General features: G+C 47.8%; 2 protein-coding genes across 3 annotated transcripts; both read right to left on the reverse strand.

The window, feature by feature from the left end:
• Positions 1-5,433: 5,433 nt before the first annotated feature.
• On the reverse strand, positions 5,434-97,131 carry EDAR (ectodysplasin A receptor). 2 transcript variants are annotated; one of them, XM_047746530.1, is made up of 13 exons: positions 96,892-97,131; positions 37,484-37,631; positions 36,721-36,789; positions 35,878-36,000; positions 34,943-35,124; positions 27,234-27,319; positions 19,907-19,993; positions 18,268-18,393; positions 18,078-18,152; positions 17,705-17,777; positions 15,046-15,202; positions 13,685-13,745; positions 5,434-8,084 (listed from the first exon to the last, which is right to left on the reverse strand). In XM_047746530.1, the coding sequence occupies exons 3-13, from the start codon at positions 36,769-36,771 to the stop codon at positions 7,762-7,764; spliced, it is 1,344 nt and encodes a 447-aa protein (XP_047602486.1). In that variant the 5' UTR covers positions 36,772-36,789; positions 37,484-37,631; positions 96,892-97,131; the 3' UTR covers positions 5,434-7,761. The 2 variants fall into 2 exon arrangements, with proteins under 2 accessions (XP_047602486.1, XP_047602485.1); XM_047746529.1 differs by lacking the exon at positions 37,484-37,631.
• LOC125109528 (transcription factor BTF3-like) lies at positions 88,872-89,478 on the reverse strand. The gene has a single exon (XM_047746531.1). The coding sequence runs from the start codon at positions 89,373-89,375 to the stop codon at positions 88,887-88,889; it is 489 nt and encodes a 162-aa protein (XP_047602487.1). The 5' UTR covers positions 89,376-89,478; the 3' UTR covers positions 88,872-88,886.
• Positions 97,132-142,342: the final 45,211 nt, after the last annotated feature.

The raw sequence follows: 142,342 nt of genomic DNA on the forward strand, positions 1-142,342 counted from the left end.
AGGTCATGATCCCAGTGTCCTGGGATCGAGTCCCACATCGGGCTCCTTGCTTGGCGGGGAGCCTGCTTCTCCCTCTGCCTCTGCCTGCCATTCTGTCTGCCTGTGCTCGCTCGCTCTCCTCTCTCTCTGACAAATAAATAAAATCTTAAAAAAAAAAAATTATTTCCTGCATTGTTTTTTTTTTAAGATTTTATTTATTTATTTGACAGAGAGAGAGAGATCACAAGTAGGCAGAGAGGCAGGCAGAGAGAGAGGAAACAGGCTCCCTGCTGAGCAGAGAGCCTGATGCGGGACTCGATCCCAGGACCCTGAGATCATGACCTGAACCAAAGGCAGAGGCTCAACCCACTGAGCCACCCAGGTGTCCCGTATTTCCTGCATTGTTGAAGATCAATTGGCCATACAGTTGTGGGTTCATTTCTGGTTTTTCTGTTGTGTTCTATTCATATGTGTTTATTTTTGTGCTAATGCCATACTGTTTTGGTTACTATAGCTTTGCAATATAACTAGAAGTCCAGAATTGTGATGCCTCAGCTTTCCTTTTCTTCTTTCCTCCATTCGTCCCTCCCTCCCTCCCTCCATCCTTCCTTCCCTCCCTTTCCCCCTCCTTCCCTTCCTTCCTTCCTTTCTCTCTCTCTCTTTTTTCTTTCTTTCTTTCTTTCCTTCTTCTTTCTTTCTTTCTTTCTTTCTTTCTTTCTTTCTTTCTTTCTTTCTTTCTTTCTTTCTTTCCTAAGATTTATTTACTCATTTTAGGGAGAGTGAGAGAGTGTGGTGGGGGGAGGGGAAGAGAGAGATGGAGAGAGAATCCCAAGCAGACTCCATGCTGAGCAAGGAGCCCAATATGGGGCTTGATTCAATGACCCCAAGATCATGACCTAAGCTGAAGCTGAGAGTCAGACACCCAAATGACTATGCTACTCAGGGACCGTCCAGCTTTGCTTTTCTTTTTGAAGATTGCTTTGGCTGTTTGGGGTGTTTTGTGGTTCCACACAAATTTTAGGATTGTTTGTTCTAGCTCTGTGCTGGTGCTATTTTGATAGAGATTGCATTAAATGTGTAGATTGTTTTGGGTAGTATAGATATTTTAAAAATATTTTTTTCTTCCAATGCATGAGCATGGAATGTTTTTCCATTTCTTTTTGTCATCTTTAACATCTTTCATAAGCATTCTATAGTTTTCAGAGTACAGATCTTTTACTTCTTTTGTTATTCCTTGGTATCTTACGGTTTTTGGTGCAGTTGTAAATGGCATTGATTCCTGGATTTCCCTTTCTGTTGCCTTGTTATTGGCATATAGAAATAGAACAGATTTCTGTATATTGATCTTGTATCTTGCCACCTTTTAAAAAATTGTTATTTACTTAAGTAATCTCTACACCCAGTGTAGGGCTCAAACTCTTGACCCTGCGGTCGAGTCCCATGCTCTTCCAACTGAGCCAGCCATGTGCCCCTGTATCATGGGACTTTACTGATTTTGAGTATTAGTTCTAGCAGCTTTTTGGTGGAGTCTTTCACGTTTTCTATATGGAGTATCATGTCATCTGCAAATAGTGAAAGTTTGACTTCTTCCTTGCTGATTTGAATGCCTTTTATTCCTTTTTGTAGTCTGATTGCTGAGGCTAGGACTTCCAATACTATGTAAAATAAAATTGGTGAGAGTAGACATCCCTGTCTTGTTCCTGACCGTAGTGGAAAAACTCTCAGTCTTCCCCATTAGGATGATATTAGCTGTTGGTTTTTCATATATTTACTATAGGTTGAATACCTAGGAATAAATTTAACAAAAGAAGTGAAAGACTTGTATATTGAAAAATATAAGATATTAGTGAAAGAAATTGAAGGAAGACTCAAATAAGTATAAAGATATTCTTTATTCAGAGATTAGAAGAATTAATATTATTAAAATATTTATACTACCTAAAGCAATCTACAGATTCAATGCAATCCCTATCAGTGTTACAATGATATTTTTCAGAGAAATAGAACAAAAAGTCTAAACTTTGTATGGAACCACAAAAGACCTTGAATACCCAAAGAACTGTACAAGTGTACTGTATGATCTCACTTTATGTGGAATCCAAAGAAGAACCCAACCCAGCAAGCTCATAAACACAGAGAACAGATTGGTGGTTCCAAGAATTGAGGGTGGGAGTGGGAAGAATGGATGAGTTAACTGTGTTTTGTCTCTTTGTTTTTTTAATCTAAATAAACTGAAGGGAAATTTAAAAAAAAAAATCCAACCTCTGAATTAGAAGAGGCCCCTGCCATGCTTTTTCCTGTCATGTGCTATTAGTCCAGGCAGAGCGGCTGCAGGGCCTGGAAGCATAGACCTCCTCTGGGTGTAGGGTTACTGGTGTTTGCTCTTGCGGGGGTGGGGGTCCCTTCAGGTCCCCACAGCAGACAGAAATCTGTGTGCCAGTATTTTCTCTGGTCACAATGACTGCCTCTTCTCTCCTGCACTGGTATTTTCCCTTGTACTAATCATTTTGTAATCATCATCATCTTTCCTATCTGAATTCCATTTGGAAAGTTCTTTGCAATGAGTTTACTAGTTTCTATGCCCTTCAAGATTAAATAACGTAATGATACGTGCCAGATGGGGTACTTTATTATGTGATTCTCACAATTCTAAAAAAAAAAAACCATAATACTGTTTTAATACTGTATTTAGGGGCGCCTGGGTGGCTCAGTGGGTTAAAGCCTCTGCCTTCAGCTCAGGTCATGATCCCAGGGTCTTGGTATCGAGCCCTGCATCGGACTCTCTGCTTAGCAGGGAGCCTTCTTCCTCCTCTCTCTCTCTCTGCCTGCCTCTCTGCCTACTTATGATCTCTGTCTGCCAAATAAATAAAAAATAAATAAAATCTTTAAAAAAATACTGTATTTAGTGCTGTAATTTAATACTGTAAATCCCTATTTACAGATGAGAAAACTGAAGCATAGAAAAAGGACTCAAAACTGTTGGGTCGGAGGGCTCCGGGAGTGCAGTAGGAAGAATAGAAATGACCCCTGGGGCCGCCATCTTCCAGCCTCCTCCCCACCTTTCCTTAACCCTTGACTCTCCCGCCAAAAGGATGTATGCCCAGGTCACATCTCCCTAGGTAACCCGACACCTATGCAGGAAACAGATAAAAGACCCCCACCAACTCACTCTCAGTGCGACTTCCCCCATTCCTCTTTCTGGAGTCGAGGAACCTAGCCCGAGGGTGCCCACCTCCTCGCCCAAGGGTGCCCACCTCCTCCCGGTGAGACTTTCTTGGTTCCCCTTCTCCTGAGCCCCGAAACTTCGCTGGAAAGTGCCTTTAATAAATCTTGCCTTGCTCCCACTTCACCTGGTGTTGTGTTTATCTCGCTTATAAAACCTTACAAAAACTGCCTTTAAAAGAGTCCCACATGGGTGATTATGAAAGAACAGGAACATTTTCCCTCAGTGAAGTCGTTACCCTGTATGTGTGACACTGATCAGGATTAAGAAAACAAGGAAGAACAGAATATGAATAATCTGTTTCATTGGAATCACTATGTAACTTTGAGTAACAAGCTAGGCTCAGGGTTACTCTTAGAAAAATGGTTTTAAGCCTTCTCTCCATTTTCACCCTCTGGTTATCTCTCTATGAGTTTTTAAAAAGTGAAATACATAGAAAACTTGAACTTCTCATGAGGTCTTTTGGCACCAGAACGAGTAGCTGAGCAGGACCCCTCTGATCCTCCAAAATATCTTTTTAAAGCAACAATGTTTGTGCTGTCTCCAGGTTTACCTGGTCCATAAAGCATTCCAACACGTTGGAAGTAGTACCAGAATTTTAGCTTTTTACTACAAAATGCAAGATGTCTTTGAAGGGCTGCAAATGCATTGAGGGAGCAGCAAAATTTCTACCCAAAGCCAACAACTCTTTCAAGCTTCTAAAAGCCATCATTGTTGCCAAAGTGAATGATTCACTAGAATTGTTTGGGGAAGAAAAGTATAAGCAAAGCCCTGAATAAAGAGATATCCTCTAATCCAAACTGGGTTCTCATGAGACTCTGCCATGTCGCCCTGGCCCACTGAGGCTGGAGGTGGAGGAGAGCAGAGCTCGTGCGCCCCAGTCAGGGTTGCAGGGCAGGTGGCCCACTGAAGTCCTTGCTGCTGAGCACCTGCAGCCCAGCTGTCCGTCCTTTCTTCACAGTTCCCCGCAGGAAGGCAGTCACTGCTTAGTATTCACACAGCAAAAGAGCCCCCCTGGAAAGTATGCTTTGACAGAACACTTCCTCTGAGGATGTTACATTGTCATAGTCCAGTCATCATGTACTTATTGTGGTTGGCAGACCAATGGTTCTTCAAAAACATTTACCCTCTAACCCCTATGTCTTAGGACCATGTGACCTCACACGGACTTCGTAGAAGTGATTAAGCTTGAGATGGAGAAATGATTCCAGATTACCTGGGTGGCCCCATGTGATCACAAGGGAAAAGAGAGGGAAGCAGGAGGGTGTCAGGGAAGGATATGTGACAAAGGAAGCAGAGGTTGGAGAGACAGGTTTGTTGGCCTGGAAGATGGAAAGGAACCATGAGCCAACAAATATGGACAGAGGCTGGAAGTTAGAACAGGCAACATTTTCTTCTGTAGCCTCCACAAGGAACGCAATTCCATTCAAACTTTGACTTGAGGACTTCTGACCTCCAGAACTGTAAGACCATAAATTCTGTTGCTTTAAACCACTAATTTTGTGGTAACATGTTACTGCAGTCGTAGGAAACAAACATACCTGTGGATATTTGCATTGTCTGGCCTAATATTTTACCTTTTGTGATTTGACTTTGTTCTTCACAGAATTAGGGTTATGACTTGCTTTGGCCAAAAGAATGAGCTAGAAGGGATGATGTGCCAGTTCTGGGTGTAAGCCTGATGAAACTTTGTATGTCCGCTCACTATTGCTCTTCTTTCATTGTCATTATTGAGGCAGGCCTAACCTAAATGATGGTCTAGGATGGGGGACTACAGAACAGAGCAACCGCGGTGAGAGTATCCCAACAGACAGCGGCCCCCGCTGAGCCATATCCAACTGAGGCCACCTTATGTCAGCTGAGATCCTTATCGACCTCTGAACTGTAGTAATAAATTGTCACTTTAAGCCACTGAATTTTGGGCATTTTAGCATTACACAGCAGGAGCTAAGTGATACATTGATGGCAACTTGGAAAACAATGCTCCAGGTGTTTATTTACACAATCTCGTTGTAATGTTTGCTTCTGTCAAACACATGACCTAGGCCATAAAAATGTAGGCAATTCATTTAGGCTGGTCACAATCCTGCAGTCTCATCATACACAGGCAATAACCAGGACCAGAGTAATCAAAGGCTTCTCCACTCACCCACCTCCTCCCTCAATCCACCCCCAGAAAGAACTCACATTGTAGCAATCTGTCGAACTCCTTTTTATTAGTTTATTGAAATTGTAAAATATAATAAGTTATATATACAAAATTAGACAAAATTATTGAAAATTAAGACTTCACTGGCTAGGACCCATAGCTCTTAGCCTCGGGTGTTCCCTAAATGTTTTTAAGGATAGCAAAACAATGCCTCTCTCCATACAGAATGGCAAGGTGGAATTCCCGGCTCTGGTCAGTGATAATCATTGTGGTCTCATTGATTTGAATTCCATAACGTAGGCTAATGTCCATCAAAATAGACTTTTCTTGGATTTGTTTCCAAATAAGTGAATGACAAAGGAATGTTTAACTCTGTAAGGATGAGCTCCCTAAAAATGGCAAGTTTAGAGTCACCAAAACGTGGCGTGATGCTGGCTGGACATCCAGCCCCATGAAATGAGGACAGGCTCTGGGCCTGGGAACAGCTCCCCCTGCTCCTTCACTGAGAATGTTGTTCTTGGGAAACTGCAGGCTGTCTCCCTGGAATGGTACTCTCATCACATGTGACATTTGCTGCCTGGTTCAGGGGGAGCCTCTCATCATCATTATCACAAAGCATGAGAAAGGGGCACTGTAGAATTTCAAAGAGGAATTAAAAGGATAATTAAGTTTTGCCATGGAATATTTAGCTTGAAGGATATACCAGATAGGTTTTGAAAAACAGCAGCAAACAGACACAGCAAATGATGATATTAAATATTCAGGACCTAATTATGATCCTATCACAGTATGTTCTACATTCGTTGGTGGGAAATTGCTTGTTGGCTCTGAACATATGACTGATTTCCTCCCCCCGAAGCATTTGCTCAGTCATGCGACTTGTAATTTTAAAAACATCGCTTTGTAATCCAGAGACTGGTTTTAATTTAGTAATAACCCATAGATCTGTCATTAGGAAGCTCAGCATGAACTCTAAATTAACCCCCTGGTATGATCACTACACTGGCTCCCACACTCTTGGCAACAGCACGTGTGGTAAGAGAATCTTCCAAGAACAATGCCAGTTTATTGAACTCTAAACATATGTCAAACAACTATAGTTACTCTGAGTTCTTCTGCTTCTAGTCTCATTTTACTTGATGACTCCCGGTATTCACTTGGATGTGCACCTTGAAGGCCTGGCATTTCCTACAGCCCTACTTTCCTGTTGCCCACCTGCACCTTACTTCCCCTGATTGCAGAGCCACAGGCTAACCTCTCCTTAGCAGAAGAGACACTGAAGCCTGGGAAGGAGAAGAAAATGGTCCAAGTTGGCACAACTAGAACCAGTTCCCTGATTCCAAGCCCAGGCCGTCCCTGTGCTGTGAGGCCCCACTTTCCTCAACTGGTTCAGAAGCTTTCATGCCTCAAGTCTCATCCACAAGTCTTGGATGCTCAGAATCTACAATTGTGCTTGGCTGAACTCTTAGGAAGTCACCATTTCTCTTTATACATACAGCAGACCACTCCTTTCTGTTTGAAGCTAAAACAGGCTGACACATCATGGATTGTGTTCTTGAGCAATGCTTCCCACAAAGGGTCAAACCTGACTAAGGATGAGAGTGGAAAGCAATTCATGTGTAATACAAAACCACCAGGTCCCAGGCCTGGAACTCATGCAGTAGAAACTGGCCACAGATTGGACACAGGTCTACCTGACTGAACAAACACACACCTTGTATATCAGTGACAGAAGGCAGACCACAGAGTGAACTCTTCCATCAGTGCCTGGAAGGGCTGTAGGAATACAGATGGCCTAAAGAACAGGCAAAGTTATCCCAAAGAAGCCACAGACAACTACCAAACCTGACACAATACATGGAGTGGGGTGTCTGCCTTTTGTAGACACGTCACCAGGCTTTCAAGCTGCTTTCCTCATGAGGCTTCCCTCCTTCATCATGCTTGGGGAGCCATCTCCTCCCTCAGAACTTCTCTCACATTTTCTTAGCATCCCCTCACCCAGACTCTTTGATGTCTTCTAGCAAGGTGGTTTGTAAACACGTCTTCTATCTCTCCCTAGGTTGTAAACTCCTTAAAGACAGGGACAGATTCTTCACCTCTGTCATCCCCACATTGTTTGGTTCGTCTGAGCACCCAGCAATGTCCCTTGAATGAGTTCATGAATAAATATTCATCCTGCCCGGTGAGGTACAGGTGGGGAGCTGGGAACATCCCAGCTTTAATGTTTTATCTTTGGTTAGATTAGAAGATGGGCCTCATTTCCTCTTGTTCCTGGGAACAGCCTAGGGCAAAGCCTGGTGACAGCAGAAAAAGCCTCAATTCTTAGCAGTCTGTTGGCAGCACTCACAGCTCCAGAGCCCTTGTTGGATCCTTGGTGCCTCCCAGGGAGGACAGCCCACAGGCCGGCTCCTCAGGATGTCGTGGGTGGTTGGGAGGCTGGGGGCACAAGCCCGGCCCACTCGAGTATGTCCGCACATAAGGACTCCACAGCATCTAGCCGCTCGATCTGCACCAGTTTTGTTAGCAGCTCTGGGATGCTGTAGCCTGCTGTGCTGATGCGGTCAAAGAGCTGCATGCCATCTGTCATGCCCCCAATCTCATCCCTCTTCAGTCCAAAGCTCTCGGCCAGGTGGCGCCATGTTTTCACAACGGCCTTCTCGGAGTTGTACGTGGAGCTGAGCATTCGGCTTGTCTTTTCAAGGCAGTCAAATGGCAGCTCTGTGGGGCTGAGACCTGCAGAGACAAAGGGCCACCATCGGAAATTGTGAATGGCAATTAACAGAAGCACAACACAATTAAAAATTATTTTTAAAACTTTAAAAAATTTTTTTTAAAATAAAACACAGATGCAGAAAACCACACAAAATAAATGCATAGCTTGAGGTTAACTACACCCAGGACTTTGCCAGCCCCAAGAGAAGCCCAAGTATCCTAACCTCAGTAATAGCCCCCTCTCCTCCTAGGAAAATAGCTGCCGCAATGTTAGAGTAATCCCCTCAATACCACTGTTAGCAGTCACCAAAGTCCTGAGCATGGGCTACCTTTAGTTGGGTGACCTTGTTTCCCCTGGAGCTACGCTGAGGAGGGAGTCAAAGGAACAGTATCACATCCCTTTATGGGGATAGCAATCACCTTTATGAAGGTACTTTCAAAGATAGCCTGAAGTTGGTGCTACCTGAGCCAAGTCACCACCATCTGATGGTTCTCAGCCTTCTCTGCACATTAGACTTACCTGGGATATTGTGGGGGGTGGGGGATGATGTATTTTCACTTTTGGATGATGGAGTAAATATGTTTTTCCCTTTTCCACCTGGTAAGTACAGCTAAAAACCCTGAATGGTATGTACAAAGCAAGCATAAAGAGACTCTATGGAGAAAAAAGAGACTGGTGGGGGTCTTGGGAGTAGAGCAATGATGCGTGACATAGTGCTGAGTTCCTTGGTTTCCTTTTGCCTCATTATCACAGACATAGAGCTGAAGAGTCCAGCAACCCAGAAATACCAATAACAAACAAAAATAACCCCAACAGAGGCCTGCTTTCTCAGCCAAAGCATTAGGAAAAGAGAAGCTCATCAAGAAGAAAACATTTATAGACAATACCCACTTGTTACAGCTGAACACCACAGAGAAAACTGTGGCCCAGTCCCCACTAAGGCCAGCAAAGGCTGTAAGAGTCTGGAGGTCCACCTTCAGAAGGCTCTAAGACTGCACCAGTTATTAAGGAAGGCCAAGTTGAGAGCCTGCCCACTCCAGTGTCTTAGTGGAGACCACACAGAGAAACAGATTCCCACCCCACCCCCCTGCCAGGAACAATAAGAAGCCCCTACTTGGGTGTCAATGAAGAGTGAGTGGGAACCTAGACATCTACCACCACAGAGATATCAGAAGAAACAAGCTACATCAGAAAGCTTAAATAAAATCCAGAGTCTCAGAATGTGACATAAATCTTCTAGTTTCAGTAGAAACCCACTCATCACATCAAGAACTAGGCAGATCTCAAATGTTCTTAATTTTATTTTTGAAAATATTTCCAAAAAGGGGTAAAGAATGTGAGGCAAGTCAGCCAAATCCTCTATTGTTGTTGATGGCTAGGAAGATCTCAAATGAATGAAAAAAGACAAAACCAGAGATAACAGAAATATTAGAATTATCTGATACATATTTTAAAGAAGTCATGATAAAAATGCTTCAACAAATAATTACATGCATGCTTGAAACAAATGAAAAAATGAAAGCCTCACAAAAGATAGAAAATATAAAGAAGAACCAAGTGGCAATGTTAGAACCACAAAAAGACAATAAATGAGATCAAAAGTTGAGTAGATAAGCTCAATGGCAGAATATGGACAGAAGAAAGAATTAGTTAACTGGATAATAGAATTGAAATTATTTATCTGGACAACAGATATAAAATAAACTAAAAAACAGAGTCCCAAGGACCTGTGGGGCTGAAACAAAAGATCTCACATTTGTGCCATGGAGGCCTAGAAGAGGAGAGAGAGGGTATGGATGAAAAAGGAAATAATGGCTGAAAACTTCCCAAACTTGGAAAGTGACATAAGCCTACAGATTCAAGAAGCTGAAAAAACTCCAAACAGGATACACCCAAAGAAATTCACATCAAGACACATCATAAACTCTTGAAAGCTAAAGACAAAGAAGTCTTGAAGGCAGAAAAAAAAAAAAATCAACACCTTACCTACAGTGGAAAAGAATTAGAAGGTCAGTGGATTTCTCATCAGAAACCTGGAGACCAGAGGAACATGGCACAGTATTTTCAACTACAGAAAGGAAAGAACTGTCAACATAGTGTCCCATCCCCAGTGAAAATAGCCTCCAAGAATGAAGGGGAAATCAAGGCAACCTCAGGATGAAGGGAAAACCAAGAATTCGTCACCAACAGAACTACCTTAAAAGAATGACTAAAAGAAGTTTCTCAACAGAAAGGAAAGCATGAAAGAAGGAACCTTGGGATATCAGAAAAGAGCATGGTAAGCAAAAATATTGGTAAACACGATAGCTTTCCTTTTCCTTTTAGGTTTTCTGAATTATGTTTGCTAGTTGAAACAACCGATGTGGTTCTGAATATATGTAGAGGAAATATTTAAGACAACTTTAAACAGGAAAGGACATAAAGGGAAGTTTTTTATATTTCATTCAAACTAGTAAAGGGATGACCTCAATCATCCTAAATTAGCTATGGAAAAGGCTATGTACTCAGAACTTATAAAGTGCATCACTCAAAACAACACCAAAATGGATTTCTAAAATATGTTCAAGTGACCCAAAGGAAAGCAGGAAAAAGAAAATAGAGAAAATGAAAAACAGAAACAAAAAAGAGTAAACAAAAAATAAAGTAGCAATCTTAAATGATAAACTAGACCCACACAAATATGCCCAAGCTGATTTTTGACAAAGGCGCAAAAGCAATTGAACAGACAAAATATAGTTTTTCCCCAAAAATGGTGCTAGAGCTACTGGACATCTAAAAGCAAAAACAACAAATGAACAAACAGCAAAACAAAATAAAACAAAAACTCACCTCAGTCTAAGTCTCACGTCTTTTATAAAAATTAACTCCAACTGATCATCGACTCAAAGGCAAAACAAAATGATAAAACTTTTTAGAAAACAATCACAGGAAAATATCTTTGTGATCTAGGACTAGGCAAAGAGATCTTAGCCTGGATACAAAAAAACACAATCTATAAAAAACACAATCTTACCAAAATTTCACCTTTCTGTGAAAGACCCTATTAAGAGAATGGAAAGACAACCTACAGAGTGGAGAAAATAACTGCAAATCACATATCCAACAAAGGTTACAGCAAAACCCTCCACAATCCATTTGGAAAATGGGCAAAAGACAGAGTGAAACATTTTACTGAAGAGGACATACAGATGGCAGTGACCTCATGAAAAGATGCTACATTAGGGAAATGTAAATTCAGACCACCATGAGATAAGAAAACATAACTATCTGAGTGACTAAAATAAAAAACAGCACCACTACCAAATGCTGGCAAGAAAGTAAAGAAACAGGATGACTCACACATTGCTGGTGGGGATGGACACGGTACAGGCACTTTGGAAAACTGTTTGGAGTTTTTTTTTTTTTTTAAGATTTATTTATTTACTTGAGAGAGAAAGAGAGACAGAGACAGAGAGAGCATGAGTGGGAGGGGCAGAGAGAGAGAGAGAGAATCACAGGCAGACTCTGTGCTGTGCCAAGCTTGGAACCCAAGGCTGGGCTCAACCCCACGACCCTGAGATCACGACCTGAGTCAAAACCAAGAGTCGGACGCTCAACTGACCGGGCCACTCAGGCGCCCCAGCAGTTTTTAAAAACACAAAACATACAACTATCATACAACCCAACAACTGTACTCCTGGGCATTTATCCAGTGAAATGATGACTTATGTTCACATAAAAATCTATTCATGGCTCTTTATAGTGGCTTTATTCATAATAGCCCCAAACCAGCAACAACCGAGATGTTCTTAACTGGATGAATGCTTCAACGAGTTGTGATTCGTTCATGATGTGGGCAGGTACTAGGGGTATGAGGAAAAATCTACAACACACAACAATCTGCATGAGTCTCCTGGGAATTAGGTGGAGGAAAAAGGGCCTTTGGCAAGAGGCCACACAGTGCTTAAGTCCACTTAATGTTCACAAAATGACAAAACTGTAGAAATGAACAGATTAGCGGTTGCCTGTGACTAAGGAGAGATCGGGAAGTGGGGGAGAGAGTGAGGCTAAAAAGGGTATCCAGAGGGATCCTTGTGGTGAAAGAAATGGGCTCTGCCTTTGGGTATCAATGTCAGTGTTCTGATTGTGACTTTCAGAGATGGTTCAGAGGGATGGTCTCATTGAGGAACACTGAGGAAAGGGTCCACGGGAACTCTCTGTATAGTGTCCTACCACCACATGTGAATCTGCTGTGATCTCAGAATTACAAGTTTAATTAAAAACAAACAAAAGAAATGGATGCCGGAGACTCACCCCAGCCAAATTACGTCAGGATCTTGGGGGCATTTGGGGGCTGGGCTGGGCAGAGGGCAAATAGTGGAAAACTCTGGGTGAGTGTCTGGGTGAATATACTATTCCCCCAGGACTGGGCACTGGTCTAAGGTTCTCTGCCTTGGTGATGTGAGGGCCCCTAAGGGTTGATAAGCACACCACACACCCCAGGCTGAGAGAGGGTGGGCAGGCACATGGGGCTCACACACTTCATCCTCCCAGTCTCACTGGAAAGTCTCCTCTTTTCTGTGGGGTTCCCGAAATTAATCTGAAAACCATTGTCCCAGGGATGGGTGCTAAAAGCCAAGACATCTTTTGGAACAGAGAAGAACTTTCCAGGGTAATGGAATGCAAACCGCAGACCATCCATCATAGGGCGGCCATGCCAGGCTTATCAGACATGGGGCATTGTTCATTTGGAGAGATGCTGTGTTTCAACAGGCAGGCAAGTTGAGGTCTTGGCCCCTGGAAGTTACCTCTGGCTAAAGGAGCACTCAGCCAGCAAGGCTTCCCCGGGCTTGGTGTGCTGGGCTCCACTTCTGTGGAGAAATGAGAGGCCCCCTGGCTCCACTCCTCCTGCCTGGGCCAGACCCAGAAGTCCAAGGAGGGATGCCCGTGAGACCAGGATCAAGTGGCCTGGTGAAGCTGGGGAGCATTCCCTAACCTCAGCGATGAGGGGTTTTGTCCCCTGGGTGAAGACAAAGGTAATTTAGAGCCTAGATTTGGAAGAAATGGGAACTGTGGATTCTGGTTTTAGGTTGAAATGCTTATATTTCTAGTCCTGCTGCCCAGACACAATGTGTAGTTGTTGTGAAACAGCCTGACTCTGCTGGCTCGGGAAGCATCTTTGAGGAGGGGAGCAGGTACCCAAGGAAAGGGCAAGGAAAGGGCCTGCTAATGACTGGGTAAGTGACTGAAAACACCAGAGCAGGGCAGTGTCTGACGGACACTGGAGGACGCCGGCTCCTTCCACTACTGTTCTCTCCTGACTCCATGGTCCCCCAGGGAGGCTCTGTCCCAGGGCTGGCTGGGTGTCATCTCCTGGTCCTGAGAGGGAAAGGGGCTTGGGGATTGCTACGGAAAAGGCCTTAAATAGTTTGATGCCAAATTCCACGTCCCTCCACACATGATGTGGGTTCGCCCGCCACTGGGATGAGGAACGTGACAAGCTGGGGGTGGGGGGTGGCCTTTCTGGTCCCCGTGGGACCTTGGGACTCCTGCCAGAGCTACCTCCTCCAAGCTGACGGTTGGGGCAAGATCCTTGGGGACATCTGGGGTACAGATCCCCAAAGAGCATGTCCATGCCTACCTTCAACGACTCCACACACATTGGCATACACGTCCAATATCTTTTTCCTTCGACTTTGAATCTATGGGAAAAGTTAAGGGAATGTTAATTTTCAGAATAAGAGAAAGTGGAAGCCCACAAAAATGCCCATTCTCCAGCCCAGTGCTGGCAGCTGCTCTCCCGACTGAGAGTCAGAAATGCTGACTGGCGCCCTCACATGACCGTCTCATCAGGAAATTCGTGCACCTTCCGTGTTCAGCTGCTCTTTAGGGTCCCCTGGACGTTCAGGCTCACAAGACACCTGGCATCAGTCTGTGTGGGAGGGTGAGTGGTGGGGACCCCAGCTGGCCAGTGGGGGCCTGAGATGCCATGGCTCTGTCTGCAGCCATCCACAGACTCTTCTCCCAGAGCCCACCGCTCCGGGTAAGGACATGAGGCCATGCAGGATCGGCACAGGAGGGGTCCTGGCTGAAAGTTTCCATGCCCCACAGGAGCTGGTACCTCTCAGAACAACTCCATAGACCTCCAGGGTCCCTGCAAGTGATGGGTGCCATGACAGATGTTCCCGGACTGAGGGCAGCGCAGAGTGTGGCATCCCTGTCCGGACCAGCTTCCCAGGCGGGGACATGTTCACCATTAACAACATTACCTAGCCGCACACTGACCTATGCTTGGATCAGGCTGCCAGTGAACCACATGCTGCATGCTCAGGCAGCCTGGGCAGTGCTGTGCCCCTCTGCCCGTGCACCCTGCCACGGCTCCTTCTGGGTGGCCTGCTTTGGGCGACAAGCTCTTTGGACCATTTTACATGCAAAATGCATATTATGTATGCATGAGTGTGTACACTCACAGTGTGTGTGTATGTGTGAGTGTATACACTCTGGGTGTGTGTGAGTGTGTATACACTGGGTGTGTGTTCATGTGAGTATGTATGCTGGTGTGTATAAGTGTGAGTGTATACACTCTGGGTGTGTGTGTGTGTGTGTATGAATACTCTGGGTGTGTGTGTATGTGTACACTCTGGGTGTGAATGTGTGTACACTCTGGGGGTGTATATGTATGTGTGAGTGTGCACACTGGGTGTATGTATATATGTGAGAGTGTGTGTGTGTGTTTTGTGGGGGTTTTTTGGTCTGCTTAGACACATGCCCATACATTTACAAAAGTTTTTTTTGTCCTATGGTATTCCAAGCAATTTTAACATTTCTCTCTTTGCTTACTAGCTTCCATTTTCTTCTATAAAGCTAGATGATACAAAGACAAGTTTCCCATTTTTTTGCTTTCAGCCCACCACCCTATCTAGGTTCCTCTGGCCTGCCTGCCTCATGCCTCTGTCTCCCTGGGCGACAATGAGTGTGCAAGGAGCAGCACTGGGGCCTCACCCCGGCTGACTTGGTGGCCGCCGACTTCTCCCGGGCCAGGTGGACCAGCGACAAGAGGCACAACTCTGGGGAGCCCTGCTTGTCAGAGGCTGGCTCCTCGTCACTATCTAGGCTCCGGCTCAGCAGCTGCTCATTCTCCGATGATGCGTCGTTCTCGCTGTGGGAACAGGAGGGTGCTTGTTAGCAGTGTCCCTGACACGTTCTCCCAGTGGGAAGATGATCGATTGGGGTGCGGGGACCAGCAGCTCCTGGGCACTAGGTGAGAGACACACACCACACCTGCTACTCCTCGTCCTCTGCTCTCCTCCCAACTAGTGACCTGGCTGCAGGGTGGCTGCGGGGTCCCCCACAGGGCTGGGGTTTATCAGGGAGGGGGACAGCATCTGCTCATCTGTCCCCCTGACCTGGCTCAGTTAAGCCTTCCCGAATAGGTCCCAGCTTCCTGTTTCAATGCAGGCCTGCTCCAAGTTCAGCCGTGGGTCTAAAGGCAAACAGGTTTATGTGGCCGGCGCAGAATCTGGGCAAGTTCTCCAGAACAATCCAAAACAAAGCTGAATGAGCCTTCCTGGAGAGCCCCCCTGTTACCAGGGGGTGACCTGCTGAAACCTGTGCACTGTGAGTGGGGTCACAGCAAGCTACGACAGGGGCCTCAGGAGCTCCCCCAGGAAGCCAGGTGGGCCCACGTTCCACCACGGCCCACCGTCCACTGCCCTAGGCACATGTGGGTTGGAGCTGAAACTCTCAAAATCATTCCAAATATCTGAAAAACAACATTCTTGTTTTAAGGCATCCTGTTCGCTTCCTGTGGTCTGGCTGACAAATTACAAAGGATTCTTTTCTAGCCACTGGGTTACGGTAATGAAGCCCGCAGTCAAGTGCAACCCTAGAGCGGGGATGCAGGTGAGGCTCAGTAAGTTCAGGGCCTCTCTCGGAGTTGGCTGGCCTGCCGCTGTCCCCACCCGACAGCAGGCTAGGAACAAAAGCACAGTTGTCCCCAGAGATTACTGACAGCCCCAGGTCCTTCCGCTAAGGCCCGAGAGCAAGCAGAGAGGACAGGATCTCTGTGCCTTGTCTTTTACAGCACGACTGTCCTGTTTTCATTTTTATTTGATATTTACATATGAAACAAGTATTATTTTTCCAAATGTTCTTCCAAGTCCCCCCTTTTCCCCAGTCCTTAGACGAAACTTAAGTCCTAGGGATACATCCCTGCCCTTTGGGTACTCTTCTCTCCTACTTTTGAGAATGAGCAAAGGCTGGAACCCAGAAGCGGGGAGGCTGCCACAACATGAGGCTGGACAGACGGGAGGGTGGAGGAGAGCCTCGTCCCGGGGAGGCACACTGCCGAGCCAGCCCCTGCAGTCCTGCCAGCCTGGCCCAGCCTGGCCCAGCCTGGGGCTCAGAAAAGGAGTCGTGGGAACAGAAACACTCACAGGAAGTGACCCCACCTAAGGGATTGCCCAGGGGGATCCACACTTTCTTTTCTTTCCCAGCACGCCCAGATTTCATGATTTAAGTCTGCTTCCTGCCCTTGCATCAGGGGTCTTGAGAGATGCTGGAGTTTTCTAAATGAGGTAACAACTTTGGAAGTGCTCAGTGAATGCCAAAGCTCTCCACGAACCCTGGATTCAGGACCCCTCCTACAAACAAAAGGCTTTGCAGGAGTCCACCCACCTTGGGAAGGTCGCAGGCCAGAGGCCAGGCCAGGAGACAGTGCTCCTCTGCTCTTTCTGTAATTAGTTTGGGGCCTCACATGGCCTCTGTGCAAGAGGCGAGACAGGGGACCGACACCATGGGGTGGATTTGTGGAACCTAAACAGGACCAAGTCCAAATGAACATCTAAGGGGGCAAAGGAAAAGTTGACTTTCCTCTGCCCTGGATATTAAAGCCAGCGCTGATTCTACATTCTAATGTGTGGTAAGTATGGAAAAAATCTCACGTGTCCCAGTTCTTCCTTAAGAGGCCTTACTTCACAAGTGTTAGTGGTTGGACTGGAGTGTGCACAATATGGGCTGTGGGGCCAGACGGCCTGGACTGGTCCCCCGGCCCTGCTGCTCCTGGATGTGCGACCTCAGAAACGTGACAGCTTCCAAACTTCAGCTTCCCACAGATCAGGGTAATATGAAGACCTTGCACGTGGGGCACTCCCAGACTTAGCATGGTGCCCAGTGGAAAATCAGTCCCAGATGTCCGTTAGCCATCATCATCACCAGCGCTGTTCGGGGTTTAGGGACACCAGTTCTGGCTTTAGCACTAGTGACACCAGTGTTGCCGTTGGCCATGGTGGGCTGCTGGAGAAGAAGGGGGTACTCTCTAGCTTCGGGTCAGCACACAGAAAGTGGGTGTTGAAGAGGAAGGCCGAGGCGGGGGGTGGCAGACAGCTGGCCCTGAAGAAAGGTGTTGACCAACTGCCCCTCACACTGCCTGGCCCCTGCTGCAGGTCAGAGGCGGCCCTGAGGCCTGGTACTCTCCTGCCTTGCTCGTCCCGGGGCCCTGCTCCCTTTGGAGCCTCCAGGCCAGTGGCCAGGCTTCTCGGGATGCTCCCCATCTGGCATGCCTACTCCCCTTTCTGCTCAGGACCCCAGGAGGATCCCTGACCTGACCTGGGGGTGGAGGGTGCCCCACCCCATGATGAGGGGCTGCTTTGGCTTGACTTACCTCTTGGCAGTCTTTACTGGAGCTGTGGTCAGCTTCTCAAATTCGTCCTTCTCAGAGAAAATCACCACACTGTCTGCACGCAAATGAGAAGATTGGGGGGTGGGGGTGGGAACTGGAGTCAGCCCCTGGCTCTGAGCTCATTCGTCCCCGCTCCCCTTCACTTCCTCTTTAGCAGGCCTTCCCAGTGACTAAGCCACACCACCCCCAGGGCCAAGTGTGATGTGGGGGCCCCGATGCCTCTCCCTGCAGCCGTGTTCTAGGTGGCATGAGAGTGCCAGCAGCTGGGAGGCCAGGCTTCTCTTGGGAGGGCAAGGGGGGCACACAACCTCCACCCTAGATGGACACCCGTGCTTTGGAGGTTCGGTTTGCAGACCTTGGGCCTCTTTCTTCTCCTCTTCCTTGCTCACTTGGGCTTCCACACTCTTCACTGGGTGGCTGGTGCAGCAGGCTGGTTGGAGAAAGGGAAGGTGTGAGGAGTCTGGCTCATGGACTGGGTAAGCCGGCAGAACCGTCAGAGAGCAAGGGTGTGCGGGGAGGGAGTGGGGGCATCGGGGGCCAGTCACCTGGAGCAGAAGGCTTCGTCTTCATGATGTAGAACATGATGATGAGCACAATGGCTATGGCCATGATGAAGATGGTGGACATGGCAATGATCAGGGCGGTGGCCAGATGCCCTTGGCCTGAGAGCTCTGCTGGAGGCAGGGAGAGAGGGCAACACAGAGCTCAGGACTCCCTACAGGCGCCCCTGAGGCCCGCAGAGTCTGCCCTCTAAGAAGACCGCAGTGCCTAAGGCAGGGGGCGCGTCTGGGGGACCCTAAGAATCCCAAATGCTTGCTTAGCCTCAGGTTTGCCTTGGCCGCCGTTTCCGGAACCCTGGCTGGTCTTAACTGAGGCTGATGACGATGCATCAGGAACGCCAGGCTTTGGGTTTGCTCGGTTGTTCCTGAGGTGCTAACTCTTGGTGCTACTACTTTGGGAGCCCGGGGCGGGTTGGGATGCAGAGAGGAAGAAGCCCACGAGCGCGTGTCCTGAAGACAGTTAGTCCCATCCAAGCAGAAGTCGCCTCCGAGGGCCAGAGATTCGATCCTCGGCGTGACGCTATCCTGTGTCTCATGCAATTTCAGCCTAAGCGTCAATAATCAGCCTCCCAGGGCAAAGGTGGGGCAGGTGCTGCCGCAGCTCTTCCTCTGTTCTGTCACCCTCACCACTGGGTGCCCTTCCCCAGGGGGCTCTCATTGGTTTCCCCCATAATCCCTGCTGTCAACACGGTCAATGCCCTGACACTCATTCTCTGAAATAAACAGGATTCTGGTCCTCATGAGGCAGGATCCAGGCAACCCACCATTTCCACAGGGAAGGGACAAGATCTAAAGCACCAGGGACCCCCTGAAGGAGGCAGAGGCTGTTTTGGAAAGAGATGCCAGGGCTCGTAGGCCCGGCACTGCTGGTTTCCGTGCCAGTCCTCCCGGGCGGGGTGTGTCTGCAAGAATTCACCGTTTGGACCCCAGGAATGGGTGCTATAAATGATTTAATATTTGCTGTGTTGTGTGCTGTTCCCTGTCCCCAACCCGGGGCCTGGCAGAAATAAGACTCCTATATCCTGGCCAAGTCTTCTTGCTTTGATGCTCTGCGAATGTGCAGGAGGGCCAGGTTCGGGTGGGCAACGCTGAGGCAAGTGTGAGAGTGTGCTGTGGGACTCTGAAGGCCCCCGAACCTCATGGAGACCTGGGCCTTAAATAGGCTTAAATAATGGACGGCACTGAAACTGCCAGATGGTAGGAAGGAGCAGCGTGAGAGAGCCTTTCCAGCTTTCAAAGCCTTTCCATCCCTAAGGGATTGGGGAGCAAAATGTAGTTCTTGGAAACGCATATGCAAGTGCTGGGCTCTGCAGGTTGATCTGAAAGCCAGCAACAGAATGGCTGCTGCCATCAGGCCCAGCCATGGCCAGGAAGCTCGTTCTGTGCCGCCCAGCCGCCTGTCCCCGGAGCGCCACCCCGCCCCTCCAGGTGTGCCTTTCTTGCCAGTGTGCTCTAAGGGGCCCAGGGCGCCCACGGAGAGATGGATTCCCGTCCTTGCAGAGATCTTGACCGACTTCCCACTCCTGGGGGCACCGAGGAGCCCCACTGCCGTTACAGGCTCCCACTATGCGTTCATCCTAGCCCCTTATTTTCAGCTGGCTACCTGCAGAAGCACTATCCGTACCTTTGTGGGCATGCTGGAAAGGAGACAGGGTGCTGCTGCCGGAGGTGCTGGGGAAGTTGGCCGAGACTCCGGGGCTGGCGCCTGCACCTGCAAGGGGAACCCAGTCACTGCGTGTTCCCTGGGATGACCTGGACAGACCCCACCTTCGAGGATGGAAAGCAAGGTGTGGCCGCAGATCTGGGAGATCTAGAATTCTAGATTCCATGGGTGTTGCATCGGGGTCGGTGGACAGGGGAACGTTTTCATTTCTTAGTGTGTTTCATAATCCTTAATGAGCACTTTGACCTCCCAAGGGTTATTCTTATTCTTCAGGAAGAAGGCACATAAGTAAATCTGCTAAGACTTAACAGTGGTATCTCACCAACTTCACTTTTCTATGAATGAAAGTAAAATATATGCCATCTACAGAGATGAGAAAAGTCCATATATATACAAAAGGGTAGGAGGAAAAAAATACTTGAGAAATTTCTTCAGTTATGTAAAACAGGAGTGTATTTTTAATCCCCTTTCTAGTTATAAAAGTAATATGTGTCATCATTAAAACTCAGGAGAAAATGGGAATCACTGACAGCGTTACTACCTGAGGTTACAATTTGGTATGTTTTCCTTTAGGATTTTCCTGTGATTCATTTTTTTAAAGACCTGTGACCAGTTTAAGAGCAGAGATGAACTGTACCTTCCCTCAAAACTGAGACTCATAAATCTTCCCTTCTCTATTTAAAAAGTATCAGTTCAGCAGGGGGGAAACAGAAGCTGGTTTTGTGATCAATTGAGTCACTAAGGAATTGTGTGGTTAAAACAAAGTAAAAACATTGTGCTGCAGAAAACACAGCTTGCTGATGGTCAGCCTTCCTTTTGGCGGGACTTGAGTTTTGCCAGTGATAAAAATGATCCTATTTCAAATACGTTTCCTTCTGTCTGGCTTTTGTCTGTACCCATGCTGGCAGAATTCATGGAGGGTCCTTGCACACTGCCAAATAAGGGCAGATGAGCTGACCTCCCGCAAAGTCACACACGTGGTCCCCGGAGCCAGCCCAGCAAGGAGGACTGGCGCTGACTCGGGGGCTTTGGTCCGCTGGCCTCCAGACTGTAGGATGTTTTCTTTAAGAGAAGCTTCTCAGAAGAAACCACACTCTGTGACTGGTGTCTCTAACGCCACCTGTGCACACAGCATGCGGCAACTCAGGAGATGGGGACCACAGCCAACTGGTGAGTCCTGCTGAATTAGCTGCACATGCGTGTCACCGGAGAGCAGGGCCAGAAACATCTGTCCTTACACCCTTTCACAAAGAGAAATCTCTGCAAATAGGGGCCCCTGGGTGGCTCAGTCATTAAGTGTCTGCCTTCGGCTCAGGTCATGTTCCCAGGGTCCTGGGCTCGAGCCCCACATCAGGTTCCCTGCTCAGGGGGAGCCAGCTTCTCCCTCTCCCACTTCCTCTGCTTGTGTTTCCTCTCTTGCTGTGTCTTTCTCTGTCAAATAAATAAACCCTTAAAGAAAAAAAAGAAGAAATCTCTGCAAATAAAATAGAGGGAGGCTTGGGAGGGCATGGGGCCAGGCTGAGGACTGGCTCTCGGATAACTGCGCTTCGTACCGCAGGTCTCAGACCTGGCCGGTCCATCCCTTGGGTTGGCCAGGAATGTAACTGTTGCCCACTGGATGAGAAATGTCGTCTGCAGGCTCTTTCAACAGCATGCCTACTGCAGGGAAGCACTGAGGGGTGTGAGGAACACACCCTCCCCAACCACTTTGGGACTGAGGCTGGCCTAGGAAGCCTGGGAAGGCTTGGTGGCCAAGCCTGCCTGGGAAGCCCGGGAAGTCTTGGTGGCCAAGCCAGCAAGGGAGCTGCTGGTGCCGTCCTGTACCCCTTCCAACCCATGCTTGGAGCCGTCTTGCGAAGTCAGAGCTCTCGGCACCAGAGGCGTCTCCTCCCTGGGGATTTGCCGCTTCCAGAGCCCAGGGACCCAGCTTATCTGGAGGTCCTGGTCTGGGGTCCTTCACCTGGTCTCTCTCCCTGCGGGGCTGCCTCAGGTGTAGATGCTGGTGAGCACAGACCACTGCACAGTGAATGGGGTGGTCTCTGCCTCCTGCAGGGCACCACGAGTTCTGTGGCTCCTGCTTCTTTCCTTCTTTCTCAAATACTGGTCCCTGGGCTCACTTCTTAGCCCTCCCACCATAAGAGAGGCATGCTGAGGGGTGCAAGAGGTTTGGAAGCAGCAGGCCTGCCCGCGGGACCCGAGTGCTCACCGGCACGGGCTGCCCTTGAATGAAGGCAGACTGCAGAGCTGACCTGCTCAGAACAGAGGCCGCCCATCCTAGCCCAGGCCCCCCACCAGCTCTCAGGCCCATGGCCACACCCCTTCTTCCTTTAGTGGCTGCCCTCTGAGGCGATGGGAAGCGGGACTATGGGACATGGGAGTGGGAGGGTGTCTGAAGCAGGAACGCTGTTGATGACAGTTGGAAGGGGCTATTCTGCTTCCTCCACTGGGCCTTCCTGTGCCTGCGGTTCCCTGGGAGGGGCCTTGCTAGTGTCCAGAGCTTAGAGATATTCCTTTGCCTTTCTGGAGGACAGATCAAAGCTTTCTCATGCCCCCCATCCCTAAACTCATGACAGCTCTCAGTGCAGACCACAAGGCTCCCCTCCAGTGTGGGACAGGAGGTTTTGATAGCATCCAATAACTAGAAGAGACATGGGGCACGGCTTCAAGCAGAACCTGCTTTCCTTTTTAAAAGAAAACATGACACTGAAAACAAAGCTAATCTATCGGTTTGGTAAGGGACTCAAAGGAGCTTAAGCTATCCCTCAGGGGAAAAAAAAAAATACCTGTGGGCTCTGTTTGTGGATTTGTCATCTTTGTCTCTTCTTGTCCCTTTCTGCCAGGGCTTGCTGGCCAAGGCTGGGTGACAGAGCCTGGCTTGGGGACACACATGTGCCCAGGCCTGTGGTCCAGGGAGGAACAATGAGAACAGCCGGGCTGCACGCAGACTTCTAGAGATGCCTTTGCGCCTGGCCGGCAGGGCTGCTCCCATGGCAGCAAACACCGCATACAGGCCGCAGCACGTCCACAGGTGTACTAGACGTTCCCCTAATTGAGCTCCAGCCAGGGTCAACTAAACAGCCCTGGGCTGCAGGTGCTGGGTGGGGTGTGCCCGGCTGTTCCGTGATCCCTGAGCCGACCAGGAGAACGGAGAACGTTCTGTTCTGAGCACATCCCAGAGGAAGGGGGAGGATGGGCGGGAAGACAGAGTTCTATCTCTCTGGGCAGGTGCCTCTAGGACAGCATGCTACGGCCACCAGGTCCCTGCATGGCAAGTTCCCTGGCTCTGGTCTAATGAGTATTTGGTGTCTGGGCAGTTCCCCTCCCCCTGCACTCCGATATGTGCTTTGTGTTTTGGGTTCATTTGGTCTCCTTGGAACAGAGCATTAGATGGAAGTGTTCTTCAGTTGTTGTTTCCGCTGGGTGGTCCACTCCCGATCCATCTTTCCCTGCATAATGCTCCCACTGGAGCCTAGCTTTGAACAAGCAGAGGGGAGATACTGCAAGAGAGGAGTAAGGGAGGGTTGATGGAAACTGTGGTCCTGGAAAATCGGCATGGATTTCCACACCAGGCTACCTTAAAACGAAAGTCAGTGGGGCCTGACTCCGCCCTGCTCACTGGTGTCCTCGGGCCAGCACTGACTTGGGACAGTCGGTGCGGGATCTGGGGGGGCCCGGGCGGTGTTCGTCCACCTTCCTCAAGAGGACTTTGAGAGCTGTAAGCATGTGGCTTAATGCAGTAATGCTTGCATTCAGTGCGATGACAGGATTTACGGGGCCTTTGAGGTTTGTTAATCCACACAATTTATAAATATGTTGTACGTCTTAAAGACTGCTGGGATTCTCTGCATGGGGCAAGCAGGCTGGATTTTCAGGAATGATTTATTGATTCTGAAGAGTCGTTGGCGAGGGTGCCCCCCACCACGGCTGCTGCGTCGGCCTAGCGCCCCCCAGTGGCATATCCTGGAACAATGGGCAGAGCTGTTGGAACCTGGCTGCTCCAAGTGAGATTTCTCTGGAGTTTGCTGGAAATGCAGCCTGGGAATCCACCCCAGACCTGCTGCATCAGGATCTTTTTTTTAAACAGGACCCTGGTGACAGGTGTACGCACTCAAGTTGGAGAAACAGTGTGTTAGAAACAGCTGGCCGCTGGTCTTTGGGGACATGAAGGTTTCACATTTGAGTGGCATTGCTGTTGGGCATCGCACAATGGCATCTGCTTTCCTGAGCAGACTTTTCCAAAAGGTGAGTCCATCTTGCGCCTGGCACGGGGCTTGGTGTCAAAATAAAATGAAGAGGAGTGTTCATAAAAATGATGACGATGGGACAAGTGAGCTGCTGTGCTGGTCCCTCCAACACTCTGTGAGGGAGGGCTCCTGCCAGTGGGGTCCCAGGAGAGCAGACGGAGGACAGGATGTGTGGCCTGAGGGGGCCTGGGAGAACTGGGTTGGAGCCATGCTCACCCACTGGGCTGGGGACCTGCCCCCTGTTCCCTAAGTGCCACATGTGGCACTGCAGCAGCAGGTGACGTGCCATCCCAGGATGGGGAAACTGAGGCACAAAATTAAGTAACTTTCCAAAGAGCTACGAAATCCAAATCTGAAGGCACACCATCTCTTCCTTGCTATGACCCCAGGCCACGCCTGTGTCATTACAACACGGATCCCTTCCACGCCAGCTTTCTGGCATGAGTTCTCATGACTTCATTTCTCAGGAAAGAAAGAAAGCCAGACAGTGCTGTTTCACCAAGTGGATGTCGCTCTTCGACTTCACTGAAAAATAACCGAAGGGCTTCTTCTCTCTCTTCCATCTGGTGCTGATTTGCCAGGACACACAGTGGTGTGATGGAAGTGGCTTCGTTCACTGCGGTGTGTGGAAGGAAGCCCTACACTCTCCTGATAGGCAAGTCACAAGCAAGGGAGAAGGGGAAGCCTTTCTCTCAAGGCTCTTCAGCACTGTGGGGGTGCCCCAGGCATCTGGGGGCCTCCCTGTTGGGCTCTGGTGGTTTAGAGAAGAGTCCTCATTTACACATGATTTGTGGTGTCAATACTCCAAGCATTTGGGGTGTGGGTGTGTCAGCCCTATTGGTATTTTCTCAATGGTCCAGGAGAGGAAACAGACACAGAGGGATTGTGGCTTGCAAGGTGTTTTAGAGTCCCTGAGTACCAGGCTCTGGAGCAACTTCCAATAACTTCTGTTTCCATCAGGCATGACCACGGGCCCAAAGTTCATAACCAATGGCCCCATGGCCCGACACTTCACAGAGCCATGTGCTGAACCTGCAATTACTCCAAGATGGGAGAGCACTTGCCACACAGAGAGAGAGGGGAGCAGCCCTCCAGGAAGCAGCACCTGGCCAGCCCTCTGTGTTGAGGAGCTCCCGACCAGGGCACCCTGGGCTCCCCCTGCACAGGTGTCTTCTTGGGAGCTGCCCGTTGTCCCTGGCTGCTCCAGACGTAATACACGCAGTACACTCTTTCCTCAGGTCTGTGCCAGCTTCTCTGACCATGGGTTTGCACAGTCCAGTACTCACGGACTCAATGTAGCTTCATGCAGCAAGGGCCCAGGGACATCACATCAAAACCAGGGGAAGTGTCTCAGGTTGGAGGCCAAGCACTCTTGGCCACTGACTGCAGGCTCAGGAAGGACAGTGCCTGGTGGGGCTCGGGCAGCCAGTTGACGACATCAGGGTCTGATGCATGAGGTTTCCCTGAGTTCCTGGTTTTCCTGGGGTGACCTTGTCAGGGGCAGGCCTGGGAGTTTGAGTCCCAGGGTCTTCATGGAGCCTATAGTCACAACCAGATTTTCTGGTTCCATCTGCTGCTCCTGAGTAGGAGTTTGGGGTCAAAAGTTCCCTGGACTGAGGGTGGGGGCAGAGGGAGGTGCAGAGCCCAGAGCTGGAGAGGATAACCTTATGTCCACACTCGAGGCCCTGACCTAGATAGGGCTCCGTGCACCAAGTTACCTGACAAGACCTAGCCCGTTGCCTCTCCCCATATCCCATACGGACACACAGAGGTCTGGTTGGTTGTACCCTGACTCTAGGTTTCAGTTGTTTTGCTGGCCCCTTTCAGGGCTGATTGCTACAAACCTGCTGTGAGGCCTTACTGGGAGTTGGTTTTCAGTTAAGCAATTCAAGGGTGAAGTTAGGGCAGGGATGCACTCCTTCTTGAAGTGTCCAGGGCTCAGGGGCTTAGCTCTCTCTCCATGTGATGGACCACTGTCAGATGGCGTGAGGAGGGAGGTGACCTTCCAGCTGGCCAGGTGGTTATGGAAGTCTCGCACAGGGAAACTCCTGTATGTGAGCTGTGTTCCAGGTTCCACAGGCCAAGGGCCTTTTCAACACAGGTGGGCAGTGCCTGACATCTTGGTGAGGGCTCCATTCATCCCAGAACTATCTGGTATTGAATCGGTCGGGATTCCCTAGCAGGAGACTGTGGTGTGGCAGCTGACTTCACCACAGGATCTGCTGGCAGCCTGGAGCCCTTGGGCCTCCTCTAATTTGTGAATTAATGAGCATGTGGCTGGGTATAAAGCTCCACTTTAAAGACACACAAATCCATGACTGCTGGGGCATCTGCTGAAGCAACCTAGGAAAGAGGGGGTGTGCTCCTGGCAGTGGGGGGTGGGGCTGGAGGAGAGCAAAGAAGGGCTCCTGCGGCCAGGGACAGCTGTCCACCCATCCACCTCCATGGTGTCTCTCCAGACCACAGCTCCAAGCGGCCACACACTACATTCTCCGGAGCAGAGCTCCCTTCCTCACAGAGACATGCAGTGAGGACTAACCAGAAGGAAAACAGGAAAGCACCAGCCCACAGCCGGCCTCTGAACTTGTGAGCCTCACTGCGCACGTGGGCTTCGTGGAATCCAGTTCATTCACTGTGACCACTCCTCACCTTTCCCTTGGCCTTACCTGCTTTGAAAATACATGTATGAGAACTTATGATCATCTAGTGCTTTGCAGGACGTGGCAAAACACCTCAGCAACTGTGATCTCATTGGTTTTTCCAATAATTGCATGAGAGGGGGGTTCAGATTTTTGTGTCTCCATGTCACAGATGAGAAAACTCATTCCAGGTGGCAGGTGACTGACTGACCTAAGTCTCTTGCTATAGCAAACCTCCCTCCAGGGACCTGCACCTGGCTGACCAGTCCACGGAGCATTCCTGGTTTTGCCCTCACTGTAGTTCATCTGTCCAGGTGCTGGGCCTGGTTTTCTTCTCCCTCCCCCGGTAATGAGAGATACAGTGTAGAAGCAGTACAGTTCTGATGGAAGGATAAGAGCACTCACATTCCTTGGTGTTAGGGGGTGCCAGGAGGCAGGAGTAGCAGACCATGCCATAGATGTTCCTGGGTCTGTTTTCCAACATGTAGTAGCTGCAGGAAGGGAGAGACAAGACAAAGCAGACAGCTGAGCCCGGTGTCACTACAGGCAGGCACTGACCACTCGGCATGCCCAAAATTCAGGCATGATCCTAGCATCACCAAAGTCAGGAATGGAGACATATACCATGGGAATCAGGAACCCTCAGAACCAGCAGCCCATTTTGTTTTTAAAAAGATTTTATTTATTTATTTGACAGAGAGAGATCACAAGTAGGCAGAGAGGCAGGCAGAAAGAGAGAGAGGAGGAAGCAGGCTCCCTGCCTAGCAGAGAGCCCGATGTGGGACTTGATCCCAGAACCCTGAGATCATGACCTGAGCCGAAGGCAGAGGCTTAACCCACTGAGCCACCCAGGTGCCCCCAGCAGCCCATTTTTACCACTGAGTTTCCTCAGGAGTTTTTGGCACGACTTGAAATGGAACATTCTTTTTCCAATATTGGGCCACGTTGGGCCTTTCCATCGCCTCTCCTGTTTGGCTCTTTTCACTGATGGATTTGCTCAGAATGTGAGTGATCATCCTGTCCCCACCATTGGTCACTGGGGTATCTGCCAGTAGATCCCAATTAGCTCTCTGGGTGTCTCAGACAGCGAGCCAGAACCCCCTGTAGAAGGAGGATCCCCAACCCAGCAAGTGCCCATCTCACAGCCTCTAGCCTGGTGAATGCATCTCTGAGCCCCTCAGACATGGGCACTTTCCAGACCTCCTGCAGGCCTGCTGAGATTGGACAGAGGTGGCCGCAGTGGACAGAAGGACAGCAGCAGCATCTAGAGAGGTCAGCACAGAAGGCCTTTGGCATGGCCTGGCTTACAACCAGGTCATGACTGACATTCCTTTGCCTGAGGGCAAGTGCTCACACCGGGGCTGGAAGTGTGAAGGAAGGAAGGAAGGTGTGAAGGTAGGAAGGAAAGGAAGGAAAAGGACAAATCATTCACAGTAAGACGGTGAAGTCTTTTCCCCCCATTGATGCCACATCTTTTGAGTTTCCCAGTGTCAATGTGGCAGCTGCAGTGACCGTGCTCACCCTCAGGATGCCCTCCCTGCCGGGCTCTGCACCCTGGGTCAGAGCTCCCTATGGGACCTGCCACCCTGTCGACCCAGCCATCCTCGCTTCCAGCGCTCACAGCTCTGGCTCCTTTCCACCCTCAGACTTTGGCACTTCTCTTGGCGCGTGCCTGCTTTCCATAAACACACATACGGCGATTATCATGGAGCCATTTATCACATCATGAGAGGTCGATTAAGTAACATGAGCTGGTGCCAAAGTTTTCCCTCATTACAATTCAAGAGTTGAAAAATCCCTCTGCACTACTGGATTTTTCCATGGTTGGTTTTTAATCTCTTTTTTACTAGCTGTGCACACTCAGGCCCCCGCTGATGGCGGGGGAGGTGTCAGCATGACAGGGGTGCTGGACAGGGGGCTGTCTTTGGACTCCAGCCGCCATAAGCTGGACCATTACCAATAACATTATGATCATAATTGCCTGCCCTTCCTCAGGGCCTTTTATCCTCAGATCCCTGTGTATCTCGTAAACATTAATTAACCAATCTCAAAACACCCCTCAGAGAAGCCACAACAGCCAGTTTTCCAGTTAAGCCTTCTGGAAAAAGCCTCTCTCAAACACACATGTTGCCACCCTCCAGAAGCCATCTGGGCCTGGGACGCAGGAAGCAACCATGGGGCCTTGGCGCATCTGCTCCTAGGAGGCGGCCTCTGTCTGTGTGTGGCCTCACAAGGGTGACAGGCTCCAGGTCAGCTGCCAGATGTCTGACATCCAGACCCAGTGCTGGCACTGGGGGACCCTGAGCCACATCCCCCCCACCTCCAGCATGGTCTTCTGCCAGGTCAGGACTGTCTCTGTGCCTGGCCAGGGAGTCCCTCAGGGCCAGACTCATTCATCGCTGTCCTCCTGGCCCTTGTGCTGGGTACTGAGGAGGGACAGTTTTAGGCCAATATCGGTTGGAAAAATAAATGAATGAGACGAAATTCTTCTCCATGGAAGTTCCAAGTTCACGGACTGACAAGAGCCCTGAGGGAGTTCTGTGCCTCTTCCCTCCCGTTTAAAAAACCAGAACCTCAGAGTTCTGAGCCCCAGGGGCTGAGCTCAGTCTTAGATGAAGAGCCACAGCCCCCCAGTGGGCGGGGCACAGCCAGCTCAGGACAACTCCCCTTGGGCTCCAGGGAGGCGTTGGTCTGCCCTTGCTGGGGGGCCTGGTCTTCTGCCCCTTGTCAGCACAGGGCTCCTTCTTGCTCCCAAGTGGCTCTGCCTGACTCCCACGGGGCCTCTCAACAGCTGGCCTCCTGTCCTGACCGTGTGTCTGGACCAAGCTATGTGACATAGTAAATAACTTGGCCAAGTAACAAAATACCGGGACTATCCATTTAAAAAAAAGTAAGTTGGCTCCAGGCCGCCATTGTGGGATCGCACTGCCCAAGTCGGGGTGTTAACTACCTCACACACTTCCTGGCATGGTCTGCTACACAGAACATTCCCGAGTGTGAGTGCTTCCTCTTCAGGAAGAGCCTCAGCAACTCTTGCTGCAACTTACACCCGAATCTCTCATCCTAGCTGTGCGGGCATGTAGAATAATTGTTTGGGGGCCTCCTTCCGACCCATTCCCAAATGCTTGAAGCTGGGTGTTCATTCAGGTTCTGTGGCCCTGACAAAGAGTATTGGGTCCCTCCGTCCTTCTGTAGAGGCTTAATTTCCTATACTTCCATCTATGTTCAGACTTTTCTTATTTTTTTTTTCTTTTCTTTTTCTTTTTTGTTTTTTTCCTCAAAGGTTGATTAAGGTAAGTAGATGAAGATAAAACCCAGTTTAAATGGGGCCTTTAGGGGCACCTGGGTGGCTCAGTTAAGCAGTTGCCTTTGGCTCAGGTCATGATCCCGGGGTCCTTGCTCGAGCCCCATGTTGGGCTTCCTGCTCAGCGGGGAGTCTGCTTCTTCTTCTCCCTCTGCCCCTGCCCTACTCATTCTCTCTCTCTCTCAAATAAATAAATAAAATCTTAAAAAGATAAATGGGACCTCTAGAATCTTCTGTGAAGGGACTGACTTCCTCCATGTCAACAGATATATAGATTTCCCCCAAAGACTTCCTTTCCTAAGCTTGTTGTGGATGCCACTGAGCCATCGGATGCTCTGTCTTCCCACACAATGTGGTATGTAGACCCGTGTCCTTGCTTGGTCCTCCAACTGCCCCACAATGCCTCATCTGAAGGGAGTAGACGCGAGGTGGAAGCCGGCCAGAAGGTGAGATGGGCCATAGCCAGCCGTGGGTAAGCTGACGCCCAGGCAGGGGGCAGAGGCAGGCTACAAAATCCAGCCTTAGCTGTCTTTCTCTTCTCCTGTTTTTGTTCCTGGTCCTCCCACACAGCCTTTCTCCACAGGAAAGCTCATTGTTCTGCCAGCCTCTCAGCCACACACTGGTGCACAGCACAGAGGGCAAAGGAGAGGGAGAGCATGCCTGCCAAACCACAAGGGGGCCAGGGCCAAGGCAACCTGTGGCGTTAGGAAGGCAGCTCTGAGGAGGCCTGCGCTGCGGCCTGGCAGGCACGAGGACTCAGGAATGAAAACAGCCTTTCACCGGGCCACCAGCACCAGCTTACCAAAACTCCTTTACTCCTCCCCTGTGACACAGCATGAGAGCTTTACTTGTTCCCTAGACCTAGGGCGGGTACCAGGAGGTGGGAGGCCCTGCGGCCCTCCCCCGACACACCCCGAGCTCCACAGAGCCTATAGGAGGAGGCTGGGGGACGAGAGTTACAGCAGGGCCCTTTTGTGGCAGTGGCCTCGGGGGCTGGGAGTGACAAGGTCAAACTGGAAACCCGCTACACCTTCACATCCGTGGAGCAATGTGAGGACACACTGTCGTGCAAGTCGAGATGTGTTTCCTCACCCACTCTGTGTGGCCCTCACCCACTCTGCGAGGGTGCTGGGGGCCGAGACAAGGTGTGGAAGAAGCGGGTCGCTTTTCTCATGGAGCAGGGAGGGAGTTACTCAAGACTTCAGAGCTGGGAACACCCATTTAAGAGTAGAGTATAAATGTCAGCCTCCCCACTAATTCTACACACAGTTATCTTTTGAAGCCTTCTAGAGGCAGGGCACGCACAACCACTGGCAATCCTCTTTCTGGGAAATGTATGAGGGCCAAAGAAATTGTCTTCACCCCACAGAACAGCCCTTCTTGTGACAGCGCTGACACCTGCACTGGTCCCAGGGCTGTGCTTTCTGGCAAGAAAGTATCTGTGGATCGAGGTAAGGATGAAACATGCTGCTTCAAGTTCATAATGGCTGCCCCTTTTAGATCACCTGGAATAGTATCATGGCTGTATCTCCCAGACCACTGTGGGATGCATACGTGGTCTGGGCTGCAGCTGTGCGGCTGGGTCAGAGCTGGCAAGGCTGAGGACGAGCCTCTGTTCAGTACCTACCCTTGCTCCCTCTCTGTGAGGCTGCCTCACTGGAGGAACCTGTCTGGACCAGTGGCTCCTACACCATTAATGCAGAGATGACTTCCAGATCTGACCTGAGCTTTGTACCTGTTTATCCATCTATGTGTCAGATACCTTGGTCTGGAGGCTACAACCACCTCAAATGCACACATGCGTCCTCCATCTTTCCTCCCCCTTCTCTCTGCTAATCCTAATCCTCCTGTATTCCACCTCCCAGCAAATGGCATCAATGTCCTCACAGCTGGCCAAGGCTGCCATCTGAGATTCCTTTTCAAGATCTCCTTCTCGGAAACCCCCATGCCCTCGGTCTGCAACTCCAATCTGTGCTATCTATCTTCTAGTGAACTCTCAAATTTTCCCTCTCCCTCTGACTTCCAAGGCTCCCATCTGGCCCCAGTTCTCACAATGCCTCTGGGCTCCATGTTTTCCCTATGCAGCACATTTTTCCTCGCTGCTGCCAAGAAGATTGTTCCAAGGTACTGCCCAATCGTGTCCTATCCCAGTTTAAAGTCTGCGTGGTGGCCTGCTTCAGCATCGAGCTAAAGACCAGATGTCTTCCACATCATTTTCCAGAGCCATTTTTTCTCTGGCCCCCACCTCCCCTCGCTGGTTTCTCCATACCTCCATGGCTGCACCTTCCATGTTGCCACAGGGAACCTCATCTTCACATCCCACCAGGTTGCTTGCCCCTTTGAGCTTTGCCTTGGATCTCTTGGAGAGCTCTGTCCTAGTTCTTAGCCTGACCAACTCCACCATCTCAACGTCACCCTAAGAAGTCTTCAGAGAAACTCTCCTGACCCACCTACCTAACCATGAAGGGAGGGGTCCTTCCTGGACTTCTAGAACACCATGTTCATCCACCACACGATGCTGGGGTCAATGATTTCCTTGTCTCACTCTCTCACAGAAATGAGGAACCGTGTCTTTCCTCTTGGGCTTATAAGCGCTGACCTGATAGCTCACAGGTCAGTGCTTGGCTTTACAAGCGCTGACCCTCTTAGCTCACGGGTTTACTAAAGCAGATGCAGGAGCAGTTAGGCTAGGCTGTGATGGTCAAGTCAGCTCCTCACACTGAGGGTCTCTCAAATAAGTGAGGATTTTGAAAAGAGGATTATTTGCTTTCCAAGGTGAGCACGGCAAATGTGTGCGTGCTTTTCTTTGGCATACCTATAGTTACTCCATGAAACTCTGCCTTTCTTTCCTGAATTATGCATCTGCACCAATAAGAATTAGTGATGATGAAGTTCCAGGAAGCACACAGGTTCTCAGTACCCACTTAATGGGAAGACCATGCTGAATTTCTCTCCTTTAAGCACAGCACCTGTGCACCAGAGTCTCTCAATGGATGTTTGTACCATTCATTGGGTGGGAATGCCTAGCTTCTGCTTCTTCTAACATGTTCCTTTTGGTGAAGCCTGCACTAATGCAATAACCTCAACAACCAAATTAAAGACTGTCAGCTATAGAACTTTTATTTTTATCATATTCTTTAAGAGAACCATCTAATATCTTCCCTAGGTATAGCTATCTGTTTTTTTTTTTTTTTTTGCATATTGAAAAACAAGGCTCTACAATAAGGTTCCTTGCTTTCTTTATTCATTTGACCGATGTGTTTGAATCACAGGCTGTGTCAGGGACACTGACATGGGGTTGTCAAGCAGATATTTGGAAATGCAGGTCTGTAGCTCTGGAGGAAGTTCTGAACTGAAGATAGAACACTGGAGAGGGTATGGGTGGGCGATGGTCACCAGCAGAAAGAAGCCATGGGAATCAATGCTTCTCTGTAACAAATTTGAACTAAGATTTTTAAGATCTCATTTTAAAGAGTTACTCACTTTCAATCTATTCTTAGGTTGGTGGGTCTTTCTGCCTTCTTTGCATTTCCTTTTGCTTACAAACTAATGCCTCATGTTCTTATTTGAATATATCCTTCTTACATTCTTTCTTCTCTTAATTCAGTACAGTGATCCAGAAAGATATGGTGCACAAAATGGGTTTTTTCAAAGTACAGTGTGCTATTCAAAATACCACTATTACCACCACCACCTCTATTATCACCACTGTCTTCATCACCACCACTGCCTCCATCATCAGCACCTCCATCGTCACTATTACTGTTTCCATCATCACCACCACCACCTCCATCATTAGCACCATCTCCTCCCTCATCACCACCACTGCCTCCATCATCAGCACCTCTATCATCACCATCACCACCTCGATCATCACCACCACTGCCTCCATCATCACCACCATCACCTCCATCATCACCACAACCACCCCCATCATCACTACCTCTATTATCACCATCACCACCTCCATCATCAACACCTCCACTGCTTCCATCATCACCATTGTCTCCAGCACCACCATCACCACCTTCATCATCGATACCACCACCACCACCTCTACCACATCTACCTCCTCTACTACCACACTGTAGCCTTTGCCACGGTTTTGTTTTTATCTGTAGCCCTTGCAAGCACTGTGCTGTGTGGCCACTAGAGGGAGGCAGCAGCAAGAGCCGAGGCTTGGTAGATCCTTGGTGTCAAGCCTGAGCTTCCCTCTTCCAGGCAGAACTTGGTAATGTGTCCTGTCTGTCAGAAGGAAGAGTTTATCTTTCTTTCAAGCTAGCTACATTTTCATTTTGCTTTTTTGGGCAAACTTTTGATACATAACAGAATTGTGGTGGAATTATAGCTACCAAACAATTCACATATTCCTATTAATAGCTTTTACCCTCAGATTTTTCCAGAATACCAAAAAACACTGGATTTATACAGTGTTTTATACAGTTTATTAATTTTCTTTTCTTCAAAGCATTCCACACGTGTTATCTTAAGGTATTTAACAAATTTGTTTGATTTGGGTTGTTGGGAAGATATTATCGTGATTCTGACTAACATCCACTTAAGAGACATGGAAGCTGGGCCTGGGTGGGCTGCCCATCCTCTAGGTGGCGGGACTGGTCATCCCAGACCCCATGCTTCCTGACTCCAGAGAGGTGCCCCCTCCCTGCGGACCCGCCCCCTGTAGAGCCAGTGGGAGTGATACTACACTGTGGTCAGAGGTGCTCATGTTCCCTGGGGCCTCGCCAATGGCACATTAGGGCCTTTCTGCAGGACGCATCCTGGGGGGAGGCCTAGCAGTGGCCATGCTTACCCAGGGAGACATGGCCCGCACTCAGCATCATTCTCCATGTCCCCTGGCGTCAGCACGGTGGCCCGGAAGAAGCCCTCGCAGTCCTTGTGGCGCCTGCATATCTGGTAGCCTCCTTTGGAGAACTTCTCTGCTGGGCAGGGGACGCAGCCATAGTCCTCGTCTTTGGTGCCGTAACCGCAGGACTGGCCAAGGAACAGGACAGAGGAACACAGGTGAGTATGCCAGCCGCACCTGCCGTGACTCCACCTACGGTCCTTGGGGGCACTGGCACACCAGGCACGCTGGGCACACTGGTTGCTTCCAGAAGTTTCTCTTGCTGGGCTTTGGTTTCCTGACCTGTCCTAACTGCAAGCCCCCCGTGCTCCAACTCTGAGCTCCTTTCCCCAGTGCTCCTGGGCTTCAGATGTTGCCGCGCTCCCCCGGGTCCCTGAATAGGTTTGGCCAGCTGAGGGGTTGCCCTGCCAGTGACATAGCCCATGGCTTCTGACATTCTTAGCTCTCTACAACAACCCTGAACGCTGATGCTGGGGGCCTTTCTCTAGGCTGAACACCAAGCTGAGCCTTTCCCGCAGGAGAGGGAGACGCCGCGCTCAGGAGTCAGTGTGCCGCTACTGCGGGACATCAGTCGTGCCTCCTGTTCAGACGCCCTGAAACCCATCTGATCCAGGTACAATAGGCAAGTGATTGTCCTCTAAAATAAATGGACACAGCTCCTGAGAAATCTGTCACAATGGCCAGCTTTCTCTGTCGCCAGGGATGCACCATTCCTGGGCTCACTGCTGCTCAAACCCTTTAACCGGGGCGTCTGAGGCCCATAGGCAACCGGCCTGATTTAGCTCGGGACCACACATAGAGCCATACACACGTGCCGGTGACACCCGCCGTGTGACGGAGGACAGCTGCCCGGGCCCCAGGGTGGCTGGCAGGGGCCTTACCAGGTAGGGCTCCTCCCCCGGGCCACACTGCGGACACTCGTGGCACAGCCCCGTGGTTTGGTTGTAGTACTCGTTCTCGCCGCAGTTGGAGTACTCTGCTTTGGCCAAGCACAGCAGTGACACCTGCCACGAGAAAGGGTGTCTTTCCGGCCTCTGTGCCTCCTTGGAAACACGCACGCTTCCTCGGGGAGCACCCTGAGCGGTGCTGCAGGGGAAGGAGCCTGGGTGGGGTCCCCTGGGGCTCGGGTCCCTCTAACTGCAGCCACTACACTGGGCAGGCTACCCCGCTTCCTGCCAGCTGACCTCACTGCGGGTCCCCCTCACCCCTCCATCAAAACTCCATCTCATCTTCGAGGCCTGTTCCAAACTCCTTTCACCCACCAACTCTTGCTTCCACCCTCCCCAAGGTCATGGAGGAGGCGCCCTCTTCCCAGAGCTTCTGGGAACAGTGGATTTCTGTCACATGCAGCCCCTTCTCTGCAAGAAGCCTGGGTCCCTCCTGGTGGTGGGGCCACAGGCGTGGTGCTCACCGACAGGCGTTGGGTTGCGTATATTGCAACACAAAGAAGCATTTAAGGACCTTTCTCTATGCAGAACCCTAGAAAGGGAGCCACCAAGCAGTCTAATCTGAAGGGGGTCTTGCTCAGTGTTCTGGACCCTCAGCAGAGCCCAGCGAAGGGGCTGCTAGCAGGTTCCATCCCACTGCACAGCTGCGCAGACTGACACGGAAGAGGCCGAGGAACCGGCCTCCGGTAGGCTGGCAGGCAGAGGAGCTCCCCAACCCCCCGCCCCCGGGCCTCCTCCGGGGCGCTGTGGGTGCTCACAGCGGGAGGGTGCACTTACCACCAGCACGGGGAGCCACGGCACACGCTTGCAACCTCCCACGCAGGCCATCTGCTCTCACCGCTTTGCCTGTAAGACACACTTCATAGCACCCAGGGGCCTGCATGGCCTGGCCACAGCCTAGCCCCCTTCCTCAGTCCGGTGGCCACCACCATGTCCCACTGGGGATGAAGGGTCTCCCCAAAAGTGGGGCAGGAAGCAAATACAACATAAAAGCAAAGGTGGATTTTAAGCTGAGGCCCAGGGCCCTTGGGCTGACTCCATCCGTGGCCCTGCTAAGATCACACCCATCCCAGGGAGGAAAGACCAGAGAGCATGGAGGGCCCATCATGGAAGACAGGGCAGTGACCAAATGTTCACCCATGCACAGAGTCTGAAGAAGCCTGGTCTTACACAGAGCGTGAAGGGGGGGTCCCAGCAGGCCCCAGTCCTCCTGCTCCGGGTGACGGTGCCACGACTCAGAGTCTGGCCCAGCCCATTGCACTCCACTGCCAGCCCTGCTGCCAGGTTCTTCCTCTCTCTGTTGAGAAGAGGCTGTGGTCAAAGTGGTTAAGAGCATACGAGTCTGACCACTTAATTTTATGGCCAAGACAATGGAAGACCATTGGGTATAGTGACCTGTCCAAGGCCACACAGCCACTTATGGACAGAGGGTGATTATGGCCCAGGTGTTCAGGTGCTTGATTTGAAGGAGGAGGTATTGTTTGTCATCTCTCCATCGTGAGGATGGGAGGCCTATGTTTCTAACCAAAAGCAGTCTTACCTGGGAGCCTGCCTGTACAAAGACAAGAGACGGGCTCGTGGGAGGGCTCACGTCCCTCAGTGGCCACTGTTGGTTCACTGCTGTCTTGCTTTGACAATCCCAGACAAAACAGCATGCTCTCTTCTAATGTCTGGGTCGTGTGAGGAACCTTCCAGAATAAACCATGGACTCAGACAGGAGTCAGACCCCCCAAGAACATTTACCCTCTAAGCCCTCTATCTGGGTGAGCCGTGTCTGCTCATGGAAACCCATAATTCCCAATACCACACAAAAAAGACTGTGGAGGATAGCTCAAAGCAGAGGAGACCTGACAAATGGGGAAATTCACTCTTGTTTCTGGAGAAAAGCCTTGACCTTTGTTCTTCAATACAGTATCTTTTTTTTTCAAGCATTTTATTTATTTATTTGTTTTAATTTATGAAAGACAGAGAGAGAGAAGGAGCAGAGGGAGAGAATATCCAAGCAGATTCCCATGGAATGTGGAGACTCAGGGCTCCTTCCCAAAAGCCATGAGACCATGACCTGAGCTGAATCCAGGAGTCACACCCTACCCGACTGAGCCATCCAGGCCTCCTCCCTTGGAGTGATATCCACTGAATTTTCAACGAAGATTTTTTTTTTAGCAGGGGTGAAACAGAGTTGGGGTGACTACGGACCAAGGAGGGTTATGGGGAAGTTTCCCTTTCCATAAGGTTCTTAGCTTCAGAATGATGTACAAGCGTATGGGTGAACTTTGTGATCAGAAAAAAAGGCAGTAAAGACATTTCGCTTTGGGAGGAAGCATATGATTGCTCTGAGAACAGGCAGAGAAAGATGTCTGGAGCGTGATTCCAGAGACAGAGGACCCATTGTAGACACTGGGGAATGGGCAGTGCCCTGGGGGCCTGGATCTTTCCCCTGCTTACCTGAAGATGTTCTTACTGGTGAGTAACATCAGGGGGCCTTTGGAAGGGTTAGGTTTCCAATAACTCTTGAAGAGATACAAAAGCTGCTTTTTCTCTCCTGCTAGCATGCTTGCTATTTTGCAATTCAGTGCCACATTTACGTTTGAAACACACTAAATGGACTAAGGCAAGATTAAAGCACCCAGCCACCCCAGCGGTGAACTTCTGGGTGTTTTCCTTCTAGCAATGGAGCAAGCTGGGGCAGGCAGGGAGGGAGGCGGAGAGAGGCAGAGGGAGGCCTGACCTGCAGTCCCGCCAGGGGGAAGGGTATGGTACAAACAAAAGAACCAGCTCTCTGCCCGACTGACAGCCTGGCCTTTGACTGACAGCCTGGCCTTTGCTTCAGAATGGGGGGTAGCAGAAAGGAGTGCAGGCAGCAGGGCCAGAAGCCCTCCCCAGGAGAGCTGCAGCCCTGGAGGCCTTCCAAGAACAATACTAAGGGTTTCTAATTTAATTGACTTCTAATTATAGCTGAGTCTGGGAGGGCTTCCCTGTAAACATAGAGAAAGGGCTGGGCTGGGTGCACCTTAGTGTCAACCTGGAGCATTTATTGAGAGGCTCGTTAAGGAGGTTTCCAGGTGAACCCAAGAAGACAGGAAAGAAAAAAAAATACACAAGGGGAAACAAAGTCTGTGGGGTCCAGTGCATTTCTGGCATGTCTACCTCTCCAAGAAGGTGATTGGGCTGGGGGAGGAAAGCGGGGGAGGCCTCTGGTTAGGGTTTCATTTCCAAGGCTTGACTTCCCCTGGAGACGCAGCTCTGCCCTCTGGAACCAGCCTGGCCTGGGAGCAGGGGGGCCCAAGCTGCTCCCAGAATTCACCTCTTGCTTGTCTTTCCTTGGGGGATTCCCAGTGCCCCGAGGAGGGCAGTATCTTAGCCTGCGGGCTGTCAGAGGTATGAACGGAAGTAGCTGAGCGTAGACTCCCACAGTGATGGAGAGACGCAGGTGGCAGCGAGACAAGGCTCTGGCTTCACTGCACAGCTGTCCAGCTGCCGGGCACCCTGTTCAGGGGGCTGCAGGGGAGTCCACCACTGCCCCCCCCAGTCTGGGAAGGACACTTGCCTTGTCTCATGGCCTCGTCTTTGCAGCCTCGTGCCTGTGGCCATTTTTGTGACAGCACAGAGACCCGGGACTGGGTGAGCGGTTTGCAGGAAAGCGTGGCCCACCCGGCCCTTGTTCACGGCTTCCCCTGCCTCCCACAGACTGTACCATTCCTTCCTCAGTACTATTTCCTCCTAGAACAACAACACAACCATGAAGACAACAGCCGGTGACTGTGCACCTCTGACCCCTGACCAGGCACTACTTTGGCTTAACCCTCACCACGCCCCCACCCTCACCGCATGAGCTCTCAATCACGGTCAGGGGAGAACAGGCTGGAACCGTGGGCCCACGTGGAGGGACGAGTGCTGCTGGGATTACTGGCATGTTTCGTTTCCTCTCCCTCTGTGACCTCAGCCTGCAGCCTCAGACCTGCTGTTAACCAAAGAGGACAAAAAAAGGGTGGTGATTCAGAGCAAGGGCTGAATCACATCTTGGCATGCTGTGTAGCCACTCAGTGCCTCAGTTATATAGAACTTATCCATGAAACAGGCATAAGACGAATGCCTACCTCATGTAGGGGAGGAAGGCAGGCCTGACTATTCCTGAACTTGAACTTGGCCTCTCCTGCTGTGACTACCACCTCAGCTCCAACTGGACATTTACCGCACAGGTCTTCCCTATAACATCCTCACTTTGTGGCAAGACTTGGGCTGACACCAAGGAGGCTGACTCTGGAGACCCAGGGCTGGGAGGAGTGCGGTTGGGCACCTGGTTCGAAGTACTCCAGGGAGAGCTTGGGGCTTAGCATAAAACCAGAAGGTTCAGGTAGCTGGCAGAGGTGCGGGCCTCAAGAAGCTTATGGTCTGTTAACCTGGAGCGTTGGATGCAGCTGAGACATCAACTCTGAGGTGTCATTCTCATAGCATTCCAAACTACAAAGCCTTTCCAGTCGGGGCCAATTCTGGGCTGTAGGTGGAGGACTCACACAATGATGCCCACCTCCTGCCCTCCAGGTGACTGGGGAGTGAAGGGGCCAGACGGTCACCCACAGCTTCGGGCCTGGAAATCCAAGAAGCTCGGGGGCAGCCCGTGGTATGCAGGACAGGAAGGGCCTGATTTGTCCTGTTGGGCTATTTCAGCGATAGACTCTCACCTGTGGCCATTTCAGCCACTGACTGAAGCTACCCACGGAGACCACTGACTAGGAAGAAGCTATGGTGGGCAGGCAGCTTGCTCCTTTGGAAGCACCTGACCCATTCTTAGGGAGATCAGGGCAGCCAAAGTCTCACAAAGGTCTTGAAGGGCAGGTAAGAGTTTGCATGTAAAGAGGTAGGAAAAAGGTCTCCCAGAAAGTATGAGGAGGGGCCCCACGTGGCTGGAGGCAAAGCCACGGCTGGACCAGAGGGGTAAGCACAAGGTCAGAGGAAGTCCAGGGGCTGTCATGGGCCTCGTGCACAGGCTGGGCAAGGCAGTGATAGAGTGGCAAACTCACCTTCCCACTGCAGTGCCAGAAGGAGCCAGTCTGGCAAGAAGTATGTGTCACAGTGCCACCCAACACACACACACACACACACACACACACACACACACACACACAATGTATCACTAAGTCACGTGAAACAACGGTATCCTTAGTGCACACTGTTGGTTCGGCGGGCTCTGGGAGTGCAGGAGGAACAATAGAAATGACCGCTGGGGCCACCATCTTCCAGCCCCCTACCCCCCCTTCCTTAACCCTTGACTCTCCCGCCAAAAGAATGTATGCCCAGGTCAGGTCTCCACAGGTAACCCGATACCTATGCAGGAAACAGAAGTATCAAGACCCCGCACACCATACCCTCCAATCACCAAATACCCTACCGTATATGGATGTGAGCCCATGCCCTGCCTTGGCCCGATAAAAAAAACCCGCCCACTCCCTCCCAGTGCGACTTCCCCGATTCAGCTTTCCAGAGTGGTGGAACCTTGCCCGAGGGTGCCCACCTCCTCCCAGCGCGACTTTCCTGGCTCCCCTTCTCCTGAACCCTGAAACTTCGCTGGAGAGTGCCTTTAATAAATCTTGCCTTGTACCTATGTCGCCTGGTGTCATGTTTATCTCGCCTATAAAGCCTTATACACACAGTGGACTATGATCTAGTCCATCCTACTATTCTCCTTCCATGGGAACAATGGCGGTAGCTGCAGCCCACGAAAGTAACTGGGGAAACCACCATGTGTAATTGGAAAACCACTGGTCTAGATGAAGACAAGGCAGGAGGGAGGAAGCCTGCAAGGAGCTGATGGTGGCTCGATCTCAGGAGTAGCCAGGAGGTGGAAAGGAGGGCATGGAGGGTCCAGGACTTAAGGAGACAGGTTGTCAGAGGGGACAGAGCATCGAGGCTGGCCCGCATCTCTGCTCAGCTCCTGGGTGCGCAGGAGGTGTGTGAGGCTCCTACTGAATAGGAATGGGGCAGATGGGAGGTGTTAGAAATGTGAACACATTGAAAAGCCTGGAGGGCCTCCAAGAGGAGGCAGCCTCTGGCAGCTCACATATGAGTTGAGCTTGGGAGAAAGATCTGAGCAAGGGAGAGTTTATATGGCTGTCACAGTGTCGGTTTTAATAGGCCAAGGACCTGTTCATGAGAAAAGGCCCTGGACTGGGCCTTGGGGAGGGGTGGAGCGCGAAACAGGGGAGCCCCTGTCCTCGGGAGCCTTCCTTTCTCTGGATAGAAAAGCTCCAGGCTGGAGACCACTGGATCACTCCCTCCACTCCAGGAGCCTTTCTGGAACTCCGGAGAAAGCCCAGGTTCCCACAGATGAGGAGGCACAACCCTCTGTGCCTATGGGGAGGGAAACCGGGGACCAACAGACACCGCAGCTGTCAAAATGATATGAATGCTTGCAACTTTTCGGTAAGTTGGAAATGATTTCAAGATATAAAGGAAAGAAAGGATGCCACATGCCAGCACATAGCTTCACCTCGACCACAGTTAACGGAGAGCTGAAGAAAAGTCTTGATCGTTTGGAGATAAATTGCTCCATGGCCAGTCTTCCAGAGAAGACAAGAAATGAGGCCTGTGCCTGTAGTTGCACGTGAAGCAGGATGGTGTGAAGAGAGAGGCTGTGGGGACTCACGGAGCTGCAGGCTCCCTGGGGGGGTCCTCACTGGCCCCTGCAGCCCAAGAACCTCAGTGTTGGGTCCCCATCTGGGCAGAAGGTGCAGGGATTGTACATGCCGGACGGTGCTGACCTGCTGCCTCGGGCCTCTCCAGTAGCACACCCTGTGCTCGCTCACTCCCTGAGGCCAGGGGTGCTTGCTGGTGGTGTCAGCACACAGTATCAACCATCCTCCTTGCTAACACCTCCTGAGGGCTAAGTACCTCCTGGACAGTAGGCTGGGCACTTTAGCCTGTATTAGCCACCTAATCCCCACCACTGCGGAGCCAGTAGGGACTTCTATAACTCCGTTTGCTCAGGCAGAAACCAAGGCGCAGAGAGGCTGTGTAACTTGTCCAAGGTGGCACAGCAGTGGGGCAGAGCCAGGATTTGAACCCGCATAGTCTGTCCCCACAACCTGCTCCCACTGCTTGCTACTGCCCCCCTGGATGTAAGCAAACACAGTCCAGGCTACACACGAAGTAGACAAATATCTTTTTATTCTATAAAGATTTTATTTATTTATTTGACAGAAAGAGAGATCACATGTAGGCAGAGGCAGGCAGAGAGAGAAGGAAGCAGGCTCCCCACTGAGTGGAGAGCCAGATGTGGCGCTCGATCCCAGGACCTTGAGATCATGACCTGAGCTAAAGGTAGAGTCTTAACCCACTGAGCCACCCAGGCCCCTCACATATATTTTTATTCTAAGGGAATGACAAGGTTCACGGGACTGTGGGCTCCCATGGGGGCCGGTCTCAGGTTTTGTTTTCTTGGTCTCTTGGTAGTCCTATGACCCCAAGGGGCAGCACACATTCTCCTCCATGAAAATGGAGGAATTTGGCTCCCTTTCCAACTGAGGGATTGCTATGAGGAATGCAGGAGACCCCAAGCGTGGCAGGGCTTAGTGACTTGGAAACACCACTAAGGGAAAAGCTGATGATGTTCTCAGCATTGACTGTTGCGTGGCTGCATCTCAGACTGCGGGAGGGGATTTGACCTTCTTAGGCCTGAGTTACTGAGGGCAAGGCTGGGAGTTACTGCCCTCTGCACAAGTGGCTTAGAAAGAACAAGAATGCCTTTTTCTTTCACAGCATTTGGCAGTTTCACACACTCTCTCCCACACTGGCTCCTAGAAGGGTCCTTAGACAGTTGGTTCCCGTGTTCTAAGAGCAGCAGGTCAGGAAGGTTATGTGGGTGGTCTTCTCAGGAGATGACATCCTGCCTTTCTTTCTCAGAAGCTCCCTGTGGTATTCCTGCCCTTTGGTAAGACCACATGGCTAGCAGAAGGATTCTGCGTGCTTGTGTGGAAGGATTATGGGCACCTGTCTTGCATTGGGGACTGGATAACCGGCAGGACATGTGGGGTATGGGGAAACACGATATTTGAAAGCCTTCAGGGGTGGAAGAGGCTGCCCAGGGACCTCAGGCCATGGCCTTCTCACCCTTGGACATGAGCAGAGTGGGAACAGCTTTCCTTTCACACAGCCACATGCAGAATGGACCTTTCCTCTGAGTCTCAAGCTGGACTGGATAGTCAGGTAAGGTTGAAATAAGGTAAAATACACCAAAAGTCGTATCCATCCAGCCTTGCTGCCCACTCCCCCTCTGGGGGGCGGGGGGCGGTCTCTGGAGCCGCAGGAGCAGCACCACCTGGGAGCTGGGTGGAAATGCCCAGTCTCAGGTCCCTGGAGGACCTGCTGCTTCAGGATCTGCTTTCCAGCCACATTGGGGGGAGGTGAGGGTGGGAGTGGGGGCGGGTCTGTATGCACCTGAAAGCTTGAGGAGTGCAGCTCTAAGGACCTCCACTAACTTTTTACTCAGACCTTGTTTGATTTGTCCTTGCAGACCCAGGCAAGGGCTTCTTCTGGGTCTCTCTCTCCTTCAATTCTGATATTCTCCCAAGGAACAAATGCTGTCATTGGCCTCACCCCACCCTATACTATGCACTAGACATGGGAACTCACTCGTGTGCTTTCTTAGTCGTATTCATTTATCGTTTATGCAACAGCAACTGTGAGCTGCTCCTGTGTGACAGACACCCCGGGGACTGTGACAGACAGACGAGGGTCTTGGCCCAGGACATCTCTGTGCCCAGGAGACAGACAGAGGACACACAATTACATACAGAATGTCAGGCCACTTCTTACATTTCTAAGGGCCACTCCATCAGGTTCATTCCGGGCTATAATGGGGTTCAGGGCGGGCCACCCCCACATATGCACTTTGGCATATTATTTTGAATTTAAGTTGCTCAAGAAACAGCTGGTACAAGAAGGGCACTTTGACCCTCCTTTGTGCCCCTGAAAGCGGAGACAAAGCTCCCCAGTGAAAGGTGCCCTCCCTGCACAGGTGGAGACATTCTTATTGCCAGAGGTTGGAATTCAGGGCCAAGAAGGCAGAATAAACAAATCCTTTACGTGTTTACCAGCCCAAGTCCAAAACTTCCTTGTCTTGTCCATTCCTCCCTCATTTGCATTTCTGTCTAAAAGGTACAAAGTTGCTTGCTTTGGCCACTTGAGTCTCCTGTTTTTATGGGCTCCTACAGGTACAAAATTAAATTTGTTTTTCCCCTGTTCCTCTGTCTTTTGTCAACTTAATGATCAGACCAGCCAAAGAACCGAGAAAGGAGGAGAGTAAAAATTCTCCTCTCCTACAGCAGTTTGCCCTCGGGATGACCTTCACCCTCAGAAGGCTGGCTCTGCCTCAGCAGACACTTGTCATCACAGCTGCCTCCAGGTAGCTGGCAGGCACCATGGCAGGAAGGAGGCCCTGCTCCGTATTCGCTATCATCTTTGGAACAGACAGTCACGGCTGGGGCCAACAGACAGTTGAGTCTCATGGCTTCACCTTCTCGATCCAGTAGGGCCAGCCCTGGAATGTGAAGATGCTCCTTCTTTCTGAGAGGCTGCCTCTCTCTGGGAAGGTGGTATAAACCACACAGCCACACCTTAGGCACTGCCTGCCCTGAATCCTAGGGAGGGGGCAGAGGCCATGGGGCTGGGGAAGCATTTGCATGAATGAGGGCTTCAAAGTTACCTTTTGAAGCATGAGGGTCATGTTTTGGGCCCCTTCCTTCCCTCCCATGGGCTCACCTGCCAGAGAATTCTCAGAAGGTGGTGCTTGCCGATTATGTCCCCTCATCCTCATTCAGAAGCAGCGACTGGGGAGAGAGGTCCCACTAGGCTCCCAGGGCGCAGTGCTGTCCTTTCGGACCACATTGCAGGGTGGGGGATGGGAGACAGAGATGGCAGGGTCTGTGGCCGGCCCACCCTGGTCCTCTGCACAAGTGCTTTGTGGAGAGGCGGGGTGCTGGCAGCTGCCTGTGTTCTGGGGAGGCGGTTCCCTGCTGCCCACCCAACACTACCCTCTCCTCCCGGGCCTCCCACACTCTCCCCTCCCGCAGAAGGCTGCCCCGGGGGGAAGGCTGCTGGTGGCCTCCTCCCCACACATCCACAGGATTCCTTTGCTCCCCAGACTCCCCAGAAGGCCTCCACTTCCCACCAACAGAGACAGACCTTCGCTCACCCTCCAGGAGTCTGTGGAGGTCATTATCAGAGCAGCTGAAAACATTTCCATTTGATGTGATTTATTGCTCTCAGGAAGCACCCCCCTCCCGCCCCAGTTGGATAGTGCTAATTAGCGCTGGATTGTGAAGAGCTTAACTCATTGTCTTTCACTTCTGTTTCAGTCAGGTCTGTCTCACTGGAAGTGCCTGGAAGATGTCCTGGGACAGGCCATCCCATTGCAACAGGGGACTGGGGTCTTGCAGGCACACTGGCCCATAGGGCGGACCCCGAACTTGCTGTCTTCAACTTCTTAGTGATTTTTAAAGGTGGGGCACCCCATCTCCATTTTGCACAGCCCTGCAAGTTCAATGGCCTGTCCTGTTCTTGGCCTCTCTGGCCGGGCAGGCAAGGCTGTCACACAGGGCCTGCTGCTGGACACCCTCCTGCCCCAGGAAAGTGCAGCCAGGGATCAGGAAGAGCACAAGAAAAGGCGCAGAGGCACTAAAACCTTGCCAAGGCCTACAGGCCCTTCACTGCCTCCAGGGACTCAGGAATGCAATCCCAGAGGAGCTGAGAAGGAAGCCCAGAGAAATTTCTGCAGTGCCGTTCGTTCGTTCGTCAGGGTATCTTAGAGCTTTAAATCATACCACAAGAGGATTTTAAAGGGCAGTCTCCGTTCTTTTTTTTTTTTTTTTTTTTTAAGATTTTATTTACTTGAGGGAGAAAGAGCATGAGCAGGGGAAGGGTTGGAGGGAGAGGGAGAAGCAGACTCTCCTGCCGAGCAGGGAGCCTGGTGCTGGGCTCGATCCCAGGACTCTGGGATCATGACCTGAGCCGAAAGCAGATGCTAAACCCATTGAGCCTCCCAGGGGCCCCAAGGCCAGTCTCCATGCTTGACCACCGCAGTGAGAAGCTTCTATCCAGAGCTCCTTGGTGGAGGTTTCAGGATCATGGTAGTTTAACTGAGCTTTACCAACATCTCCGGGGTAGGGACAGTGTCCATGCGTTGTCTCAAGGAAATAATTCCGATTGAAAACATAGACACATCATGTATGTGTATATGCACGTACATGTACAGACGTATCTATACATGTGTGCATATACATAACAATATTTTTACTAAGGTCAAAGATCTTTCCTTGTCTGTTGGAGGCACCGTGCTCTGGTGCCAGGCAGCTGCACCCACTAGAATTTACTCTTGGGATAATTCTAGGGCTCCAGATCTTGCCTCTCATGTCAGCCTATGGGATCTTGGAGTGGGGCCGTTGGGGGCTTTCATCATAAGATGATCATTTCATGCCTTTTGTACTCTAAAACGATTAATAGGGCACAGGGTTGATGGGTTCTCAAGGAGAAGCATGACGAGTTACCCTGGTTTCGCCAGAGTTTTGGGGGCAGGTCGGGTGATACACAGTGAGGGTGGGAAGAAAGTGGAAAGGGGCAGGGGGCCGGCTGATCAGCCACTGGGCAGGAAGGCCAGAGGAAGTCTACCTACTCTGCTGGCAAGCCACAGACAGGGCCCCCCACAGAAGACCCGGCAGCTGGGATAACCCGCTGGGCTAAACCCCTTGGGTGGCGCTTTCCCACAGGATATTGGCAAAGGCTCTGGTGCTCTGAGCTGAAGATTGAAAATGAGAGCCCCTACGTTTTATTTTTCAGTTCTAATCAAAATAATACTCAGAAAATAGATACTCTTGCACAGATAGGATGGATGTAACACACGAAACATTTATTTCGGACTACTTTTAGCTTTTCCCTTTGAAGGATCACTACTAATACAAATAAGCATGTCAAACTATTTCAGATTGTATGGGGATCATTAGCTCTTCAGCAGCAGAATCCGGGAAGGCAGCAAAGAGCAAGGAAACCAGCAGTTGGGGCATTTCTGTTCACATCACATCTTTCTGTGTGACTCACCCGTTCCTGTCAGTTTTCATTTTCCTACAGAAAAACCAGCGCTGATGGTAATTGTTTATGAAGTGCTCTAGACAGCCATGGCCCGAGAACGCTCCCTAAACACCAAAATTATTGTTGTTTGTCAGACAAGGCCCCGGCTTCTCAGAATACTAATTACATCATTCAGCAGGTGCATCTGCATTTGTGCACAGAGAGCTGGGGCTGGAGCCCAAAGAGGAGGGGAGCTCTCTCCTACATTTGGGACAGGATGTGGTGCTTGGATGCTTCTGCAATCCTGATGGCTCGCTCATGAAGATAATATGGCCAGCAAATATCCATCCCGAAAGTTCAGAGGGAGAGCAATTATGCTTACCCGGAGCTCCTGCTGTAAAGATATGTGCTCACAGTTTCATTTCTATTTCATTTAGTGCCTCAGAGCTGAACGGATCTTGTAGAAGAGATAAAGTCAGGTGAAGCTTTAAAAGAGTGCCTACTTTATTGCCTTATCAAAATCAGCAGAAGGCATTTTGAGGGTGAAATCAGGGAGGTTATTGTAACTCCAGTCCATTGCTTTAAATGACACAACCAAGATTTTCTAGGGCTCTTATATAAACATATAAATAAAATTTTGTTGGGACGTAATAACAGCCACTCTCCAGAGCCTCAATAGGCATGCCATCCATCCTTCCATCTGTCCATCTGTCCTTCCATCCGTCCATCCATCCATCCGTCTCCCCATCCTTCCATACATGCAATAGTTATTGGACACCTACTCCAGACCAGGCTGAACAAAGAAACTAGCATAGTCCCCACGCCAGGGGTGCCACATGAAGGAGGCACAGTGGGATGGACACGGGTGGAGGTGAGGGATGGGGGCAGCGGGAGCAGGGGACCAGTGGGGGAATCAGGAAGCCTGCATAGACCAGGAAGGGCTGCTGGGCTACGGGGATAGTCTGGCATCACAAAAGCCAGGGGCAGGGAAAGGAGGGAGGATGGGCGTGGCCTGAGGCCTGGGCAGGGTGGGCCCCACTGGGGCCACTGAGAGCTGCAGAGCACTCCCTCCAGGTCACCACTCTGTCCCCTTCTCTAAGCCACAGAGGTGAGTTACTTCCTAACCTGAGTTCTGGAGAAATCGAGAACTCCTTCTCCTTTTCTGGCAAGAGGTTATTGTGCTGGGTTCTCTCTCAGCTCAGTGGCTTTATTTCTTTGCTCCCAGCAGCTCAGTGATATCTGGAAAGCAATGCTTTCAGGCCACCTGTCACTCCCAAATCCAGCCATTCTTCCTGGGCTTGGGTCCACTAGAGAACAGGGCTCTGGCTGGGTTAGGGAGGTGAGGCCTGATGCATGGACTTATCGGAAGCACCCGATTTTACCCAACAGCACAAGAAAGACGAGAACATAAAAAAACAATCACCGGAAGACACACTGCGAGAATCCTAAGCCATGTCAGCCAAGTAAGAGACATTAATTTGACGGTGAAGATATCCTTTAAGTAAAGGAAGTTGAAGGAGATAAACCACTTATTGGCACTGGGATCAATAGATCTTAAATTAGCTACAAAGCTGTGGCAAGCAATGAGGCAAGAAGGATCCAAAAATTGTTGCTATTATTATTTGCCCCCGAGGGGCCCTCAGACAGCCTGCTGCTCTCTGAGGATGGTTATTGTGGGTAATTGAGACGGCTCCCACTTGGGTGGCGGAGGCCGGGGCAGGGGGGCCTCCCAGACGGCTGTCTGAGAGGAAAGGTGAGCTGAGGGTGTGCGGAAGGCAGGCAAAGGGCAGGCGCTCGTAAGTGCCTACACCCCCCCCACCCCCAATCTGCTCTACGCTTCACGCCTCTCTTTGAAGTCTGAACCCAGAGAGACAAGAGGGCCCCCTGTTGCAGAGGCCTTTGCACTCTGGGCTCTCAGGAGGCCCTGAGCCTCAGACAGACGCTGGCAATGGAGGTGGTCTGGGCTTCTAATCTCTTCATTGTCTGCAGCCAAAGCCCAACAGCATCGTCACGCAACGTGCGTGTGGAGTGAGGCTCAGAGCGAGAGAAGGGTGGCTTCTGAGGCAGTGAGCCCTGTCACCACATGCGTGCAGTGTGCCGCACACTTATGGCCACCTGTGGGTGGGCACATCCAAGGGGGAACAGTTCAGCGTGACTGAAGCCATGTCTCAGAGTCCCCGAGTTTCCTAAGAGCTGCTGGCTTACTGTTCTGGTTATGGGTACATACTTCTAGCTTCTTATCACTAAGATTGTGCTTTAAAAAACAATCAGCTTTACTGACGTGTAATTAACTCACAGTAAAACCCACAGGCTTCCCGTGTGCAGGGCGGTGACTCTGAGGCCGTGAATGCTGTGTACGCCGTGTAACTACCACCCAGTTGTGACACCGACAGTCCCATCGCTTCTAGAAGGTCTTGGTGCAGCCTATTGTCATCCGCCGACCCCACTGGGCCAGTTTCGAAAGGAAGGATTGGTTCTGCTTGTTCGAGCTGTCACGGGAGTGCAGCCATGCCACGCGCATTCTCTGTATCTGGCTCCTTCCACTGAACGTAATTCCTTGTTTCCTCCAGGTGTGGGAGTCCCTAGTTTATTCCTTCGCTGGGAAATAGTCTAGGTACTGATATACTACCACGTTTATTCATTCACTTGTCTGATTTCTTTTTGCTCAGTGTACATTTTAGAAGTGGTTTTCGGTTGTCTCCTGGACGGCGCATCTGCAGTGAGTGACCTAAATATGAGGCAGGTTCCCAGCACGGATGCTCTGGGGCTTGGTCTAAGTCTGTTCTAGATGCTCCCAAAAGAGGACTTTCAGTTGCCTCTAGTCACAGAGCCGTCTGGAAGGAACCACCCCAGAGCTTCCAAACTGCTTCTACTGACCTGCTCCCTTCGAAGGACTCCCCTCCACCCCTTGCCCTGGCCACCCACAGCCCCACTGATGGCTGCCACAGAGAGGCAGCACGCCCGAGGTGAGGGTCCACAGATGAGACCTGCGGGCCCCTCCCACACCAGCTCGAGTGTGGCCAAAAGCGAAGGAGAAGAAAAATGATAGCATTTGCCCAAAGCTAATTTAGCGATGCTTTCCGGTCACTTCAGAAAGATTGCTGGTGTAGTACTGAAGACAATGGCCTGTTGGCCACCATAAATAGTCATCCTCAACAACATTTTTCTGTCCTGTGATGCTTTTATGGTCACACATGGAACCAGCTTAGAGAAGAAGCAGACACGGTGCGTGCATGTGGTCCTCACTTCCGAGGACGCTGTGGTCCTGGGGACCTGAGAGGCTGGGAACGTGTGTGTCCAGGGAGGTGGAAGCAGGGCTACGTGCTGGGTGTGGGGAAATCAGTGGGCACAACTCCAACTCTGTTGCAAGGCAAGGTCCCCCTCTCGAAGGTTCCTTTCCAGCTGGAGAAAGCAGGGGCCTTTTCTGTGACCTTTGTCAGATGAAAACCCGGGGTGTGCCTGAGAGGAAGGTTTCTTCAGGCATCGTGTTTTGGGAATGGAACCCTCAGGTGTGTTTGCTGCAGGCGGATGTCCTCTCAGCCTATTGGGAGTATTTATGGAGAGCGTACCCAGCGCCAGGCCCTGTTCATACACACACTCTTGTTTAATCCTCTGAACACTGCAAGGTAGGTCCTCACTATTCCCCGTTTAACTCGGGAGCCAACAGAGGCTCAGAGAGGTTGAGTCACTCGCCTGAGGCCACACAGATTGAGGCTGGAGAGCTGGGCACAAACCCAGACTTGCTTCACTTCCCACCATTCTGCTCATCCTGGGAACAGGGGAGCCGTAGAGAGAGCCGCAGAGAGAGCAGGGAGGGGACCGGGTGAGAGGGGCAAGTCAGGACAGGAGCCCAGTGTCAGTGCAACGTGAATGGAGACCCGTGAGAGCTGGAAAGTCCTCCGGGGGGCGCTGCCCCCGCAGCCTCGCTGAGTGGGTCTGTTGTTGGGAGCGGGGCTCTGTACCCCCTCTCACAGGGGGCCTTTGAAGACTCCTGCAGCCTCTGGCTTCCAGCGATGGCTTCCTGTTATCTCTTCTCCCCTTTCAACACCGCGCCAGCACCACGGCTGCTTCACTCCCGGGCACACATGCCGTGGACTCCCATGAAGAGTCTGTGCCCCGAGAACCTGGGGAGGCCGGCTCTAACACAACCCACGGGCAGCAACACAGACATTCTCACGTGCCCGGGCTTTGAAGTCAGAGTTTGTTTGTTTGTTCCCGAGCCCATGGATCTCTCCCTGCTCTTAGTACTGGGATCAGCCGCACCTCCCGCCTTAGTCTCCTGACGTGGAAACGGCCCAGCGCAGGTGGCATTTCCACCGGCAGCTGACCTGGGTGCGGGCCAGGAACGCACTCTCCGTGCCCCTCCGAGAGGCCCTTTTGCCTGCATTGGAGTCCCAGCACGAAGCAAGCAACTTGTACACTTGGATCCTTCCTGTCAAACTCAAGGTCTTGTTCTACCGGTTTGAAGAGGATTCTTTTTCTTTTCTTTCTTTCTTTCTTTCTTTCTTTCTTTTCTTTTCTTTTTTTTTTTTTTAATGTTCTGTGTTCAAGCACAGTAACAGGCAAGCCTTGGGGAGGGCGAGCTAAGGAAGGAGCCCTGTGGGTTCATCGGAGCCCCCCAGAGATGGATCCGCTCTGATGAGCCTGGGAGACCGAGGAGTCCCTGGGGCGGAGACTGAAGCCCCTTCTCCATGGCTTCCTTCACTCTTCCCGCGGCTAGGGTATACATGAATGTGACACAGACTGTTCTGTCACCACCTCCCCATCTTGCTCCCACTCTGCGCCTCTCTTCAAAGAGGAGGAGCTGGAGTCACCGTATCCTTTTTAGAAAGAGACTGAAGGTAGTGCGTTGCCCTCGCCCAGACAGGTAGCGACTAGTCTGGATGACCCAGGACCCACGTGAGGAGAGCCACCACAGGCTGGGGAGTGCTTGCTTTTGGAAGGAGATCTTCCCAGCCTAGACTGCGGCGTGTTTTCCTTGGCTGGGGCATGGAAGGAGAGCGGCAGGAGTCGGCCCTTGCTCTGAGTGTACTGGCTGCTGCTGTCCGCTCTCCAAGCCTGGGAGACGGGCTAGTGGGCTCCCTTCTGCGCGTGTGCATGGAGTGTGCCCCACACTGTGCCCCAGGCCCCGTGGGACAAGGGTGACCACCAGCCAGCTCAGCAGTCCCAGACTTGGGTGGCCTGGCCGGATCTGCCACAGGCAGCGCTATTTCCCATGAGCCACAGCCCTGTGCTCTTGACGGAGGGTAAGCTCCCTGCGCCTCAGTCACCTTATAAGTCTGAAATGGTGGGGACACTGCGCTGCCTGCCTGCCCGCTTCTCTGATGAAAGGATGAGATACTCTTATGCAGAGGCGTCCTGATGTGAAGGTTCCATGCAGGTACTTACTCAGGAGTGTGCACAAACAAACACTGCCCAGCTATAGAGGAGAAAGCCCTCCTCTGTTCCGTGGGAATGGTATTTTCTCCGAGAAAAGTAAAATAGACCGATCAAACCTGAAAGATGTTGGCCATGGAGCCCACACTTTTGCCTTTAACCTGAGACAGCTGTTATGCTCACAGTGGGTGAAGCAGGGTCTCCTGCTGGGGAGGATGACAGGCTGGGGAGGATCAGAGCACTCACACACTCAGTAGACCTCAATGAAGACATGCCGAACTCAGTGCTGGGTTAGGATGGGCGCAGATGCCCACACCCCTGGGGCGCTGCCCAGAGCAGGCACTGGTCCAGTTGCCATATCAGCCCATGAGGTGGTCCTGCCGGGGTTCCCACTGTGTAGATGAGGCAACTGTAGCACCGTGCATGATTGGACCTTCCTGAAGTCACACTTCAGGAGTGTGTGAGTGAGTCAGCAGGTTGGGCTGAGTGGCCGAGCCAGACACCTGGCTGCAGAGGCCACACTCTTTACACTACAGACCAGGGATGTGGACCCAACCTTGAGGAGCTGACATCTGGGGAAGCACAGGGCCCGTGGTGGCTCTGCTTATTTGTAAGTTCTGACATTTCCCCTAGCAGGAAGAAGCGAGGGTTTCCAGGATCACCATGGTATATGAATTTGGTGATTTCAGGAAATTGCACCCTGTCTTCTAAACAAGAAAGTGCATGAGTGCAGTTCATAGCTTTCCGACCTGGGGAAAGCCTCGGAAGCTGTGACTGCATCCACCAAGCTGCCTCACTGTCTGTGCCGAGGGGACAGGAGTCCTCATGGAGGATGAATGGCTGTGTGGCCATCAGCCAAACCAAGGCAGTGTGTGTGGCTGAGTCCTCCCGAGCCCACTCCCCATTCTTGCTCTAGTGGAGCTCTCTGTTTATTCCAGGGGCTGATAAGGAATGTTATGCCAACGAATCCAAGTACACAACAGTTAAAGACACCTTTTATTAGGTGTTTCATTACATATTTCACTACTTTGGCAGTCTGAATGCTATTTATTCCCATGCCAACAGCCCTAAGATGATGCCAAAGGATTTGGAATTATAGTATGCTGGTATTAAAATGTAAAAAAACATGTTTAAAGCCTGGAAACCTGGTAATTAGTAAGAAATATTAAATTCTTAAATAGTGAAAATGTCTCTTGAGTTTTTAGGGGAGCTAATTAGAGGTCGGGGTAGAAAGAATATAACTTGGTTTATTTGGACCACCAATGTTTTACATGTCAGCCAGCAAGAGTGCCAGGAAAAAGAATCTTGAATGATTTAAAAATAAAAATACAGCTAATAAAAATGATCTATATATATTTTAAAATGGCGTGGATCCCAAAGGGAGAAACCAAATATGGTAGACACATGCAATGGAATACTAGTTTGCATTATAAAAGGAGGAAACTGATGCATGTCACACAGCTGAAGGATACCATGCCGAGCTAGCCACCAAAGACCAAACACCAGGTGACTCCACTGATGTGAGGTCTCTCAAGTTGCCAGATGGAGACAGACTGAAGGATGGTGGTTGCTGGGGGCTGGACAAGTGGGGATGGGGAGCTGGCGGGTCATGGGAACAGAGTTTCTGGTGGGGAAGATGGAAGAGTTCCAGAGATGGATGGTGGTGATGGCTGCTTTGTAGAGCTTTTGCAATCCTCCAAAGCTTTGCAAAACAGAGTTTTGGAGATGCTGGCTCGGGCTGGTGTGTGGGCCTGTGAGTCTGCCTACTTGTGAAGGTCTGTGAGGACAGCTGCTCTCCTGCGTGGCCACCTGTGTCCCCTCTGAGGGCAGCAGGCCATACCCACATGTAAGTATAGCTGTATGGGTAAGCCCCCGGGAAGGTGAGCAGAGAGAAAGGGAAGAGAAATGCAATCTAAAAGGCCTTGTCTGCCTGGCTTCATGGGGCAGGTAGGATGAGTATGATGTGAGAAGGTTTTGAGGTGGAGAGGGGTGGGAATAGAGAATAAAAGAGAATAAAGGCGGGGCATCTGGGTGGCTCAGTAGGTTAAGCATCTGCCTTTGGCTCAGGTCATGATCCCAGGGTGGTATCATGGAGCCCTGCATCTGTCTCCCTGCTCAGCAGAGAGCCTGCTTCTCCCTCTCCCTCTGCCTGCTGCTCTGCCTACTTGTGCTCTCTCTCTCACCCTCTCTCTCTCTGCAAAATACAGAAATAAAATCTTTTAAAAAATAAAAATCAAAAAGAAAGCTGAAAAGGCAGGGCAAGGAAGACTTTCCAGGAGGAGCAGAGAACATAGGTTTGAATACAAGCTCCTATCAGACAGATTCTGGGCTTACTGAGCCTCAGGTCCAAGGGGGAGGAAGTGAGGGGCCGGGAGCACAGCGGGAGCTGAAGTGCATCTGAGTGCAGACCATGGGAGAGGACAGTCAGATTGCAAAGGCTACCAGCTTCACAGAATTTTTTTCATAACGCGGATGTTGACCCTCCACCCTGTCTTCCCATCTGACCTCTCTTCTATTTAACACACAATCAGCCAGAATGATGTCTCCTGGCCTGTGTGTGCATTTCCTCCATTTCTCTGCATTGTTACCAGAAGCATCCACCCCTTGGGCATGAAGGAGTCAGCTGTTTGGGACGACCTCCAAATGCTGTGTCTTTGAGGACACGCCAGCCTCCTCCTCCAGGCAGTCCTCCACAGGACTTGGAAAATGTACTTGGGGAGCATTCCAGATGTGAGGGGCCGTCAAGGTACAAGATTAACCTGGGTGCACTACCAGATATTCTGAGGCCTCAGAATGCCCCCCTTTCCATTTCTCCCTGCACTTCATGGAGGCTTTTCAGACATTCATTTCAGTACCTACCGGGCAGTGTGGCTCCATGTGGTGTGATGGGAGGCAGATCCCAGGACCCACACACCTGAGCACACTCCGCATCCCTCTGAGGCTCATGCACAGCAGAGGGCTTGGGGGGTATGTTGAGCCTGACTCTGTGTAACAGTAACCCGTCGGGCACTGATGGCAGGACGATCCTGAGCACTGAGCAGTTCTTACAGGGTTTACTCTCTGTCCAGAGCCTATATGCTAAAAACTCTTATACACTTAAAAAGTTTTTATGTATCAAAAAGTAAAATTGGGGTGCCTGGGTGGCTCAGTGGGTTAAGCTGCTGCCTTTAGCTCAGGTCATGGTCCCAGGATCCTGGGATTGAGCCCCGCATCAGGCTCTTTGCTCAGCGGGGTGTCTGCTTCTCATTCTCTCTCTCTTCCTGCCTCTTTGCCTACTTGTGATCTTTTGTCAAATAAATTAATAAAATCTTTAAAAAAAAAATAAAACTGGTGGGGATGTATATTGATGCAGCCACCATGGGAAACAATATGGAGGTTCCTCAAAAAATTAAAAATGGCGCTACCATATGATACCATCTGATGCAGCAATTCCACTTTTGGGTATTTACCCAAAGCAAACAGAAAGAGTAAGTCGAAAAGATATCTGCCCTCCTCCCATGTCTACTGCACCATTCTTTGCAATAGCCAAGATAGGGAAGCAACCTAAATGTCCATCAAGAGATGAATGGATAAAGAAGATATGACACGCACACACGCAGACACACACACACACATGCACACACACAAAATACTATTCAGCCACAGAAAAGAACAAAGTCTTGCCCTTTGTGACAACATGGATGAACCTCGAGGGCATTAGGCTAAGTGAACTAAGGCAGAGAAGACAGAGAAAGATGGATACTATGTGATTTCACTTCTAGGGGGCTTCTAGAAACAAACCAAAACCCCACCTCAAACTCCAGATAGAAGGAAGAGCTGGGCAGTTAACCAGAGACAAGGTGGGGGCTTTGAGGGAGAGGCATGAAGGAGGTTATAAGGTACAAACTTCCAGTTATAAAATAATTAGTCCTGGGATGTAATTACAGCGTGGCGACTACAGTAATAATATTGTCACTGTACATTCAAAAGTTAAAACAGCAGATCTTAAGAGTTCTTATCACAAGGAAATAATTGACCTGTGTGATGATGGGTATGAACGAAATGTATTGTGGTAGAGATCACTTTGCAGTACATACATACGTGTATTGAATCATTCTGCTGTGTACTTGAAACTAATAGAAGGGTATGTGTCAATTACATGTCAATAAAAAAAAAACCTTAAAAAAAAGTAAAATGGTCTTGGAGTGAATTATTCTCCAAAGAGACTATTTTTAAAATAGAGGTCTTCACATTTCTTTCATGTACTATGGATTCCTTTATTTTCACCAGTGTAAGAAGCAAAAGTATTGAAGATACTCCTAGGACTTCACACACACACACACACACACACACACACACACACACACACACACACACATACAAACAGACATATGCATACACTTGGAATGTCCACTTAATGTTGGTAATGGTTGTTTCTGGGTGGGAGAATTGGGAATATTTTTCTTGCTTTCCTCTTTACATTGTTCTATATTGCTTGATTTTTTTTCTATGAGCATACACTATTTTGAATAAAAAAATAAATAATTATTCTAAGGGAAAAAGCAAAGGCACAAGAAGTGTCTGGCGATTTTGCTCTCTAGTTACCGGAAGAACATGGGTGGCCTGAGCCCATCCATCCTTTCCTTACAAACAGTCATGTGTGGCTGGGGCCTAGGGCCCATCACTTTGGAATGACATTTCCTAGTGCATCCCACTTACTCTAAGTGAATATCGTCTTCCTGCTGCCATAGCTCCTCAGAGAAGAGGACACAACTTGTGATTAGCTTTATCATGAAAACAGTTTTTCCCTAACAATTCTTTCCCCATCGTAAACAAGAATCATCTGGGGTCGAGGACTGATGTGGAGTCAGAGAGCCCACTTGGGTGACAGCCCTCCCCACCCGCCCCAGCCCCGTATGCCATATGGAAAACGGATGTTCTCATTTCTTCCTGAACACCAAAGAATGACTCACTTGAAATAATGACGTATGCTGCTTATGATTTATCATGGGCTAGGTCTTCATGCTGCCTTCGAAGCAGATGTGACTGGAAAATGACCTCAGAATAATATGTCCCTTCTAAATTGAAGAGTCTATGAACTCACTGAGGCTAATGCCCTCATTTCCTTCAGTTTTTGAAGAAGTTAGTGTGTCTGGGAGGAGGTGGAATGCATCCCTCTAAGAGCTGTGAGGACTGGCTGCAGCAAAATGGACAAGTCAATGACCAGATGGTTGTGTTCACTGAGCTCTGCCTGGGCCATGGCTCTGTGGGGAGGCAGCCCTGATGGCGCGATTTCTGATCACAGGAAGGAGCTTCCCAGCTGGGGAACTGAATGCTACAGCCATAGCGAAATACCCAACCCTGCAAGGCAAAACAGACAATAATACCCTCTGAGATGTGTATTTCTTTCATAAGGGCTGAAGGCATTAAGAGCAGGTGAGCTTGGCCAGGGCCAGAGTAATCAGGGAAGTGCAAGGGACTGTTTATTCCTTCACATTTCAGTGTGACATGACTCCCCACAGCATGTCAACAGGGCTCTTAGTGGTGCTTTTGAAGTACCAAATGGCCTTTAGGCTTCACCTCTGCTCTTCTGGAACTTTCCCCTGCCTTCTCTCCCTTCTCAGGTCATGTTTTCCAAAAAGTTCCCTGAATTGGAGACTGAAGTACACATCATTTATCAGAGAGAGCTTCGGGGATCAACACTTGTGGATGGGAGAAGTTGGGCTGCAAAGGCAATCCCAAGAAAGACCTCAAGGGAGCCAGGCAGGACCTACAGAATTGTCTTGATTTGGAGCAATGGGACCAGGCCCTTACACCCCCATATCAGCCATGCACTGGATGTGGGATGCACCCAGGAGAAGGGGGTGACCATGGTGAGGCAGCCTTCTACCTCCAAGGACAGCTGTCAGGTTAGGGGACCCAGCTGTGAGCCATCTTCCAGGCATTGTCCCAGCCTCAGGGAGCCACCCATTTCTTGTGCTTGCTCACCAGGCTGATACCCATCTATCTGGGGGTTTCTCAGCATCCTGAAGGAATTCTATATAGCTTGGTGCTCTTCCTCAGTGGACTCTTATCACGCGGAGGCCCCTCTTTCCCATTCCCTGGTCACCCCACAGGTGAGTGAGAATCATCTCAACATCCATCTTGCAGATATATCCTGGCAAGTGGACCTTAATTCCAGTGGCTACAGCACAGTACCATAGTAGAGGAACCCTAACCTTAGCAGATGATCACAAAGAAGTCAGCTGTCAGTTATTTCTGTTATCTGGGCAGCACTGTGTCTGGGGTCAGACAAAAGCTCAACCAGAAAGGGTATGATGATTACTTTTCTAACAGATCGTGAATGTTAGAATCAAAAGGAATTCCAATATCAAGCGTATCTTGATGGGAAGTGTTAGTCTTACCAGAATTTAAACTGAAATTCTTTGTTTCAAATCCTATACGTAATCCTGTTTATAGACACAGCACACAGATAGAGGTAACATGGTTTTAGAGGAAAGAGCACTGGACTAGGATGGTGTTTCCTTTCCAGAGGCCTCAATTTCATTAACTATAAAGTGGGTATACTATATTAGATCACAGCTAAATGTTCCTCCATCTCTACTAGTCCATGAGGTTCTCTTAGATCTATGATATGCAGTGAAAACTTTTGGCAACACTATTACCAGAACAAATACCCATGTTGTGGACTGCTTTATCATATCCTGAATAATTCAACAAACATCATCATCCTCCCAGGGGCTGCTGGGATACCAAAAGGAACATAAGGAAGAGTAAGATGCAGACTGGCCCTTGAGACTCTTCCAGTCTAACAAGAAGGCTTAGATAGCAGGCAAATGACCTTGAAAGTAGGATCAAGAATATTTCCATTAGGGAGGACAAACATCAGTTTTTTCTTGTTGTTTGCTTTGCTTTTTTGTTTGCTTTTTTGGGAGGAGATCAAAAGAGAAAAATTACATTGCTGGTTGGGCAGAATGAAGAAAATTTCATGGATGAAGTGGCATTTGATATTGTCTTAAGAATCTGAGGCGCGGAAAAGAATTTGAGGTGTGGGGATGATGTGTGGAAGGGGCGAGGGTGGGGAGGTTACAGGTGGTGCTGGGGTAGTTTGTTTGCTGCTTTGGTTGAAATGGTGTGTTCACCTGAAAGGTATTAGCAGATCAGGTTGGAGGGTAGTTTGGAGATTGATTGCAAAGGGCCTTAAATAATAGGATTTAGTTTTCATTAACCAAACAAGGGTTTTCTGAACAACAGGAAAACAGGATGTGTTTTCTAAATCTCTCTTCTTCAGATTTGATTATTTCAGTTGATCCGAATTCAATTCACTGCCTCTTTCTTCTACAATCTCCAACATGTTGTTAAGCCCTCTGGTGAATATATTTCAGATATTGTACTTTCCAGTTCTAGAGTTCCCTTTTTATTTTTTTATTTTTAAAAAGATTTTATTTATTTATTTGACACAGAGAGAGATCACAGGTAGGCAGAGAGGCAAGCAGAGAGAGAGGGGGAAGCAGGTTCCCCACCAAGGAGAGAGCCCGATGCAGGGCTCGATCCCAGGACCTTGAGATCATGACCTGAGCTGAAGGCAGAGGCTTTAACCCACTGAGCTACCCAGGTGCCCTAGAGTTCCCTTTTAAAAAAAAATAATTTCACTTTCCCTGCTGAGAATTGTTATCTGTTCACTCATTACATCCAACTTCTCCTTTAAATCACTGAACATGTGGATATTAAATGTCCTAAAGTCTTTGTTAATTCCAACACTTTTGTTGTCTTTGGATCTGTTTCTATTGACTACTTTTCCCTGAATTGTGGGTCACATTATCCTTCTTCTTATGTCTGGTAGTGGTTTTACTGCTGGATATTACGATTTTACTGCTGGACATTATAATGATTTGTTGTAGAACATCTACTTCAGAAGAGTGTTGGGTTTCACTACAGAAGGTGTAAATTACTGGCATATTCTCTTGGAACCGTCAGGCTGGACTTCATTCTTTATTAGGGCACATCTATTTAGCTTTTTCTCTTTAGTCCTAATGCATGATCCTTACACCTAAGGCATGGACTTTGGGGGTGCCATTTGATGGCCTGAAGTTCTCAGTGAGGCTTTTCCACCCTGGTTGTGCCAACACTCCAAACTTTCCCAGCTCTGTGAAACTTCTGAGCTCTATTCAGCTCATAACCCTGTAGAAGCTGCTCTCTGCTGTGTTGTGCTGAGTCTTAGCCAAGGACCCATGGGGAACCCTCATGTCAGTTTATGGGGTTCCCTTCAGTGTAGCTCTTTCCTATATGGTATCTTGTCCGACAGATTCTAGATACATTATCAGCCCCAAATTCCCATATCATCGCCTTTTCATCTCAGTGAGATGGCCTCTCTGCTTGGCCTCACTGTGGTCTAGAAAATGCCTCCCAGCAGAAAGCTGGGTAATGAATATGTCTCTCTTCTCTTAAGGATCACAACACAAACTGTGTTGTTTGTTGCCCAATGCCTGAAAACAGTTGAAATTGGCTCCTATATCTGTCCAGTTCTGAAGTTCTTTTTGATGGGCCAGGACACAGGAAAATTAGTTTGATGGTGTCCTTGCAGGACAGCTCTGAGTGATGAGACACTGGAGGTGGGTATATGAAAATAAGGTCCTAAAGTAGGGTGGTGGCAATGGAAACAAAAAAGAAGCATCTAGAAAACCTGACGGAGGGGGCAAGCTGGACAGAAGAAAATGGTTCAGAGTTTCCAAGTCTTTCCTCTGCTCTTTTACTGTCATCTGTTTGTCCAAGAATCAACTGAAGTTGAACCAGACTGGTAGGTAGAAGGGACCAAGAACATGGTTATTCTTTGAAATAATGTTTTCCTACAAACTACGAATGGGACACAAAAGATTGCCAAGATCCTTGCACTTCTCAGCTCTCTCCTGAAAAGGATGATAAAAATTCTAGGGTCAGAAAAACAATTCAAGGAGCCTCTCTGTGTAGGAGACTGTCCTGTCCAAGACTTCTTACTATTATCACTCAGGAAAGTTGATGAAGAAATGTAACACTTGTGACCCACCAATTCCTTTACCACATCCTTATAAGATCCTTCAGTTATAGCCACGCAAAGAGCACAGGAAGTATTTAAAGGCATGAATTCTGTGTCTTTGAGCATGTTCTCTTCAGAACAAGAAACCCATTCCAGAACCAGCAGGATGAATGTAGTGTGCTGGGCAGATGGTTATGGATGGAAACAAAGGATACATGGCCTGAAATTTCTGTTTATTATTTAAATGGTTAATGACTTGATGGAATTTCACAGATTTTCTGAAGTCAACCTGTCCTCTCTCTTCCAAATTGGAGACCATGATAGGTTTGGGTAAGTGTGGCTTCTATCCCATCCATACGGCTATCCACCCAGAAACTATATTTGGAAAAAGATTCCCTACCAACTCCTCTTGGCAAACTTGTGAAACATATGCTTTGTCTTTCCATTCCAGTCAGTGCCTTTCTCACTTAGACCTGTGCCTTGTATGGGGTTTTGTCAGGTCCCTGAATTCTCTGTTTTTACCTGCTTTCCTCCACCCATTCCCTCTGTGATTTTGATTCAGCCAACTGTCCCTAAGAAAATAATTTTATACAGAAATTCATACAAGGTTGCAAGTGACTGGGGCATCTTTCCCAGGAAGGCACTCACAAACTGATTGGAATAATAGCATTAGAGGGTGATGACTATATCTTTAGGACCCTTAAGTCAGATTTCTTAGGTTCAAAATCTGGGTTGATCATTTACTAGCTATGTGACTTTGGGCAAATCATTTAATTTTCTCTGTGTCTAAGGTGTCTCATTAGTAAAATTATACCATTAGGTCCTATCTCAGAATGCAAGAAATTAAGAGAGAAGATATGTATAAAGTGCTAACAGTGGTTGGTGCATAGTAAGTTTAATGAACACAAGCTATTTTCCAATTTTGGAAATTTTCTGCAATGAAAAAAATTGGAAAATAAAAGAAAAATAGAAGAAATAAAAATCACAATCCATCCATTTTGATGCATTTTCTTTCAGTCTTCTATTTGCACATAGATATCTCTAAGAATGAAATTAGGATAGCAGTATACATACTCCTCAGCATTTGCCTTTTTTTCCCTTATAGCTTTAATTATTCATAAACTGCATTCTTTTTAATGGGTCAGAACTTTTCCTCTATATGGATGGACCATAATTCAATCAACAAATCCCCTAATACCTGATCTTCAGGTCATTTTCCAAAGTTTACTATTACAAATACTGAACAATAAGCATCTTTAAGTCTGTCTGATGATAGTCAATGACGACACTGATCTATAAAAGGGCAATTACAAAGTTAAAGGCATGATGTGTGAGGATGGTTCCTGTATAGGCATCCTTTATGACCCAGACAAGACCTCTGGTTTAGTTTCAGGTAAGAACACAGTTTGGTTTTGAACACTGGGTGTTCCTGATGCCACTGAAAACGTTTCATGTCCTCCACCTACTGCTCACCAGCTGTGCACCAAGTCCTTCAGATAGGAAGCTTCTGACATTTGTCAGTCCCTCCAGGTAGACTCTGCATGTGGTGTCGTGCAAGGGGTCCCATGGGGGGCTTTTCTGGTTAGATGGTTATAACCTGGCTGATGGACTGACCTTTCCTTTGTAGATACCCAGTTATGGGCAGCTCCTTCCACCTGCTCAGCCATCATCCTGCATCACTGGAATTTGCTGAAAATCTTTGGCTGATGGTTTGTTTTGCATTTTCTTCCTTGTTCTGGACTTTTGCAGTTAGGATCCCAGCTGAGGAGGTGATGACTCTAATTGGCTGACTTTGCACTACCTTCTCCAATTTCCCCAGTCCTATTTCCCGAGCTTGGGGGGAAGGGTCTGTCATGGCTGCCACTAACATCCAGTCCCAGCCCCTCCAAGTCTCCACGAAGTAACGCTGTGGGCTCCCAGGCCATCGGCTTCTTGCGGCAGATGAAAGCCCAGGTTGTTTTGTTTAGAGGCGGAGGCGATCCCTCTTATGCTCTGGCTTGGAGACCACGGGTCTTAGTCACCAGGTCAGGAAGTCATGGGCGGGGCCGCTAATGTTGCTGGTGGGAGCACACCTCGTCGGTTCTGTTTGGGCTTTCCTAATAACGGTCCCTCAAACAGAGGCTCTAAGTAAAGTGGTCGGGCTGTGTTTCATGTTTCCCATGGGCTAGATGGTTCTGCCAGGTTCTACCTGTCGTCCCAGTTTCCTCACAGCCTCCTCCATGAGGACATTCTCAGACCACAGCCACACACCTGGATGCATTTCAGCTAAGTGAAGAGAGACGTGTGGTTCCTCCAACTGCCTTTAAAGTGTAATTGATGGGGCATCACCCACCATTTGATATCCAAACCCCGTCTTTCACCAGGCCTACCCGGGAAGGCTGGTGGAGGGAGGATGCCTCGGGATCCTTGCTTTTTAATGTATCGGAGGTACTCCAAAGGAAAGGATATTTGTTTTCCCTTTTGCTCCTCTAATTGATGCAGCTGTTGCCCAGCCTCATCTGCATTAAGCTAAATATTATGTCTTTGTAACGTTTTTGATCTTCATTAATTATAGCTCAGGAAAGCTGACAAAGGCAACCTGTCTCTTTAATATAAACAAGATTAATTGCACGGTTCCTGCAGAAAATGAACTACCAGCAGTTTAACAAAAAATGTTTGTCTTTAAGCAGCCTTTGGATAAAAAAAAAAAAAAAATTAAAACTGTTACAGGAAGTGCCAAAGCTGCCAAATTACCATGCCCGTGAGCCTCGCCCTCATTATCAGACTAAACGAACGAGCGCACACACCCCTGCACTTTCATCCTCCTCCAGGCCCAAGGAAAAGAAAGGCGGGGGGAAAAAGCACCTTTATACAAAGAAGTGTCTCTGAAGTCTGGAATGCACCCTGGCTGTTTGAAGACAAGATTTATACCTGACACCTTTCCTTAAGCTCATTGTTGAGACTCGTCTGTTTTCAAATCAACCGCAGACTGACTGCTTGAGGTACTTCATCTTATAACGACCACATAATCTAAGATAAATACACAAGGGATTGCTATCACTTTCATTAATAACCATGAAATATTCCTTCCTTCAGCAGGTTAAAAAAAAAAAGAAAATAAAACAGGCAAATACACTCAGTGGGCTGAGGTTGAAGGCTTGTGGGGAAGGGCTTCCGTAGGGCAGGGGCCAGAGGGCAGAGGGTGGGGGCAGGGGTCAAAGGGTGAGGGTAGGGGTCAGAGGGTGAAAGCATGGGGCAGAGGAGAAGAGGCAAGGAGCAGAGGACAGAACGAAGTGTTCGAAAGACTCAGACACAGCACAGCACCCAGAGGACAGGAAGGGAAGCTGGGGGGCACTCCACAGCCCCTCCAATGCTTTAGGACCCTCACTTAAAATGGCAAAGCCAAGAGTCAGGACTCGTTTCTCTTGCCACTCACCCCTGGAGTCGGGGGCTGGAGTGTGGTTCTTGAGCCTTTGCAGCAGCCCTAACGGCCTGAGAGATCAGGTCCTTCAGGAAACCTAAAAGCCCAAGAGCGAGGCTTTGATTATTTGGGATGCTGTGACCTTGAGGCCAATCTGAAAGACCAGTGCGGGGAGTGGGCTCTCCAGGCTCATGGCTGGCTGAGAAAAGGCAGCAGGCTTGGGGCAGGATGCCAACAGAGCCGTGAAAGAATCTGGGAGCTACGGCCCCCTCATGACATACCACCCTCCTCTGGCCAGTCCGCACAAAGCGGCCTCTGGCTGGGGGCTGACGCAATTCGAATTGGCACCCACAGAGAATGGAACACGGTGCTCTCCAGGTCATGCTTAGAAAATGGGCCAGAGCCAGAGAATCCTTTGTGTCAACATCTAGCTCTCTGTGGCTTCCCTGGAATTCCTGACTCTGAGAATATGTTGGAATGGTGCCTAATAAAGCCAGCGTATATGGATGTGGAGATGACTCAGGTGAAGCCAAAGGGAGGCATTGCAAGGCCAAGTGTGGGCAGGGCCGACCAAACTCCATGGACGCCTGTGGCCTGGGGTCGGGGGCTCACACAGCCTACCTCAACAGTGGGTAGAGGAGAAGGGGACTTGAGGTTGGCAATCAGCTTTCCCAGCGAGTAAGTGGATGCAAAGGAAATGTGTTTCCTGGTGTCGGTGATACTGTCTGAGGATGTAGGGAGCCAGAAGCCTGGAGGTGAGTCTAAAAAATGGAAACCAAACTGCCTTTTAGCTGGTGTTGAGAAAGTCCCAGAAAGGTGGGGCCTGGAGCGAAGAAGAGAGCCAACCTTGGTATGCAGAAGCTCAAGTGTCATGTTGCCAGGCCTGTCTCATGGAGTTCCCCCTGCTCTGGTCCAATCTGAGGTCCTCCTGGTTTTTCATGACCAGAACACTGCCTCTTTCAATGCTTGCTTTTCTGTGACATTCAAACCTAGGGTGAAATGACTCAAGTCTCAGGTTTTCCAGGAGCCCTGTTGCAGCCATTGTCCCTGGGCTGAGGGGGAGCTGGGGCCTCACACTCTGGGGCACCCAGCCAGGCCAGCACCTAGGTGTGGGGTGCACCCTGAGCACTCAGCTCTGTGTGCCCGGTGAATGGCTACCCCTCCAGTGGCACAGTCATGGTGGGACACTGGCTTCACAGAGGTGACAGAGGCCGAGGCTTTCCTCAGCGCATGTCCACATGTTATTCTGCAGCCTGGCACAAAATGCTGCATGAAAATGAGGAAGATGTGTCTTCTGAGATGCTAACTTTTCCAAGGGTCTGTCCCCATGAGCCCGAGTATTTTGAACATGAGTACACAGAGGCACATACACATATAACTGGAATAAAAGATTTACAAACCACCCTTTCTACCTGATATTTCCCACTATGTGATACAAGGCTGTACTACGTATTCCGTTCCAGCAAAACGAATAAACATGAGTCTTGACCCACTGTGTCAATCTCATCATGCACTAAGGAGAGGCACCTGGCAGTTTGACAAAATGCTGCTGACAAAATGCTCTCGATTAGCAATGAGGACAGAAGGCAGCTCATGGGAGGGACTTACAGATCTGACACAGTGCCAAGGAGACTGGGAGTGGGCAGGGTGGGCCCTAGTCCTGGTCAGGCTGGCTGCCTTAGGCAACCACCAGTCTCTTTGGGCTCATTTCTCCACTGGTGGACATTGTTGCATTGGATCCCTGAAGTTCTAACTCTCTGTTGGGACCTGACTTGGTGCTTTCCTGGGAGACTGAACAAAGAACAGGTGGATTGGGATGGAATATTATGCAGCCATCAGAAAATGAAATCTTGCCATTTGCAACGACATGGATGGAACTAGAGGGTATTATGCTGAGTGAAATAAGTCAATCAGAGAAAGACAATCATCATATTGTTTCACTGATGTGAGGAATTTGAGAAACAAGACAGAGGATCATAGGGGAAGGAGGGGAAAACAAAACAAGATGAAACCAGAGAGGGAGACAAATCATACGAGACTCACCTCAGGAAACAAACTGAGTGTTGCTGGAGGGGAGAGGTGTGGGGGGATGGGGTGGCTGGGTGATGGACATCGGGGAGGGTGTGTGCTATGGTGAGTGCTGGGAATTGTACAAGACTGATGATTCACAGCAAATAATACATTATATGTTAATTTAAAAAAAGAGAACAGAATAGGTGATGGATACCTTAGAATTTTTAGTGGAGGATGGGTTGAGCTCATGAGGTGATGTTGTTGGTGAGTTTCTTTACAGATCACAGTTAAGCTCCTCCAAAACACTTGATATCTGACTTTCTTAAAACCAGATCATCGGGGTAATGATCTGACCTGGGTGGCTCAGTGGGTTAAAGCCTCTGCCTTCAGCTCAGGTCATGATCCCAGGGTCCTGGGATCAAACCCTGCATCAGGCTCTCTGCTCAGCAGGGAGCCTGCTTCCCACTCTCTCTCTGCCTGTCTGCCTACTTGTGATCTCTGTCAAATAAATAAAAAAAGCTTAAAAAAAACAAACAAACCCAGATCATCAAGCGTATCTCCTAGAACGTCTGTAAGGAGCTTGAGGAAGCGGATGGGGTACACACTTCTGTCTCCACTGCCCTCCCAGCAAACAGAACAATGGACCATGATCTCATTCATCATATCATCAGCCTCGCTGACAGTTTTCCATAATTCTCTGGCTGTAATAACAATTCTCACTAGTCGTAGGAAGCCTTCAAATATGTAAAACTATAAAGAAGAAAACTAGAAAGCACCTGTAGTCCTACCATCCAGAATTATTGAGATTTTGATGTTTCTCATTATCATCTTTTATCTTGTCTTATCTTATCTTACCTTATCATCTTATCTATTCAGCTATATATCTAATCAAGAATCATTTTGTACATAGAGTTTTGTATCCCTTTTGCTTACTGATTTAACGCACCTCTTCTTTTGTCATGAAATGTTCTCCAGGAGCACAGCTGCACAGTGTTCTACAACAGGGATGGCCCATGAGTAGCTGACCCATCTTCTAAACACTTTTATTGTTACATCAACATTACAATGTACGTAACTCACACAGTAAGAGGAACTCTAATCCTTTCCTTGGGATAAATTCCTAGGGAAAGAATTGTTGGGTCAAAGATCACAGATGTGACCTCAGCCACCTTACCGTCCCTCCCTCAGAGCCTCTCCCAGCAGGCAGGGAGCAGCAGGAAGGCTACCACCAAGGACTTCTGGGGGTTCTTGACTAGATTTTGGAGTTGCAGAGGGAAGAAGAAAAGGGAGCATGATTTGTAATGACAGAAACAAAGAATCAGATAGAAGCAAGGGAGCACCGTCCAGCTCTCTCCCTTCTAGATAAGCTGAAGGGAAATCTTCATGGAAGGAGGCTAGGGCCTAAGCTCACACCTCTGCGTGCTTGAGCCACCAGCCCTGGGCTGGCCTAGCTGTGGTCACTCAGATGGGGGCTCCTGTGTGGCAAAGCAGAGTTGGAGGACAGCACCCCTGGAGGCCAGCCACCCCATCACAGCCTGGCCTTTCACAGTGGATCTGCTGTAGCTGCTTATCTTCACACGGGCTCAGCTGCTCTGGGACTCACTCAGGAGAGCTGCTGCCAGGCGCTCATCTGGAATTTTTCCAAGAACCCTTTCTCTGGTGGACTTGTGCAATGGGGATGCCTGGAGCAGAGGGGACCCAAGAGAGACAAGCCAAGTTCTTGTGGAACAAACATTAGATTTATGTGTCATAGGTGGGGCTGCCTTTTTGGTTGTGGAGATGCTAAAAAGAAGAGATATTTATATTAAATGAGCATTCATAGGCAGGTGTTAACAACTGTTTTCTTTTCTGAAGCTCTGGGGTCAAAATGAACTGGTTCTCATGCAAGGGGTCCTGGGCCCAGCTCTGCAGCCCAAGTGTGCTGGGCTTGCTGCCTCATGAGTGGTTGCCAGGCTGGGAAAGTGCACAGGCTGTGTGTCCATGTTACACATGGCCAGGCCAACTCTCATTTTTCTAAGCTTATATTTGTATGAAAAGCCCCAGCTGTGTTCAGGGAAACCAAGGAAGGGATATGCAGCTGTAAGATGAGTCATGAGCTATTTCTCCCAACACTCGGTCTCAGAATATAACAGTTTGGATAAAATCCTAGAGAGATTTTTCTCCTGCTTGGACTTTGCCTGTAAAACACAGAAGGGAAATCTACAAAAACATCTAAGTGGGAATATGAACCCCGTCTGGGGCCAGTGCATGCGACGCCTTCAAGGCACCCCTGTCCTGGCCTTTCCTTGTTGTTCTGTGAACCCACAAACCATACTCCCCACTGCAGAGCCACACTCATTCCTTCAAGCACTTTGCACATATTAACCGAAGTTACATCTCATGACAATCCCATGAAATAGGTGGGTTTTGCTGTGCCTGTCTCACAGATAAAGAAATGGAGGATTAGAGAGGTTAGGTGAATCATCTAGGTTCACACAACCAATACTAAGTGATGAAAAAGGAAGTCCAACCAAGACTTCCCACTCGAGGCCCACATTCTTGCCAGTGGCCACCGCACCACTTTTCCACTTGCCAGTGTGACAATTGTGCACACGCTTCTCAAGGCCAAATATATCACCATTTTATCTAGCACCCTGAGCATAAATTCAAACATCCTTACTCTTCTATGATTGTGTTAAAGTCCACAAACAATCCCAGTATTTTCTGGGAGAACTGAAGGCAGCAGAGATACCAAGGAAAGGGATTTGCCGATGATGGTTGCTGTCTCCCACCTCCTGCCAGTCCTGTTGGCAGCAACACTCAATGGAACCAAACAAAATTCCGTGGCTCTGCACGCCAGTCAAGTTCGGTCACTGCCACGTGCAGGTCCCACGACCTTGTGCCTTCCCTCACTTTGCTTACTGGTGTCGTGTGCGTGAGCCCCACAAATAGATGCTTTAGTTTTAGAAAACTGCACTGGGAAGCTTTATGCTATGTATTCTTATTTGAAATTCTGTGTCAATGCAAAATGGCTGCTGTAAGTGAAATATCATTATGAAATCTAAATTTAGTAAAACTGAGGTTCTTAGGAGCTAGGAGAAGAGAATTCTCTTCGCATCTAGGGGCTGTCCACACTCTGTTTCTAGGGTGTTTAAGAATGCAGACATTCTTAAATTGAAAAAGACGTGCAAAAGGACTTTTGCATTAAGAGCTGCAAAAGGACTTTTTAAGAAATTAACCTTTTGGGGGCCGCCTGGGTGGCTCAGTCAGCTTAAGTATCTGCTTTCGGCTCAGGTCATGATCCTAGGGTCCTGGGATGGAGCCCCAAAATGGGCTCCCTGATCAGCGGGAAGCCTGCTTCTCCTTTTCCCACTCCCCCTGCTCCTGTTCCTGTTCCCTCTCTTGCTGTGTCTCTCTGTCAAATAAATAAATAAAATCCTTTAAAAAAATTAACTTTTTGTGTTGAGATAACTATAGCTTCACATGCAGTCATGAGAAATACTGCAGAGATCCGGTGTCCTCTTTACCCCAATGGCTTCATCTTGCAAAATTATACTGTAATTTGCCCTCACAGCAGCCGTTGACCTTCATGCAGTCAGGATGCAGATCGGTTTATGAGGACTTTCTAGAGGCTCTTTTGTAAAACTCTATCATCTGCAAGAACAGGTTGCTGTTTTGACAGAAGAATGAACCGGGGCTCTTCAGGACATTGTGACAACTTTAGGGCAATGCCCAGGCTGCAGGTCTCATAGAAGTGCCCACCCCTGACCTGCAAACTACAACGAGGGACCCCTTTTTTCTGTAAGTCTACCTTCTCGTGAAAAGATGTGGGCAGAGGGAGGACAGTGGGAGCTGGCTGGAGGGATGGCCACACCCTCTGTACTAACAGTGAACCAGAGATCAGCCCTGGCTCCAGCACTGGCCAGTCAGGCACTCACTTCTCAGATCCTCTTCCTTGGCCATAAGATGGGGCCACTGAGCTGGAGCTGCCCAGTACAATGGCCATTTCACACGTGTGGCTGCTGAGCGCTTGAAACGTGGCTAGTGTGACTTTGGACCTGAATTTTTAATGCCTATTAGCTTTACTCAATTAAATGTAAAGCCATATGGGGTTAGTGGCTATACCACCGGGCAGGATAGGAGAAGCTCTTTCAGATTCCTCCCTCTTCTCAAATGTTTTCTAATTACAATATCTAAGCTTATCCAGATTGTCCCCCCTGCCCCACTGCCGTGGTGTCCCTGTGAGATGGGGTGAGCTTTAACCCTTAGGAAGCTGAGATTCAGAGAGTTCCAGGAATTTTCTGAGGTCCCACTGGTGAATTGTGCTAGAGCCCACTGCACACCCTAGGTCATGTGAGTTCTAAACCACATCACCCCCTTCTTTGTATGACATGATGAGTCAAATGCAACCCCACCAACATTTTATTGTGATTAAAAAAATGGACTCATGCAACTGTCCAACCTCCCCCTACATTGAATATGAAACCCAAAATATGGGCAATAAAAGTTCATATTCTAACTAAGAGAAAGACAGGACTTTTGGGGGGGGGGAAAGGCAAAACGTAGTAACCAATGACTGAAATAAGGATAAGACTTTGACAACTTAGACACTCCTATTTAAAGAACCAGGTTTCTGTGAGCAAAACGGAACAATAAATAGCAAAGAACTCTAGAAAGAAAAACATTGAAGATAAATCCACACGAAAGCTCAAAAAATAAGAGATTTTTGCTATTTCCCTTGGGCTGAGCTCTTGGTTCATTCAGGGTTGACACCAGCCCCCTGGGTGGGCTTCCCCCAGGAGACCCATCCTTCATCATGAGCTTCCAGAGAGTGACAGATACAGCACGTGGGGCAGAAATTCTCCAAGCCATGTAGCACAATAGAAACATACTTAACAGCATTTTGAGAATAAGGAATAATTTATTCACTCTAATTAAATCCTATAAGGTTCAGCTTAATACTCTATGTATTTTGAATATTGTAAGTTTCTTCACCTTCAGTAACATAACCAGCTTGTTTTACACTAATTCCCTAAAAACTTACTCCTTATTTCATATTACCCCCCTTTAAATCTTATCCCACAAATCAGAAAATGTGTGTGTGTGTGTGTGTGTGTGTGTATGTGGAGGTGTTCTATCTTTTAATGATCCTAAATGTCCCAGTTGTCCCCCGATAGGGGTCTTCTAGTGACAGAAAGAGACAGCAAACATAGAAGGATCCTCCCAAGGCTTTCGCCCCCTAAGGACTGTCTCCTCCTGAGCGCCACAGGCTTTAGAGGGATTTGGGTATTTTCCTCTTACCTTTGGGCGTCTGTGCACTTCTATCATTTCCCTTCCAGTGACTGCCACAGTGGAAAGTCTCCTTCGCCCTTCCTTGGGGTTTATGGTAATTGAATGTTTGATGTAGGATAGGTGGGGCTCTCTGTGCACATTGGCAGATGAAGAGAGGGAGGCCTGAGGTTTTATCACATCACAGGTGAAATCCAATATCGAGCCTTTCAAGTCTCGCAGCCCAGCCCCCCGCCAGCCTCCCCGAACTTGTCCTCCCTCAGCACCCCATCACCCCCAGGCCAAGATATATTTCCTGAAAACTGGAAAAACCGGGTACCAGCCACCTCAGATCAGTGCTAATTAAATTAGGTTCTAGAGTTTGGGCCCAGTTCCCTTATCTGCGAGTGACGCCTTGCCCTGTCCCGCTGGGCTCCGAGTGTGTGCAGGTAAAGCATCTGACATCACGTATCCTTGGTTCTGATGCACTTGGTGGCATCTGCACATCAAGGTGTTTAGATCAGACTAACTTGGATGTAATCCTCTCCTCCTGGTCTTTTTTGCCCCTGTTTCTTCTCACGAGTTACACTCCAAGTATTCACCAGTGTATCTGTGGCAGCCCTTGACTAGTTTTCCAAGTTCCATCTTTGTCATGTCTGTTACGAACGTCTACCCCTGGGTCATCTTTACAAGGAACGCACGGGCTGTGGTGAAGGGTCTAAGAGGTCACCCCGAGAATTTAAGATGGGCAGTGGCACCGGAGGCCCACCGAGGCTTGAGTCCCCTGGGACAGTGTTCCTCGTGGGGACAGGAAGTCCCACTGTGTGATGTCTCACTGGTCCTGTAGGGCCACAGCATGGAGCCTGTGACCTCAGCCATACATTGCATGCTTTCCTCGAGACAATGCCAAGTGCCTCTGAGGGAGAGTCTGTCTTTCATCTGGATAGCAGTGATAACAGAGCTCTACCTCTCTAGTTCCTCCCAACAGTAAGAGAACCCATCTGGTTTCAGGAGCACCGAGCTACGGCATTTTGTTATAACGCTGGCCACACGAGACAGACAAATCCGCAAGCATGGTACTCAAAGGCAAAGTGCATAGAGAAGCGGGGGACAGAGAGCGGGATCTCCTTTACCAGGATCTCCCCCACCGGCACCGGCCCATCGTGTGTTTTTGAGATCAAGTTCCTGGGATAATCAGCGGTGGGTTCATATTTCACAGAGAAAACCAGAAAAAAAAATTAAGAATATCAAAGGCTAGAATTTTCTTTTACTTCAGTACTTCATGTTTCCCTGAGGCTGCAGTGACTGCTGTGGAAAATATGGTTGGGGGTTTGCAGGTGAGAAAGGGAGCAGAGGAAAGGCAAGGCCCACTGCTTTCGGGTTTTAAAATGAGTGTTTACTGGTTTCTTCCTTGCTTTTCATCCTTTTAAAAAAATTATTATTATCAAAGAGGCATATAACAGTCCTATGTGCAGCAAGTGACTTCCTGATTTTTCTGCCCAAATGAGGTGGTGATAAAACTTGAAGAGAACTGGGTGCTGTCTGCACATGGAGAAGTGGGTCCCTGTAGAAAAAATTAAGATGAGCTTGATCTTTTAATTGGATCACTTTTACTTCATAAACCATTTTCTTTCCTCTTTTCCCTCAGAGCTCCAGATAACACCATCTATTGAATAAAAGTAGTCCATGGATTTCTGTTTGTTTGAGGGCTTCATGTGTGGATTTTTAAAAAAGGAAAATAAGAGCCAATTAAGATAAATTTCTCCTGGTGTCACAATGTTACTGAGAGCAGCAACTTCAGGGACAGACGGTGGAAACCCCTAGAGATTAGAAAGCCTAAAATGTGTCAGAGAGAGCTCTTGGTGACGAAGCCCCCTGGCGCAGCAGCCCCAGCTCTGAGAACAGTCAGTGTTCTGGCAGGAGCAGAGCCTGTGCTCACTCCCACGACTGCACCGACACCCAAGAATGGAGCCGCGGAGCCTGGACGACGGAGACAGCATACAGATGCGCTACTGAGCCCTGACTACGTGACCAAGCATCCCGCCGGGCACTGTGCCCAGTGCTGCACACACACCGTATCATTGGATTTTCACAGAACAACCTGAGGGAGGTGCTGTTATTGATCTCACTTTGCAGAGGAGGAGACTGGGGCTCAGAGAGGCTAAATAACTTATTTAAGGTGATGATAACCAGCGAGTGATAGATTAGGAATATTGCCCCCTGCTGGGTAACCCTAATGCAGCCACTGCTCCCATCTCTTGAAAGCAGGTGGGCTGGGAGCACTTCATTCTGCTCTGGTGTCTGGGTGCACACCACCCCCGGGGGGGGCACCGAATCAGCAACTCTCTACGGATTAGGAGCCAGAACATGCTGTCTCCTCAAAGTGTGGCCTGTAGACCAGCTACATCAGCATCACCTGGGAGCTCATGAGAAGTGCAGAGTCTTTGCCCTCCTGGACCTATAAGAATTAAAATATGCGTTTTTAAAAAAAATTAAAAAAAATTGTTTTGGTTGTTTTTATTTATTCATTTGAAAGAGAGAGACAAAGGGAGCACAAGCAGGGGGAGAGGCAGAGGGAGGAGGGAGAAGCAGACTCCTCACTGAGCTGGAAGCCTGACGTGGGGCTCAATCCCAGGACCTGGAGATCATGACCTGAGCCGAAGGCAGATGCCCAACCATCTGGACCACCCAGGTGCTCCTAAAATCTGCATTTCAACAAGATTCCAGGTGATTCAGAAACGCTGAACTACCTGAGGAGGAATGGCTTTGCACACAGGTCTCTAAGCGTTTTTTGGCATCTTTAATAGTAAAAAGATGGAGTAAGCATCCTCTATATGGGATATCCTATTATACTAAGATGCTATGTACATTGTATATAGAGATACAGAAAGTAAAAGCATGAGGTTAAGATGAAAAAAAGCAATTAGTTATTTGCTAATGGTGCAAAACTCCTATGGTTGTTAAACTTTGAAAACCAGGGTTGTAGCTTTCCATGTTAGTAACGGGCAGGTTTTTCTGAGCTGCCCTTGTGGCTTCTGGGGAGCTGAAGCAGAAGATGCAGGAGGGACCTTCGTGTCACCAGCCCGCTGGGTTGTGCCCAGCCCCCACCATCCTTGGGGGGCAGGCTGGAGGGAGGAGCTTTTGGAGAGCAGCACCATGGGCTGCATTCTGGCCCGAGGGAGGCCTGACTATCCATAGTCCCCTGGTAATAGGCAAGGGAATTTCTTTTCTTCTTGGGGCTTATTCCCTTTACCCCTCTGGGTCACCCTGGCCTAAAGCTTGAGCCTGATCAAAGAACCAACACTTGCAAATAATGCAACCTGGAAGGGCGGTGCAGGCCACCATGACCTAGGACCGCCCACGATGACGTCACTCTCCAGCTGAGGGTACCTGGTGGGGGCTTTGCTAGCCACTGTCTGGAGGCCACATCACTGTGAGGTTACATGTCAGCTTGCAGATTTGGGCCTTGTAGAAAAGGTAACCCCAAAGATTACAGTTTCGTTGCTCTGTAGGACCTTAAGCAGTTTTGTTATCTTAACATTCTTCTTAAAAATGCCTCTAAACATCCAGCTCCTCAGATGCTTCTGGAAGCGGCTTTGCCACCTCCCCGGCCCCATCACTAATGAGCAGAAGAAGTCCCTGACACATGCTCAGTTTCTGTGTAAAAGCCCCGGTTTTAGCTCCTTCACAATGAGATTCCACAAGGCCCAATGAAGAACACACATCTGCTCTTAGGGCTTCTCTTCCTCTCAGTTATCTGGCACTGGCTTTGAGAAATGAGCCTACAGGACAACGTCCCCTCTGGTTTGACGTGCCAAAGAGAATGTGCGAGATTGAACTTGACTTGCCCTACGCCCTTCCTTTACTTCTGTTCTTCTCTATGTCTGGGTCCTAAGATAGCCTCCACTAACATTTTTTTTTTTAAAGATTTTATTTATTTGACAGAGAGAGACAGCGAGAGAGGGAACATAAGCAGGGGGTGTGGGAGAGGGAGAAGCAGGCTTCCTATTGAGCCGGGAGCCCAATGTGGGGCTTGAACCCAGGACCCTGGGATCATGATCTGAGCAGACACTTAACAACAGAGCCACCCAGCCACCCCCTTCCCCCACCTTTTAAAAAGATACACAGATTCTGTCTTTCTAAGATCTCTTTTGAAGTTACCCATTTTCCTCTTGGTCTTGTTTTTGCTGCTATTGATTTGTACGACTCATAAATGTGACAGCAGAAGACAGATTGACTTACACCTCCAGCGAGAAGAGAAGAGTCCGCAAACTCAAGAACCCTCCATTTGCCAAATGTTTGCTGGGCCAGGAACCCTGCTAGGCCTCCGACAACAGGCAGGTCACACTCTGGGGATCCAGTGGGGGGATGTCCACAGACAATTACACAATTCAGGGACGGCTATAAAGCGGGGTGATTCTGTTGCAATTTAGCTGTTTATTCCATTTTTCAGACTAATTTTTGACTAAGTGCAGGAATTTTACCTTGAGTCATTTAAAGAAATCTATTAAGTGCCTAATAAATGCACAGCACCATTTCCGGGCTGAAAGAAATACAAAGAAGTGAAAGATGAGTAAGTCCCAGTCCCTGGGGCTTCACCATCCAGTTAGAAAGACAGTCAGAAACATGTAATAATCTGAAATAACAATGCCTGGCAGAGTGTGATTAAGAGCAAAAGAACAGCCAAGAATAAGTCGTGAGAGAGCCAAAGAGGGTAAAAGAAACGACAGCCAGGGAGGCTTCAAGGGGATGTGAGCATTTGACGCGTGTCACAGAGATGACATAGACTTTAAACACAGGAGGAACAAAGCGGGAGAGCTGCTCATTGGAGGGGACAGCGGTGCAAAGGCTCGCGTCAAAGTGGATCCTGGGCTTCAGGGCGATGTGCAGAGCCCTGTGCTTCCCTGTGGGATGGGCAGGATTCGGTCAGAGGGCGGTGAACCCTGGATGGTCCGCCCTGGGGAGTGCACCCTGGGGGACCTTGCGGCTCAGACCCAGCCCCAGCATGGGGAGCAGCAGGGAGCCGGTCAGCGCTGCAAGCTCAGTCCCCACCTCCACCGAGTCCCCAGGTGGTGCACTTCAGGATCTGAGAAGCACTGATAGAAACCTCCAGATATAAAATCAGTAAGTCATGGAGATGAAAAGTCCAGCTCGGGGGGTGTAGTCTGTAATATTGTAATAATGTTGCAAGGGTGATGGACAGTAGCTACTCTTACTGAGGTGAGCACTGCATAATGAGTAGAAATGTTGGATCACCACGTTGCACACCGGAAACCAATGACACTGAATGTCAACTATACTGCACTTAAAAAAAATCTGAGAAGTACTTCGTTGGGATGTGAGGAGCCAGGAGTGTGTGTAATCAGGGACAGGGCAAAGGAACTGTTTCAGGACAATGAGTCAGTTAATGGAAGAGAACCTGGAAGCCAGAGTTCAACTAGGAGTCCGTTTGCGGGGCTTAGTGGGGGCCCGGGGTCATTCCAGACATCATGCCGTCTGACAGAGGGCATGGCACCACATGGATGCGGCTGGACCTGCCCTCAGGAGCCACGCCGGGGCCGAGGGGCTGAGTGAGTGTGGTCAGCCCACACACAGCAGTGAACCCCAGAGTCAGGACTAGTTCTGAGGGAAGAGAGTAACCAAGGAGCAGCAGGGCTTCTGCTAAGAACTGAGGTCCTGAGAATCTTTCAGTTTCTTCCTATGCAGAGCACCAGGACACGACCCAGCAGACCAAACAGAAAAACCATGAGAGAGAAAGAAGAAAAACTAGGACAATGGTTACTTGCAGCTTTCATGAAAAGTAATTTTACTAGAATTTCCATAAACCTAGAATTTCACGCCATTAACATAAGTTCAGAAAACACATTTTAATTTGTTAGTGGCACCAATAAAAGCAGGCTCACTAAACAATAAAAGTGTCTTGGGAATACACTACAAGACTGAACAAATACAAATCATTGATTTGCTAATTCTTTCCTTTCCCTGTGGAAAGAACTACCGTTCACTTAAACTAACTTGTGAAAGACTTCAGTAGCTTACAGAAGGACCTGGGCTTTCTGTCCACCTTCCATGCTGCTGATAGAGGAACAGGGGTTGGGGGGGTGTTGAGAACGATGTCATGGCTGTGACAGTCCAGGCAGGAGTCAGCGGGTCACCTGGGATGCTCTTCACCACCTCAACACAATTCCTGGTACGTCCTATCTGGACCACATATGGGGCATTGAGGTCTTGGGGTGCTGTTTACATTGTCATGCTATGTCTTCCTCTCCAGCTAGATTCTTTGCTCTTTGGGGATGGGAACTATCCTTGCACTTCTGCACCTTTCCCCAGCAACTAGAAACTTGCTATTCAAAGCATAGTCCTTGGAATGTACTGTATTACCTAGGAGTTTGTTAGAAATGCAGAATCTGAGGCCTCACTCCAGACCCACAGTATCAAAATCTGCATTTTAACCAGATCCCCAGGTAATTCATGATGTTAAAGGTTATGAGTCTAGAACAAGAGTTCTCAATCCTTCCTGGACAATGGCATCCTTGGGAGAGATCTGGGCTCCACTCCAGACCAATTAAAGCTGGGTTTCTTGGGTGGATTCTAGGCCACCAGCATTTTTTAGAAGTTCCCCAGCTATTCTAGCATGAGGACGGGAATTGCAAAGAGAGCTAGACACAGAGGAAGAACTGGGTAAATGTTTAGTTAACAAATACATAGAATGAATGAACAATTGGGCATGAGGGCCAAGGGGAGGCTCTGAGGCACCTGATCAGCTCTCTGATTTTATAGAAGAAACTGAAGCCTTCAGATTTGAAGTGATTTGACCAAGGTCACATAGTAGTCAGGGACAAGCTAGCATTAGAAATCAGGTGTGCTGGTTGCAAATGTGTACACAAACTCTGACCCTGCCTTCAGAAGGTGGAGCCTATGTTCTTCCCCATGACTACGGGCTGATCTTAGTGACTCGCCTCCAACCACCCGAAAAAGCAGAAGTTGCCGTGTGCTGCCTCAGAGACTGGGTCCTAAAAGGCACTGCAGCTTCCTGCTTGCTCTGTCTTGGACCATGTGGCTGCCATGTTGTGGGGATGCTCAAGCAGCCCGTGGAGCAGCCCATGGAAAGGCTCCAGCCAGCAGCCATGTTGGCCAGCCTCTGTAGACATGGCTCCCCAGCCTCCATCGAGTCTTCAGGCAGTGTGGCCCCAGCCGACTGCAACCTTGTGAGACTCTGAGCCACACCCCGAGTCTGACCCTCCAGAATGGTGTGAGATGGCAAAGGTCTGTGGTCTGAAGTTGCTAAGTGTTGGGGTCGTTTGATCTACTTCACCTGTGAGTCCACTCTGTGGGCCGCACCCCGGCGAGACATCGTGTGGCATCAGGCTCTATTCCACAGAACTTAAATAGACAAGCTTACCCCAGTTCTTTAGAAGCTTTGGTTAAAGCAGACAATGACGTTGGAATCTAAACTCAGAGGGAGGCAAGGCCCAGCACAGTGTGGTCGCCCAGCCCACGCAATCGTGCTATGGTTCCCACTCCTTTCTGGAAGCCCTTCAGGCATCGGCCCTGCCCTTCTGGCTCGCTTCGGTGGCAACCTCCGAGCCACTGCCCCTTCCTGCCCTGCCAGGCTATGGGAGTGCTGGGAGCAGGGCTGGGGCAGGCGCCGGCGGCGTCGGAGAACGGAGATGCAACCTGGGTTCGGAGCGGGATGTCTGCCCTGCCTGCCAAGTGTTGGCAGGAGCCGCGTCTGAGCAGGGTGGAAGGATTTTCCCCTACTTCGCCTGTCTCCCAGCCATGGCTGTGATTGCACTGGAGTGGGAACTTGTCTGGCTAATTTGAAAAGCAAACAAACAACACCCAGCTGATCAGTTCATGGCCATACAATGGCCAGTGGCCCAGAAACTAGATGCTGAGACTCAGAAAGGGTGTGAGAAAAGGTGGTGGTCTCTAGGCCACCTGCTGCTGCTGGCTCTGTACCTCTTCCTGCTCCCATTCTCCACTACCTCCTCTGGCTAGGGAGATTCTCTCTGTGCCTTCGTGAACTTTCTAAGCTGGGCTTTCACATTTCCTAGGAGGGCCTTCACGAGGTATTCATAATGCCACGTACCTGTCCTGGGTGAAAATAGGCCACTGGAAGTGGGATGGCTCCTCCCAGCGGTGGCCAGAGGAGGAGGGCAGTGGGGTGTGAACAGCAGCTGGCCAGCTGTCCCAGCAGCAGCACAGGTGGGGATGCCCAGAGGCTTCTGGTGCCCAAGGACATCTTGGGCCCGAAACCTGGCACTGAGCAGAGCCCCTGACTCTCTACTTTGTGCTAGAACAGTCACAGCCTGCAAGCAGTGGCTCTGGGAACCACTTGCCTTTCCCCCTCTACCTGCCAACGTACTAGCTTTCTCTGGGGGGGAAAAAACGAGGAATGCATTTTCCAGAGAGCCAGTCAGGGAGCCCAGGCTGCACTCATAACTTGTTCACCATAGACTCTGAACGCAGCGAAGTGCCTGGCATCTGGCCGCAAGCTTGGCTTTCCATCTCCTGGTAAGAAAAACATGAGGATTCTCAAAGGCCCCTTAACACAGGGCTCTTTTAGACACCCCACTGGCCACTGCTTTTATGAAAATAACTTAATAACTTTTCCTGGGGTTTAAGATCAGCCCCCCAGGATATGTTCAGCACAAAGTCCTTACCCATCTTCAACGAAGTATGGAGCTATAAGCCTCAGCTTTGTTCACAAAAGGCTCCACATTCTGCTTCTAGGAGAACTTAGACCTTCCTGTCCATTTATTCTCCAAACAGGAATAATAAAAATGAAAGGTACCAGGGGCGCCTGGGTGGCTCAGTCAGGTAAGCACCTGCCTTCAGCTCGGGTCCTGACCTCGGGGTCCTGGGATCACAACCCGAGTAGGACTTCCTGCTCAGCGGGGAGTCTGCTTCTTCCTCTGCCCCTCCCCCTGCTTGTGCTCTCTCTCTCTCTCTCTCTCAAATAAATAAGATCCTTAAAAAAGAAACAAACAGGTGCCACATATTGATGGTGGATTATGGGTTAGAATCAGAGGTACCCTCTTTATAAGCATTATTTCAATTCTCAAACCATGGAAAGTAGACATTATTCTCATCTCACTGACAGATTCATAGAGGAGAAGGAATTTAATGTAAGTGGCAAAGGTAGAATTCTAGCTCGTGTCGCCACCTACATCACCCCCACCCGGCAGGCACAGAACACGGGCGGCCTGTAGGAGTTTGCTGGAGCTGCGGCAGCCCTTGGAGGCAGGAACTCAGTCATCCCCTAGACCGTGCAGGCCGCCACTGGTAGCCTCCTGCCCAACGACTGCCTTTACAGCTGGCTTGGAGAACCAGAACCTGTCCTTGAATTTGCTTTTCCTCTGAGTCCACACCTAAGTGCAAGGACACTGCCTACAGGCCTCAGGCAGTGTTCAGGGGGCAAGGGAGGGGGCAGTAACCTGGGCCAGCACCCCAGGAGCTGGAACGTTCCCAAAGCCTGAGGGGCAAGGTGGGCTCTGGGTCTGAACCCAGAGATGGGCCTGACTAGTCCATGATACGTAGCTAACATGCATACTTTATTCAGCTGTCTCTAGTTTTCCCCTCATGTCTTTTTCTGTCCAGGATGCCATCCCGGACAGCACATTCCAGCACATTTTATCTCCACATCGTCTCCAGGCTATGACAGTTTTCTCAGACTCTCTTTGCTTTGATGACCTTGATAGTCTGGTGGAGGGTTGGTCAGGTGTTTTGCAGAAAATCCCTCAACTGAAGGGTTCATTCATTTTTTTTTTGTTTGTTTGTTTTGTTTTGTTTTTTAAAGATTTTATTTATTTATTTGTCAGAGAGAGAGAGGGAGAGAGAGCAAGCACAGGCAGACAGAATGGCAGGCAGAGGCAGAGGGAGAAGCAGGCTCCCTGATGAGCAAGGAGCCCGATGTGGGACTCGATCCCAGGACGCTGGGATCATGACCTGAGCCGAAGGCAGCTGCTTAACCAACTGAGCCACCCAGGTGCCCCTCATTCGGTTTTTCTTTTGGTCAGGCTGGGTTCATGGGTTTGGGGGAGGGAGACCACAGGGGTAAAACACCCTTTTCATCACGTCCTGTCAGATGCACATCCTGTCAGCCTCCTGTGTCACTGCTGATATTGACCTGAAGCACGTGCCAGGCCTTCCCACTCTCCAGTTACGTTTCTCCATCCTGTACTGTCCTTTGTGCCCTCTTAGTGATGACTGTGAGCTGCCACTCTTAAGGGCTGGGGAGTTACGCTCCACCTCCTCGAGACGGGTGTGTCCACATATTCTATTTCAGTCTTCTGCACCGGTGATTTGTATCTTGTCCTCTATTCATGCAATCATTTATGATTATTAATTTTGGATGCAAGGATATTTACATCAAATTTTGGATTATAATCCAATAGTACCTTATTGCTCCATTATTCCAGCTCTGGTGACTGGGAGCTCTTTCACTTGATTCCTATGTCTCTCAGACTTAACCCCATGGTTTTTTGTTTTTGTTTTTGTTTTTTTGTTTGTTTGTTTTTTGCCCTTCCCTGCTTTCTGGCACTAGAGGATGCTGCAGGCTTTTCTTTATTTCATTGCCGCAACCCTATGATGAGCCCTCTCTCGAATTCTGATACCACTTGCAAATGGCACTAGAAATGTGGATCTGGGTGTGGGATGAGGAGGTGAGGAGATGTCTGGGTGAGGAGATGTCTGAGGGTGCCCGTTACCTCTCAGGGCAGGAAAGAACCAGCTTTCCACTATGCAGGTGACGGTGTTGTGACAGCAAGTCAGTGATTGTGCCCTGACGATGCTGGCAGCCTGCCAGTGGCTGGCCCCTGCATGTTTCCAGATCCTGGACTGCTCACCACGAGCTCTGCCTTCACGGCTCGTTAGTGCTGCCCTCAGAGGTCCACGGCCTCTTGCCGTTGGCTCTTTGAGGATCTTGCCCTCTCTGAGTAGTCTTTAAGTAAAAAGTGATTCCAGGTGTTATGAAGGACCCACATGCCTGCAAGTCCCCTGTCCTAATACCTGCTTCCTCGACTTCAAGGCACTTTCTCATTGAGTCTTTGTTGTTTTCATTGCTGAAGAAGCCAGCAAGACTCTAATTAACATAAGACTTCAGAGCCAACTGTGGCAGCTTCAGTGGGCTTCAGTGTCTGTGAAAGGCCAGTAGGCTTTTCTGGGCCTTAGCACAACTGCTGAGAGGGAAAAATCATCATTTGTGTTTTCTTTTCTCACTCAGTCTCTTATTCATACACACAAACTAATCACTGAGCCCTTGCTAAATCCAAGACATGATACTGTAGAATGGACTGGAGTCCAATAGCACATGCATATTCTTACTCATAGACAGGACTCGGCATCAGTGGATATGGATGAAATCCCTCAAGGAGTTTTTTTTCCAATAGAAGACCTCCAACCAACCTCCTCCAACAGAACTGGGCCGCAGGCAATTTTCCTTCTGATAAAGGGTGTCCACACAGGGAAGTGCCAGGGCCCGAAGACGGCCAGCGCTGGGCCTGTGTGGGGCGTGCCTGCTGGGGTGCTGCCTTCACCCAGAATATCTTTTAGAAACCCATCTTTGAAGTACAAAAGGATCCAGGCAAGGTACAGAAATAGTGTTTCAAGGGGTAAAGTAGACCCTGTGGGCCTAGAACATCCCATTGTATCTCTCTCTCTGGCTCCCAATAACCACCATCTTGTTAGGTGGCCAGGTCTCTCTCAAGTCAAATAAAATACAAGAAGTTCATTAAAAAAAATTCACCAAAAATATTGGAATTGAAAAAAAACTAAAAAACAATTGAAATTGGCAAGTTCTGGGTGTCTTTACCAATCGGCATGTTTAAAATATATTTTTTTAAGACTCAGACTTTCACAATGTATTTCTAAAAAGTAGGCCCCCAGGGGGTCTTCATGTTTATGGGACACACAGATCCTTCTAGGAGTTGCTGAGTCTGCCTCCACTAAGAGGAACATTTTTTGTGTTGTTTCTTTGTGTTTAACAGTGATTATTATAAATCATAAATTTTAACCATTAATATATTAAAACTAACCTGTTAGCCTCTGAGATGAGAAGTATGGTCAGAGTAAATGGGTTTCGAAGCAAGAGGAACACCAAACAGTGCCCGACAGGGCTTGTTCAGTATGGACACAGTCTGTTAGTAAAGCCAGAGAAAAGACTCAGAAAAATCCATTCTGAAAGCAGGAGGGCATCAATGAATTTGTTAGCACAGCTGAGAATCTGGTTAAATCAAACCCAGCAGGAGAATACTCCACACACAGAACAGAAGGGAGAAGCTAATGTAAACTCAGATGAATACAATTTGAAAGTTTTCCAAAAGGAAACCATTAACCCTCAAGAGTTTTCGGTTGGGGGAGGGGAGTGGTGCATAAGGAGCAGATGGTCCATTTCCAGTGAGGGCTCAGGTGTCTACTTGTAAACCAGAGAAGTGCCAGCTTGAAAGATGTTCAGGGTTGTAGAAAAGGAGATTCACCTGAAACTCACAGACGCCAAACCACCCAAGGAAGCCGACGCACTCCTGCCTACGCGCCCACCCGCCCTCTGCCTTTCTTCGTCATGCCTCTCAAGTATTCAACTCCACATAAGGAACAGACCTTTCTTGCAGTTAGTTAAGCTGCCTTAACTGTAGCTTAGACCCCAGAGGTGCAGGAAGTAAAGGTATCATCCAGTCGGAGAAACTGCAAGCCAGGTTTGCTGCCTCCATAGGGGGGACCTCGGCTCCTCCAACAAGCTCCTTTGCCGGTGCCCACCCCAGGCTGCTTCTGCCCCTCACTCTTCCACACCCCCAGCCCCGTCCCGGCCTCATCCTGAGCTCTTCTGGTTGATACACTGCGCACACACACACGCGCCCCACGTGGTACTCCAGAGCAGCTGAGGACGGTGCCAGGGGCTGGGGAGCAGAGATGGTAAAGCCTTGCCCACCCGGTCATTCGGACACAGGGACTGCACACGTCAGTGGAGCTGTTTAGCCAGAGTAGGATGAATGAACAACAAGGGAAGGAAAAGATGGGAAAGAAGCCCCAGGAAATGGGGAGATTTCCAATGGCAAGGCTGCTGAGAGCCTGATGCTGCCACTCCACCCAGGGTTAGAGCATTAGGGCGAGAACTGAAGACAGGCGGAGGACCCCGGCGGATTTCAGACGATGCTGCCAACAGGTGAAAGGACAGTTCGGGGTGTCCGGGGAGGCAAAGCTGTGGTCCCTTCTGCACGGCTCTCAGAGGATGACTGGCCCCTTGAGCGAAGTGTTTTCATCTTGACCTTCTGTGTTTCCTAATGGGCCCCTGACTGCGCACTTGGGGAGGCGGGTGGGGGTGGGGAGGAGACTGCAGTCCCCCGACCTGTGACAGAGTGTGGTAACTTGCCCCCCACGCCTGCTCTGTGTGTGTGACTGTGCCCACCCCTGTGCAGAGCCACGCCGGCCACTGTAGGTTGCTTGGGGACAGGGGTGTGGGTGGGGCACGGGACACTCGCTGCTTTAGGAATCCCTCATGGGAAGGAAAGTCAACAGCGGCCAAGCCTCCTAGTAGATCTTTAACCTCCGCTTGGTCCTCGCCTTTATTTGCTTCACTGATTCCATACGGAGCTGCAGTGAGAGGCTCCCAGGAAGTCTCCTGAGAGTTACATCCTGAAACCGCAGCAGGTATGGGCATAGTGAAACCTGCCTTAGGAGGCTCTCAGGAGCAGGGGAGGAAATTCCCACCCCCAGGTTGGCAGGCATGCCTGCCTCTGGTCTCAGCAGCCACCTGTGTTTCTAAATGAGACTCTAAACTTGATTGCCCACCAAGTCCTAGGCTCACATCCGTATGATGATCCCTAGGTTACACTGTGTGTATAAGGAGTCCTCTAGCAATCAACGCTAAAAAACAGGAGTTTGGAGGTGGGAGCCACTTTTTGATTCTGAGTGGGGCTGGGGAGGGTTTCTGGGATGAGGTGCCTTGGTAGCAGAGACCGGAAGGGGATGAACAGGACACAAAGATCCTGGGTAAGAACATTCTGGGCAGAAGCAACAGCAATGCAGCACCTTGTGGCCTGTGTGAGGAGCAGCAGGGAGGCTGGAGTGGCCCGAATGCCGTCAGGGGGGACCAACCAGATACTATGCTCCACAGGGTCAGAGACTCTTCCCTGTCCTCTGTATAGCTGCACCTTAACTGCAGGGCCCCAGGGCTATTCTGGATCCTGGCCAAACTGATAGGTTATTCTAGGGAAAGATGGACATCTCAGATGGCCTTGACCTTCCCCAAACCACTGTGAGTGACCAATAAAGCCAAGGTCTAGCTGACGTATTAAGTTCAGCCCATGAGAACATGCAGACTATCGGCAGGACTTACAGGTGCCCTGTCCTGTTCTCAGAGCTTTGCCTGCCTCACCTCACTTAAATCCACACAAGAATCGCATGAGCTGAGTATTGTTATCCTTCTCAGGGTAACCGGTAGGCCATAGTTCCCCAGCGATCACAGTCCCATCTCATCATTAGCCCATGGAGGAGCCAGGACTTGGGCCCATGTCTCCCTCTCACTCTGACCCACACTTCCACATAGCCCCTGGCCTCAGCATCCTTTCTCAAGTCATGTCACCTCCTGTGGCTGTGTCCACCTCCCATGGTGTGCCCACTTCTCTCTGACCCCAACAGGACACATCAAGCCCAACATCAGGGAAGAAAGGCCTCTGAAGTTGATGTGGATCTGGCTTGTCTTGGGTCTCATGCAGTTCTAACATTGCCATTGTGAGGACATTGGCTGCCTTGTTTACTCTTGCCCTTGGGGGATGGAAAGAGAGGTTCTGTTTTCTGCTTAGCTCCCAGCATACTACTGCCCTAAATAACATATACGCAGGCTCTGGGCCCAGCCGGCAGGGCTACTGCAAAGGATTTGGGGAGGAGCACCTGGGTGGCTCAGTCATTGAGTGACTGACTCTTGATTTCGACTCAGGTCATGATCTTAGGGTCATGAGATCGAGCCCTGGCTCAGGCTCCATGCTAGGCGTGGAGCCTGCTTGGGATTCTCTCTCTCCCTCTCTCTCTGTCTCTCCCCACCACTCTCTCTCTCCCCGCCAAAAAAGGGATCTGGGGAACTCAGAGATGTCTAGGGTTCTAGACATCTAGACATCTAGAAATCATGCCCCACCCCTGAAAGGATTATGATATAAAGTTAAATTTCAATCTAATTTGCAATAGCCTGCCCCAGACCTGATCTCTGAAGGAACCCATGGAAAAGACACCAAGTTGATGTCTGTAAACCTCAGCTGAAATGCTGCCACTTACCAGGAGGGAGCTCTGGGGCAAGTCACCTCACCTCTCCGGCACATTTGTGACTCCGTGATGATAATTTCGACCTCCCAGGATTGTTACACAGATTAAATAAAATGCAAATGTGAAGGTAGTAAGTGTTCATAAAGGCTGGTTTATATAAACATTAACTGAGTGTCTACTACATGTGAGGCACGTACATCCCCAGTGCTACAGGGTCTGGGGTGCTCCCCATGGAGATGTGCTCCTGCCTCAGAGAGCACCACAGAGTCCAACACCAGAGACCTACACTGAATGATGCAAGGCAACGTGGTCAGTGCTGTTTTTTTTTCATTTCTTTTTTTTTTTTTTCCTAGGCAAAGAACTTTATTAATCTTGTTTCAAACTTTATTCCCAGGCTTCTTCAGCTTAATTAGCTGCAAAGAATGAATTGTGTATAAGCAAAAACTGAAAAGAGCTGCAGTGTCCAAGGGGCTTGGGCTTAAAAATATTAGAGATCTAGATTTTATCAGATCCATGAACAAAATTTTAAAAAGCAGTCATAATATAAAATAGCAGCTCCCAGTAACTTCCTCAAGTTTTATCTTCTCCAGAAGTTGACTCAATTCAGTTTGCTTCATTCTTGGAAGCTTCATCAAAATTCTCCACAAGATCTGGAACTTCATCATCATCATCCTCTCCGGTAGTAAGTGGTGCTTTTCCATCCACAGATTGTTTGGGCAGAGCTTCAGCCAGTCTTCTTAAACTAGTCAGACTGTCTGCACCAAGTTGGTTTAAGATACTGGGTAGCATTTCTGTCAGCTGCTTTGTCTCAGCATGGCCTGTAATGGTGAAAGTGTTCGCTGCCAGCGATGCCTGAACTTTGGGGTTGTTAAAGTGGATCACTGTTCCTTGGTTTGTGAACATATTCACTTCTTCAATACCAGAGATATTGTTTACCCCTAACTTCTTTAAGGAGAACTGAAGTTTTTTATCATCTGCTGTAGCTGTTCTATGAACCACCTTCTTCTTTCGGCGAGCAGTTCCTTTCCCACCAATGCGCACTTGTGCTTGCAGTTTGGCGAGTTTCTCCTGGTTCATGATAGTTTCTTTCATCTTGTTGGAGCGGAAATGGGACCGCGCGGGGGACTAGGGTTGGCGCTCAGGGGGTCTCGGGCGGACCAGCTGAGATTAGGTGCACACACGCGGGGACGCAAGATGGCCTCTTTTTTTTTTTTTTTTAAAGATTTTTATTTATTTATTTGAGAGAGAGAGACAGTGAGAGAGAGCATGAGCGAGGAGAAGGTCAGAGAGAGAAGCAGACTCCCCGTGGAGCTAGGACCCCGATGCGGGACTTGATCCCGGGACTCCAGGATCATGACCTGAGCCGAAGGCAGTCGTCCAACCAACTGAGCCACCCAGGCGCCCCTGTTTTTTTTTTTTTTTTTTCTATTTCTTATATCAATCTGTCTTTCTGTTTGTGTGAATATGGGGCTATTTGTCCTACTTCTTCCTTTCGATACCATGTGCCTTAAGAACAGGGGCCAGGTCTTCCATTTCTTTTAGCTCTTCTTACAAGACCTCGAGCAAAATCTGTAGCCTGGTATTCTACGGCAAATGCAGTGGCTGCTCTAATTTCACAAGGAAAACCTCCAGGGAGACCCTGGAGAAGTGCTGTTCAGGCCACCGGGGTGAACAGGACAGATGCCGCCCAAACCTACCAGCCAGTGCACAAGCAGGGAGCCCGCATCCTCCTTACTGGAGCCCCGTGGGGTGGGCAGAAGGATGCTCAGCCCGACAGAGACCTGCTTCTCCAGAGACCCCTGCTTTTACTTCATTTTTTTTTTATAAGCAGGAGGCAAATAGCTGGGTCCTCCGAGAACAGGGGACGTAGCATTTGTCGCTGTCTCAGTTCTGTTTATTCTGTAAACATAAGGAGGAGCCCCACATTCTACTATTCTTAGTTTTGCAATCCTCACAAAATAAATATTTGCCTTCAAAAGCAACAACTGTGATAATCATCAGGGTAATATTCTGAAGCGCCGCTTCCCTCACACACGCCAATTGCAGAAGTCAAGTCAGAGAGCTGTGTGTGGTCTGTTTGGATAATGAATTTCATGTGGAAAACTCACGTTGGAAACCGACTGGCAGCGATGGTGGCGGAAGCTGGGTCTCTTGGTTTGCAGACTTGACTCAAAACCAAGCGTTCCAAGTCACTGGCATGTCCCTGTCTTGGTTTCTTCTGTCCATAAAATGAGGAGCGAAATTGCTTAAATGAGTGCTGGAGGGGGACCAAGGCAATTGCTCACATCACAGTGGTCGTAGGAACAGAGCTGGTCTCTGCCGGAGGCCACCGGGATAGATCAGACGTGTGCTGCGTGGATGGGTCTAGCTCCCCCAGTCTCTGCAAGGATGAGCTAAACCCTGAAAGGGGTTCTGCCGGAATTGCTTTAAATTCTTCTAACTTAAATGATACTTACTGAAGATTTTATTACCCAGGGAGGAATCCATCAAGCAGAAGACCACTCTGCAAATCCCCTCATGCCCAGTCGCCCTGTACCATGTACCAGTGCCACCCCGCCAGCTGCCCAGCCCCTCCTCTGTAGAGATGCCGGCTTTCTGCGGGGGCAGAGAGGGGGGAGCGTCGAACAGCCACATCCCCAAAGTGTCCATTCTGAAGGATTTTCTTCATTACGGACAGGAGGGTTTAGGAACAACCATTTCTAGCCGTTATTAAGGACTAAATCTTAAAGAAAATGAACCTTGAAAGTCCTCTGAGGTGCTTTTAAGCAAGTGTGGTGCATTCCAGGATTTTTAAGGATTACAGTTTTTCTGGGCCAGAGGTAATATTTGTTATGCAAGAACAAAAAACCCCAATCAAAATATTAAGCCACAAAACCATATTTGCCAGGTAAACAAAATCAGCCAAAGCAACAGACATGTGCATCCCATCTGACCGTCCTCTGCGGTCTAGGCCCCCCCACTCCCTGCCCCGTACATAGTTTCAGGAGCTCGGCCAGATGCCATGCCCCTGAGTCCACCCCTACCTCTTCCCTCATGACCCATCCATGTGCCCTCAGTGCTCTGGGCTTCCCTGCAATGAGATCTCTTTCCTCCAGGTTGACCTCTCATCCTCATCCATCTCCACAGTCCTATTATTGGAAGGAACTCAAATTTGCCAGGTGTTGGCGAGCCACCTGCTGCTGCACGGGGCCGAGCAGCTAGGGTTCTCCCCAGCTCCTAGGGCTATGTGCAATGGACAAGAATATCTCTGGCATGCCAAACTGGCTGTGAAATTGATCTCTCAATTAGTTCCTCAACAGCATCCTGGGAGAGGAGGCTTCCTAACTGGATGTCAGGGCGCTGGGCTGCGCTATGAGAGCTGCTCTGCCTGCCCAACTCCATCTTTCCCAGTGCTGGGAAGTGCCTCTTCATCTTTCCAAGTGAGAAACGGGTGAGTGGAACTGACCTGGGGCTGGCTGCAGCAGGATCAGGTAGGGTGCGAAAGGGTAGGAGGCAATGTGGGACTCTATGGGAATGTTCAGTATTTTCTTTCGAATTTGAGATTGTAAAGAAATGTAAGCACGTGTTTCAAGTTGGTATCTTTAAAAATTTCTCAGGAAGGGCCCCTCTGTCCTTTGTTAATTGCAAAGGGAGCAGATGTTGGGTTGAAAGGGATCTGTCCTGCCTCGGTCTATACATGAGCCAGACCAGCCCTCTCGAGAAGAGCATAGCTGGAGACCAGACTCATGGCACGTGGGCATAGGTTTCACAATGTCCCAGCTAGGGTGCTGTGGGCACTGATGGTCCCCGAATGGCATGGGGCATGAATACTTCAGCCTGAGTTAATACATGGTTTTCTTTGCCTTCCTACCTCCCTCAGTGAAAGCCCAGACTTCTTACCATGGCCTCTAGCCTGACATGCTCGGACTCCTGGCTCTCTTCTCTCATCTCCTGTTCTTCCCACCTTTTCCTCTGCTGTCATCACACTGACTTCCTGCTGGTGCTGGCACGTCTTGAGTTCATCCCCAGGGCCTCCCCTTGGTTCTTTCCCTTAGTTCACTTAGGGTTTCACCCAGATAACATCTTCTCAAGGGGTCCGCTTCCCCAGGGCCTTCTCTCTGCTTCCCCTGCTTACTTGTTTCTTCATGGCCCTGGATTTACCCAAAACTACATCCATATTAATGTATTATGGCTTCCTTTTCCACGTTAGAATGTAAGTTCCACCCAACAGAACATCTGCTGTCCTCACCCAGGCACAGTAACACTGCATCACTGTGTCCCTATAAAGTGCCTGCTGTGAAGCAGGTGCTCAGAAAAGATTCACTGAAAGAACGTATATATTAAAACCAACATGAAATTCTACCTTCTTCTCTCTTCTGTGCCTGGCGTTTAAAAAGTATGGAACTAGAACTATGGCAGGATGGAAACTTCAAGAGAAAAGATTTGGTAATGGTCTGACAGTTGTCAAAACTCTGACACTGCCCCCCACCCCACCGCCCGCCATTTCTCATCTGTAGTCTAGATCTGCATGTCTTTCTTCATCTCCTAAGGAAGCACCTTTTGTCAGGATTACCGTGTTGTTGACAGAATTATCTCACTATTATTTTCAAGAGACTAATATCTTATTTCAGTATTTGGGCTCACCTTTTAGTTGCTTGTACACAGCTACTGGATGGTATAATTTAACAGTGTCAGTCTTAAAGGATCTAGAAACACCACAGCTAAGCTTGGCTTCCATGCACCTTAGGTCCTGCTACTACGAGTAATGACAACACGACTGTGGCTGTTCTGGCTCTGTCTGCTGATTCTGTCGGGACTCACACACCAGGGCACCTCCAACCACGTGCAGAGCACAGTCTGATTTCCCATCTTAGGAAGTAACTGGCTTGGTGGGTGGCACAGCTGTGGCTATCAACACAAGGGCCTTTCCCTATGTAAGGCTCATTACCACCCATCTGCTTTGCACAGTGATCTGATTTGTCAGAATGGAAAAGTAAAGGCCTCCTGGTTACGTGGGAAACTGTGCATACAGACTCCTGGGCCTTTCTGGGGGAGGCCTGGGCAGAGGAGACAGGTCCTCCAGCCTTGCCAGCTCATGTCTGTTCCACCTTGTAGCCAAACAGTGTGTTTGACACCCGGGGCACCTACCCTTTTAGAAATAACACGCATTTCTGTACCCAGAGAGGGTAGCTCTGCCTACTGGTAATGGTTTGCTTGTTGACTTGGGGTACACTTTGATGTTAGGCACCCCCTTGCTCCCCATTGTGTGATTGGAGCAACTGGTGGCCTTTCTTGGAAGGATCTTATTCATTCATTCATGGACATACAGCTGACCTTTGAACAACGTGGGGGTTAGGAGGGCCAACCCTTGAGCCATCAAAATTCCACGGAGAACTTTCAACTCACCAAAAATTAACTACTAATAGTTGACCAGAAGCTTTACCAGTAACATAAACAGTTGATTAATGCACATTTTTTATGTTATATCTATTACACGTCATAGTCTTACAGTAAAGTAAGCTAGAGAAAAGAAAATGTTATTAAGAAAATCCTAAGGAAGTAAAAACACACTTACTGTATAAATACTGTATTGTATTTATAAAAAAGAAAAATCTGCGTATAAGTGGGCCTGCACAATTCAAACCTGCATTGTTCAAAGGTCAACTGCACTTTTGCTGAGTGCCCACTATGTCCTATGGGAGGACTGAAGACACCTTGGGTTGTAGGATCCCTTATTTACCAGCAAATGAGTGGCCCACCCAGGGGAAAGTTTTTTCCTTGGCTTTAATTGTGCAGGTTACCCACGTTGGGCACTTCTCTGTGATGACCTCAGGACAGACAACAGTGAAAAACTAGAGTCCAGTCTCATTTGTACTAACAAGAGGCCAAGAAATCATTGGGATGCCTGAACCCTAAAAGCCATTTGCAATTTCTCTTAGTTCCTGGATGGAGTCACCTTATCCGACTCTGTTTGCACTATATACAAAGAGCAACTTGGTATTTCCCACACCAGGATCTCCTCTACTACTGAGCCTTCACAGGGACAGCCCACAAGAATGGAGCCTAGACTGCTTCCTCCTTGGTCCTGCCTCTGATAATGATGGGAGGCCAGCCACACAACAGTGTGGTGTGAGGGCTGAGCTCCAAAAAGGGCAGAAGTTTGCTCTTGCTACCCTCAGTTTTATCAGGTGGTTGTCCCAGAACCTTCGCCACATGTCCTTACAGAGGCAAGTATGTCCACCACAGACTCAGGGGACAGAGGTTCTAGTCCCGCCCCTCCAAATTACAAGTTACACAACATGATGCCCTGGGCTAGTGTTGGCATCACAGTCATTATCGGCCATATGGGGTTGGGCAGGCTACTTAACTTTTCTAAGCCTCCATTTCCTTGTTTGGAAAATAGGGAAGAAATGCATGGAAACACTTTTGCAAATGGTCTAGAAATGTAGGGCAGAAGTGAAGCGATGGGACATTAGCATATCGTCCCTTCTTCACTCTTTTGGCAAATAATAATTGGAGATTGCATCAAAGTCCTTCCCTGGTACGTGACTTCAAGATGGATTGCGTGACCCGCTGGGATGGGCGGCCCTCTCTGAGACAGGCCTGGGGCCTCAGTTTCCTAATTGACCTAATGTGCTAAGTGAGCTTAATGTAAGTTAATTAATGATACTATTGGGGGGTGGAATCACCTAGGCAGAGCCTCACACAGCATCAAAGAGGAGAGTAGGCAGGTGTCCTCTGGGATAATTGGGCAAACCGGGCCCTGGAGGAAAGTTGCTGGGAGGCGTGCAGGCAGGACGTTGAGCAGGCCTGGGGAAGGAAGGCGATGGGAGAGGCTGAGCCACGGAAGCACCAGGCTGGCTTCCCACATGCCATCCTGTTTATAGCTCCTGTGTTTGAATTTCAGATCTGCTTGAGTCTTTGCAGCTGGGCTCCTGGGCATTTCCTCGAGAATGAATTTCATTTTTTTAGAGACCACAAAACTCACTCAGCCGGACACAGAGAGGAGACTCGAGTGACCTGGCTTCCATCTGTGGTCTTCTGGGACCTAAGGAGCTTCGATGAGAGAATGCTCCCCAGTGAAAAGAGTCAATCTGGTTTGTAATGTGTGAAATAGGAGGTAAGGCCAGGTCTGTCTTCACTTCCCCGAACAAACATGGGGCTGCTGCCTGTGGCAGGTGCTCTGCTGGGTATGGGGACATGCTGATGCTTAAGACAGACACTTCTGAGCTTTGCAAATATGTATCTTCAACAAAATGAAAATCCTGTTTACTTTTAGAAATCAAGTAGTGGCCAGAGAGTGAAAACCAAACATTTCAGGGAAATTTTATTTACTTTTTCCTCCCAAACACATGTGCTTCCAGGATTACCCTTCCACTGTGCCATCACAAATTAATATTCCCTTGTATAGCTTGGCTCATGGAAGGATGGGGAGAAAGCTGACCCAGCCCAGAGCAGGGCCCCCAGTCTTCTCCTCTGCTGGGGGAAGTGAACACATGGGCAATCACCAGGACAAATGGGAACATCCCAACTTGGATGAGTAACTCTCTTTTTGGTGGGCTTTGTCAAAAAGTAACTTTAAATGGCTTTACCTTTGAAATGTCAGAGCATCAAGTCAGGCAAGGAATAGTCTCTATGTTAGCTATTTGAATTGATTCCTTTCTCCTTAGTCCATTATGGCTTTTGACCCTGTTAATATTTTGAATTAGCTGCTGTTTCATTCTTAGGGAGTGTCTCAGACATGCAGCCTCAGAACAGAGTAGTGGCTAGCTAGACAGCAGAGAAGGTGGGTCAGCCTCTGCTCTCTGTCCTTCCTGGCAGCCTTCTTGTACCCTGCGTCCCACCAACTCTGGAATGCCCCTGCTGAAGGGCTTCTGCTCTGCTATCCCATCACTTATTGTTTTAACTGTCCCTCTTGGACCCCCATCAGCCACCCTCCCACTCAGCGATCCCCTTCTGCTCTGCCCTAACCCTTCCCGCCCCCGCAGCTCAGGAGCGGTTGCTACAGGATGCCGGGAATCAGAGCAGGCTCCTGTGCAGGACCCAGACTACTCCGTGACGTGTCAGAGCACCCAGGAGAGCCTCTTGACTAGAAATAAATGCCTCAGTCATCAGAAATACATACATCCCCCATCGTGCATCCCAGAGACATCTGAGACGTGGGGTCTCAGACTTGATTCAAAATTGCACCGGGAAGGTCTGCTAGCACACCGCAGGTAACTCAGGGGAGACGCAGGTATGCGGCTAAATTCCAGCAGCTGCCTGTGGTCCCGTGAGCCAGGCTCAGGGGCAAACCTCGGAAACATACTGCTCACGATCTCCAGAGACCCCTGTGGACTTGGTAGCCAAAATCTTAAAGCCAGCTAAACACGCAGAGAATTCGGCTCACTAACCAAATGTGCAACCAGGAGCAAAGCAGGGTTTCTAATGTTTTCCTGAAAACAAAGGAACAATCTCAGGTCTTAGAACTGGTAGTGCAGATGCACCGTAATTGGTAAAGCTTGTTCAAACGCAACCCAAAAATGATGTGCATTTCAAAAATGTACTCAGGCCGTTTCTCAGCCCATGACACCTCTGTCTCCAACAGCTAAAGAGTTTAGGAAACCCAAAGAGAAGGACCGAGACTTACCTGGACCTGCTGGCGGGTCAGTTTCTAATCCCAACAGAAGACGGTCTGGGGAGAAAGGCAGGCAGGGCCCTGTGCAGGGCCGACAGGTTTCCCAGGTGGCCGTCAGGCAGCGCTCTGAGCAGCAGGTGGCCAAGCGTCTCGGGCGGACTGCAGAGCTGCCTGAGGCGAGGCACTGCTCTTCAGCCGGCCCCACTTTCCTTCTACTCCAAAGGGCTGTCCGAGAACTCTTCCTTGACTGCTCCGTCCCGTCTGCGTCTGCGAGTGTGCGAACTGGGTCCCTGAAGAGGGGCTTTCCCTCACTGCGGACTCACCTGCACCATCTAGAGGCCTCTCCCAGCACTGAGATGTCGGCGCCGCGCTGCGCAGGTTAACCCCCTCTGCAGCCCGCCCCGACACACACACCTGGCTTTTGACTTCCTGCCCTGAGAAACACCAGCTGGAATCTGTAAAATCATCAATTTCTCTTTTTTAGAGAAGGAAACTTGCTTCTATCAGAACAACCAAGGCCTTTGGCAACTGGAGTGCCAAAAAACTAAATTAGCATTAAAAGTCCATTAATCAAGACTTGTTCACCCAAGGACCCCCTACTGAGTTGGCCACAGGCATGGATACTCCTGCATCATTCCGAGACATGTTCACATGTCTGTGCACATTCCTGTCCTCCTCTCCCTCTCCCCCCAACACCTATAGCAGGCTTTGAGTCCCCAGATCTGTTTTCTCTCCTCTCTCCTGACACCCCACCACCGTATACCCCACAAAGCCCCAGTCACATATACCCCACAAAGCCCCAGATGGTCACATGTAACCCATTAAACCCCAGGCAGCCATATATATGCCATTAAACTCCAGATAGCCATGTATACCCTCATTAAACTCCAAATAGCCAAATATATGCAATTAAATTCCAGATAGTCACCTATACCCCATTAAATTCCAGATACCCATGTATACTCCATTAAATTCCAAATAGCCATATCTACCCCATTAAATGCCAGACAGCCATATATATCCCATGTAACTCCACGTATCTCTTACATATAAATATAAAAGAAGACTTCAGTTTCCTCCATATTGACCTCAGTCTGTACTTTCTAATTGATTAACTTCTTCTTTCTAGCTTATCTCTTAACTCAGGCAAAAGACCCTGTGGGTAAAGCCCCCTCTATGGGAACTGAAACTATCCCCTCAAGAGGTAAAGACTTCCCTGAGCCAGGAAGACCTCCATGACCAACCCCATGACAATGACCAAGCTGACCTTTATTTCCAACCTACATGTACCACCAGCCTTTGTTCCATGTTTTCCTTATGTAAACCTGGATGTGTTTTTAGCACTTTGGAGATGGTCTTGAGATGTTAGTCTACTGTCCTCCCAGTGTTGGCCTCACTGAAATAAATTCCTTCTTATTTCGCCACTACTCCTCTCTCTGCCTTTGGCTTTTGTCAGCAGTGAGTGGCCGAGCCTGGTTTGTTTGTGACCCCCACACCAAGGGCTCTTCCATCCCTCCACCCTAGTTACAGCTGACAATCAAGAAGATATCTGAAATACAAACATTTTGAAAGGACATTGCCTTTCAGTGTTTGTCCATTATTTCTCATAAATTAAATCATGAAGAACCCCCCACCCCCACCCCCAAGCCCACCAACACAGAGAGGAACAGAGCAGCAACTTGGTGCTGAATTTCTATGTTCTCCCTTTCCATCTTGTCCTCTCTGTCCTGAATACATGCAAGTTAATTCACACATGAGAAAATAAAGAGCCCAAGGGAGACACAGAGACAGAAATGTCTGGGACTGGGGCAGGGAGGTGGGGCAGAATGGTATTTACCCAATTTACTTGAGCAATGTCAATGGTTAATCCAGATAACGTGGGTTCCCAAATAAGAATTTTAACCTGAACTTTCAGGTTCAGTCTTTTATATGCCCACATGGAGCTCAAGCTGAGGGTCTGTGATAAATTGAAAACACTAAAAATTATTAAGTTAAGAACCTACAAAATGAAAAGGAAGTAAGTATTCTGGGCTAATCTTTTCTATTGTGTATAATTTTGACTTTTTAGCACATTCATTTTGATAAGTGTGTTTGAGGCTAAAGATTATCTTAGATGCGACATTTTTTGGTGACTTTAAATTTACTAAAAAGAGAGGACACTGATATTTCCAAAAGACAAGAATAAAGGAGGAAGAATCAGAATAGGTGCTGAATATGAATGACGTAGCAGAAGCCCCCCAAAATTTTTTTTTCTCTTTTGAAAAATCCCAAACATTATGCTATTAAGAAGGGTTGTAGATGGTTACACTTGCAATGCTCACGGCCACCATACCCAAATGAAAAGGAGTATTCAAATTAATTCAGCTGATTAAGAATGGAACAAGAGAGATTATTGCTTATCTCCATCACTTAAGGCCCCAGAGCTTTGAAGATATGTGATTTTCTGTTTTGTACATTCTCTAGAAGACTGAGGCAGAAATAGCAAAAGCTTATCAATAGCATTTCTTTAAATAAAAACATGAATCAAGAGTGCAGACCACAGTTGGGTGACTGGGGTCTCTCGGGGCTGTGGAGAATGGAGCGTAATTTAGAACACATGCTTGATATACATAGTGGGATCCTGCCCAGCCTGCTGTGTTCCTTCCCTGAGCGAGCGAGCACAGATGCAGCTGGGAGCCCAGAGCACCCCCGAGGCTCGCTGCCTGGGGCAGGTGCCAGCTCCCAGCACCGCAGAACCTCGGCTTTACAAATGCTCGCAGAGATTCAGTAGGACTCTCCAGCCTGTAGAAAACATTCATGCGTCAGTGGGAATGATCTAGCAGATCAGATCATTAACCAGTGAGCAACACTGAGCCATATTCTGGTCATCCCTGGGTCATGACTGTAGGGTGAGCTGGAGAGAAGGTTCCTGATGTCCGCTCCTGCTATCAGAATAGCATTCTTGTGCATTGGGCACCATTACTCATTCAGCAAGTGCATGGTTCACCTCTCGGAGCCAGAATACTACGAGAGAGACAAACTCTGGCCTCAAGAAAGCGCCACGGAGGCAGAGAATCACCAAGTTCTGAAATAACCATAATATATTGTTCCTGGAGGTGATAAGTGGGCGAGGGGCTGCAGGATGCTTGGCCTGTGTGGGCTGCAGTGTGACTGTCTGCTAGTGACAGTTTCCTGCCATCTGATTACTGTCTGGGAAAGCGATCCCCCAGACAGGGATGCAGCTTTTCGGCAGTGCACCCCGAACCCTGAACTGCCTTGACCTATGACATGTGGCCGCAGCAAGTAAACTTCTGGTTACCTACAAAGTTTCCCTTGGAGTGTCTTCCGGGCAATTATTTTCCTCAACTCACAGGAAGCATATGAGGGTTTCGTGAAATTTTGTATGCCCATACGGGGTGCTCAGTAACACTCACAGAGGTTTTCAGAAGAAGAGGACCATAGCTCTGTCTGTGGCATGGAATTTGCAGCTTCGAATCTGTCTTAGAACTAGAGTGGAATTGGAATTCTTTTCCTGGGGAACCTGCCCTTGTGATGATGAGGATGCCAGAGTCCTCATGCCTGCCCCGGCCCAATGCCTCCCCTTTCTCTAGAAAATGCAAGACCCCAGCTCTGCTAGCTGTCAGTGCTTCAATTCTGCCTTCCTGAGAGCATGGGTTAGCTAGTTTTCAAAGCTCCTTGTTGCCCATGTTTATTACAGCTCCATACGCAGAAAAAGCAGGAATATAAATACTGGTGATTTAAACCCTTACAATGTTTTCCCCAAAGTACAAACCCCGTAGAGGGCCTTGGTTTGCAAACAGGTGTTCAAAATGTGAGAATGGAGTTCAGTGCTACAAATGGAGGTCAGTGGCAAGCCAGCAGTTGAGGTGGTGAGAGAGCACGTGTGAGGGTGAGGCTTTGGCTGATAAAAGGGTCAGGACTGGTTGTTCTGAGAGGAAGGAGGGAGTCTTGCCGAGTAAGGGAGGAAAGTTGTTTTGGGTAGAAAGAAGAGCTTGTGCAAGAACCCTGGGAAAGAGCCAAGCATACCGAGGTACACAAGAGAGGAGCCATGTGGACAAAAGCAGTGAGGGAGTTGGTCCGAGTAGGCTGAGCTGGACTTGGGAAGGGCCGTAGAGACCACAGACCAGTAAAGGGGTTTGGATTTTATTCCAAGTATATCATGATTTGAAGATAATGCAATTATATTTCAGAATACGCCTCTATCCCTAGTGTCAAAAACAAAAGCACAGCTCTAAATGGAGTCACTTATGCTAAGCCTTGTCACCCAGCTGAGGGTCCAGTCAATACCCAACCTAACTGCAGTTTCAACCTCCACCAGACAAATAGCCTTATCTGGTCAGACGGGAATTTTCTGGTCAGCACCAATGAGATGCTCTGTCACAAGGGCTTTCTCCATCCCCCAGAGAAAGATGAAGTCACCTGCATGATAAGGGAAAGTGACCTTCTTGGGAACAGTCCTTTCTTTTCTTTTCTTGATACCATCTTGCTCCACCCTCCTTCCTATGAAAACCTGCCATTTGGTGCACCTCCTGGGGTTATCTCTCTAACTGCTAGATGGGATGCTACCCTTCATGAATTGCTTAATAAAACCAATTTGATCTGAGAATTTACTCCACTGAGTTTTGTCACTGTTGTTTTAACAGCAGCAAAGGAAGGAAGGAGAGAGACGAAGTCTGGGGACCCTGGGGTGGGCACATGCACATGCTGGGCCCTGGGTCTTCTGCACACCAGTCCCCAGGGAATACAGGGCTGAGTGAGTGGTTAGCAAAAGCCTGGGTGATCTGTCTTCTCCCAGCGCAAAATAAGAGGGGACAACTCCAGGTCAGAGGCAGAGTAAACAAGCCGGACTTCCCACTGATTTTCTCTCTTGGAAGAATGAGATTTTGCATTGAGTTATTTAACTAACTTTGCCATACTCAACACCCCACTGCTAATTAAAGAAATAAAAGTCTGGCTTTCCTTTACCCTGGACACTGTTTAAGAAAAAGGTCACCTGGATTTGGAACTCTCAGCTGTCAGTAATGAGTCTGGTCACACGGAGAGAGTACTATCATGAACCCTCTGCTGAGCCCTTGGCCTTCCCTGTTCCTGCTACTGGGTCCCCACCCCCTCCACCCCAACCCCCCTCCTTCACTCTGCCCCACCCTGGTTACATAAGCAGTGAAAGTATAATTGAAATTGATCCTCACCAAGAATGACTTTGGGAACTTGAATAGTGCAAAGGTTCAAAATACTAAATCTTTTTTATGACCCTTGATATTGTCATTTAGCTCAACAGTACAGATCAGTATATTTTTCTAATAAAAGAAAAACACAAGAGTATTATAAAACCTATTTGCACCGTACCAGCCAGAAAAATCAAAGGGGGTTGGGACTGAATTTGGAAATACGGAATATTGATGTCTTCATTTAAAAATCAACACATTCATTCTTCCAATAAAAGAGTTCATATTTCTAACATAATTCATGGCTCTGGGGTTAGTGAGTGGTTCATGAGCTTATCATTCTAATACCAGTGAATGCTCACAGTAGGGGGAATAAGAGTCCATAATATAAACGCACAAAATTATCTGTTCATTGGGTTATATTTAATACAATTTATTAATGAAACTTCATTACATTTATAGGCAGAAGAATAATTACTTTATGAGTGCCAATGTGTTCCTGGGGGACATGTGATTCTACAGAGTACTTAGTATGTCTGTACTTGTCACCTACCACTGACAGGAGATCACTGCCCTCAAAAGCTGTGGTTATTGAGAGAAAAGCAGAATGGGGACAAAAATGTTTTTCAATGGGAATCCAACCTGGCTGGCAGGTCTGTCCCTGCCACCTGCTCCCCTTTCCCATCTCACTTGTACCTTTCTGGTTCTGCTCAGGGCAACATGGCTGGCTCAGTGGCTGCAGTCCCCAACTCCCCACGTGGCAGGTGTGCCCCCTGCTTCAAGACCACCCACGGAACCATGGCAGAGGTGTGAGACTTCCAAAAACCCTGAGTAAGGGGATTTCTCCTCTTGGAAGAGAGCGGTTGTGCCGCCTTCCACTTCACTCCTGGCTGTCACTCAGTGAATGTGACAACTGGTATAAGAGGGCAGAGCAAGAGCACAGGAGGAGCTCTGGCCCCTGGGTGGAGTGGTCATGTCAGCCTTGAATTACCTACCTCACTGATGGAAGGAGTAGTCCTTATGTCTTTTAGCCATTGTGCTCAGACCTTTGTCACTAAAAGCCTAAATAATGTGCACGGTGTCCCTCTCTCTCCTTATGATAAATCAGGATATGCAATTCATTTTTTTCTAGATAACCAAGGTCTAAGAAAGTCTATTCTATGACGATCTTCGCTTTCATACAGAGAAAGTCTTTCTTGGTGAGGATCAATTTCAATTACACTTTCACTGCTTATGTAACCAAGTTGTACTGGGTATCACTCAGAGTGCAAAATGACTCTTCAAGGAACTGAATGCTGGTTAACTGAAAAGGTTCTGAAGAATGAGAGCCCCCTGCTGCCTGACTGTGGTTCTCTGGGGGCCAGAACTCTAGCCCAGGGAGTAGCCAGAGCTGCCCAGCTGCAGCTTCTGACCCAGTCTGAACCCCAGCAGGGTGTGGACAAGGGCTGGTCCCACTCTAAGCCACACACTTTAGGTATCTTTACACCCCAGATGCAGAGGTATGGGTGTAAGTTCAACATGGTTTCTTACAATCCCGATGGGACTAGACAACAAGCCTCTCTTTGGCCCACTCCTTCAAGGGGCTCAACAATTTCCAACCATGCTCACTGGGCAGCTTGAAGTATAAGAAAGATTCTGGATGGGTGGGCAACTTTTAGGATACTGTCATTGTTAACTGAGTACGCGGGCTCTCCAAAGTGGAAATAGACACCGCAGAGGTGATCGAGGTAATTCACTGGGTGGGGCCAGAACATTAAAACTTCCACTTACACTGATAGCCAGTGTCTGAAATACAAGAAACAGTGTATTATTCATATCAAATCTAGGGATGTGTTTCTCCTATGATTTCTTTTACACGGTAAAAACAGGGTTAATCAGACCACATGAGAAGGCTGCCAAAATGTTTTTATGTTTTTAAGAAGACACGAGTTAACTTTCAGTGTTGTTAACCATCTTCGTTTGCTCTATAAGCATGAGCCTTAGTCATCTTCCCTTCCAGGAACAGTCCATGGAGGCCAGGTAATGCTGACGGAAATCTTGGTGGCAAAATGCAGTGACAACTACTTCTTGCTCACATCCCATTCTGATGGGGGTCAGGTGGCTCTTCTGGATGGTTCTCCTGTAAGAAGTGACTCAGAAATCCAAGCTCCTTCCATCTTGTGGCCCCACCATCCTGGAGTCCTGTACCCCAGGACAGACAGGGGAGGGTAAGTGTGGATGAGCACACTTTGGGGTGAGGCCTGGCAGTGGGGCATATCATTTCAAAAGGCTAAAACCCCACCACACGTGCCCAGGCTGACTGCAACTGAGGGAAATGCAGTGTCCTTATGTGTCCAGGGAGAGAAAATGGGATCTGTGCATGCATAACATTTCTCTGTTGTAAGACAGCTTCTCACACTGTCTCACCAAAATGCATCCAACTTCTATCTGTTCCTCCAGATCCACTTCTAATTAGCTGGCCTGAAAAATAGGTGGCCTAATATGAAAATAAAGGATTATGGTTGCTAATGGTTTAGAAAGAACCAGAGAACAGATTGCATGTTCATCAAGGTTGTTTGTCTAACACCGATGTAAAGAGGCTGGGCGGCTGGCTGGAGGCTCTGGCCCTGGAGTCTGAAGATCTTGTTTTTGAGAGCCTGCTCTCCCTCACTGTCCACCCACCCTCAGCAGGTCTCAGAGCACACACCTGAGAACGGTGGTTGCCTCTCACGAGGTTATACGGAATTTCACAACGAAGGGGTTGTATGTGGACTTTGCCAGAACTTGGTGCTCTCCCTACATTCTGAAACTGTTCTTGCCTATGTCACCAGGGACCTCCTAACTGCCAAAGCCAATAGATGCCTTTTAGTCTTTATTCTCCCGGAGCTTCTTACCACATTACAACCGAGACCATCGATCCCTTCTTTCCATGTGAAACCCAACTCCTTTGCATTCTGCAACCCTTGGGGTTCCTATATCTGTCTCTGATGAGTGATTCTTGGTCTTTTGTGGACAGTTCATCCTCCCCCACCCAACCCTGCTCCTCTACCTCATTCCCTAGCTCAGCTGGGACCAACACTAAGTCTCCTAAGGGGAGGCTGTCTTCTTTCTTAGACCCCAAATCTTGCCAGTTCCACCTCCTGGATATGTTTCACATCTACTCCCTCTATCCCATTCCAACTGTTTTTGCCCTAGTTCAGGTTCTCATGATGTCCTCTTAGGATTATAACATCCTTCTGTTTTTCCTGTCTCTGACTCGAGACAGGACTCTGACTTCTGTCTCTGACTTCCCAATTCAGCCTCCATCTGACTCAAGAACTCAAATCCTGAGCCCCAGGCTACAGTCCTTCATAAAGGAATGGGGAGGGCACCCACTCATTAACCTCTGCCAACTGTTGCAGAAATGTAGGTCCACAGAGTTCCACAAGAAGCTCAAAAAAAAAAAAAAAAAAAAAGAACACAAAAGAAACAGACTCATAATTGTTGGCTGCCAGAGCCGGGAGGTTGGGGGAGGCTTAAGAGGGGGGCGTGATAAGTGACTGGAATTAAGAGCTACAAACTTCTTATAATATTATAACATAAATAGGTCACAAGGATGAATATGTAACACAGTCAATAGTATTGTAATAACTTCGTAAGGTGACGTATGATAACTAGACTTATGGGGATCATTTTGTAATATATAAAAATATCAAATCAGTATGATGTACACCTGAAAAATATGATATTGAATATATCAATTAAAAAAAGAAACTAAAATATCTGGACTTTAAAAAAACATGAAATCTTCTCATTTTAAAATACTGGCTACTAATCTGTGTGGCCCAAATAAACATACACAGAAATCTCTGAACTAGATTAGGTCCCCAGGCTGCCAGGTGGTGGCTCTCTGAACTGAAAGCTGAGGGCTGAACCTGTACCCTCTGTTACCAGACCTTGGTTCCACATTAGTCTCATGGGTCCCCATGCCTGCTGTGAACCTCAGACTCTCCTAGCATCCAAAGGCTTACAGTCTCAGGCCATTCTGTTTTTCTGAAATGATTTTTGCAACTAAGTGCACCCATTTCATGTTCTTACTATTCAGATGACCAAAGAATTTAAAATTTTTATTAGCATAAAAATGGAATTGTCTGGAGAGGCCTTCATGCTCGACAGAGTTGTCCTTTTCCCAGCACAGGGTCTAAATTACTTACCCTCTGTAAACCTTGGTTTCCTCATCTGTAATTAGTGGTAATAATAGTGTCTACTCCATAGGGTTTTTGTGAGTGCTCTAATATATGCACAGACTGAGCCTGGAAGTTGGCATAGCTGTCAAATGACATTATCTCCTATTCCCATTAATTAGAATTTAACCATCTTTTCAAACTGCCCAATTCATTCTGTAAAATTACCTTTGGCTATAACTAAGGTGACTTATGGATTCAGCCGCTCCCTGCAGTTCAGGACGAAAGGAACCAAGACAGCTTTCCACATTGTTCACTGAGCAGGGAGACCCTGTCCTTGATCAAATATTAAATACTTGCTTCATTTTGAGATGAGGCCACTAACTGTGACTTTTTAATCTTTTAGTACAGAAGCTTGCCAGTCTTTGATATGGCGGTGACATACGGAGATTCTTGATAGGGCTGGTGGCAAAAAGCACAAACTGTGAAGTGTGCACTTTTCCATTCTTCCGTTTCGTGAAAGCTTGTGAAATCTCTGTGGTTAAAGGTTTTAGGCCTTCTAGAAGGTACATACTGAATAATTAAAAAAAAGTTCCCATTTTACTTTTACACAAATATGGTAGAGATCATGGAGAGAAATGAAGACACTTTGGATGTGTGACCGTCCATCAGTGGCAGATGTCACAGGCTTGTTTGAGTTTGGGGCTATAAGAGATGCAGGTTTCATCAATGTTTCTAACCTGCCCAGTCTCAGTCTCATCCTATGCTCTTGCGTCTGGGCTGCTGCCTTACGCATGTCCTAGTTAAGTAACTGCCTGCACCCAAAGGCAACCTATAGGTTCTAGACAAACCGATGTGCTTCCTGTACCCAAACCGGGAACAGGAACAACTTCTGGGAGCATGAAGCTATCAGGCAGAAGTTTAGCAAAGCAGTGGCAGGGCCAGAACATCTGTCCTGCAAAAAATTCTGACCTATCTGGGATTGTCAGGGTCAGGGCAGAAAATAGTGTGTGAGACAAGGAGGTGAGCAAGCAAACCACACACGCTTGATGTAGAAAGCTCACAAACCAAAGGAGGGATGCAAATAGAGTCCTATGAAGGCACAAGGCAGGACAGGTTTCTCCCACTTGGGAACTGGTGATGGTTTCATGGAGAAGGAGTCATGCTTCAAGGGGACATGGTATCATGATGATGGTGGTGATGGAGCTCACAATGTGTCCAGCATTACTGAGCGCTCTCTGAATCCAGGCACTAAATGCTTCGCAGAGCTAAGTAATCCTCATAACGATTCCTGTCATCCCATTTCACAGGTGAGAAAAATGAGGCCCTCAGACAGGGCATAACCTGCTCCAAGTCAGTTCTCAGCCCCTGGCAACCAGACCTGAGGATCGGAGCTCTAACGCCTTCAGTGTGTTGCTGCAACGCCCAGCAGAAGGGGCCGTGCTTTATTTGCCATGGGTCTCTGCGGACAGTGAACTTGTGCCACTGGAGGAGGAATGTGTAGTCAGGAGAACGCTCAGTATAGTTGGTTTTCTGTCTGGTTTGCATGAACTTCTTGTTCCCAGCAAAGGTGCTCGGCATCTGTGTGAGAGGATGCACAGAGGAGCTGGTTGTGCCCTGAGTGTGTGAGTGCAAGTGCTCTCGGCCAGCTCAGGAACCAGTCTCAGCAACGCCAAGTCCCCAGGGCACCGTCTCTGGCACCAGGGGACCACTGTAGAAGGAACAAGTGCTTGGGCCGGAGACACTCTTTCCGGCCCTGCGTGCTCAGTGCTGAGGAGAGGGCTTGCTTGAGACCGAGCTGGGGTGAGAGGAGGGGCAGGGAAGCCTGATGCACCAGGAGGCAAGCCCAGGCCTGCCTCTCAGGAGGCTGGAAGCAGCCTGCCGTAGGGGGTGCTGGTCCAGCCTCCTGTCTGCCCTGGATGCCTCGCTTCCACCAGGCTGCTGGGGAAGGAATGCTCAGAAGGGATGGGCTGGGAAAGGAGGGACAGGGGACCCTCCCATGGAACCTGTGAAGGTGGACATGCCCGGCCCTGCTGCATCTAGCCTGACATGCTGCCTGTGGCTCCTGTCTCAAGGAGCCCGCCTGTCCCCTGGGCTCCCTCTTGGAAAGGAGACACCTGAATGAGCCCTAAATTCTTTATCAGTTCCCTAATTGCTGGGCTCTTAAGGGTTAAAGCAAAGGGCCCATGATGCCTTTCTCTGTCTGACCCATGTCCCCGTCCCTTGGACCTCCACAGTTAAGAACTTCAGTGGCTTCTGACTGTCTGTGGGATCACATCCCAAGTCACTGCTTTAGTTATGAAGCCTCAGTACATGACACCCTCCCAGCTTGGCCCAGTGGTTCTCTCTAACCTCACTCAGAGCCATGCTGCTTCTTGTCACCCTTCACTGGGCAGAGGCCACCAAAGCTCAAGAACGGACATTGATCATGTTCTAAATACAGGGTCTGACACTTGGGCTTTTTGGTGAAATAAATAAAAATCCTTCATTCTGGTCATACTAACACACTCACAGTTTGCAGAAATTGGTGTCATGCTGTGCCCCAATACTGTCTCTTCTGCTCTGAATGCCCTCACCCATTTTCAGCCAGGAAGCCCATCCTCCATGATGTCCCTTTATTGAAGGCTTTCCAGATGCCAGGAAATGTATTCACTTGCCTGTCTTCCTCACCAGCTGTTGGCTCCGTCGGGGCAAAGAACAAGTCTTTTTGAACTTAGCATAGAACCTGGCACATGGTAGCAATTTTTCAATAAACTGCCAGAAGTATGAATGAGTGTGGTCATCTCCTTTAATGCTCTCATTTTGAGCGAGAGTAGACTCAAGCAGCTCTATTCTGCATGTGGGAACAAAATTGTGCATGCAAGGGATATTGGAAGATAGCTTTCCGGGCACGGTCACAGCAGAGGAAAAAGAAACACTGGCAGAGCTGTTTAGTTGGCTCTTGGTTTGCCTGAACTGGAATGGTCATTCCTTACTGCCTCACAGAGCCATGAGGTCTCCCAGGTCTGAGTGGCAGACATTCTAGTCTTGGTTGGTTGACATCAAAGACAGCTGGCAGTCATGATGGAAATGAGACGGCTGACAAAAAGCAAACAGGAGATAAGTTTTCCTTATCTTGCTTATTCTGAAAAGAATGTCTGCACATTTTTGTAAAGAAATGGAAAATCACTTTGGTAGAAAGGCTGAAAGCCCAGGAGACTTGGTCTTTTATGGGAACAGCCTGAGGGGATCTCTTTGTAAACCAAGTTCCCCAAGTTGTGGGAATGACATTGAAACTCCCATAGACCTCTGTCACCTGCCCTGAGTCTCAGGATGGGACCTGAGCTCAAAGATGCTGTTACTTCTTTCCCATAGTTCAGAGGTTTTCAGAAGAGTGGTCCCAGAGCATGAGCATCACCACGTGTTAGAAACACACATTGTCAAGTTCTCCTCTACCTCTGGAAGCAGAGACTCTGAGGTGAGCCCAGTAAGTTGAGTTTTAATGAATGTTCCAGACGACTTCCATGTTTTCTAAGGTTTGGGAAGCACTTTCATAGTCCAACCCTCTCTGGAATTGGCTCTGGGGGCTAGGGGTGGCTTCCATCCCTGGGGAAGGCACAGTTGGGAGTGAGGAGACAGTGAATGAAGGGTTCTTCCTGGGCCTCTTTTCTCTCTCCAGTCTCTCCCTTGGGTTAATCCACAACCTGTTTCCAGCTCCCAACTCCTCAGAGAGAACCTCTCATCTCCAATTTCTTTCCTTACTTCTTTCTTGAGTGTTTTTCTCCCTACTAGTCATTTCAATCTGCAGAGTCTACTACAACTTCAAATCTGGAACATCTGAAAACTCACCATTTTCTCCCAGTTTAAGTAATCTCACTTCGTTTGGCCATTATTCCCTCCCTCCCTCTCACAATTATTTACCAAGGGCCTCCTGTGGCCAAACCTTGTGCTGGAAAAGCCTCTGGTTTACAAGCAATCATGGATTCTCACCTTCTTCCACAGACCCCCATGTGATAGGTTTAATGTAATTTCTTGCTCCTTGTTTTCCCAGCTTCAACTCCTCTCAAGACCCTCTTATTCCCAATCCAATTCAGGAAATATTTATTAGGTACTTAGAACCTGAAATGCACTGTGCCAGCCCCCACTGGGACAAAAAGCAGAATCAACACTTGCCCTTGAATAATTGGTTTTCTGAATCATTAGAGGATTAATAATCAATTCCTTCTCCTCCAGGTCTTCTTCTCAGTAATCCAGTTTGTATACTATTATTAGACTAATCTCCCCAAACTGATCATTTCAACCTCCTACTCATAAGTTTTTCACGATGTGTTTCCTATGTTGTCCAGAGGACCAGGTCCAAATTCCTTAGCTTCCCATGCAGACCACCTACAGCCTGGACCTCTAGGAGTCAGTTTTCCAGTCCTCCGCAAACTGTCCCTCCAAACTCTCATGGGCATTGCCACGACTGTTCTTTGATTGCCTCATCCTCCTGCCTGGTATACCCTATTTCCCCACCCGGCCTGCAGAATCACCTTCTATTTCGTCACATCTCTGAAACTTCTTGGACAGTCACAGCCTGAAATGCTTCCTTTCCCCTTTTTTGGCCCTGAACACATACTGACCTGTGGCATAAATTACCATTGTACATGTACTCATGTCCCTGAAATTAAACCACAGGGTTCACGAGCAGCTCTTACACCAGCGTTCGTTGCACGCCCCCAGAACCCAGGTTCCAGCCCGAGCACGGGGTCACCCGCTGCGTGCCTCTGCTTACTCCATGCTCTCTCGCAGCCAGTATCACGGTTTTCCACCGAAGGCAGCTGCACTGACCCCAAGTGTCAGCAGCTGACGCTTTCTCGTCACCACCCAACAGATGGGCACCCTGCTCCTCTTGGTCATGCCAGACACAGGCTCATTCCGACGACATGTCCCCCTCCAGCCGCCGGCCGGAGTGTCTGCCTTGCTTCCACCGATGCCATTGGCCAGCGCCAGTCACGTGGTTCCACTGAAGGCCCATGTGCTGGAGGTGCAGCTAGGCATAAGGGGGCCATGTTGGGAGTGTGGCCCGCCGTGGTGAACTCGGAAGTGTTTTCTTCCTTTACACTAAAAGGCCAAGCAAAAACAAGGTAATTTTACTAATTAAAATGCATGCATGAGTGTCTTTGCAGCCGAGGGATGACCTCAGTTGGGGGCGGGTCTTGCTTTTGTCCTTGCTGTCTGTTCTTAGGGCAAAGTCCGGAAGACAAAGCTTGGTGGCCGTGGGTCACAAGCAAAAGTAGAAGCTCGTGGGCCGACCTCCACTCCACTGGCTGGAGCGGTGTGTCCCACTTCTCTGCAAAACTAACCGGGTCAGGCAGGGCGTTGACCTCCCCTGCTGCGGCAGCGTTCAGGGACAGCAGGTCAGGTGCAGGTACAGGTGCAAAAGTTCCTCTGGGGGGCTTGCATGCTTACCAAGCGTTAAGTGGGGTTGTTCCTAAATCTTTTCAGGGCAGTTATGCGTGCGACGTCAATTACTTAAACCTTTCAATTTAATTGATCTCGCATAAATTGTTTAGTAAAATGGAATATGAGTGAAAAAACTTCATTATTTTTTTGAAATTCCAATATAATTAACATACTGTGGTATGTTAGTTTCGGGTGTGCAATATAGTGATTTAATAATTCTATTACTCAGTGCTCATCACCCTTAGTATACTCTTAATCCTTGAAAAAATATTTTTTAAATAGAAATTTAACTACTTTGGAAAACTTGAACTGAATGAAAAATGATTGTCAAATATGATGCTTGTGAGACAACTTTGGGGAAAGGGGGTGAGGGTTATAAAAATATAGGGGTCTCTGTACTCTGATTGCTTCAGGGTGTCTTTTAGCTCTAACTGTGTTTTGAAGGAACCCAAACTGGAAGTTGTATTTGATGCATTACATATGTGGCTTTTATAAAAAGGACCACTGAGACTCAAGGGAAGCCCTTGGCCTGAATTCAGAAGCTTGACAAATAAATGTACTGTTTCTGAGTTTTAAGTTAAAATGGCTATGTTTATATATATTTAATGGATTCGCCCGCTTTAATTGGCTTTTTTGATCAACCACCCCCTAGTGGTTGTATCAGGTAAGATACATGCCTATTATTGTTGGAACACCGCTGCAGAGGGAGTACACTGTAGTCACACTGTATGAGGCTGACTAATTTAGCATTCTGATTTTCTGGAAGCCTCTCCTGGCTATACAATATATGTCTATAGCTTTTAGTTCCTCAGAGTGAGGCTGCAGCTACTCCCAGTCTAACTCACCGGGTATTTGTTGCCACCTCTACTCAACAAAGGCACCTTACTGTCTTTGGGGTCTAAGGGCCGCCCTTTGAGGTGTGTGGGGGCTTCCCTCTGACTCCCACTTCCTCCCACAAAGCACAGTGTTGGTGTGGGGATCAGGACAAGTCAGGGAAGGAGATAAATCTTCAGTGTGGACCTTTTGCCTGCTGCTTGTGGGTGGAAAGAGAAAGCTCCATTAATAACAGGCATTTTATTGGGATGGGTGTGGCTAGAAATGGACATCTCATCTGTGTTGTCTTAGAAAACAGAGATCAGTTCTCTTGTCTAATGGAAATGGTGAAAAGCAGCCTTATTGCACACTTACATAATCAATAAACTAAGAGAAGAAATCTAAACTTGTCAGCAGTGTTAGTGACCAGAGAACAGCAGGCAGGCAAGAGCAGAGCAGCGTGAGCTGACCACCTCAGGGTGACTTGTTCTTTGTTTCAAAGTGTGCTTTTTTTTTTTTTTTTTTTTTAAAGATTTTTTATTATTTATTTATTTGACAGAGAGATCACAAGCAGGCAGAGAGGCAGGCAGAGAGAGAGAGGAGGAAGCAGGCTCCCTGCCGAGCAGAGAGCCTGATGCAGGGCTCGATCCCAGGACTCCGAGATCATGACCTGAGCCGAAGGCAGTGGCTTAACCCACTGAGCCACCCAGGCGCCCCTCAAAGTGTGCTTTTAAAGAATGCCTTTTTGTGAAATGAGAAGTCATGCAGGGAATGAGCAACACAACACTATTTTACAGACCTGGTGCCACACTTACAAAGAGTTGAGAGTATTTCTCACACTCTATTCCTTCAGAAACTCTTTGTACCATTCTCATGGCCCTTAACAAATTAGATCCTGTATCATAGTCATTTGTGTGCACATATGTTTCCATTGCTGGAGAGCAGGCTTCTTGAGGTCAGGATCCAACTCCGAGTCTCCACGTGGAACATAGCTGAGAGGGTAAGCACAAGGTAGATGCACAATTCACGCTTATGGAATGAATGAATGGATGAATGAATGAGGTGGAATAACACAGATGAAGGAGACTAGACTATCATTAACTTCCCAGTTGCACCCACTAAACACCGAATTGCAGAAATAAATTCAGTATTTTAACCAAGCAGTATTTTAACAGAACCAGTACTTTGGTGCCTTCCGGTAACCCATGCCAGTCATGAGAACCTGGGACTGGGCCCTGGGGCCTTGGTGCTCATCCTCTCTCCCATGTCAGAATGTGGTGCCAGAGGGTGGTTGGCAACTGCTAAGAAGTGAATAAGAGAAAAATTCCATATACAGTGACCTCCCTTTTGTACCTGATACTATTTACATTTTATATACTGAGGTAAAAAGATAGCTTGATTAATTTCTGTGGGGAATTTTTGTTATATGAGAGCTTAAAAATAATTTTTCTTATTTTTTCCTTTCACTTATAAGAGGAGTTTGGGCTTGTTGAAGATAATTTGGACGATACAGCATAACCTAGGGAGTTTATAATCTCACCACCCAAGATCTTGATATTAATTATTTCAACCATTTTTAATTTCATAATTGGGATCACAAGGTACATGCAACTTTATAGATTGCCCTCTTTATCGAAACTGTATTTTGAGCATGTCACTTGCTATTATGTATATTTCTTGAAAGTATAGTTTCAGTGGCTACTGAAAGTTCTGTCTCCTGGATACACTGTAATGTATTTAACAATCCTTCTAAGCCAGGACATTGTGAATGGATACTTCCATTCAAAACATTTTAAAAAATGTGTACATTTACACAGTTTACAGAGTTTTTAAAATCTTCTTATGAAAGCAGCAGTTCCTTGTGCTCTGCCTTTGGATCCTTTGAGGCAATCACTTTCTTTTAGCTGATTTTTTAGGAATTTACTTCCATATTTTCCAGTAATGTACTTATATAAATGCATTTTTGTGTCTTCAGTTTTAGGCACTAATAGCTTTCTCCACAGAAGGTAAACATTTAGCTGTGTTTCACCACTCCCCTCCCCCCACCCAGCTCGGCCCTACCGCACATACATACTGTCATCCCTGTATCCCTCAGCTCGTCTTTCATAACTCTGGTGATATTAGCATTTAGCATTTATATTACATTGTTATGTGCATGCAAATGCTAGTTATTACTAAGCCACCAAGGAATTACTAAGCCACCATGATTACCTTTCACTTCTGGCACATCTCTTTGTTTCTCCAGAGTTAAAATTTGTCCAGGATTCAGAGAAGCCAAAAGAGGAGACCCAGAAACAGCTGAGGTTACTGTGGGCCTGGCTGCCACAGGTGAGCCAGCAGATGAGTCACAACGTGTGTGAGCTGTTACAGTTCCTGGGGCCCTGTACTCACCTTCTTAACATGTAAGAAGAGGGCTGCCCACCTTTTCACCTTCCAAATCGCATGCAAAATGTCACTTTGGCCAAGGCTAATCCGGAATCATTCAGGAAGAGAATTCTGGGCTCAGCAATGTTAACCCAATTCAAATACCAACCCAATCTACTTGAAGGAGTCCAGCCCGTTGCAGTCAGGACTGGTCATGCTCTGTAGCTGGTGCAGTGTTTCATCCTGGGATCCCCTGCATCATCAAGGTGAGTCCTCTTACCTCTTTTCTTTTGTCTTAGATCTCCTATTCCCTAGATGTCATAATTTCCCCTTTATTGGTTTATATTCTCATTTCTGTTGATCACATCATCAGGGACACTTAAGACAGGAATTCATTAACAGTGAATGTTTCAGGTCTTCAATGTCTGACAGTGTCTCCAGTGTACTCCTACTCTTAATTCCAGGTTAGAAATGTTCTTTAAGCATCCAGTGTTGAAGTGGAGTTGTTCAAAGCCATTCTAATTTCTGGGCTTTGTATGTAATACTTCTTTTTGTTCGTTTTCCTCTCTGAAAGCTCACAGGATCTTCTTTGTTCCTAAAGCTCCGAAAAATTTTGTGATGATGTGTGATTTGGCTTTTCATTCAGTGTGCTGGGCATTCAGTGGGCTGTAATTTTATTACCAAGTTCCTTACCTTAATTTTCTCTGTTGTCTCTTCGTGGAATTCCTACCACATGGGTATTGGAATGTTCTGGAACTGAGTCTTCTATTTTTCCTCCTTTTCCTCTTCTGTTTTCCATTTGTTTGGTTGGTTGGGTTTTGCCCTTTTTCCCTCCTACCTCTCAGCAAATTTCCTCAGTTTTACTTTCAAATGCATCTATTTAGTTTTTAATTTTTGCTATCATTTTTTAATTTCCAAAAACTCTTCTTGTTCTCTAATTGTTCCTTTAAAAATCATGTACTTGTGAATGATTCTTTTCTTTTTTCTTAAATTCTATGCCTTCTCTTATCCTTCTGAAGATATTAATACTGGTGTCTTTTCAAGTTACCTTCTTGTGTTTTTTTATTTGTCTGGTTCTGTCTGTATGTTTCACATCTCAGGCTTACTTAGATAACTGGCTATCTTTGTATTCTGCTCATATTTGAGCTCAGGAGATTAAAAATCTGACTGGAAGCTTGGAGATTTGTCAACATAAGGCTTTATCTTGTGATGACACAGCAGAACCATTTTATGGGACCTTGACTCATCAGTATCCTGAGGATTTTTCCTTTTCCTGAGAAGGATCTTGTCTCTCTCCTGGAGGACATGAGCTTGACCGCCAGTGTGCAAGGGCTTCCTGGTGTGTCAGCATTCCCTCAATCCTGATTCCTTACAGACTCACCTCACCTGGCATCCCACAGTCCAGGAACCTCCACAGATCCAACCTGGGGTTTTCTGTCACTTCCCCAGCTCCCTCCTCACCTTTTGGCCCTGCCTTGGGTTGCAGAGCAGCAGGAATGAAGGAGAAGGTGAGGGCTCTGTTTCTGAGGTATTCTCTCCAACACTGCACAGAATGAAACATCACATCCTCAAATCCTGTTTTTAGCCCCACCTTCGCCCTGCTTTTCTGGTCACCTGCACTGTCACCTTCCAAATCATGTGGCAGTCATCATTCAGGGCAGAGGAGCAGTGCCTGGCTTTTCCTGCCACTGAGGCTGTGACTTTGGGGTCTGCAAGCACCCACCTGCTCTGCAGCCTCTGCTGTTCTGTTGTCAAATCTCTCATCCTCTCAGTCCTCCACAGCTTGTGTCCTTTTGGAAATTCCTTTTTCTGTCCATTTTGGTGAGGTTTGGGAGGTAGCAAAGGTAATGTTTCAAGTCAGTATCTTAATAGGTACCATTTTTTCCAGGAATTTAAGGTGTCTTCATTCCCAGGTAATTCACAAACAGGCCACATCAAGGTACTGACTTAGCTTGAAGAGGCATTTGTGCTGATCCAGGATTAACAGAGGAGTCTGATTCTTTTGTGCCTGAGTAAAAAAGAGGCAACCCTGTCCTTCTCTTAAAAAAAATTTTTTTTTAAACTTCAGAAGAGAGGAACTTTTTATACTTGGGGTTGGGGGGCAGTTTCTATAAACAATGCCAGCGAACCTTGAAGAAGGGTCTAGTGGCTCCTTGCTCACAACAGGGGTAAAAAGTTTGCTAGTACCTGCCTAACACCTTTGTGTTATTCCAACCAAGGGGTGCATCTCTGACATGTTCTCGTCCACTGGCTGATTCACACACTTTCTATAACTCTCATGCCATAAGTTTCTGGTTCCTTTCTTGGGCAAGCAACTCAATAAGGATATTCATTTTCTTCCCTACCCGGTATCAACTAGGGGATTCATCTCTGCAGACACATCCTGTCAGTCATCTGCTTCCAAGTTCACAGCAGATTTACCAAAAAAGACCTTTTTATCATCAGCATGAAAAGCACTTTCCTTCCTTCCTTCTCTTCTTTCTTTCTTTCTTTCTTACTTTTTAGTTTAGATTTTTTTTTCATACATAAGCTATCACTATGGTAACCATAGATTTTTTTGGTGATTAACTTTTAACTTTACAACTGACTTTTCTCAAGGAGCAAGTGGCTTCCTTTTAGTTTAGTTTTGTTTGCTTCCTTTTAGAAAACTTTAATGGAAGCTTGACAAAAAGGTAATTATACTAGCTTATGAGGTTATATGCATTATTTTCAGTGTAATGATTTACTGTCCTGAAGAAACCACTTTTCTTCCATGTAGAATGGGTGGTTCACTTTAGAGGCACACCTGACCAGTATGAGAAGATAATGGGATGCGTCAGAAGGCTTGGGTCACAGATGATTTAATAATGCACAAACACATCATTAGAAAAACAGAGAAGAGTGTGCTTCTGGCAACCTAGAAGTAAAGCAATTCTTTGACACACACAGATGTCTATTTAAACATGTTTATATTGTAAAGTGCAGGATAATCTCTTCTTAATCATTCTTAATGGCTTTTGCCTACTCCCATTTATGGCTTGTTACTAGGTAAGGTCTGATGTTCAAAAGTCAGTTACAGTTATTTTGCTCCCCATTCTTGAACAACAGTGGAACTATTCCAATTCTGGTCTTACTGGACAGTGTGACAAACGAACCAGAATGCAGGTGTCTTAAGGACAATGATTTGTTTATGGACAAGCCAGACTTACAGCTTTATGATAAATTAAAAAATTGTAAATATTTATTTATTTACTTTAGAGAGAGAGAGAGAACAAAGAGGGGTTAGGGTCAGAGGGAGAGGGAGAGAGAGTCCTAAGTAGACTCTGTGCTGAGCATAGGGCCCCATGGGGGACTCAATATCATGACCTCAATCTCATGATCTCTTGATCACAAACTGAGCTGAGACCAAGAGTCAGATGCTTAACTAACTGTAGCATACTGGTGTCCCAATAAAGTAATTTTTAAAATAAGCCATTGGAATCAATTATATTTTCTCCTGCCAGACAATAAAGATCTTCTACCCATGAAAATGCAGCCTTTCTTTTCAATGTGGCTGCCCACACAGTCATTGCTTAAACAATTGAAGATTGAGAGATAGATAAAAAGGTCCTGAATGGAAACACAGTGAGACACTCAGGCTGTGTTGAAGGCCATGTGGTAATAACTCACATCAGACCCCTGGTGTGAATGTGCTCTGGGCCTGTGCTCCCTGGGCAGGGCCTCCCTGTGGTTTGGAATCTTTTTCTGTAGAGTCTGGGGCTCCTTTCTCAGCATCTATAGTCTGTATCAATGAACAAGAGAGAAAACATTCATTGTCCAATAAATGCTGGCATGATTTTCTGAAATAGAAACGTGTCCCTGAGCCAATTTCTATTTTAGAAACAACCAGTGACTCACTGGCAACCTTGTGCAAGGAAGAGGTGACTTGTATCTCTTGCACAAGTTCCCGGGACTCAGAACAAAGTTATAAGGAATGCTGTTTCTGACAAGGTTCTCCAGAGTGCAGAATATATGTGAGCGACACCCCCCCCATGCCCACATCCTGAGACTTTCTTTTAGAGCATCCAGGATGGCTCGGGAGTGAAGGGTGCAGGGTACAAAGCCAGACCAGGCGTCCAAACCCCAGGTCCAACAAGGTGTGTGGTACGGACTTGGGCAAGTTCCTTAGTGTCTGTTCTCCTCCCTCTCCTCCTCCACTAATACGAATAGAACTCGAGGTGTGGTGGGGAACAAATATGTTAATATATAGGAAGTGCACATACCAGCAAGTGGAGAGTGCTTAGAAAGGATCATCATTGTTGTGATTGTTGTTATTTTCTAAACAGGTGTAGTAGGGGAGTTATTGTTGCCAATATTATATCCTCTGTTTCCCATGTGCCTTTGAAGTTCCTCCTCTAGAAGTGGAATGCCCTTCCTCACCCTTTGACTTTAGGCTTGACCACATGACTTTCTTCAGCCAACGGTGTCTGGATAGAGTGACAGCAAGCCGGTCTCCCTAAGCCTTAAGAGGTATTACATACTCCCACTTGTGCTCTTAAGCTTCAGTCATCAGTCATGAGAGTGGCAAGTCCCAACCACCCCTTTCTGATATGGGGAGGATGAGATACATGTGGAGCAGACCCGGCCCCAACTCACTTCTCAGAGCCAAAGCCAGCTTGTTGCCCAGATAGTCTGAACACGCGGGAATGAGAATAAGTGAGGATATTAAACCAGGGAGTTTGGGGGTGGCTCTTCATTCAGCATAATTGTGGCGATCACTGGCAGGTAGAACCGGAACGTTAATTAATTGTTAACTCAAAGTGAGTTAACTGTTGTGGAAAGGTTACGTGAAGTATGGCATGATACGATCTGACTGATATGAGGAATTTGAGAAACAAGACAAAGGATCATAGGGGAAGGGAAGAAAAAATGAAACAAGATGAAACCAGAGAGGGAGACAAACCAAAAGAGACTTAATCTCAGGAAACAAACTGAGGGTTGCTGGAGGGGAGAGGTGTGGGGGGATGGGGCAGCTGGGTGATGGACATTGGGGAGGGTATGTGTTGTGGTGAGTGCTGTGTATTGAATCACAGACATGTACCCCTGAAACAACTATTACATTTTATGTTAATTAAAAAAAAAAAAAAGAGGGGCGCCTGGGTGGCTCAGTGGGTTAAGCCACTGCCTTCGGCTCAGGTCATGATCTCAAGGTCCTGGGATCGAGCCCCGCATCGGGCTCTCTGCTCGGCAGGGAGCCTGCTTTCTCCTCTCTCTCTACCTGCCTCTCTGCCTGCTTGTGATCTCTCTCTGTCAAATAAATAAATAAAATCTTTAAAAAAAAAAAAAGAAAAAAAAGAATGGCATGGAAGCTAAAGTGTGAAGGGTAGTTTAGAGGCAGACCTAGGAAGGAGATCTGCTCTCAGAATCTCACTGCAAAGCGTGGTGCATGAAGATTGGTTGTTCTGAACCTGCAGAGAGGCCATTTTTTTTTTTTTCCTTAGCATGTATCTATACTGACCACATTCTCTCTCTCTATTTCTCTCACAACCCCTCTCTTTTTAAAAATCAACATAGAAAGGCTCTACTTTTGGTTCACATCCAGGGGAAGCCCTGCCTTTCTCTGGTTGCCAACGGTTCTTACTATGAAGGACGGGTGAGAATTCAGATTCTGGAAATGCTGTCTCTTCACCTGTGCCCAGAATATGTCACTATTTTTCTAATGCTGCAGAGGTAGCTGAGTGATGTAACCCATTTGGTGTAATCCCGAGGCTCCATGGAATCAATGGCTTGACATCTTAGCATGCTCGATCCCTCCTGTCAGCTTCTAAGGGGGGGGGAGAGAGAGCGAGAGAGAGAGCATGCATTCAGCGGGAGCAACAGACCCTGGAACTCCCAGGACAGTGGAGGTAGTCGTATCTCATCCTGCTGTTGGCTGGCCTGGCTGCTTTGACTTCCTGCCTCTCTTTCTCAGACACTATTGGGCAGACTCAGAGAAACCTTTATATGAACTGAAAGAAGGCCTTTGAAATGTTACCTCACCCAGCTGAGTTAGAGTGACTTTTCTAGCTGCTTGTTTTTTCCATTCCTTTTCTATAGTGATTTATTTATTTATTTATTTATTTATTTATTTTTATAGGAAATTCATTAATTTTATTTTTTATAAACATATATTTTTATCCCCAGGGGTACAGGTCTGTGAATCACCAGGTTTACACACTTCACAGCACTCACCATAGCACATACCCTCCCCAGTGTCCATAATCCCACCCCCCTCCCAACCCCCCTCCCCCCATCAACCCTCAGTTTGTTTTGTGAGATTAAGAGTCACTTATGGTGTGTCTCCCTCCCAATTCCATCTTGTTTCATTTACTCTTCTCCTACCCCCTTAACCCCCCATGTTGCATCTCCTATCCCTCATATCAGGGAGATCATATGATAGTTGTCTTTCTCTGATTGACTTATTTCGCTAAGCATGATACCCTCTAGTTCCATCCACGTCGTCGCAAATGGCAAGATTTCATTTCTTTTGATGGCTGCATAGTATTCCATTGTGTATATATACCACATCTTCTTTATCCATTCGTCTGTTGATGGACATCTAGGTTCTTTCCATAGTTTGGCTATTGTAGACATTGCTGCTATAAACATTCGGGTGCATTTTATTGGGCAAAACTGGCACGTGAGGTCAGTGGATATTTTATAATGGAAAGGTGACCCTCGGATGTGTGATGCACTCAGCCTGCCATGAGCTGTGGTGAACAAACTCACAGTGCAACAATCAGCTCTTAGGGGCAGAGACCCCTCAGTCTGGAAGGGGGCAAGACACCTGTATAAACCCACCCCTTGCTGGGACGGAGCTTGGCAGTCCCATTATTATATACTGTCTTTGCTTTTAAGATAATCATGCTGAATTTTGCCTGAGGGTAGTGGAAATGGTCGTTGAGGTGAGGAACATTCTAATTAAAATGGTAGGGAGATCTATCCCTGACTTCCACATCTCATGGATGCCTCATCAGTGAAGCAAAGGTAATGATGTCTGTTGTTTAAAAAAGAGCATTTGCACTGGTAACCATTTTCTTAAAATCAGACCACTGCCTCGGGATTAGAATCAACAAAAGGTCAGAAATGGGCAGGTTAGGCCTATCCAATTATAACTTAAAGTGAAATGTTGCCAAGTATAAATTTAACATGAAGATTTCTATTACAGGGATAAATAACTATCTTATTATCCTATTAATTAGCTTCTCTCTGCAAGTAGAAAGTAACTTTCACTGGCAGACCCAGGAATGGAGATTCTCAAAGCAGGATAGAAGGAATTAGGAGCAAAACTGCAAAATCACTTGAGTGAGGCCTTCCCCACTCAGAATAGCCTACCACCTGCTAACTGGCCTGCCACGTGCTCTGTGGCACCTCATTGAGAGTGGTCTTCTTCCAAAACAGACAGGCTCATGTCATCCTTCTAGTCCTACCTAGCCTCTTGAATAACTCCTTCCAAAGGCTCCCTGTCACCCTGGGAGCCAATGGTTCCCTCTGCTTTGGAAGTTCAGCTAGACCTGGGTCCTTCCTGTGCACCATCACTATGCACTGTTTTCCCATGGCAGCCATAGCCTCCTGCGTTGCTTTCCTTCTGTCTGGACTGCCCCTCTCCACGTTTCAGTCATTAGGTGCAGCTTATCCCCTTCAGGCACTGCTCAGCGATGACATCACTTCCTTAGAGGAACTACCCTGACCCTCTAGTCAAGCTCCCCTATTACAAACATGTACACGACTTACTGCATACAGAGTCACACATTTGCTTATTTAAGTTTCTCTCCCAATACGTTCTTTAACTATCTGTAAGGATAGCAGGTTTTTGCTCACCATTGGTTGGGACCCAGCACTGGAATGGTGTTGATACATAGCATGTACTCAATGTCTGTTGAACAGACGGAAAGGGCATTTAGTTTAAAATGCACTTAGAACTTGTGACTGTTGTCCAGAAACATACATTCTAGATCAGATCCTTCCTCAGGGAAAGGACAAAGGATCCAGGTTATCTTGGAAGAGTCTCAAGCCGATAGTGCTTGGTTTGGTTCAGCAATTTGATGTGCTAGTTTGATTTTTGCCTCACTGGTTTTTGCCAGTATGCAATTTCTACTTAGGTTCATACTGGCTTAAAAAGAATCAACCTTTCTACTCATTTATCTATCCATCCATCGCCCTCTTACCTGTCTGCTGAATAAACTGAATGTTTGAAGCCATTGGCTTATTCGGTCCACATGATAATAAAAGTCTGGGGTTCTATGTTTTGTTAGTGAGCTCAGTCCCTACCAGGTGGTTCTTTCTAATCAATACAGCTCTGAAATCCTCTCCATCGGCATGGAACATGTGTGTATCTCCAGCGACAGAGCTCTAGGGTCACCTGCTCTAAAAGAGCAGTTATAGAGCCCAGGGAACACAGGGGCTGAGGAAACAAAAGGGGGTCATTCTGGGGCTGTGTGTTCCATGGAGGAACGTTGTTTGAACAGGGAACCATTTGGGACATGTTTTTACACTACTTTTCTTGTGGTTTGTTCATTTCCTTTCATGACTTCCTCACGGTGAGTACGGGGAAGGGGCTTCTGAAGGGAGGCAGGACGTGCTAGGACGATGTGGGAGCAAAAGGAGCACCGTTTGCACAACAACAAAGGCAGCCCTAGGCAGTGAGCACAGGCAGAGTAAACAGCACAGATGCTGCCAGCACGCTGTTCAAAGCTTGGCCATTCAAGGGAACATCAGAGACAAGCCACCACAAGAAGCCTGTAATCACCTTTCCCCCAGTTTATGAAACAGGCCAAGATCAAACGAAGGAGGTTAGAATTCCCGATAACAGCCTCCCGTTTGAACAGCCTGCAGGAGAGGAGGTCAGCGGACGGTTCCAGAGATGAGGGCTATTTTCAGTGAGAGCAAAGAAGGAAAACCCTCCAGAGTCATAGATCCCAGGGTGAAGGACACAGTTGTTTGGTGAGCTCTGCTGCGCATGCCCAGAGAGTATATCACCGCTGAGCAGCTGCCCTGGACCGGGCTGGGGAGAAGCAGCCCAGTGATGACATTGACTGTCATCTCCCCGTGGGGAGTGGTAAATGGAGACACCACCGGCAGGCCAGTGAGGGAGGCTGGCTGAGAGACAGACAGGTTTGCTTGACCAGGGGACTATGGCTCAGACCCACCCACAATAGGGAGCGGTTTTAGTTTTAACAGTTAAAGTATTATCAAAAACCTAGCCTGCTGGAAACAATTCGCAAGTCTGGGCATTGAGAGGGTGAACTGTTTGTCTGGGGGACATGGTGGCAGAAATGTTCAGTGAAAGACCCGAAGACCCCGATTGTTAAGGTGGGAGAAACCAGAGGGAGCGTCACCCGCAGGCTGTCCCTCAGTCTCAGAGGGCACTGGTAAAGCCAGGTGGGCCACGCTTCCTGCCTCTGAAAGCAGGAGCCGCTTCAAATCATTTCAAATTCCTTTTCTGGCAAAAGGGACTGGGATATGGTAGAGAGGGATCTACGGCAGAGGTACGGGGTCCTGGAGAAGAGTCTGAGGAGCTGTGTGGGTTGTTTCTGGATGGGGGCAATTTGCTCAGTGCTAATCAAGCAATAAGCTACGGTCCTGTCTTTGCGTGAGAAATGATGGCAAAGAAGGGCTCTGCCTAATGAATGCTGAATCCTGGCACCAGACCGAGATTTATGGGCCTGAGGACGTGGAGGAGAAGACGGATGGAAGGAGATGCATCAGGAGGGTGTTAGGGAATGGAGGAAGAGGAAGCTGTTATGAGGACAGCTGGCCTCTCCAGCAGCTTCTCTTTCATCAGCAATGGCCCAGGCAACACGGGCTTGTGAGCAAAGGACCTGGGAGGCTTTACCTCATTGTTGAGCAGCAGGACAGCACCCCGAGGTTCAGCAAAAAGGGGACTGCAGAAGCAGCCACGTGGGTGTTTGGAAATCCAAATAAAGTCCCTTTAAGACAATTTCTCCTTCCTAATGAGAAGGGGCTCTGTAAGGACATGACTTTCACCTCTCCAGGATTAAGAATTGCTCTAGATGTCGAAATGGACCCTGGGGCCAAGCAGGAGTTCGCCTGCGGATCGACCATGGCATGTGGCTCTTACACAAGCCTCCGACTGGCCTGCACAGAGACTTGCAGGTTTCAAAAGCTTTCTGGAAACAGTGGCACAGAGTTGTGGGTCCCGGCTTGCCCTCGTGTTGGGCACTGATTGGCACCATGCTCAGGTCAGGAGGCCAGTGCTCCAGCAACCGCTCCTGCTGACACCACCACCTGCACCCCTTCACCTCCACCCCTCTGCCCTTCAGCCTTGCTGCTGGGGATGGGGACGAGGACTGGCGTTCTGCTGCAGTGTCTTGAGCTGACACAGAGAATTTCGGGTTGCCCCTGGGGATCAGCAACACGGTCAGAAGTGAGTTTTCAGTTCTGCCTGTTTCCTGTTTCCAAACTAAACACCAGAATACTCGGCAAATTCCATTCCTCCCCACCACTGCTTTACGGACCAACTTTTTGTCAGGAATGAATCAATGGTTTAAAACAGAGGTGTGTGTTGGGGCACCACCTTGTCCGTGAGCATTCTCTGGGGTAAAGCTGTGACTCCACTGGGGCTCAGACAGCCCGCGTCCACGCTGCTCACCTGTACATGGCCTCACACTGGGAGGTGTTCCTGCAGAGCAGGCGCTCACAAAGGTGCATTTTCCGGATCATCGGTCGTTCAAACCTTTGCAGTGTCAAAACTTTAAAAAGTCACCGTTTCTCGTGAGCACCTTGATGACATGTACAAATACTTCTGGTCTTTCCTAAGTAGAAAGTACATAATGTAGGTCATCTTTTCATGATGACTCAGGAATATCATTTTAACATTATAATCACCAATTGCAGGGCTGTTCTAAGTTATCAGCAGTGCCCCAGGATGGACAGACCTTCTAGCACTGTTGCCTTCTACAATGAGCAATTCCAACCTTAATTGACCAAACAACAACAACAACAAAATTAAATTAAAAAAAAAAAACTGAAAATCTAGGGAACAGGACAACTAGAGAGCTATTTTTAAAAAATTGCTCTTTTAATTACAACAGTAATACATGTTCATTGCAGAAAACTGTTATGTATGAAACAATAAAAGAAAAAGTCACTAAAAGGAGATTTAAAACCGCTTTTTGCTGCCAGGCATACCTGTCACAGTTTTGCTGATGTCTGCAGGTACTACTGTTAGAGCTCTCTGTTTCTACCTAGCGAGTCTCATTACTTCTTCAAGATAAGGTGGGGCGCCTGGGTGGCTCAGTGGGTTAAAGCCTCTGCCTTCAGCTCAGGTCATGATCCCAGGGTCCGGCTCTCTGCTCAGCAGGGAGCCTGCTTCCTCCTCTCTCTCTCTGCCTGCCTCTCTGCCTACTTGTGATCTCTGTTTGTCAAATAAATAAATAAAATCTTAAAAAAAAAAAAAGATAAGGTGCCTATGCTTTGTGATTACTGCTTTTACTTCTGGGTAAAACAGTTTCGTGGTTTCAAGAAGAGAAGATAAATGTTATCATGAATGTATAAAAAAATTCTCTATACCCTTACTCAGGAAAAAGATAAAATTAGGGCAATTTATAAACTCTGTCTTACAAACAATGTTTGTCAGTTTAAGTATATAGGAAATAGATCACATCAGCAAACAGTCCTTCATCTCTTTGCATTTTTGCATAGCTACTCTCAAAAACTTCAAAATTTTGCAGGAAGATTTTAGAGTAGAAGGTATCAGGGTATTTTGCTATAACAAAATACCATTGGCTGGGTGGCTTAAGCAACAAAAATTAATTTCTCACAGTCTAAGATCAAGATGCTGGCTAATTCATTTCCTGGTGAGAGCCTTTCTCCTGAAAAGAGAGCACCTGGTGAGAGCAGTTGGCCTCCTTCTCCTTTGTCCTCATGTGGCAGAGAGAGGAGGCAAGCTCTTCCATGTCTCTTCTTATCAGGGCCCTAGTGGTACTCATGCCCCGCGTGCTTCTCTGAGGTCCCATCACACTGGGAACTAGGTTTCTACAAGTGAACTTTGCAGGGACCCAAGCATTCAGTCTGCAGCGTTCTTGGAATATGCTTTGGCATCATTATAAGAAAATTTGAAAGTCCCTTCGTTAGAGCTTTATGCTGAGATTCTGGTGGCCACATGGTTAATTCCCAGATTTCTGACTTCCCACAGTGGGACTGGGACAGTCCCAGGGGATACCTCCTTTCGAGGCATGACTGTTCATACTGCCCCTTCCACCCTTCCAAAGGCCCTGACAATCATGTCCCAGCCTCAGACCCCATTCCTGCCTGGCAGGGCGGCTCCCAACGTGTGTCCATCCAGAGCTGATCAGAATAGAGAGGCAGCTGAGTGCACACTAGGTCCTTCCCAGGCCTGGAAAAATAGTTCAGGAGGATTCAGCATAGGCAAGAAAGTGTATTTTTCTCAATGGCCAATTTTTGCACATCTGAGGTACCGACTGTTCCCTTGGTCCCTTCTTAACTTTCAAGCAAGGGGAAAGAAGACTGACCAGCAGTCCTGATCTCCTGGGGAGGACACACTGGATAAATCCTGCAATTAAGTGAGGGAAAGTAGCCTATTTTTCTTACATCCTTAAAGCTCAGAGCCCTTTAGGCTGGGAGAAAGGTCAAAATGGTTCCTCATTCATATTTCATGATGGTTGCTAGTTCAGAGTTGCCAATTACTTAAAAAAAATCATTGAAAATTTAATGTCAAGAAAAAACAGAACCAACACCAGTCATGTCAAACCACATGTATTTCTGTTTTTACATTTATGTTTGTCTTCATGCATGCTTTGTGCATGCTTTTCTATAGTTAATATTTTCACTTAACGCCTGTTTTGGCATAGTTTCTTAACTGTCCCCTGTGTGCTCCCCATGCTGCTGGACACACTCCCCTTTGGGCATTGCAGGACACTCCTTGACCCCGCCCAGAGCCTGGGCATTCTGTTTCTTTGCAGGGGCTTCAAGGTAGAGCTGTTGAAGACATAAGGAAAGATTGAATCTTGAAGACAAATATCATTTTCTTCCTTTGAAGGGAGCATGAAACTGAGGAAGCCCAAGGCACCTAAAACCAAGAGGTTGGGGCTCCAACCCTGCACCTACCTCCTACTTCTGTGACCTTGGGAGGGACTGAACCTTCCTGAGCCTCGGCTGCCATTCTAGGAATGGTGATAAACCTCACGGCATTATTGAGGGACTAATGTGGATGGACCATTGATGTGCTGTGCAAATGTTTTTTGTTATTCTGTCAGGGAATCTGAATCAGAACTTAGGCCAGGAATGAGGTCTTGGGCTGATGAGGGGCCCTGACCCTGGGAAAGGGGTAGGTTAGGTGAGGGAGGCCCTCCCAGCATGCATGGTAACCTCCCTGCCATTTGTCTTCTTTCTCCCCCCAGAGGCCACTTCCTTGCCTGTCTCTGAATTGCCCCGCTTCCTCTAGAGCTGCCACTCATGGAGCACTCCTCCAAGGGAGCACCGACTTATGTGCTCAAGGTTAAAACATATGTCCTGTGGATGTAAGGAGGAGCAAACTCTCTGAGTTCAAGGATTTCCTGGTAACATTAAAAAATGCACTGCTGAATTTTGATTGATAACTGATACCTGATGCTCATGGCTAATTGAAAGTATGAAGACAACACTGAGCCATAGTTGACTGTATGGTGATTGAGCTCTGCTAAAGCGATGCTGGCCCTTCTAGCCCTTGTACCAAACAGAAGGGTGTTCTCACCTCCCCCTGCCCTCCCAGTGGGGAATGGCGTGTCTCCATGCTCCATGCTCCATGCTCTGTCCTCCTGCATGGCAACTCCCTTGTGACTGGCACATCATAGCGAAAGGGTGGGGGCCAGTGAGTCAACATTTGCATACTTCTTAGCCCCTTCGCCATTTTGCTCTTCCATATCCCAAGCATCTTGATCCCAATATCCATGGTAGAAAGCTCTCTTAATTTTTTATTCCACAGCCTTTGAAGAGTATGAGGCATTGGCAGTCGATGATGCTTTCAAATGAGTAGGTAAAGTTAAGAAAAAAAAAATGCAATTCTGCTCTCTCTTCCGTATGCAAATACACAGAATCTTTGACCCTGAGCCTAGAGCATTGGGAACGATGTTAGAGATCATCCACTCAACCTTCACTTCTATCAGCCAAAGGGTCTCAGGGTCCTTGACATTTATGTGCAGCTCCTGGATGTGGAGGGTAAACAGGGTAAAGATGTGAAATCATTTGGTTATTACTGCTTTAGCTATAATTGTTTTATTTATTCCGGAAGGAAGATTTAAGGCAATATTATAGCTATTACTATTAATAGGACATCTGGGCCCCCATTTTTATGGAGCTATAACTGACATTTAACATTGTATTAGTTTTAGGTGTACAAAGGACCCTTCAGCCCTCAGTATTAAGACCTAGTCCCATGAAGTCCCTGCCTGCCTCCACTTCCACATGGATGCAGGTGCTGGGGACCCGGACATTCTCTGTTGTCAGTCCTCTTCATGCCTGTGGGTTGCTTCATAAAGTTAGGAATGCCTCCAGAGAGGAACAACAGGGGACAATACTGTGTAAGTGGGTGACACTTCGTCAGAACGACGAAATGGGGGGCACCTGGGTGGCTCAGTGGTTAAGCCTCTGCCTTCAGCTCAGGTCATGATCTCAGGGTCCTGGGATCGAGTCCCACATTGGGCTCTCTGCTCTGCAGGGAGCCTGCTTCCTCCTCTCTCTCTCTCTCTGCCTGCCTCTCTGCCCACTTGTGATCTCTTTCTGTCAAATAAAATCTTTAAAAAAAAAAAAAGAACGACGAAATGGGGGTGACTTCCGGCAGGAAAACATGTAGGTGAAGCTGAGGAAGAGTGATGTAGCTCCTTTCCTGGCAGGTTCTTAAGGGGACCCTCGAACTCTCCCACAAGGTATGTGACCCTCCTTTCGCACGAGAAGAACGGGTCCTTCCAGACCATCTAAAGAAGAGATGCTGCAGCAGGTCGAGCCCCGTAGATCTAATTCGTGGCACCAATTCCACATGCAGAACCGGGGTGACCACGGCGGGCACCGGGGAGCAGATCGCCCCAGGCACCCTGTCCCCTGCATGTCTCTTCCCTCCTCTCCTTGCTGAAGTTGCGATGAGGGGCCCCGAGACCACCGAGAGTTTCTGTCATCCCTATTCTTCCCTCTGTAGGCTTGTCTCCAGTGGCGTCCGTGGCTTCACTGTGACCATCACGTGCTGAGAAGCTGTGTTCCTTCAGATGAATGTGGCACGTCACAGCCTTTGTGGGCAGCCTCTGTCTGCTGCAGAGACACTAACCCTCTCCTGACAAGGGTCCTGGTTGCCACCTCTATAATCACTGATTCATTCAATCATTTGTTTCATTCATTCAGGAGACATTGTTGAATGCCTCTTTGAGTGTGCCCAGGGGTCTTAGATTGCCTGCCCTCCTAGACACCTTTCTTCAAAAACAATTATACCACCTCTGCCTTTTTTTTTTTTTTTTTTTTTTTGCTACTTTAGAATGTCCTGCCTGTGCAAATAGTTGCAGATCAGCCTGGATTCAAGGGATCCTCAGACTGATCTCCAACCTGCGTGTCCAGCCTTATTCTCAAACCCACACATCCACAGCAAATGGTGCAGGGCTCCCCGCTCAGCAGGCCCTGTATTTTAGTGCTTTTGCTTCAACAAGGCAAAAGTAGGAAGCCCTACCCCCTCTCTACCCAAATTATGCTACGCTACTTAAAATTCCTCAAATTTCTTTCTTTTTTTACTCAAATTTCTATCTTAAGTGGATTTCACATAAATGAAGCAGGTCTTTTTATGTCATCTGAAAGATTATTTCTAAGTTAGGAGGTAGGTATGCCACCTATCAGATGTGGTAATGGCGTCCAACCAAGTGCCTAGTGCGTGGGAAGTAAGCAATAATCGTGAACTGAGTGAATGAGTGAGGGAGTGACATAGGCCCACCTGCAGAAGGAAGGGGTCCCTGAGGAGGAGAGGAGAGGCTAGTGACAGTGCAGCTGGGGCAGGACAAGGCTCCCATAAGAAGGATTTTCCATGAGCATGGAGGACGATACTGAAGCCTTGTGTGCTCAAATTCCTGGACCATTTTGGTTTCTGTAACCAGGGTGTTAACCACATTCTGCCTCTTGATGGTTTTGAAACTTTCCCAAGACTTGATTTTCTTCTTTATAGAACGGTTTAACAAGAGTAAGCATACTACTTACTAGTATGTGCACTAATAGGCATGCTAATATGATAGGTGTATATACTGTAATTAGTATGATCTGAGGCCTTTGTCTCACTGGGTCACTGAGGCCCCAGAGAGCTAAAGTGTGTGAATCCCTTTTGCGAGGATGTCCAAGTCTAAATTGTTATTGTGATTACTCAACCACAATAAGTGATTGCTGTGGGTCCCAGTACTTCTGCCTCAGTTGGCCTGGCTCTGAGTGGAGGGGGCAGATTTCATCTGTGCTTACTTGACTAGTTCTAAGATCTGACCTGCTCTGGCAGTCAGTAAACATGGAGGAGAGATGCACAGCCTTAGGCCATCGTGTTCTTCTGGTAGTTTCCGCCGTAGACTCACATCCATCTCAGCTGAGTGGTACCAGGTGGTTGAAAAGGAGCATTGCCTCAGTGTTGTTGGCATGGTGCCTGGGCTCCAGGCCCTTGGGGTAGACGCCCGGAAACGTGGGGCAAAGCCACCCTTCATGCCCCAGTCAACAGAAACCTCCTCCCTCTATGCGTTTTCCTCAGCAACCAAGCTTTTATTTTTGCTAACTTTCTTTCAACATGAAAGCTATGCTCACCCCCGGTTCCCTCCCTCTCCCCCAGCCCCACCACATCCGTTCACTGTCTTTGACCTTCTGCCAAAAACTCAATTTCTTAACGCTCAGCCACCCTCCATCTCATTTGCTCACAGTGTTTCAGGCACTGTGAGTTCTTGGTGTTCAAACCCCCTGAGGTTACATAAACAGTACTTGGAGCTGATCTTCTTTCTCCTCCTTTAGAGTTTTGTTTTCAGCTTCATTAGGGACTTCCTTCTACGAATAATTACCACCATTCTGTTTTGAGTGCTGCCCACCTTCCCCTTATTTTGTTAAAAAGTCAAAGATCTTCTGAGATTGCTTTACTTTTAAAGTTATTAACTGCCTGCACATCAATCTTGCTGATCCTCTTTCAAGAGATTTTCCAAAGTGAGTTTCTGCATAACTATTTTTCTGACCCCAACCCCCTTTTGAAGGAATGTGAAATAAGGCAGAAGGAAAGGATTAGAACGCAAAGACCCAACCTCAGCTCTTCAAGCACCGTGTCTGCAAGCCAACTGCTGTGCCTGCCGGCCACAGCTCCTTAGCTTACAAAACTTAACGTGCAGTGAAATGCATAAGGGGCTCTTCTGTGGGTCCCCTGGCTTTTATCCTGTACCATCACTCTTTTATTTCCGTGTCCCCTCCGTTAAGGAGGTTGCCTCACCTCTGTGATGCCAGTTCCTCCTGCTGAGACCAGAGGCCTGGCAGCAAACAGGACCTGTCTGCTGGGCTGTCGTCCTTTGGCCACTTCCTGCCTCTGGCTCAGGCTGGTGTTTAAACAAAACTTGAATTGTGATCATCAAGCATTTAATTAAAGGTAACACTGATTAGAAATCACAGGTCAGAATGGAAAATTAATTTCTCTCGAGTTGCAGGTGTAAATGCTAATGTGTAATCACCTCATTCCATGATGGAACCTCTTAATTCTGTGGGTTTCAGAGGGAACTCTACACATGCCATTAGGAACTGACAACTGTGCCATATGTGTGGCCAGGAGCTGCTTTTCCCTGGATCCCAAAAGAGGCTTCATATTTCACCCCGTCATGAAAGGATGAGATAGAAATCCTCTCTGAGTTCTTAGAAGCTGATTGTATGACATTGGCCAGGGAAATACATTTCCTTTAGATTGGCCATTAGGCCTCAGTTTCATCTGTTCACTGAGTACAACGGTGACCTGTCATGTTTAGCCAATCATCAACCAGGCACTCTCTTCCCTAGGATGGAATAATTGCAGACACTCTAGGCTATGGATGGGACCTGTCCCCTTTAATTTTTTAAACTCAGCCTAACTCATTTCTGTGAGCTGAGATTTTGATTATTCCAAGACTCTCCTTGCAAAACAGAATGACTGAAATGAATTGGGTGCTGTGACCCAGCCACTCTGGTTCAGGCCTGCCCCAGAAAGCAGGTGATGTGAGGACCCAGGGCTATGCACCTTGAGAGCTGTTTCCTGTTCTATCTCTGGAGGGGGCAAGTTGCAGAGAAGGATATTAGAACCAAGGAAAAAGGACACAGGGAACTGGGGAGCTGGAATATTGAGGCCAAACAGAGGACTCATGAAAAAGGGTCTGGAGGAAAATGGGCAAAAACCTCTCTGTCTCTCTCATAGAGAATAGATGATAGATCGATCGATTGGTCGCCTATTGGTTCGGTCTCTCTGGAGAACCCTAAGAGATGGAGCAGCTTTTCATATGTTTATCAGCTATCTTGATTTCCTCTTTTGTTAAACACCAGTCAAGCATTTCCCCTATTTTTTCTATTAGTATATCTATCTTTTTCTTAATAATTTTAAGGCATTTGAAAATATGTTCTGAGTATGAGCCCTCAGCAGTAGTGTGTGTTACAAATGTCTTCTTCTATAACTTGCCTTTTTACTCTACTAATGGCATCATTTAATAAATAGAAATTCACAATTTCAGTGTAGTCCAGTGTGTCAGTCTTTTCCTTAAGTTAGTACTTTTTGTATTCCCAACACAATTTTCCCTAGCCTAAATACATGAAGTTCTCTTTTGATATTATTTTGTAAAAACTTAACTATCTGTTCTTTCACAGTTAGATCTGTAATACACCTGGAATCAGTTCTAGTGTGTGGCATGACATAGGGGTCGGGTTTTAGTTTTTACCCATATATATATCTAATTGTCCCAGTACAATTTATTAGAAAGACCATCTTTGACCCCTTTTCCTACATCTTTGTCTTAAATCAAGTGTTAATATATGTTTGATGTGTATCTGGGGATCTCCATTCTGTCTCATTGGTTTTTTTCTTTCTATCCTTGGGCTAATAGCACACTGTCTTAATGATCTTCAGCTTTATAATGAGTCTTGATATCCAACAGAGTGAACTTGCCCACCTGGTTCATTTTTCTTTTTTAAAGAGTGTCTTCACTCTTCTAGACGATTTGTATTTTTATATGAATTTTAGAATCTGCTTGTAAAACTACACATACATGAAACCCCTTGAAATTTTTGTTGGGACTGCACTGAATCTTTATCAAGTGGAGGAGAACTGATAGCTTTATTGAATTTTCCATCCATGGACATATAGACATGATATGTTTTTCCATTTACTTAGATCTTGAATTTCCTTACTAATGACTTTTAATTTTCTGTCTGGAGGTGTTGCACATTTCTTGTTAGATTCTTTTCCCATTTTATTTATTTATTTATTTATTTATTTATTTTAAAGATTTTATTTATTTATTTGACAGAGATCACAAGTAGGCAGAGAGACAAGCAGAGAGAGAGAGAGAGAGAGAGAGAGAGAGAGAGAGAGGAGGAAGCAGGCTCCCTGCTGAGCAGAGAGCCAGATGCGGGGCTCGATCCCAGGACCCTGGGATCATGACCTGAGCTGAAGGCAGAGGCTTTAACCCACTGAGCCACCCCGGCGCCCCACTTTTCCCATTTTTTGATGCTATTATATATCTCAGGACTCTTGCTATTATATCTGATATTTTGTATCTCATTATTTGATTATTTACATGTATGAAATGCAATTAACTTTTAAAGTACTGATTTGTATACACCCAGAAATCTTGCTAAACTCAGTTATTGATCCTAATAGTTTATCTATACTTTTTTTTTGCAGTTTTTATTTATACAATTATATCACCCATAGATAATGGTAATCCTCTTCCCTCCCTCCCTTCCTTCCCTTTCTCCTTTCCCTCCTTTGTTTTTTCTCTTTTTTCTTTTAGCCTTATTGATCTAAGACATCCAGAAAAATGTTGAAAAGAACACTGATAGAGGATATCCTTGTCCTAATCCCTAAAAAAGAAAACTTCTCACATTTCACTCATATGTATGCTGTTCACTATACACTGTTAGGTTGGTGGCTCCAGGAATGCAGGAGGAACAATAGAAATGACCGCTGGGGCCGCCATCTTCCAGTCCCCCCGCCCCATTCCTCAACCCTTGACTCTCCCACCAAAAGGATGTATGCCCAGGTCACGTCTCCATAGGTAACCCGACACCTATGCAGGAAACAGAAGTATCAGGACACCCCCACCCCATACCCTCCGATCACCAAATACCCTACTGTATATGGATGTGAGCCCATGCCCTGCCTTGGCCCAATAAAAGACACCCGCCAACTCCCTCCCAGTGTGACTTCCCCGACTCCACTTTCCAGAGTCACGGAACCTTGCCCGAGGGTGCCCACCTCCTCCTGGCGTGCTTTCTTGGCTCCACTTCTCCTGAGCCCTGAAACTTTGCCGGAGAGTGCCTTTAATAAATCTTGCCTTTTTCCTACCTCACCTGGTGTTGTGTTTATCTCGCCTATAAAACCTTACATACACTTTCATGTAGTTACCCCTTATTTGATTGGAATGTTCTGTTTCTAGCTGTTAAGAATTTTGTTGTTTTTGTTTTTAAAATTTTTAGAAGTATTTTTTTAAGATTTTATTTATTTATTTGAGAGAGAGAGAGCATGAGATGGGAGAAGGTCAGAGGGAGAAGCAGACCCCCCATGGAGCTGGGAGCCTGATGCCGGACTCAGTTCCAGGACTGTGGGATCATGACTTGAGCTGAAGGCAGTTGCTTAGCCAACTGTGCCACCCAGGTGCCCTGTTTTTGTTTTTAGAAAGGGGGAGGGCAGAGGGAGAGAGAAAATCCCAAGCAGGTTCCACAGCCAGTGCAGATCACCACATGGGTGGGTTTTGATCTCATAACCCCAAGATCATGACCTTAGCTGAAATCAACAGTTGGTCACTTAACTGACTGAACCTACCCAGGCTCCCCAAAAGTTTTTTTTTTTTTAACGTATCATTTCTTGATGTTGAATTTTATCAAATACTTCTTCCATGTATTGAGCTATTATTGTTTGTCCTCCTTTATTCTGTTAATGTTCTGAATTATTATTGTTGCTCTAATGTTAAACAAATCCTGCATTGTTGGAATAAATGGAAATTGGTTGTGATCTTATGGGGTTGGTTTGTTTGCTTCTGAGAGAGAGAGAGAGAGAGCAGAGAGGGAGAGAGAAAATCTTAAACAGGCTCTGCACTGGTTGGGACTGAATCTCACAACCCTGAGATCATGACCTGATTCAAAAGCAAGAGTCGGATGTTTAACTGACAGAGCCACCCAAGTACCCTATTCCATGATGCTATGTTTTTATATACAGCCAGAATCGCTTGACACTATTTTGTTTCAGGTTTCTTCATCAAGTTCCTGAGAGAAATCAGCTCTTTTACTTTCTTACAACGTCCTTGCCTATTTTAAAATCAAGTGGAAACTTTCTTCATTAAATAAGTTCCTTCTTTGTCTAGTCCCTGAGGATAGAGCTCTGGGGAAACTGTTACTTTATTCTAGTACACTCAAGATATCATTTTGTTCTATTTTGGACCTCACAGTTTCTATTGGGAAGTCTTCTGGTTGTAAGTAATTGAATGGAATCTATCTTGTATCTCTGGTTGCTTTAAAATTTTTCTCTTTGACTTTGTTTTCTGCAGTCTTATTATTGTTATTTGCATTCTTTTTCACATTTGTCTGGCTTCTTGAATATGTGGTATTGACACTTTTTGTCAGTTTTAACACATTCTCAGTCATTACCTCTTCAAGTGTTGCTTCCATTCCATTTTTTTCTCTCCCAGAAGAAATTTTGGAGTCTATATCTTCTGTATCTTCTATGAAATTTTCTGTTTTGACCATTTGTTTCATATCCTTTTCTTTGGAACTCTGCTTCTTTCTGGACAATTACTTCTAATCTGTCCCCTGTTAATCACTTCTCTTCTCTGTAGTGACACTTTTTGTGTTAAACTCATTCACTAAATTTTAGTTTTATATTTAAGATATTTACATTGACTTCAGTTACTTTACTTTCAGTTCTAGGGTCCCAATTTCATGTTTATTTTAAAGTCTTATTTTAATATTTCAGTGGAGAGTCTCTATGTGTCTACTTCTATTGTCTCTTGTTTTTTTATGTCATACCCCCTCCTGTGCCTGTTATTTTTTATTTTGTGATGAATGTTTTATTTGAAACAATTTCAGTCTTGAGCTTATCTTCTTCCAGAGAGCTTTTATTTTTCTTTCTTTTGTCGAGTTTCTGGGACACTACCAATCCAAGATTTCCGTAATCCAACTGCATAGACTGAGTTGTTTCTGAGCCACTCAGAGAACCTAAAGCCGTGGTTTGGTTTTTATGAAAGCTGGATTATTTTGAGTCTTCTTATAGCTTGGTCCCATACCAAAACTCAGGGGGCTTGCCAGGTCCCAACCCTTGGAAAGTACTGGTCTTTCATGTTTGTCTCCCCAAACCTAGGGTTCTGTCACCAACCTCCATGTTAGCCAACAACACCAGGCTCTTAACAATTTCCATTTTAGCCAACAGAACTAGGGCAAGGGGGTGGGCTGATTTCAGGGGCTGGGCTCCTTGATCTGGATTTCAGTATTTCTCTTGGATATGTTCTTATACTTCTTTTCTATGTTGTTAGCTTTCCCATGCCCACAAATAGATTTTTAAAAAAACATGATGTAGCTTTTATAAGAGTCCGAGGAAGGAAGATTGATCCTAGTCTACTAAAAATGGAACTTCTAATGACCACTTTCTTAGTCAATAAATTTACATTACTTTTAGAATTCATGACTATACCAAATGATCACATTCTCTTATGTTTAATGAACTTTAAAAATGAACTTTATTTTATAATTTGTATGTAATAATTAAAAATAGCAAGGACAGTCACAACATTCAGCTGTGTCTAGTGCTCAATCCACAAGAGCTTTTGGCAAAGGGAGTGAGTGGGAACTGGCATTTAGACCAGGCTCTGCTGGCCAAACTCATACATGTGGGTTTCTCCATCCAGAGTGGTCACCCTTTTGTAATCTGAATGAAAACTAAAGGGGACCCTCACTAGGAATTGCCACTACAAAGTTATATAAGGGGAAGTTTGTCCATAGGATTTGCAGAAGGCCTGGAAATAAGTAGCCTAACCAGAGGGAGAGTGTGGGAGGCTTTCTGAATTAATGAACAGCCAGGAATGGTTTACAATTAGTGAGTCATTTGTATGTAAATTTAGGTTTCTGAATTACTTCATGGCATTTATTCATTTAAGAGATTATTTCTTGAAGTTTTATTTACATTGTTCACTTGCTTTGCCAAGTTTAAAATTTTTTAAACAATAGTTAATACAAGAGTAAACTTTACTATAGATTACCTTTGAATAACTGTAAAATCCCATGTTTGCATTAGAGCATGTCTGGAGAGATGATGGTTTTATGACATGAAAGCTCTTTGTAAGCATCCACAAGCATAGTTATTTAAATGTTACCCAGAGCCCTGCATTGGAAGACAGACATTGGAAGATGAAAATGATGAATTCTTGATACAGTTGGAAGACTACCAAGAGACCAAGACACCATGCTAAAGAAGTTGGATGTCATCCTATAGTGAATACTTACCTGAGTTCAAGCCCAGGAATATTCTGGAGAGGCCACTGGGACCGGGCCAGCCTGGAGCCCATGGGGTTGATGGTGGTGTAGCCCAACCAGTGGGGCCACTGCAAGGAAAGGCAAGCCCAGAGTGAAGACAGGGTGGATTCATTTTTGGAGTAGAATCCTCACATAGCTTGTCACCTAATCAGTGAGAAGAATAATCAAGAAGGAGAAATCAAAAGTGGTTTTTAGTTCTGGAATGAAAACTTGAATTGTGCTTTGAAGGCCTGTATATCATTCAATAGATGGTATTAAAAAATAAAATAATTTTATCCCCAAATAAATTATGAAGGAGAGAAAACCCTTTGTGTTATTTCTCATTATTGTTTAATTAGGATATAGTTTTTAAAAATAAAATTAATAAGGTAAATCACCAATTTCAATTAAAACAGTATTAAGAAATTGTCTTTGTTTGACTCATTCTATTAAAATAAAATTTCACACCACCACAAAACTATAAAGTGGAAGAATCTAAATGTACAAGGACTTCTTATATCGTTCTTTTCCATTCCAAGTCCTGCTTTAAACTATCTGGGGCACTTCGGGGGTGGTAAGGCGGAGAAGGCAGGGGCTGGTGAAAGAAACCGATTAGACCCTGTGTCTGTTCAACTCACGTTTGGAATTTAAAAAAAAAAAATGTTTTATTTATTTATTTGACAGAGACACAGCAAGAGAGGGAACACAAGCAGGGGGAGTAGGAGAGGGAGAAGCAGGCTTCCCGCTGAGCAGGGAGCCCAACTCGGGGCTTGATCCCAGGACCCTGGGATCTGGACCTGAGTGGAAAGCAGAAGCTTAACAACTGAGCCACCCAGGCGCCCCACCTTTGGAAATTTTTAGTGCGATTAAAGCACAGTCTACATCTGCAAAGCAAGCTGTTCATGTTTCAATGAAAAATACCCCCAGAATATTTCTGTCATCTGAAAGGGTGCTTTCTTTTGTACAAATACGTGACACTACTACAGTTTTCACACAAAAAGGATTTACTGTATTAAATATAGTAAAGCAGTAAACCATGAGTGACCTGTGGGGGTAGTTTTAACTCAAGTTTTTATTCCAAAAATGTCTCTGTTCTGTGACCCGCTAATATGCTTGAAGGTGTGAGCGCAGGGGAGCTGGAGTTCCCCTTGCATGAATCTGCAAAACTATCGTCTTGTTCTAAGTGCAGGGATCCCTGAAGAGTCCCGGTGGGGCAAGGAGGCGTGCACTGACAAATATCGGGAAAGTGTCAGGTGTGAAGAAGGAACAAAGAGGGTCATCAGGAATGGAGCTGAAAGGGCAGGCCAGAGGACACAGGTGGAGAGCTGTCTCTTGGCGATGTTCACTGTGTATCGTCAACATAAAGAAAGGTTATCAAACAGTGGGTTTTGTTTCCAACCGGAATGATATTTTGAAAACATCAAATCAATTTATGTTCATTGTTTTTCTACAACCTTTTCCCCTAGGGCTAACTGGGAGGGTTGTGACCCCATGGAGGGAGAGCTTCTGTGGGCCAGAATCCAAGTTTGGGGGCTGAACAGAGAATCTTCCTGCAAGAATGGGCTCCATTCTGGAAGAGGCAGGGCCATGTGAGCACCCACCGGCTGTGGTCCCAGGGAAGTGGGGTGCTCCCTTTTGGGGACAAGGTACAATTCCCTTTGGAAAGGAGGTTCAGGAGAATGGGGACTGGTAGGAGCTGGTAGTGAGAGGGAGACCTGGAACCATGGGGTCATGTGGTCTGGGCCTTCCCATCTTGACAGATGGTGTAGGCTTCTGCTGGCCGCATGCCCAACCATAGGGCGTATTTATGGTAACTTGTAGCTTTCTACTCTCTTGGCCTAGAAACGGAGGAGGCGGGAGAAACCCACAAACACAGAATGCACAACTACTTCCAAAGAGACAGAGGTAAACTGAAAGACACTGCTTCCCACTGAAGTGAGTTTATTCTCTTGAATGGGAATTCTCAGATGTCCTTCTCCTCCTGGGATACCTTCATGCCCATCTGCACTGACAGGATGAGTACAGTTACAGGGAATACAAGAGCCAAACATCTTGAATCCTCAGTCGGTAAATGTGTGTGTATTCATTTATGTGAAAGAAAATCCAAAACGGTGTTTGGTTTTGGCAATGAGATCATGGGTGATTTTTTTTTTTTTATTAAAAAAAAATTTTATTTTTTACCAGTTTTCTTTGATTTTGAATCGGGTGAAAATTTTATGACCATGAATAGCTATTTATTTTCCAAAGCAAAACAAAACAATGTAAACCCTAAGGCTATGTCCCCTTAAATGAGAAAGAGACAAGCGGCATTCCCTTTACCCCTTTGTCCCTGACCAAGTGGCAGTCTCTCTGGGCCATGGCTGCAGAGCTCTGTCTGGGCTGTTATGGGGACGGGGTCGGGATGGGGCGTATTGGGGTCTGGGTGCAACAGTGAGGCTGCCGGCAGGTTGCAGGTAAGAGGGAAGCAGGAGGAAGGAAGCCCCTGGGAGGAGGAAGCCTCCCTGATTGTTCAGTGCCGCATTTTCCCTCCAGCTCTCCCTGGGCCTCCCCAGACCGCAGGATCCCTGTTCTCTGTCCAGAGCCTTCTCACACCCGTCCTGTGGCTCTGCCCAGTGCTGACACCCTGAGGCAGCACCCTCTGCTCCAACACAGCCCTGCTCCATTGACCCCACCCATGCTTGGCCAAGGAACCTGGTTCCCCACCCGTACTTGGTCAAGGAACCTGGTTCCCCACAGCTGTGCCCGTTCTGAAGAATGAATTCATGCTAAGGGCCAACAAGCAGGGATTAGTTAGTGCACAACCTCTCTGTGACCTTCCAAGGGTCCAGAGGGCCCTTTCTTTTGTATTTTAGTGGGGCACTCCTGATGATCCAAAAGGTAAAATGCATGCCGTATGCTCTGCCACTGAGTTTCCACAAGGATTTGCCCCCGGATTACAAACAAAAAGAAAGTGAGGCTTTGCGTCCCATTGAACAAACAACAAGAACAAGCAAAATCCTCGTCCCAAATCACACAGCTAACTCAGGGCAGGGCGGCAACCAGAATCTCCCCCACAGCTAAAGGGAGCCTCCCAGCGGCTTGCTTGCAAGCTCAGCGGGCTGGCTGCTGTCCACTCTGTCCACCCAGAGTCTAGTCCCAACAATAGGTATATGGGTGCAACCCCAGGCATGCCCACGTCTGCTGTCATTACTTCTGAGGACACAGCATCATCCTCATCAGCAGTCAACACCCACGGACGTGCAACAGAGACGTAGAGCTCTCTGAATGCTGGGTAAGTCACATGGACAAAAAAATAATTGATAAAAAAGCCTTAGAGGGGCACCTGGGTGGCTCAGTGGGTTAAGCCGCTGCCTTCGGCTCAGGTCATGATCCCAGGTCCTGGGTTCGAGCCCCACATCAGGCTTTCTGCTCAGCAGGGAGCCTGCTTCCTCCTCTCTCTCTGCCTGCCTCTCTGCTTACTTGTGATTTCTCTCTGTCAAATAAATAAATAAAATCTTAAAAAAAAAAAAAAGCCTTAGAAATTCTGCGTAATCTAATTTTTCTAAACATTCGAGCCATTAATTTTGTCTGTAAATATAATAGCTGTAGCTGAAAAATTTTGCTCTTTCTTGCTAGGCATGATTTATTTATTTACTTCTCGGTGTTTAATCATATTCTTGGTATTAAATATTAGACTCAGACTCCTTCCCAAAAGACATAACTTATAATATCATGGGGACATTAAATTTAATCATTGTTGGCAATTATTTGATACCATCCTGGAAAATTAGCTTACAGCAGCTGCAGACGCGTGGGGCCCCAGGCCTCTGTGTACATTGCATCCGTAATGAAACAGACTCTGAGACCCTGCAGGGCAGCCTGGTGACCTGCCCTCCCACGATA

The sequence above is a fragment of the Lutra lutra genome, chromosome 9 (assembly GCF_902655055.1).
Source record: "Lutra lutra chromosome 9, mLutLut1.2, whole genome shotgun sequence".
Lineage (NCBI taxonomy): Eukaryota > Metazoa > Chordata > Mammalia > Carnivora > Mustelidae > Lutra > Lutra lutra.

What these genes read in the sequence shown, in the direction of transcription:
- EDAR (XM_047746529.1), bottom strand. Translation starts at nt 36,771, where the DNA reads ATGGCCTGCGTGGGAGGTTGCAAGCGTGTGCCGTGGCTCCCCGTGCTG. An exon ending in CCAGTAAAGACTGCCAAGAG is followed by an intron (nt 15,203 to 17,704) that starts GTAAGTCAAGCC and finishes CTGTTCCCACAG; the next exon opens with CGAGAACGACGCATCATCGG. An exon ending in TGTGTGTGGAGTCGTTGAAG is followed by an intron (nt 8,085 to 13,684) that starts GTAGGCATGGAC and finishes TTGTCTCTGCAG; the next exon opens with GTCTCAGCCCCACAGAGCTG.
- LOC125109528 (XM_047746531.1), bottom strand. Translation starts at nt 89,375, where the DNA reads ATGAAAGAAACTATCATGAACCAGGAGAAACTCGCCAAACTGCAAGCA.